Below are 142,158 nucleotides of genomic sequence, written 5' to 3'. Positions count from 1 at the left end.
GGTTTTTTGGGTTTTTGTTTTTTTTTTTTTTTTTTTTTTTTTTTGCTTTTTGGGCCACACCTGCGGCATATGGAGGTTCCCAAGCTAGGAGTCGAATCAGAGCTGTAGCTGCCTGCCACAGCCACAGCCACAGCCACAGCAACACAGGATCCAAGCCACATCTGTGGCCTATACCACAGCTCATGGCAATGCTGGATGCTTAACCCACTGAGCAAGGCCAGGGATCGAACCTGCATCCTCATGGATGCTAGTCAGATTCCTTAACCGCTGAGCCACGATGAGAACTCTGGTGATGATTATATCTTATACTAATCATCACCACTACCTTGCAAGGTAAATATTATTACCCCAATTTTTATGCCACTCTGAGAAGTAACTTTCCCAAGGTCTTACCACAAAGCTGAGATTTGAACCCTGTGTTGAGATGACTTCTTTTCACTAACTCTCCAGGCCGTTTTCCACATATGAGAGGCAGGAAATACCCTCAGGCCCAGATCCCTACCCCAAGCAGGACTCTCCCCTCTATTCTCTTCTCTGGTTACTGCAGGGAACCATCAGTCCCTGGACTTGTCCCCAGACCTCCTCCCTAAAGGCGGAACCAGGTACCAGTCCCTATCCCCAGTCTGGTCAACATTGCCTCAGTCTCCCACCCTCTATCCTTCCCCTCCACCCCTCCTCCATTCTCTCTCCATCTCGCACTGGTGGACACGTAGGTGATGCAGCTCTACAGACAAATCCTCCCCTTCCCTGTCTGCCAACACCATCCATCAGCAGCACTTGAAGTTTTGCTGCAGCCTCTCGAAGTTGCTAAATTCCCTATTTGGTTTAGTTCCACTCCAGCTCGCCCTGCACAGAAGGACCCGATGGGATACAGGGAAATTATACATGTAATAAAGAGTTGGTTTGCTCTGATAATTCTGATAATGAAACACACCTTCCCACGCACACACATTGCCATATACACATGCACACATCACACCCCACACCTCCCAATCCACATACCCACCAAAACACACTCCCACCTGCTGAGGAGCAGCTCATACCCTAGAGACGCTCCCCTGTCCAGTATCTGTATTCACCCCACTAAGGTACACACCCTGTTCCCTGGAAAGGCTCTGGGTCAGCTCTCCTCTTCTAGGCTCCCACATCATGGCCTATACCACCTGTGTCCTAGGCTTGTCTTCCCTCAAGCCCGTGAGTTTGTGAGCAGGAATAGCATCTGTGGTTCACCATTAAGCAAGCACACTGCTTGGGGAACATGGTGGCTCCCCCATAACCTTGTTGAGTGAATGGCGATGAATGAATGAAGAAATGAATAAATGTGTACATCACTACATTCATCCCCTCAGAAACATGCATCACATCTTAGGATGTCCCCTTCCTCCCCCTCCCCCTCCCCCCACAGCACCCCTCTGAATCACATCTTTTACCTACAATGACCCATGTACCACGCACTACAGAGGCCTTCACTCCTGCTAGTAGGTGCTCATGACACACACCCCAGATGCTTGGGTTGCTCCTGCATGTGTGGCAGGGAAGAATGGGGAAGGAATGTGTGTTCTGGCATGGGTGAGTATGTGTGAATGAGTGTGCAAGTGAGTGTCTGAGTGAGTATATATACGTGTATGCATGCACACACTCGCACCCAGGCCTTGAATTCCCCACACCTACCTCATTCCCCATCATCTTAGAAATCTTGACAAGAATCACTGGGTTCTTTTCAGGTTTCCTTTTCTCCCTCCCCCTACTAAAGTCTGGGCCCTTTTGGAGTTCCCGTCCTGGCTCAGTGGTTAACGAATCTGACTAGGAACCATGAGGTTGCGGGTTTGATCCCTGGCTTTTCTCAGTGGGTTAAGGATCCAGCGTTGCCATGAGCTGTGGTGTAGGTTGCAGATGCGGCTCGAATCCCGTGTTGCTGTGGCTCTGGTGTAGGCCGGTGGCTACAGCTCCGATTCGACCCCTAGCCTGGGAACCTTCATATGCCACAGGTGTGGCCCTAGAAAAAACAAAAAAGACAAATAAATAAATAAATAAATAAAATAAAGTCTGGGCCCTTTTAGAGAAAAATTTTCTACTCAGTTTCCCTGTTTTTCTGCAACCCAGGGAGGCTTAGACAGGAAAGGGGGTGGTGGGGTAAGATGCGGAGGTTTTATTTCAGATCAGCTCTACTCCTATGATCTGGGTCAATGTTCTCCCTGCTTCCACCTCCAAGTCCTGCCCCCATTCACATCTAGGAGAAAACAAAACCAAAACCACAATTTGCCTCTGCCCTCTAAGAACTGGAAAGCCCCGGGCCCCAAAGGGGATGGCCCTCATTGCCTGTGGCCACCTCCCTGTCTCCACTCTTGAATCTTGGCCCCTGTGGCTCTGTGCCCTTCCTGGTCCCCTCCTTGCTTCTAACCTGGTGTCTTTTCTCGACCATCACCATCTGGCCAGCCCAAACCACTGTCCTTGGTTCCCTTTCTTGCAACCATGGCAGGAGTCCCCAAGGCGCTGCCCTTGGATGTCTTTTCTCTAGGGAGGCTCCGAGATTGAGTCATCTAGACTCAGCCAATTTCCCAAGGTGGAGCCCTCTCCTGGGCAAATTTAGTCACTGCTGCAACTTTTTGCCTCTGCAGGTGCAGGTGACTTCAGCCAAGCTCTGGCCTCTCTCTCACGGGCCTGCAGGACCCAGCTCCTGGGTCCTCTTCATGTCACTCTCCGCAGTTGCACAGGTATCCTTTGGCCCTTAACCTTTATCTGATCATTACAGTCACCACCTCCCTCTTGCTACTGCTCCACCACCCCAGGCCTGCCTCAGCCTCCTGCAGCTCTCCTTAGACAAGCTTCCCAATCATTTAGGGCCTAGAGGGATCTGGTACCGCCTCACAGAGAGCCATTCACAGTCAGCCTGTTTTCCTCACATGTACTGAAATACTTGATTTTCTTTTCTTTTTAATTTTTAAAAATTATTTATTTATAATTTAAAATTAATTAATTAATTAATTAATTAATTTGCTTTTTAGGGCCAAATCTGTGGCATGTGGAGGTTCCCACACTAGGGGTCTAATCGGAGCTATAGCTGCTGGCCTACAGCAATGTGGGATCTGAGGTTTGTCTGTGACCTACACCACAGCTCACAGCAACGCTGGATCCTGAGAGAGGCCAGGGATCAAACCTGCGTCCTCATGGGTGCTAGTTAGGTTCATTACCAATGAGCCACAATGATAAATCTAAGAGTATGCTTTTGTGCATCACTGAATCCACAGGATGGTATCTAGAACATGGGAAGCCTTTAATAAATATTTGAGAGATGAGTGACTTAATCAGCAGTCTGAGGCTGGCCAAAGAGAGAAGTTTCATCAAAAATCAGATGGGGAGTGCCTGTCGTTGCTCAGTGGGTTAACAACCCCACTAGTATCCATGAAGACACAGGTTTGATCCCTAGCCTCGCTCAGTGGGTTAAGGATCCAGCCTTGCCGTGAGCTGCTGGTGTAGGTCACAGACACGGCTCAGATCTGGCACTGCTAAGGCTGTGGTGTAGACCAGCAGCTACAGCTCCAATTCGACCCCTAGCCTGGGAACTTCCATTTGCTGCGAGTGTGGCCCTAAAAAGACAAAAAGAAAAAAAAAAAATCAGATAGTATTTGCTCAAGATCTGAGTCCCTTCATCATGTTACTCATCTGCTCAAGAACTTTCCGTGGCTCCCTATTACCTCACAAACTAAATCTAAAATCCTCCCTGGATTTTTCAGGCTTTGATAATCTAGCCTCCTCCACTCAATATGAATTTATTATCTGCTTCCACCAAGAAAACTCAGTAGTCCATAAATGTACTTTGATTAGTCTCATCTTCATACCTTCATTCACACCATTCTCTTTGCTTGGATGAACTCTCATTTATTTTTTATTTCATTTAAATCTTACTCATCCTTTCAGGCCAAGATCACATCCCAGTTTTTAAAGTCCCTGACCATTCCAGCACTCACTGAGCTCCCATGGCCTATACTCTCTGTGCATCCAGAATATTAGAGACTGTTAACCTTGAAAGGACCACAGAGATCACCAGTTCGACCAGAGTCTGATCAATCTCTAAAGTCACATTTTCCAAGCTTCAGCATTCAAGCAGCAGCTTCACAATTCAGGCCCTAGCCATATACCACCAATAATGTTATTTACTTGATATTTTTCTTTAGATCAACTTGTTTTTTACTTGAGTGTGTTTATTATTATTAAAAAAAAAGACAGTAACTAGAAAACCACCAGTTGCCAAAATATTAATTATACAAATAAGTAAAATTAAAAAACAATGTATTCTATTCTAGCTAGATACCACTGCCTGCTGAGAACTCTTGAACCTGAGGCTTCCTCTCTTTACATTAAAAAGAGAAAGAAGAGAAACACGTGTTACAGAGGTGTTAAAGATACACTAGCACCAAACTGAAACTTTCTCTTTGATAAAATTGGAAGAATTAAATAACCCATACGACCATCAAAGGGAAAGCAATATCTGTGTGTGTGTGGAAAAATATACATAACATAAAACATTACCATTTTAACCATTTTTAAGTATACAGTTCAGTCAGTTCAATGGTGTTAATTACATTCACATTGTTGCGCAAGCATTGCTGCCATTGTCTGCCAAGTTATTTTCATCTTCCCAAACTGAAATTCTGCACTCTTTAAACACTAACTCTATTCCTTTCCTTGCCCCAGGTATGCGACCACCATTTCAACTTTCTCTATCTATGAAGTTGGCTACTCTAAGTACCTCATATGAGTAGAATCATATTATATTTGTCTTTTTGTGCGTGGCTTATTTTACTCAGCATAATTTCTTCAAAGTTCATGCATGTCATAGCATGTGTCAGAACTTTCTTCCTTTTTTTTTTGGGCTTCATCTGTGGCGTGTGGAAGTCTCTCGGGCCAGGGATCAAACCTGAGCCACAGCAGTGACAAGGCCAGATTTAACCACTAGGCCACCAGGGGACACCCAGAATTTCCTTCCTTTTAAAGGCTGAGTAATATTCCATTGTACATATGTACCACATTGTGTTTATTCATCTGTCAATGGACAGTTCTCAGCAGTATTATTTACTTCCATCTTTGGCTCTTGTGAAAAATGCTGCTGAGAACATAGGTATAAGGAAAGTGATATCTTTACAACAGTATGTGGTATCCTTACACAATAGAATATTATACTATATCATAATATTATGTTATACTATATTATACTGTAATCAAAACAAAGGAACTTAAGTGACATGCAACAGTGTGGATGACTCAGTAACATAATATTTGAAACAGTCCAAAAAATGATATACAGAAGTTCCCATTGTGGCACAGCAGAAACGAATCCGACTAGGAACCATGAGGTTGCGGGTTTGATCCCTGGCCTCGCTCAGTGGGTTAAGAATCCGGCATTGCCATGAGCTGTGGTGTAGGTCCCAGAGTGGCTCGGATCTGGCATTGCTGTGGCTCTGTCGTAGGCCAGCATCTATAGCTCCAATTAGACCCCTAGCCTGGGAACCTCCATATGCTGCGAGTATGGCCCTAAAAGGACAAAAGACAAAAAAAAAAAAAAAAAGATATACAGCCTGATACCATATTTAAATAAAATTTAAAAAGGTTAAAATTTTAAGTATATTTTTAGGACTACATTTATTTTTAGGACTATATATATTACATAACTATATATACTATATATATTTTTAGGACTGCATTTATAAATATATTTATAGGATTATATAGGTGCAACTACATTAAACTATACTAACTATATTAAAAGGAAAGCAAGGAGGTCCCATGTGGCTCGGTGGATTAAGGATCTGGCATTTTCACTGTAGTGGCTTGGGTCACTGCTGTGGTGTGGGTTCAGTCCCTGACTCAGGAACTTCCACATGCTGAGGGACTGGCCAAAAAAAAAGAAAGAAAAGAAAAGCAAAAGAATGACATTCAGGATGTCAGTTGCTTCAGGTCAAGGGCAGGGAGCAGAACACGGGGACCCTTTGGCTAGTCGTTAGTATGTCAAGGTGTAAGATTTTGTTTTGGGTGATAAATTTATGGGGTGTTTATAATATTATTTAAAAGCAACTAATTTAAAAAGCTAACTATATATATAATAAAATGGTCCATGCAAGGATGAAGATGAGATTGTGTCATGAACCGAGGAACATGATTATTCCAGTTCGTGAACCTAGGATCCAATGGAAAAAAAGAGGAAAAGAAAGAAAGAAATGGACAAGAAAATAACTTTCTCACTATGGGATTCAGTGTGATTTAATATCTTGTCAATGCACCATCGAAAATCATCTGGCATTTTGCCAGAGGTCCAATTTCTGCACTTGGGAAAACAGCTCTAAAATATCTCTATCATGAGGCTGCCTGCTTCCTCCACCACTGTGCTTACCTCCAACACGAGGGAACTTCCTGGACTTCTGGAGATACTTACCTAGACAGATCCTTTGGTCAGGAAATATTCCCTGGCATGGAGAGAATTTAGCCTCCCTGCCATCCTGGATACTGTCTTGTTCTTGGCTTGGTGCCTGGCACGGGCTTGGGCACATAGGAGCCCAGAATTTCCATATCAATTGCTTCGTAACTGAGGCTCCAGCCTTGGAACAGGAGCCAAGCCAGTGTTTCCAACTGTAAGACAAAAGAATCCAAAACCTTTTTGGGAGGGAGTATTTTTGCTCAATATAATCCATTTGGAGGGAAGAAATCAGCATCCTTTTTTTTTTTTTTTTTTTTTTTTTTTTTTTTTGGCTACACCCATGGCATATGGAATTTCCTGGGCCAGGGATCAAACCTATGCCACAACAGTGACCTGAGCCACTGGAGTGAAAACCCTGGATCCTTAACCTACTGCACCACAAGGAAACTCTAAAATCAGAATTCTTTTTTTTTTTTTTTGCCATTTCTAGGGCCTCTCCCAAGGCATATGGAGGTTCCCAGCCTAGGGGACTAATTGGAGCTGTAGTCGCTGGCCTACACCAGAGCCACAGCAACTCGGGATCCGAGCCGCGTCTGCAACCTAAATCACAGCTCATAGCAACACTGGCTCCTTAACCCACTGAGCAAGGCCAGGGATTGAACCCACAACCTCATGGTTCCTAGTTGGATTCGTTAACCACTGAGCCATGACGGGAACTCCTAAAATCAGAATTGTTAATAAAAACACTTAAGCAATTTTTGCTGTTTTGGTTTTTTAGGGGTGCACCCACAGCATATGGAAGTTCCCAGGCTAGGGGTTGAATCAGAGCTGTAGTCGCTGGCCTGTGCCACAGCCACAGCAACGCCAGATCCCAGCCGTATCTGTGACCTGCACCACAGCTCACCGCAACACAGATCCTTAACCCACTGAGCGAGGCCAGGGATTGAACCTGCATCCTCAGGGATACCAGTCAGATTTGTTTCTGCTGAGCCATGAGGGGAACTCCTTAAGCAATTTTCTGATAAAATTTAGAGGAGATTCAGATTTCTCTTCAGAAACCAGTTTCCCAACTACCTCTCCAGCTGTCAGTGAGAGTTTGATACAGTTTATCCAGATATTATTTTTGTATGTGCATTTAAACAATGATTCTAACCACTCTTCTACCTTGAATTGGCCTCTTAGAGGTCTCTTCACTTGCAGCAAGACTGAAATAAAACTTTGACACATGCTCATAAATAAATGGCTTAAAAAGCCTTTTTATGTTTTTTTTTTTTTTTCTTTAACACAACTGAATACTTGAAGGTGGGCTAGAATTTCTTAGCCATATTTTTACTAATCCCCCTGGGGCTGGGAATAACTGAGTCCTTGGTTCAAACCCCCCTGGGCAGATTCTGTGGGCCCCCTCCCAGCTCTGACCAGCCATTCTCTTCTCCTGACAGGGTCCCTGGCCTTGGGAGTTTGGGGGAGGGAGCTGAAGCAGGGGAAAGAGTTGCATACAGGCCTGAGTGTATCTCCATAAATCCAGGTTCTCACTGAGCCTCAGAACTAGGGATGAGGCAGCCTTCACCCCTTTCCTGTATCTGAAAGCCAGAACTAGTCACAGAGGTAGCCCATAGAGACCCTTGGGTGGAGGCTGAAGAGGAGCTGTGAATACCAGAGCCTCAGGTAGCTGCTTAGCTGATTCGGTCCCTAAAACCTGGCCCCTGTCCAGCTCGGAAATGAGCCCTCTGCCTCCCATTGGACACGGGATTGTCTCCAGGCACAGCTGACTCCCAGCTGCCAGGCTTCAGCTCCTCCCCCACAGGCTGCCATAAAAGACGCTGGCCCAGGATCACCAAAGCAGACCTGGAGAGTAGGCCGGGGGCCCGAAGTCTGCAGAAGTTCTGGGTTGCCTTTGGGGTGTAAGCTTGACTTCAGAGTCATCCTCTTAATCTACATAACTTCTGAATTATAAATGTATATGTTGATGGTAGAAATTTAAACTATAGAGAAGTATAAAGAAAATAAAGTCATACATACTCTTACCACCTAGAAACCATCACCACCACCATTTTTGCTGGTTTTATTATAGTCTTTTCGTTTAATCTATAACTTCATTTTTGTTTCATAAATAGGATCAGTTATACGTAATGTTTTGGATCTTTTTTTTGTTCGTTTGTTTTTTTATTTTTTTGCCTTTTCTGGGGCCACTTCCTGCGGCATATGGAGGTTTCCAGGCTAGGGGTCTAATTGGAGCTGTAGCCACCAGCCTACGCCAGAGCCACAGCAACGCCAGATCCAAGCTGAGTCTGCAACCTATACCACAGCTCATGGCAACGCCGGATCCTTAACCCACTGAGCGAGGCCAGGGATCGAATCCGCAACCTCGTGGTTCCTAGTCAGATTCGTTAACCACTGAGCCATGATGGGAACTCCCTTATTTTTTTCTTATCATTATCTCCTGTGAATGGTCTTTGTGTGATTAAAAGTTCTTTGATGGGAGTTCCCGTCATGGCGCAGTGGTTAACGAATCCAACTAGGAACCATGAGGTTGCAGGTTCGGTCCCTGCCCTCGCTCAGTGGGTTAACGATCCGGCGTTGCTGTGAGCTGTGATGTAGGTTGCAGACTCAGCTCAGGTCCCGAGTTGCTGTGGCTCTGGCGTAGGCTGGCAGCTACAGCTCCGATTCGACCCCTAGCCTGGGAACCTCCATATGCCGCGGGAGCAGGCCAAGAAATAGCAAAAAGACAAAAAAAAAAATAAAAATAAAAAAATTAAAAAAATAAAAGTTCTTTGATGAGCTTCCCTGGTGACCTAGCAGTTAAGGATTCAGCGTTGTCACTACAGTGGCTTGGTTTTGATCCCTGGCCTAGAAACTTCTGCATGCTGTGGGCGTGGCCAAAAAAATTTTTTAAAAACCTGATTTTTAGTGGGCATGGGTAGGCATAAAGTCCACAATCTCCCCCCAAATCCCAGTCTTCAAGAGGTTATAATACATGGTCTACGGAGCTTTAACTGTGGCAACTGTTCAAGCCACAGGCTTAGGACCTCTCTGGGTGTAAGAGGGGAACTAGGCCAGGCCACAGGGACTCTTAGACTCATCCTGGGGCCGATCCCTTTGGCTCTGGACAGTCCTCATCCACTCCCCATCCTCAGGCACAGAGAAATTGGAGAGGAAACTTTGCTTTAGGTTCACTTCCCACCCTAGTCATGCATGAAGTCAGTTCTCTGTCTCCCCTCACCACCCATCTTCCTTAGAAGTGGGTGCCCAGGGTTTGTGAGGTTGTTCAGGCAGCTCCTGGCCACTCCGACTAGTCTCAACCATTCCAAAACACCTCCCCGCCTCCCCTTAGTTCAGGCAGCCCTGGGCTTGGGCTCCCTTGTCCTGGGAACGGTCGGTGGGAGGTTGAGTAGGTGGCAATAGGGGGTGGGAGTCAAAAGACAAAAGAGCCAATATTTGACGTGGGAGTTAGAACCCTCACACCTCCCCACCTGGAAAGGAGGAGCCTCTGAACGGCCCAGAAATGACACGGGAGGGTAGAAGGATTGATGAGGCCTGGGGAGATAGGGAGGTGCTCTTGGAGCCTGAACTTGATTCAACAGAGACAAGGGGCCCCTGTCCGTTCCCTCACCCTCAGCAGACTCCTCTCTTGGGCCCTCTTCCCAGCCCCCAAGGACTCTGTCCTGACTGCTCCTCCCCACCAGCCCAAAACCTCTCCCAGGATCATCTCCACTTTGTAGAGCCTTGGCACAGTCATGCAGCCATGGGCCAGTGAGAACTCCTGTCCTTGATAAAGAAATCTCTAAGCCCAAACTCTAGAGGCAGGTCTAGAACAGATACCCAGCCTCATCACTCAGTCTAACTTGGCTCAGGGAAATAATGAGGCTTTGAGAGCCGTCCCCAGGTCTTCTCCCTGCGCCCAGTGCAGTAACAATTCTATCAAGAGCGCACTTTCTGCGGTACTTTAAACTGTGCATGTTCACATACATCTCATTTGATCTGCTCACACTGCTATTAGGTAAGTAGGACTGGTCTTATTCTCCTCATTTACAGATGAAAAAACTGAGGTCTGAGGTCAGACCATTGAGAATACCTGAATTTATGCCCTCTGATCTGTGGACTGCCCCCCACCCCACCCCCACCCCAACTTCCTCTATACTCAGCTCCTCTGGACACCGAGAGATCAAGTTCCTCCGTCTTGGCTTTCCCTGCCTGCAGATTTCAGATGGAAACAGACTCTGGCTCTTTCCAATCTAAATGCTGCTGAGTCTTCACTCAGAAACCCTTTCTCTGTCTTGGCAGTTGTTTGTCTTAGTACATTCTCCTCAGTAGATTGTCGTTGGGAGGAGGGACGTAGGAGCTCCTCATTTGGAAACCTCTCCTAATTGATTTCTCTCTGATGAGGTGCCGTAATCCTTTCTGGCTGCCCTTACTGCTTCTCCAGTTTCTTGAAACAGCCTCTCCATACCCGTTCTCCTGGCCTCCCACGTATTCTCTGAGCTCGAAATATCTTTCTTGGTTTTTTTCTTGGCAGCCATCATCCACGACAGGCTTACGACCCACATGTCCATCAGGAGAGCCTGCCTCCCAGAGCCCTCACACAGGTGTATGCAGGTGCACGCGCGCTCGCCCACACACACACACACACTTGGTAGGGGTGGGGAGGGAGGGATCACCACATTTTGCTTCATCCACTCTGTTCAAGGGGAGCAGCAGCTTCAAGGATGGATCTAAAGAATTCTGCCCCAGGTGAAGCCTTTCTTGCCAAATCTATCAAGGGCTTGCTGGGGGTTGAGGAAAGGTGAGGCCTGCTGTTTGCTCTTTGCTCAGCCTTGAGGCAGCAGAGGAAGGCAGACCTACCTGGGTAAACCTGACCCTGTGGCTAGGGAAGACATAATCTTTAGACCAGGGGCTGCCTCTTCTTTCAAGACCTGCAGCCCCTTCACCGTCCCCCCCCCCCCCCACCGCCCCCGGGAGGAGAGCCGCAGAGGCCAGATGGGCTGAAGCAGATACCTCTGGCCCCAGACCTCTGGAGCCTGGCTGGATCAGAACTCAAACCTCTCACCTGAGCATTCTCATCCCCCCTTTCATCCAGCCAGCTCTGGGGCGGGGAAGGAGATTGGCTGGGTGCAATGCAGTGTTTCTGGGGGCTGGGGGGGTGGGCAGGGGAGTCCATTCAAATTGACAAAAATAGAACATCAGCCTCATATCATTTTTCTCAAAACAAGATTTATTGAAGTTCTGTCGGTGAAAATCGCTGCTGTGTGGAACGCTTAACTTATAGATTAGATTACTCAGTCGTGCCTTACTACATTTTTCATTAGAAAAATATTGGCTGGGAGAGTTTGACCTCATAATCTCTGCATTTTAAACAATAACCAGAGGAAAACCAAATAGAAGGCCCAAGTTAACGGGTTCCCCCCCACCCCAGCATTTCCCTGGGGAGAGATCGGAGCGAGGGCTGGGAAGGGAACAGGAGCAGAATCTGCTGTGTGAGCAATTCCCCGTCTCCCGGCCCACTCCCCAGAGGCTGAGGCAGGCGGCTGGGGCGGCAGAAGGAAGCGTGGGCTGAGTGAAGTCCTCAGGGCTTAGGCCCAGGCACATCCCTGCTCAGGTGACCTGGAGCTCTGCAGGACCCCAGCCCAAGGGAGATCTGTCGGTTAGTGCACATCCGTCCCAAAGAAAAGACCTAAGGGTTCAGAATCCCAGGGCAATGGTGGGTCTCCGTCTAGACTGCTGGGTGGGGGGAGGGGCTTGACTACCGCTGCCTCCCACACCTGGTGGGAAGGTCTCCCCTCCCAGAGGCTTTATGGAGCAGGGAGTGACTCCAAGGCTGGGCCAGCTGGGGCAGCCTAGGCTGACTTCAGGCATTCTGCCCATTGCTCTTGACCCAGGAGTAAAGGCTCCTGGGGGATCCGAGGCCTGAAGCCCTCAGGCTGAGGGTGAGCATGGGGTGCTGGCTGGCTCCAGAGAAGGCTAGGGGGTGGCCTAGGTACAAACAGATCCCTGGCCACGTTATGATAGCTGATCCAGTTCCTTGGAAAACAGCACCCCCACCCCTGTCTGTGTCTCGGTTTCTACTTTCTGAGGTTTTGGTGATTTCTAAGTTCTGACACAGTCATTAGTTACAAAGAGCAATTATTTTTTTTTTTTTGTCATTAAGTCATTTTTTAAATGGCTCCGGGCAACATCACAGAACAAAGAAACAAAATATCCATGAAAAGACTTAATCACAAATTACTAATTATTTCACCCCCTCCTCCCTCCCAAAATCGTGAAATCTGAGCCCCATGAAAAGGGAGAAGGTCTCCCCAGCCATGAGCTCGCCATGGCTCTTAGGCACCTAATCCATCATGGGGGGCGGGGGGAGCACGTTTCCTGCCTTGCTCCAAGCCCCAGGGGAGGGGGTGGCAGGAGTCCCCCCGTCCCTAACCTTTGAAGTTACCTTCTGCCCATAGATGCAGCCCTTCAGTCAATGATGGGGGGATTTGAAAATGAGCAGGGGACCCCATCCAGAGCCTCATGCCTTGGGCCCCTCCTCCCAGGCCGGCAGTCTCCCCAGCTGGCATTCCACTCTGGGCCCTTTGAAGCCTCCTGGGCCACAGCAGAGGAGCCGCCCCCTGCCGTGGGGCTCCTGGAGTCTCCAGCTGGAAAACAAACCGGAGGAGGAAGTAATCCTGGAGGGGAAGCCCCTGAGTCCCCAGACGTGAGGAAATAAAATGTGTTTGACACCAAGATGTATGGGAGGAGGGGGAAGTCCAGAGTATAGGCCCCTCCATCCGCCGGGGCTTCTCCTAGAGCTGACTGTAGTCTCCTTATCTGACCCTCGCTGTGTGAGCAAGTAGCTACATGGAGGCAGCAGTCGGGGAAGCCCTGTCTCAGACCAAGAACAAAGGTGGTCTGCTAGAGAGGTTTCTGAGGCAGAGCAGGCCTCCTAGGAACTGCCCACACCTGCCCCATGTCTCTCCCAACATGCCCATTCCCAGTGAGCGGCCCAGGCTGCGCTTGAGTGATCAGTTCGGCAGCCACGAAGGGAAGATCCTGGGAGGGATGGCACTGCAGGGCCAGAGAACGCGCCACTGAGAAAGAAGGGTAGGTGCCCAGGGTGGGGGCAGCTGTGGAGTCCCCAACCTCAAAACCCAAATACTCTCCCACAGGCTCTCCTCACAGCTCAGCTCTGAACCTGACTCTGGAGTAAATCCAACCCTAGTGTTCATCTGTTTAAGAAAATGCTTACCAAACCCTTACTATATGCCAGGCAACGAGACTCCTTCAGTGGCCATGAGAGACCTAGACCCCACCTTCCTGGAGACCCAGTTTACCTTTCTTGAGTATCTTTTTATTGAGAAGACTTGGATCTAAGAGAAAGACAAATCCATGCCCAGTGTTCCATCTCAGCCTTTGCTCACTCTGGCTTTTTGGACAGTCGTCCCTGGTTGTTCTCTCACTCCGATTCAGACTACTCCCTTAATGCAGGTCTCATGGATATCCTGGGTCCACCTCCCTGCCAGCCCCAGGCCCCTGACATGAGTGGAAATGGTCATAGATGGAAGAGAAGAAAGCAGGAGAGCAGGTGTTTAACACAGAGCCAACTGAACAAATGTCTGTAGCCATGGTCTCTATGTCATATGACCAAGTGAAGACCTTGAATGTAAATATCAAAATTATTGGAGTCAGTCACTGTCCCAAAAGGGAGCTTAGAATTCAAATAATTATTCTCAGCCACACACAATACTCCCTCTCCCTCTTTCTCGTTGAACTGTCTTCTTTCCTCTCTTAAAACTTTTCTGACTGAATGGCCATCATTAAAAAGTCTAAAAATAACATACTGGAGGAGGTGTGAAGAAAAGGGAACCCTCCTACCCTGCTAACGGGAATGTAAGTTGGTGCAGCCACTATGGAAAACAGAATGGAGGTTCCTGAAAAAAAATAAAAATAGAGCTGCCATATAATCCAGCAATCCCACTCCTGGGCATGTGTCCAGACAACAATAATTTTAAAAGATACATGCACCCCTATGTTCATAACAGCGTTATTTACAATAGCCGAACAATGGAAAATGGAAACTAAATGCACATCTACAGACGAATGGATGAAGATGTGGTACATATATATAATGGAATATTGCTCAGCCGTTAAAAAGAATGAAATAATGCCATTTTCAGCCACATGGATAGACCTAACAATTATCACACTAAGTGAAAATGAGGTAAGGCAGAAAGAGAAAGACAAATACCATACAATATCACTTGTATGTGGAATCTAAAATACAATACAAATGAACATATCTACAAAACAGAAATAGACTCACAGATACAGAGAACAGACTTGTGATTGCCAAGCGGGAGGGAATGGGGGAGGGAAGGATTGAGAGTTTGGGATTAGCAGATGCAAATTAATACATAGGATAGAAAGGAGTTCCCTTCGTGGCTCAGTGGTTAACCGACTAGGAACCATTAAGTTGCAGGTTAGATCCCTGGCCTTGCTCAGTGAGTTAAGGATCCGACGTTGCTGTGAGCTGTGGTGTAGGCTGGTGGCTACAGCTCCGATTCGACCCCTAGCCTGGGAACCTCCTGCTGTGGGAGCGGCCCAAGAAATGGCAAAAAGACAAAACAAACAAACAAACAAACAAATATATATATATAGGATGGGTAAACAACAAGGTCTTACTATATAGCATGGGAACTATATCCAATATCCTGTGATAAACCATAATGGAAAAGAATATGAAAAAGAATATATATATGTATAACTGAATCACTTTGCTACACACCAGAAATTAAAACAATATTGTAAATCAAGCATACTTAAAAAAATTTGAAAAAAAAAAAAGTCCTCTGACCAAGGAACCTCTGGGAATATGCTGGGGCTTGGGCTGTTGTTACTAAAATCGTTTCTATAAAAGGAGCAGGCTCTTCTTGGAGTTATGAACTCCATTCTCCTACTACCTGAGGCTCTAGCTCAGTGATGCTAGCCACTCCTCAGAGCTATAGGATGTGTGAGCCTGGGGGCATAACCAGCGTAACAGAGACTGTTGGTTGTATGCCAATATCTACTCTCTCCTTCTATCTACCTATCTACCTACTTATCTAACTACCTACCTACCTACATATATATATGTATATATTTGTGTGTGTCTGTATGGACTGCACCAGTGGGATATGAAAGTTCCCTGGCAGGGGACTGAATCTGAGCTGCATCTGAGACCTACGCCACAGCTGAGGCAATACTGGATCCTTAACCCACTGTACTGGGCCAGGGATCGAACCTGTGCCTCCACAGAGACAAAGTGGATCATTAACACCCTGTGCACAGGGAACTCCAACTCCCCTTCTTTTTAAATAACACCCTCCAAGCTTTAGCTGGAACCTAGCCACCCAGGTTAGTACTACATTCCCCAGAATCCCTTGCAGCTAGGTGTGTACAATTAACTAGGTTCTGGCCAATGAGACATAAGCAGAAGTAATGTTATACCTTCTGGGCTCTGCCCTTAAAAAGGAAATGTCCTTCCACATCCTTTGCTCCCCTTTTCACTGGGTATAAAATGGACAAAGGAGGAGTTACCTTTGTGGCACAGCAGAAACGAATCTGACTAGAATCCATGAGGATGTGAGTTCGATCCCTGGCCTCTCTCAATGGGTTAAGGATCGGGCATTGCTGTGAGCTGTGGTATAGTGTAGGCCAGCAGTTGCAACTCAATTCAACCCTTAGCCTGGGAACCTCCATATGCTGTGGGTACCCCCCATAAAAAAAAAAAAGAGGGGGCCCTTGACACTGGAGTAGAGCTGCCATGTCTGCTCTGGAGTGCTTCTGCTGAGACTTTAGGGGAGAGAGAAACAAACTTATTACATGCTTAACCCACTGTTGTTTTTATAATTTGTTTCATTTTTCCTTCCTTTTGCTTCCCTGAACAAAGGAAAAGCAAATGATCTAAGGCGTTATTGTCCAGTATGATGTGAACCACATGTTATTTAAAATTTTCTAGTAGACATGCTAAAAAATTTTAAAACAGGTGAAGTTAATTTTAACAGTATCTTTTATAGAAATGTGCCAATATTTCCAAAATATTATATCAATATGTGGTCAATAAAAACAAGAAATAGTTTCCATTCTTTTTATCATGCTAAATTTTCAAAATCCAATGTATATTTACACTCCCTTCTCAACTGGATTAGCTGTATTTCAAGAGCTCAATAGCCACATTTGTCTAGAAGTAACAGGAATGGCCAGTACAGGTCCAAGAGAGCTGCCAGAGACTGAATCAGATAGGGACTAAGGACCAGCCCTGTAAGTATAGCAGCTACAGTAACCACTGCTCCTACTGCTGCAAGGAGGGTCTTTTGGCAGTTGTTCCTTTTCCAGCCAGATGTCTGGCATACCCATCACGCTCAGGCTCCAGTCCACAGGGAAAAAATCTCTATATTTTTGAAACTATGTCCTAGTTTGTTTCTTTCTTTCTTTTCTTTTTTTGCTTTTCAGGGCCACACCCATGGCATGTGGAGATTCCCAGGCTAGGGGGTCCAACCGGAGCTACAGCTGCTGCCTATGCCACAGCCACAGCAACGCAGGATCTGAGCCTCGTCTGCAACCTACACCACAGCTCACAGCAACACCAGATCCTTAACCCACTGAGCGAGGCAGGGATCGAACCTGCGTCCTCATGGACAGTAGTCAGATTCATTTCTGCTGTGCCACGACAGGAACTCCTAGCTTCTTTCCTTCTTTCTTTCTTTTTCTTTTTCTTTTTTTTTTTTTTTTTTGGTCTTTTTTGTCTCTTTAGGGCTGCACCCGCAGCATATGGAGGGTCCCAGGCTAGGGGTCTAATCAGAGCTACAGCTGCTGGCTTATACCACAGCCACAGCAACGCCAGATCTGAACTGCGTCTGCAACCTACACTATAGCTCATGGCAACGCTGGATCCTTAACCCACTGAACGAGGCCAGAGATCAAATCTGCGTCCTCATGGACACTATGTCGGGTTCATAACCGGCTGAGCCACAATGGGAACTCCCTTTTCTTTAAAAATATATTTTTAATTAAAATATAGTTGATTTACAATGTTATGTTACTTTCCGCTCTACAGCAAAGTGATATATATACATACATACACACACACATACATTCTTCTTTAAAAATATTATTTTCCAGGAGTCCCCATAGTGGCACAGTGGGTAAGAAATAACTATTTAAAAAAAATAATAATAATATAAAAAAAAGAATTTGACTGCAGTGACTTCAGTTGCTGTGGAGGTACAGGTTGGCACAATGGGTTAAAGGATCTGGCTCTGGCATTGCTGAAGCTGCCCCTCATGTCACAGCTGCAGCTTGGATTCAATCCCTGGCCTGGAAACTTCCATATACAGTGGGTGGGGCCACAAAAAGAAAAGAAAATTATTTTCCATTATGGTTTACTACAGGACACTGAATATAGTTCTCTGTGCTTTATGGCAGGCCTTGCTGTTTATTCCCTCTGAATATAATAGCTTACATCTGCTAACCCCAACCTCCACTCCATCCCTCTTCCAACCCCCTCCCCCTTGGCAACCACAAATCTGTTCTTCTTGTCTATGAGTCTGCTTCTGTTTTTCTGTTTTTGTAGATAAGACCGTTTTCTTCATATTTTAGATTTCACATATAAGTGATATCATATGGTATTTGTCTTTCTTTTTCTGCCTTACTTCACTTAGTATGATAATCTCTAGGTCTATCCATGTTGCTGCAAATGTCATTATTTCATTCTTTTTAATGGCTGAGTAGTATTCCATTGTATATATGTAACACATCTTCATCTATTCATCTGTCAATGGACATTTAGGTTGTTTTTATGTCTTAGCTATTATGAATAGTGCTGCTATGAACATAGGGATTATGCTTTAGTTTCAATTTTGGCTTATGGAGAAGGGCTATCTTAGGAGACAAGTAGACCCCTAGGAAGATGGAAAAAGGGAAGGGAAAGCTGGAGTATGGGTTGCCCTCCAATTTCTACTTTGTCTGTAATCAGAACAGAGTGGAATAGGAAAGACAGTACAGATCTTATCAGAGAGGCCTTAGGAGAAGGGGGTCCTCCTTCTTGGCTCAGGGAGACCTGGGGCCATGGCATGTCCTGCCTACATGATCAGGCTTACCTCCTACACACACTGGGATTAAGGAAAGAACAAGGATACCACATGAAGGGTCCGTATTTACCAGCATAATCCTTACTACCAACTCTTTCATCTAGACTACAAATCAGCAAGTCTACCACTGTCACAGCCCTCTTCATTGGTGACCATAAGTGCTGTCACCATCATCAGCTGATACTACCATCACCCCCCAAATTATTGCTTCTGTCACTGTGAGCTTCAATATCACCACTTCCTTCACCATGACAACTTCCATCACTTACTCCCTTTATCACCACGGCAGCAATCATCACAAATCATTAACAACAATATCATGACCATTCATTACCCCAATCTTGCTATTACCATAATCATTCAGCTGCTATAATCATCAACCTCACTGTGACAACTACTTCACCATCGCCATGCTAAGTATTAGGAACTCCAACATCCCCTTCATCTCATTTTGTAAGGTCATCTCCAGACTCCCTTTTTCCTACCTAGAAGTCCTCAGAGTATACTCCTAATTTCCACCTCAAAGTAACCTCTTGTACCCTTTGCACTCCAACATCCCCCTTACTCAACTTTTCTGGCCTCAGGGACAAGCTCACATTGCCCTATTTGACCTTTTGAATTGGGGGCTCCTACCTGTCCATTGAAACTTGCACTCCCTTTCTTCCTGCTTGGATGCTCTGGCTTTTGGACCCTTGGTTTATCTCTAACTCATGGACACTTAGCCCTGGGGATTCTGCCGTTGGTTACAGAGGTCCCCTGGCTAGGCCTGGGGAGCACAGCAGGACCCTTCTGTCAGGGAACCAACATCCTGCCAACACCTTTTCTTGGATTTTTGCTGAGTAAAAACAGGCTGGATTTGTAGAGATGGTCCCTGTAGGCTGGTTTGGTGACTCCTAAGCCCAGAAGAAGCTGAGAAAAGGTATTTATTGGCAGAATTTACCAAAAGAGAAATCTGGTACATAGATATGTCAGAGGAAGGAAAAAAGGGAGCGGGGCGTGGCAGGGGAGACAAGCTCTTTCCTCTCCCTGGTTTGTCCAATGGAGAACACAATAAGACCACTGTCCTCATAGGTCTCCCTGGTTGATCCCAGAAATAACAGGAACACTGCTTTTTTTATGGAAAGCTTGTCATAGATAAAGACCCTGGACATCCCACATCTCCAGCATGAACAGTGAGATCTTGGGATCTGAAGCATTTTGGGAGAGGGGCCTCCTCTAGCATTGCTGATAGTAGTGCCCATGTCAGCGAGAGGGAGCTCTCCCCTCTCCCCACCCCTGCACTCTGGTACACTTGCTCTAGTTACCCTCTCACCCTCCCAGGGATCCATAGGTACCCAGGTTTTCTGCAAGGGGTCAATCCCTCTAGTCACCAGTGATTCTTTTTTTTTTTTTTTTTTTGTCTTTTGTTGTTGTTGTTGTTGCTATTTCTTGGGCCGCTCCCGCGGCATATGGAGGTTCCCAGGCTAGGGGTTGAATCGGAGCTGTAGCCACCGGCCTACACCAGAGCCACAGCAACGTGGGATCCGAGCCGCATCTGCAACCTACACCACAGCTCACGGAAACGCCGGCTCCTTAACCCACTGAGCAAGGGCAGGGACCGAACCCTCAACCTCATGGTTCCTAGTCGGATTCGTTAACCACTGCGCCACGACGGGAACTCCCACCAGTGATTCTTGAGGATAAAAAGGATGTGTATCTGGATTGAGTTCTAATCCTAAAATATATCTCTTGATCTGATCATGTAACCCAAAAGGAATGGATCTCCAATCATCAGAATGACATTTACCAGAGGGCTAGGTTTGAGGTAAGAAGGAAGGAACTGGATCCTTGTTATATATGTTTTGAGGACAGACCCCTCTCCAGTGCCAGGGATAGGGCTCTGTCTGATGCAAAAGGGATTGACTTACTGTCTGTCTGCAGAGAATGTGAAGTCAGTGGCTCTAAGACATGGGAACAAGGCTGCCTATACTTTGAGGACAGCCCAAATGCTCATTAAAATGACACCCTCCCTCCCCAGATGCTGGGGAGATGAATTGTGAAGTGACTCGGGGAGGTGGGAGGGAAAGCAGCAGTCGCCCTTTGCCATCACAAGAGGACCCTATGGGAGTTCCCATCGTGGCTGAGTGGTTAATGAATCCGACTAGGAACCCGTGACATTGTGGGTTCAATCCTTGGCCTTGCTCAGCAGGTTAAGGATCTGGCATTGCCATCAGCTGCAGTGTAGGTCGCAGAGGTGGCTCGGATCTTGCATTGCTGTGGCTCTGGCGTAGGCCGGTGGCTACAGCTCCGATTCAATCCCTAGCCTGGGAACCTCCATATGCCGCGGGTGCGGCCCTAAAATGACAAAAGACAAAAAATTTTAAAAAAAATTAAAAAAAAAAGGAGTTCCTGTCGTGGTGCAGTGGTTTACGAATCCGACTAGGAACCATGAGGTTGCGGGTTTGATCCCTGGCCTTGCTCAGTGGGTTAAGGATCTGGCATTGCCGTGAGCTGTGTTGTAGGTCACAGACGCGGCTCGGATCCCGTGTTGCTGTGGCTCTGGCGTAGGCTGGCAGCTACAGCTCCGATTAGACCCCTAGCCTGGGAACCTCCATATGCCGCAGGAGTGGCCCAAGAAATGGCAAAAAGACAAAAAAAAAAAAAAAAAAAAAAAAAAAAAAAAAAAAAAGACCCTATGGCAATAGACACATCAGTTAAACACAACCTCCTCCCCATTTCCACTGAAAAAGAAAAGAGGTAAAGTCCTCCCTTCTCCACTCATTCACTCGTTCATTTGTTCTAACTTTTTATTGACCAATTACTATGTACTCAAAACTGAGCTTGACCCTGGAGACACAAAGATGACTAAGATTTGGTTCTTATCCTTAAGAAGCCCACAGTCATCACTGAAGAAAGAAGAAGGGGAAAAAATGCCCCTGGCCTTTTGAGCTTGTCAAGGGTCAACCACATGCCTGAGCTTGTCCCCCTGAGAGGACAGTGGGTGAGATTCTGGCAGGTAATGGATGAATGCAGCTACCCCTAGGGACATTACCTGCAATTGGTTCCAGACATCTATGGAGTCAAGCAGCTTTGAAAATTAGGGGAAGACGGTGATGGGAGAACAGGCTCCACCCTTCCATCCTTCATCTGTCCTGATCCCAAGCAGGGTGCGGTCCCCTAGGGCCAGGGCAGAAAAAAATATCTTTTGCCTCTTCTCCCAGCTAAGCTGGTCTCTGCACAGGTTGGAAACCACTCCCAGGGGAAGAAGCACTGAGGGTCCTAAGAGAGAGGGCAGAGGGCAGAGACAGGGGATTGCCCGTTCCGAGGTCAGATTCCAGAGCAAACAGCAAGCTATCTGCCTTTCCAGACTTTGAAAGGTTAGACATAGGGGCAAGAAAGGAAAGGAAAAGGTTAGGGTCCTCGAGGGCTAGGAGAAGGGCCTCCAGGGGTTGATGGGCCCCCCCAGGACACTGTGTCTGAACCTTTGCTGGGAAAGCAGAAGCAGCCACTGAGTGAGCAGAGCCGTCAGATTTGGCTATATAACCCGAGTCCCAGTAACACAGTCTGAGCTGGAGGAAACCTGGCAGAGCATTTGGTCCCCCTCCCTCATTTAGTCAGGAAACTGAGGCCCTGGTCACATAAGGACAATCACCAGCTTGGGTCTCTTCTGTCAGACTGCCTGTGGTCCCTCCTGCTACTGACACACAGCATCTCTGCTCCAAGGGACTCTGAGCACAAGTCCCCAGCTAAGCAAGTTCTTGCCTCAGTCCTTAGGGTACCAGTGTGAGTGGACCTTGGGGACATTTTCAGGTTTTAGGGGCAGGGGTGTGGCTAGCTGTGCTCTGGTGAATTTTAGACTCGTCCTACCGTCTGCCTCTCCCACCCCCACCCCTGCAAGGGCACAGCTGGACCTCTGTGAGGACCTCCTCTCACCCCAACCTGTTCAGCCCACTAGAACTTTTACGTTTCTGTCTCTTTCATGCCTTCTGAGCTCATTTTCTCTCTGTTCTTCTGCCAACCTCCCCAAATCTCCCCCCTTGGCCCCTTTCATCTCTCAGGCTAGAGTGACACTGGCAACTCTGTTGCCTTCAGGAACGTGAAGAAATTCTGTTTATTTGAGTAAATCGAGTGGGGACCAAAGCAGGATTGGTGGACTGAACCCCAGGGTAGGGCCTACGGTTTGTCAAGGGCTGGCCTGGGACTGAGGCCTGGACAGCCTGAGCAGCAGTGCCTCCTGAGTCTAGCTCTGAGATATGCTGCCAGGGCCCACCCAGTCCTGGGCACCTGTGGTCTGATTCACAGAAATTTTCCCAGGGCCTCAGACAGGCCTGGAAGATGAGGCAGAGGAGCATCCAGGTATGTGGGGGTGGGTCTGACCCCTTGTTGTCCCTCCAGCAAACAAGCCCAAGCCCGCTGCTCCCTCCACCCCTGCCCAAGCACAGTCCCGAGGTGGAGCTGGCCTCCAGTGTCCTCCTGTCTCCAGGCCATTCCTGTCCTTGGCCTATTTGGGAGTGAGGGTTTAGGAGACAGGAGACAAGAGCCTTCTGGGAATGACAATGACACTCACATCCAGCAGATGCAGACCAACCTCTGGCTCAGGCCCACACTTCTGCAGGCAGATACACTCATTTGTGAACACTTGCACCCCTGCCCTAGTCATTCCTTCAGCCACCCAGCAAATGTTTACAGAAAAACTCCTCTGCCTCAGGCTTTGGGCGAGGAGCTGGCACTAAAAGAAAACAGACCTAGACAAGTGGTCCTTGTCTGCACAGAGCTTACAGCCTAGCAGGGAAGAGAGAGAGTAAGCAAACACTTACACAAAGGTGTTAAAGACATTAAAATCATAATAAGTGAAATAAAGTAAAATTCCACCGGACTATAAGAGAGGGTAGGGGCCCGCCCAGGGCCTCCGCTGGAGTTCTGCAGATTGTGCCCGCTCGGCGAAAGCTGTGCAATAGCAAGACTGGGGCTGTTTCTTTGTGGAGGAGGGGAAACTTTTTCTAATTCTCTCAAAGGCACTCTAGGGGCTGGCAGTGGCCTGAGATCTAGCCTAGTCTTGGGGTCAGTTTCACATCTACTATCTCATTTCCAATCTCACGATGTCTCAAGGCCAATTTCAGGGTCAGTTTCAATGTCTCACACACACAGTGTGCACAGTACCTTGGTGTGTATTTGCATGATCGCACACAGGCTCATACTGGCTCTAACACCTCATTATAGACTTGACTTTGACATACACTTAAAGAGTCCTCACAATCACGCTCGGATTCTCACACATGAACTGTCACATGCACAGACACAGTCTCACTACAGTCACACATAATCCTTCATATCCTATTACACACGCGGTTTCTCTTGCACCGTCACCCATATTCCCGCTGCTTCACTACATTTGCACACAGTCCCTCGTGCCCTGTCTCCTTTCTCTCTCAGACACACACACACACACACACACACTCACACACTGGCACACACAGGCAGCCAGGCTCCTGTTAGGCTTCTGGAGACAGGCGTGTGCAGCCCCTGATCACAGCTAAATGTCAGCGAGTCCCTCTCCTCCCAGTTAGAGATGAATTGTTGCTCGGGAGATATTTCATCCTTAATGCCTCCTGCTTGAACTGGAGCATGCATCTCGGGGAGGTTACGTTTTTCCCAATCCGTCTCCTGCCCCCTTGGCTGGCTCAGAGAGCTGCCCTCCTGCCTCTCAGCTTTCATGGGGGGAGAGAAGGGTCCCTCTCCCCTTACAGCGTCTTCTCATCCTTTCCCTCCCTGCCAGCTCAGCTCCTGGCAAAAGAACAAAGCCTAGGCAGCCGCCCAAGCCCCCTCCCCAACTCCCCACACAGGAGGTGTCCCCAGAGCCCAGAGGCCATAGCCTGGCCACACCCCACCCCCATCCCAGCTGCTAGCTGCATTCAGAGCCAACATAGACCCTGTAGCCTAGAGAAGAGTTGGGCGTAGAGAGAAGGATATGGCATTGAGGGACAGGCCATCTTAAGCATCCTCTGCATCTGCCTCCCTCCATGACATAAAAAAAAAAAAAAAAAAGGGCTGGGAGTTCCCTGGTGGCTCAGGGGGTTAAGGATCTGGCATTGTCACTGCTGTGGCACAGGCACAGCCTTTCAGGAGGCCAGTTAGGTAAGATGTATCCACAGCTTCTACAGGGTGTATCCCTTTTGCCTATGCAATGCCATGTTTATGAATGCATCATAAGGAAATAAGCAGGGATAGTCCAGATGATTTAGCTTCAAGGGGCTCATCCTAGCCTAGTTTATAAGAGCGAAAAATTGGCAACAGCCTAAACATCCCACAGTAGGGATTGGCAATGGTACAGCCATCAACAGAATACCACACAGCCATTAAGATGATGGTGTGGAAGAATGTTTAGCATCATTGAAAGGTGTTCACACATAATGTTGAGTAAAACAAGCAGGTTGCAAAACAGTATGTGTACTAAATGCGATGTGGGAGCCTGGATGGGATCCTGGAGTAAGAAAAGGACGTTAGTGGGAAAACTAGTGAAAGCCAAATAAAGTCTGGAGTTTAGTTAATAATAATGTACCAAACAGTAGAGATTAACACAACATTGTGAGTCAACTATACTCCAATAAAATAAGTTAAAAAATAATAATGTGCCAAAGCTGGTTTCTTAATTCTGACAAATGTATCCTGGTAAATGTATCCTAGCATTAGGGGAAGCTGGGGTAAGGAACACATGGAAACTCTGTACTATCTTGTAAGTTTTCTGTAAATCTAAAATTATTCCAAAATTAAAAGCTTAAGAAACCATTAGGTATATAAAATGTGTTCCCCTATTTTTTTAAAAATATATACGTCAATAAAATAGATAAGCAAAAGGATTTACTATATATCGTAGGGAACTATATTCAGTATCTTGTAATAACCTAATAGAAAATAATCAGAAAAAAATGTATATAACTGAATTACTTTGCTGTCATTTGAAACTAACACAATAGTGTAAGTCTACTTCAATAAAAATTGTATATATATCAAGGTCTGGGAGAATAAGCACCAACATGTTATCTTCAGTAATATCTGAGGGGTGGGATTATGAGCACTTTTTTTTTTTTTTTTTTTGGCTGCACTCCTGGCATGTAGAAGTTCCTGGGCCAGGGATCGAACCTGTGCCACAGCAGTGACCTGAGCCCCTGCAGTGACAATGCTGGATCCTTAACCCACTGGGCCACAAGGGAATGCCAATGAGCATTTTTAATTTTGATCATTGGAACATTCTTTTTTTCAGCATATTGAAGCTATATTGATACACTGCATAAGGTGTGCAACATGTTGATTTGATACACATATATACATTGCAATATGATTACCACTGTAACCTCAGCTACTTCCCTATGACATCACATAATCACCATCTCCTTTTTTTTTTTTTTTTTTTTTTTGTCTTTTTAGGGCCGAACCCACAGCATATGGAAGTTTCCAGGCTAGGGGTTGAATCAGAGCTGCAGCTGCCCGCCTACACCACAGCCACAGGGGATCTGAGCCACGTCTGTGACCTACACCACAGCTCACGGTGACGCCAAATCCTTAACACGCTGAGTGGGGCCAGAGATCGAACCTGTGTCCCTCATGAATACCAGTCGAGTTCGTTACCGCTGAGCCACAATGGGAACTCCCTAGTTTCTTTTAATTCTAATTGGCATGACCACTCTCACTCCTGGAAATTTCAGAATTTCAGGATCTGAAATCTTCTTCCTTGATCCCAATCTTTTATCCTTTAACCTCACTCATTCCTGCATTCTTGCTGACTTGTTCTCCGGTCACTTAAGTCCTCCACCTTCTCCCACTCCATCCCTCAATCTGGCTTTTCTTCCTTTCTTCCTACCCTGACTCCATATCAGCCATTTCAACAACATGCTTCCTGCCATCCTGCTTACCAACCTCCAGCCTTAAGAAACCGTGCCGTCTGCTTTTCTGGCTCCTACTCCTAGACACACTGGAGCAAGTGAAAAAAACAAAAAAAAAAAACAAAAAAAAAACAACTGGCCCATTCATGCCGCCTCAATCATCCTACACAAGTATGTGTCCAAAACAAAATAAAACAAAAACTTTCTCTTCATCTATAATTTACTCTTCATTACAATTCCACAACCATTACAAACTTTCTCTGCAAGCCTTCAACTCTAACTTGACCGGGAATATGGAGCCCATTCCTCAAATAAATATTCCCCTCTTCACCTGGCCCTACACCTATTAGACTTTCCCTAGATAATCACCCACTCTTTTTCTTCCCTCCTGTCTTTGACAAAGAAGAGTTCTTTTTCCTTACCAGGGGCTCCTACATCTTCGCAGAATGTTCGTTGAACATCTTCTACGTCTTGTCCATATCGGCTCTCCCTCTTTCCTCTTTCTCCCAAATAAACTTCATGAATGAGACACACTCTCATCACCTCTAGTTCTTTGTCATTTGCTCTTCTTGCAATATCCCCACCACCCTGTAGTCATTGCAACTGACTATGACCTGGGAATAACCACTGGCCTTTGACTCTGTCATCATCAGTGATCGTGCTGCAGGATTTAATACCAGTTCCAGCCTTAAAAATTTCCATTGTCTCCAGGCCACTTACTCCAATTACTCATTTTTAAGTCTCCTCTGACTTCTTTCTCTCCTCCAACTTTCTAAATACAGCAATATCCTGGGATTTAGTTTCTAGCCTTGTCTTATTCTGCCCTCTGCCCCCACCACGGGCAAGCTCACCATCCTCCTGGCTTCCACTAGCCATCTTTTAGAGGAATCCCTAACTGGCAGATTCTGAGCTCCCATCTGGGATGTCCAACTTCCTGCCGAGCATCCCTGAGTAGATGTCCCAGAGCACCTCAAACTCACTGTAACTACACTCATTATCTCCATCCCCTATCCCCAACAAGCCTTGCCTTCAAACTTCCCCCAGTCTTTCAAACAATCAAGCTGAACACCTAGGAGTCACTTGAACTCCACACTCCACCCCCTCATCCGCTTAAAAAATCCATTCACCAGACAGGTCTAGAAAATTCTACATTAGCCTTGTCGCTTGCCCACAGCCTTTTGTGTCTGTCTTCTCTGATCTGGTTCTGGCCTTCCTTACCTGGACTATGGTAATCTCCTCATCCAGGACCAGCCTGCCTTTCATCCTGTCCCGCTCTCACTAATCCTAGTAAAGCAAAAGCCCATAGCCCCTAAAGCTGAGGCAACCATAGACTTTATTATCCAAACTAGGATGCTTTTGAGAGTCAAAGGGGGCTCTATAAAATAACAACAACAGCAGCAGCAGCAAAACTTAACATTAATAGTAATAACAGTGGGACAAACGGCATAAACTGGAACTGCCCTGGGCACATGGTCATTTTACCTAAAGCAGCCACCTGATCACATTCCTCTCCTCCCTCCCCTTTTTTGGCCATGGCATGAAGCAGCTTGATGTGAGATCTCAGTTCCCAAACCAGGGGTTGAACCATGGCCACAGCAGCACTGAATCCCAACCAGTAGTTTCCCCAACGGGGAACTCCCTCACATTCCTTTCTTGTTCAGTGACCTTCTGTAACTGCCACTGAATTAGGTTCAGATTCATTCTAGCACTCAAGTCTTACCTTTCCAGCACCCCATGCACCCTACTCTCCTACTAAGCACTACTCATTAGCCCTTAAACATGAGTCATGCTATCCCCGTCCCAGCCCTGTGTTCATGTTCTTCTTTTCTTCTGGAAATCCTTGTCTTCAACTCTGCCCCCCAAATCCTACTCTTGTTTTGAAATCAAAACCACAAATGATCCTACATGAAGTCTCTCCTCATCCTTTTCTTGCTCCTCTCTTGTAGCACTTTGATTTCCTCCTTAGTAGAATATTATTTCTACTCTGGGCTCTATCAAAAATGCTGATCAGTGGCTGCACACGGCCAGCTCTTTGGCTGGGTAGCTACTTACGATGTGGCCTGGCATTAAAAGATGAGCTGAGCCAATCTGATTTCCTCTCCTGGGAATTTGAACAATGAAATATGGAGAGACTAGAGCAGTTAGCGGAGGTGATGTAGAGAGAGACTTAGAGAGGCCGGCTGGTCAAATGCAAGTCGCAGTTATAAGAAATTATGAGAAAACCCAGGAAGCTCTCAATGCTACACAAGGGTCAGAAGCAGTTATGAGCTGGGGCCCTGGAGGCTGACCTGAGTGAGAATCCTGACTCCTCCACTTCCCGGCTTGAACCTGGGGCAGAGGACCTAACCTCCTGGAGCCTCAGTGTTCTCACACATAAAATGGGGTTAATAACATTAGCTAACTCACAGTGTCCTTAAGAAGATTAACTGAAGTGGAGTTCCCGTCGTGGCGCAGTGGTTAACGAATCCGACTAGGAACCATGAGGTTGCGGGTTCGGTCCCTGCCCTTGCTCAATGGGTTAATGATCCGGCGTTGCCATGAGCTGTGGTGTAGGTTGCAGAGGTGGCTCGGATCCTGCGTTGCTGTGGCTCTGGCGTAGGCCGGTGGCTACAGCTCCGATTAGACCCCTAGCCTGGGAAACTCCATATGCCGTGGGAGCGGCCAAAGAAATGGCAAAAAAAGACCAAAAGACAAAAAAAAAAAAGATTAACTGAAGTAAGCATGGAAACCAAACTGTATGGCTTTTAGTAAGTGCTCAGAACTTAGTAGCTATCATTTCTCCTTCTAACAACAATTTAATATTAATGAAGAGAGAAACACCCAGAGAAGAGAGACCCTGTGAGATGCCTTTTCACCTCCCCATGAGAGAGAGGTTGTACTCACTGCTTCCTTGACCCATGGGAAGGCCATCCTTTTTCTTTTCCTTTTTTTTTTTTTTTTTTTTTTTTTTTTAGGGCCTACCCATAGAATATGTAGGTTCCCAGGCTAGGAGACTAATTGGAGCTGCAGCTGCCAGCCTACCCCACAGCCACAGCAACGCAGGATCTGAGCCTCGTCTGCAACCTACACCATAGCTTGTGGCAATGCCGGATCCTTAACCCACTGAGCGAGGCCATGGGTCGAACCCGTGTCCTCATGGATGCTAGTCAAGTTCACTAACCGCTGAGCCACCACAGGAATTCCAAAGCCATCCTTTTTGATGATTACTCAAGGGAACCTCTGCTTCTTGTAAACAGAAGGGCCTCTACCCAGACTCCTGTCTTCTTCTTGGGGCTGGACTTGTGCCTCACAGTCCTGCATGATACTCTGTTGACCTCACTCTCGTGTCTGGGCCTTCAACACAGCTGATGTGTTGGTGAATGCATGAATAGGATTCTAGGTCATTTCTAAGGAATCTACAGAAAGACCATTTTGGGGAGACTCAGAAATGCCAGGGGTACATATGTGGGGGAGAGCCAGCCCCCTGGTTCATAGCCTCGTCCCTCAAACTAGGAAAGAAGGCAGGCCAGGACCAGGGTCCCCTCCCTGAGTTCTGGCTTTGCCCACATGTTGCTAGGCCTTGCCTCTTCCTTTCCTTATTCCCTCTGGCCCCAGGATGAGGTGCAGCTGAAGGATGAGAGCTGCTGGGTCAAGGTTGCTAGTCTTCGGAAATGGGGCAAGACATCACCTACCAGACATCACCTTCCCTGTCCAGTCTCATTCTCTCCCCTCCTCCCAACCCCGGGCCCAGCTCTGGTCACCGACATCTTTTCTGACCCTGACTTTCACTGTGCTCTTTCTTACTGTCATTGTACTTGCTATTCCTCCCCCTCAGATGCCCTTCCCTGGCTTCACCTCCAAAGAAAGAAATCTACTGATTTTTTTTTTTTTTTTTTTTTTGGTCTTTTTGCCTTTTCTAGGGCCGCTCCCGCATGGCATTTGGCGGTTCCCAGGCTAGGGGGTCTAATTGGAGCTGCAGCCCCTGGCCCACACCACAGCCACAGCAACATGGGATACAAGCCACGTCTGCAACCTACACCACAGCTCACGGCGATGCCGGATCCTTAACCCGCTGAGCAAGGCCATGTTTCGAACCTGCAACCTCCTGGTTCCTAGTCGGATTCGTTAACCACTGCACCACGACGGGAACTCCTCCTACTAATCTTTTAACACTCAATTCAGAGCCAGCCTCCTCCTGGAATCTTCCCTGGATCGCCCAGATAGGGTTAAGTGTTCCTGCTCTGTGCTTCTATGGTCCTTGTGGAGATTTTTATGAGCCAAAGCTCATCACTCCAGTTACCCCATGTTCTTGTCTGTCTTTCTCCAAGAAGGTCTCAAGGACAGGAATTCTGTCCTATTCATCACCATGCCCCCAGTGCTTAGCAAAGGCACATAGCAGGCTTTCACTAAGTGTTGACTGACTATGTGAACGTATGGACAAATTAATTAACAATTTCTCCCAGCTCTGGGACCCCTGGATCCTGCTGTTTTCTTTTCTTCCCTGGCTTGGGCATTTCTTGAAGCCTTCTGCAGTTCCGTGAACTACCTCTCCCAAAGGTACCACTAACCACCCCCAGTCCCAAGCAACATCTGGTGTCTACAATGCAGGACACTGCAGGGTTATGGGTCTAGAGCGTTTTGAGGCTAGGGACCTGGGGCTTAAGTATGAAGCAGGGACCACAGGAGAAAGAGGACAAAGTGGGGCAGGTTGGGAACTTGATTGTCTTGATTGGCCATTTGGGTCCCGATGTGTGGGTCTGGGCTCTCTCTCCCAGACAGGCCTCTGCTCTGACTGGGCTGCCGGGCATGGCTGCCACTTGCCTGCCCTCCTACCTCCCAGGGCCCATGGCTGAGCGGCTGGCGGAGGCAGTGCTGGGCCAGCCCGAGCAGACAGCCTTGCGCGATTGCTGGCTCCAGGCCTCCCAGCCCAGCTTGTAGCTCCCCCCAGAGTGGCGGGATTGATTGGCTGCAGCCGGAATGGGCACCAGTCTCCCTGGCTTGGACAGAAACGGGGCCATCTGTTACACCTCTAGTTAAAAGTACATAAAGTTGAGCATTTGTGCGCCGACAATACCACCCCTGACACCCTCCACGCGGCACAGCACTCCGGCTCCTTGGCAGGCTTGAGCTCTGCGACAGGCCGGCACAGCAACGCCTACACGCCGGCTGGCACCACGGCTCCACCCCCCGAGCGGCCTAGCCCAGCTGGGTTCAGCCTAGAAGCCTAGATTCCACCTGTATCAGAGGGTGGAGGGAAGGACAGGGGATGGGTGGGAGGTTGTATACTGGTGGGTTACTCCTGCCCCAGCTCAGGGTGCCTGGGCTGCAGATGATGTTGAATTTTAGTTTCTGATCTGGGGGGACCCAGTACAGCTAGCTGCTCGTGCCAGTCCTAGGGGATGGGGCTTCAGGTGGGTCCAGGCTGGCTCTGAGCTCATGCCAGGGCTTGGGTTTCCTGGCCCAAGCCACTCAGAAGATTCCATTTTTTTACCCAGTAAGCTCGGGCCCTTTGAGTTTGGAGCGCCCATGGTGGCATCTTACACCAACCTAGAAGACAGTGTTGGACAAGGCTGGTTTCTAGACTGTGGCCTTGAGCTCAGAGTTTTATTTTTTTATTTTTTGCTTTTTAGGGCCACAGCTGCGGCATTTGGAAGTCCCCAGGCTAGGGGTCAAATTGGAGCTGCAGCCACCAGCCTATGCTACAGCCACAGCAACACAGGATACAAACTGTCTGCAATCTACACCATAGCTCATGGCAACACTGGGCTGGGACATTCTAGGATTTCCATACTTTTCTCACTTATAGTGCCCTCGTACTCTATCCAGGCCAGCCTACTGTTGTGAGCAGTTCTGCCTCTGCCACTTGGCTCTTGCTGCCCCCTCTCACTCTAACCTGAAATGTTCTGTTTCTTCCCTACAACATCTCAACTTTTCCCATCTTTCCAGGCCTAGCTCTAGTTTCAGCTCTGCTAGGCAGACTTCTCTGGCTACAGGGCTCCTGCCTGCTCTGATTTCCCTGAGGCCCCCTCCCCCACCTGAAGGTTTCTTATGAGGCTTGTCCAGTATAAGATGGGTGCTCCTCTCTACAGGTGGAATCCAGGCTGGCCTTTGTCTTGCCTACAGACTAAAACAGGGGAAGAGGGAATGTGGGAGGAGGCTTTATAAACACTGGCCTGAATTCAGCTCAGCTGTGGGGGCAGGGGAACAATGACTGCAGAGGTGGTACTAGCTCTCCCAGGGGCCACCCTCATAACTCTGCTGGTCACAGCATGGAAGCAGATGGCCAGGTAGTCAGACAGCTTTTGATTACTCATGTGCTTGTTTAGTACACATTTATTAAACATGGGCTGTGTGCTCAGTCCTGTGTGGATCATGGAAGAGGAAAAGGAATAGTGAAAAAAAAAAAAAAAAAAAAGAGAGAGATTAGACACAGTCCCTGCCCTCAAAGAGCTTACCCATTAGTAAAGGCCGCAAGTTCAAATAATAACTATAAAGCAATGAACCAGCCAAAGTCGAGAGAAATGTCCTTTGTCTTATGCAACAATAGATTCTCAGAGCTGGAAAGGACCCAGAAGGTCAGAGGCTTTACTATCCATCCTCAGCCAAAAGGCATTTATATACATTACATGAGATATGGTGAATAAACCTCTTCCTTGGCACAAAGTGATAGTAAAATTATGATGATGGTAATAAGACCATGATTATTAGCGCTCCTTGCTGGTTCTAAGCATACGTCGCCTGATGGGAACGCTTTCTCCCACACAAGGCCGCTCATTCCCTTGTTTACAGGTCTACATTCAGAAAGCCACTCACAAGGGTGAGGTGAAATCATCCTATGTTCCCACTTGGCAAATGTGGAGTTCTACCCCTGGAACCACACAGCAGACTGGAACGAGGGTGAGGCAAGTGAGAGGCCCAAGCACGAAGTTTCAGGGGTTGTACACAACACTGAGAACGAGTGCACCTCTTTAATTTTGCGCCCAAGGCACCTTATTTGCCTCACCCTCGTCCCAGCCCTATTACATGGTGAGTCTGTACCCTTCCCTAGCCAGTCCCAGGTGGGAGCTATCAGATATCTCAAGTACCCTTAGCCTCCGAAGAAGCTCCTACCAGCACCCTACAGGATATGGGGTTACATGGTACAGCCCCAAAGATAGGAGTGTGGGGGCAGAGGAGGACTCAGAATTATGAGAGGGTGTTAGTTCTCACAGGGGGACTTACCTGCCCACTCCAGTCCTTGTCTGCACAATACCTTCTTCTGACCTGGCCTAGTTGCCCCAGACGCTTCCCCACAGCACTCAAACAGGGGACTAAGTAAGACGGTTGTGCCCAAAGCTAGACCCTAAGAACACAGACAAGGGGGTTCTAAAGGACATTGAGCAGAAGGCCTGGATTCGGAAAGTCATGTATGTAACTGTTTCTCCTTCTCTTGGGCATCCCCAGGTAGGGTGTGTGCGTGTGTGTGTGTGTGTGTGTGCATGTGCGTGTGTCTGTGTGTGTGCAGAAAGCAGAACTTAAAGCTCACAGGCCCTGGAAAACCCTGGAGGATTGGGACTGGGGGGTGTTGAGCAGAAAGGGAGCGAGCAGAAGGGCTGGGGGAAGGAGGAAAGTGGAGTCTGAAGACAGTATTAACTGCTGTGCTATTTTTCAGCTGTGTCACCTCAAACAAGCCACTTGAACTTCTGAATCTCAATCTGCTGCCTGTAAATTGGACTACAAAGACTGTTGCCTACCTGCACGGAGGACCATGTGACCTACTGTGACAGGCCAAGATCTTTACTAGGTTCCGTCGCGTTCATAAAGGTGGATATGAGGTCCAGGCATGTGGAGGCCCTCCTGGCTCTGCTCAAACCGGCGTTGCACTCTGCTCCCCAACTTGGGCTGGGGGCCAGCTTAGGGGTCTATGTTGCCTGGAACTCTCTTTTGTGGCCTCTTTGTTCCTCTCTGGCCCTCATCGTCGTCCCCGCCCCGCCCCCATCGCGACAAACCCCCGCTTTTTTCTTTCCAGCTTGTAAAACCCCATTTACCCCCTCAGCGTCTCCAGCCTCCCAAAAAGGGCCCTGAGACGCAAGCGGCTATAGGATTCCTCTTCCCGTTTTCAGAGGCACAAACCTAGGCCCGCAGCGGGCTAGAAACGCAGAGCGGAGCTTGGACGTGGCTCTTCGGAGCCCTTCCCTCCAGGCGGGGGCCGCAGGGGCCCCTGCGACCCCGCAGGGAAGGACTCGCGGGCGGGGAAGGGCGCCGCCTGCTCGGAGGGGGCCTGCGCTTCCCCCCGGCCGCCAGCAGCAGGCGCTGTGGCGGCGGCGCCCTCTGCACCGAGCATTAACTTAAGAATAGCTCACACTAATCCCTGGCTGTGTGGAAACAGCGTTTTATTAAATGCTTCACACAGATTTGGTATAATAAAGATGAATATATTATATCCTTTGCCTCCCCCAGAGTGAGACAATAATAGAGGGAAAAAAAAACAATAAAGTGAAACATAAATACAATGTAATGGGACTTGTGTCGAGGGACGCGTGGCCTGTCGGGGCTGCCATGGGGCGACCTTGCGGCGGGAGTTCGGGATGGGGTCGCCGGGGAGCCGCACTCCAGCCCTTCCCTGCCCAGCCAGGGGTCCCCAGGCCCCGGCTTCCAGCCTGCCGCCCGCCCTCCGCTCCCCGCCAGCCAACCCCCCTCAGCCGCCAGGAGGACGCTACCTCAGAGAGGCGCCCGAAGACGGTGAAAAAGCGGAGCGATCGCCCGGTCATACCTCTGCCCCGGGCCGGGCCGTGCGCCGGGTGCCCCGCGCTCCTCCCTCTCGGAGCAGGACTTCCGAAGACGTGGATCCCACAGAACAGACGGAGCCGACGGGTGAACTCGAAAGAGGAAAAATCGGGGAGCGGCGGCTTCCACCTCGCTCTCCTACCGCCACCTCCCTGCGCTCGAGGAAGAGTTGCCCTCCCCGCCCCGCCGCCTAACGAGCCGGAAGTGGCTCTCCGGCTCCCGTTTCCACCCTTCCCTGGGAGCCGCCAAAATCGTTTACCTGAAAACAGGAATTTCAAAGATTTCCCAGCACAGAGAGAGAGGGAACGCTCGTCGATTCAGCGCAATCCCTCCCCGCTCAGGTCGCGGCCGGCCCTGCGAGGGCTCCATTCACCAGGCAGGGCGAGACGGCCGTGGCTTAAACTCACGAGCTCCTGGGAACGGAATCTAGGTTCGAATCCCACCTGTGGCGTTGACCAACAGGACGCCATCTTAACCTCAGTTTCCTCTTCGGTAAAACCGAGATGTGGTGAGGATCGGAGAAATTTCTAACGCCTGGCATTACATCAGCTGTAAAAAAAGAAAAATAAAAAGCAGCTACCAGCTGCTCTCGAAATATTCGTTAAAGTAAATGCTCATTTCAGACCTAGTATTCTTCCTTCTTAGGCCCCCAAACAGGCAACCTCTTTCCCCAAACGAATCAAAAGGCTTAGTCTCCCATCTCTCTAAATCTCTTGACTTGTGCCCCGTCACGGCTCAGAGGTTAAGAGACTTACCCGAGATGACACAGCCGGCTGGCGATGCAGCCGTATGAGGTGAAGGTGCCATCAGCCCGTCTCACCTGCCTCTGCAAAGACACCCGAGCCGCCTGCTGCGGAAGCCGTTGGAAATTTGGCCTCGAACCCGGAGGCCCAGCTGAGGCTTCAAGACGAGCAGAGTAAGTTCAGGCCTCCACCGACGGACCGCACCAAACGAAGAAAAAGAAATGCGTAGAGGTGGAGGGAAGAGGAAGAGGAGGCAGCGGCAGAAGAGGAAGATTCAGAGAGAGGGAGGGTGGGGCAGGGAAGGAGGGACGCGAGCTGCCTCCCGCGAGCCTCCTCATCTGGCTGCCAGCGACACCGGCGGAGACCAGCCTGGGATCCTTGTTCGCGCCGGCCCCAGGAGAGCCCGAGGACCGGGTGCGAGGGTCAGGGCCAAGGTTCACCATGTAGGAGCAGGAGGAGCAGGCGGGGTGGACTTAAAGGAAGCGAAGGGGTCTGGGGAAGAGCTGGAAGAATTCAGCGGCCAGATGAGTGGTGATCCCTCAAGACCAGGAGCCAGGGACATGTGGGAAGTGGAAAAGCCAAAGGAAGCTGGTTCTGCTCAATCGAAATAAGGCTGCGGTATGCACTTAGGGGTTTCTGTCCTCTCAGGCCCAGTGGTCTGGGGATCCCTTATGCCATGGGCTAGGGTGAGGACCTAGGCCTAAACCGGTGGCTGGGACTGGCGCTGGATTCAAGTCTGAGAGAGGCTGGAGGCAGAGCCATCCACAGTGGGTGAAAAGTTCCCTGGAGCTTCACTCTCATCGCAAGGAAAATCCCACCTGGACAAAGCAACGCCTGGGCTCTGTGCACAGGGGCCTGCCTGCCTTCTCCACTTTGCTCAGGGCCTGGCGCCTGCATTCTCCCATTGAGCACTACCACAGCTCCGTTTCCCACAGGTCTTATCCCTTCGTCCCCTATTCTGGTCCTGGTCTGGCCACCTGTCTTCTCTCACCCTGAGTCTTGAGAACAGCTTAGCTGGGACAGCACTGCCCAGTAGGCCCCTCTGACTGGTGGGGCCTGAGGGAATCGGGATCCAGAGGGTCTCCTGGGATTGGCCTGGGTAGCACTGGCTCGGAGAAGGGGGTCTTCTATCAGGCTACCCTCCTTAAGCACTTTAATGACCCCCTCCCCTCAGCAGGAACAGAAGGGGCGGTAAGGGCAGCGGCATTAATGCAATGAGGCCCAGTTGGCTTCTGAATTATTCACGTGTAGTTTATTATGAGAAGCCTGACTCAGGTCTTTCCTGTGCCTGCCTAGCCATGCCTACCACTCCGAGGTCTCCTCGCCTCTCCACCTGGCCTAGTCCAGGCTCCACTGCCTGGCCTGCAGCCTGGTGCCCTCCCACAGACAGGGGCCTCTGTGGAATGGTAGCCTGATGATTTGCTCAAAGGCAGAGTTTTGGGGTTTTTTTGTTTTTGTTTTTGTTTTTAGGGCCACACCTGAGGCATATGGAGGTTCCCAGGCCAGGGGTCCAATTGGAGCTACAGCTGCTGGCCTACACCACAGCCACAGCAACATCAGATCTGCACTGAGTCTGTAACCTACACCACAGCTCACGGCAACGCTGAATCCTTAACTCACTGAGTGAGGCCAGGGATCGAACCAGCAACCTCATGGTTCCTAGTCGGCTTCGTTTCCACCGCGCCACAATGGGAACTTCCCAGAGTTTGCTTAGGGGGAGAGAAGGTCAGTTCTTGGAACTTCCGGATGGCAAGGAGAATGGACCCCCTATTGTAGGTTCAGGAGCAGCAAGGGTGGGGGTGCAGGCTCTCCCCAGCTGCCTCCTACAGCCCCAAACAACCTTCACAGGAGCCCACCAGCCCCGACCTCAGGCTGCAGACCTAATGCAGGTGCACAAGGGACCAAGGATTTGATCCCAACCTCAGCAGCTCTACCCAGGCCAGAAAGGGGAAAATATGGGGGCACTCTGGTTCCCCCTGTAGGGTGGTGCATCTGGCCTCCTGCTTAGCGATTCTCTTTGCCTGGAAAGTGGTCCCCACTTCTGCACCTACCCTAATGCTCCTGGATTTTCAAGGCTCAATTCAAATGTCATCTCCACTAGGATGGAACCAGGCCCTCCTTTACCCTCTTCATAGTGCCCTGGGCTACTGGAGTGGAGGCGTGTTTCCTGCCACTCTTTCCTGCCTGCCCATCTCTCTCCTTCTTCTGTGTTCTTCCTCTTTGCTTCTGGGCCCCAAATATTAAGGGGGTTCAATCCTGTATTTTAAAAAGAGAGAGAGAACAAACTCCATTCCTGAGTCAGGTCATACCACAGCTGGTCCGGAACCCAGGTCCCCACTCCCCCCACCTCCCTCCATGGCCAAAAAGCATTAAAAAATGACGTCTCTGAGACCCTTCGTGTATGTTGGAGGTACGAGCAGCAGGGGTGCCTCACACATCTGCACACAGCTGGCAAAACAATGCACCTACTCTCCCCTTACACTCCTCATCCTCTCTCTGGGGCACAGGCAGAGGTCCTTGACTGGCTCTCTCTTTTGTCTCTTATCATTCATTTAGTTTATTCATTCAAGGAATGCACGGAGAGCCCTTGGTATATGCCAGGCTGGCATAGGGCATGGAGAGGAGATTCAGGTTCCCAAGTTCACAGCCACGTGGAGAGAGGCAGAAGGGCAGACAAACCAGCAGTTCCTGGCAATCTGACAGTGGCTCCAAGGGCGCGTTGCTAAGGAGCACAGAGGGCTGAACAGAGCAGGGAAGGCTCCCCAAGATGAGTTAAGCACTAAAAACAGCCAGAGGTGCCAGAAAAGGAGGGAATAGAGACCCTTTCAGTTCTGAAGGAGTTCTGTTCACAGAAGAAGTCAGCAAGTGGAGGGAGAGAAGCAGGGAAAGGTGCGCTCCAAATAGGTGCCCTGGCCATAGACCCTGCCCCCATCTCTTTTTGCCAGAAGAGGTCCTGAGAGCTGCACCTGGCCAGAGACAGCAGGTCCAGAAGCAGTCTTGGAGCCTGGCCTGAATTTTGGAGCAACTGGCTCTCTGCTCCCTAGGCCTGCCTGTGGAGAAGCAGCTTCCCCGCTTCCCCTATTGGCCTGCTTCTTGCCTTAACCTTTTCTGGATCTCCAACCCCTTTTGAAAATCCAGTATGTTATATAACATTGCCCCCGGAAACATGTACACACTTGGGCTCACATACATAATTTTACACACAATTTCTGGGATCTGTAGAGTCCCTAAAGCCCATTCAAGGAGACTTTGGGCTCTGGTTAGAACCTCACAGTTCCAGGATTAAGACAAGTAAAAACAAAACAAAACAAAACAAAACACAAAAAACAGTCTTCAAATCCTAATCACTCCCAAATAGGCTGTGTGACTTTGGATGTGTTACTTAACTTCTCTGGGCCCCATTTTCCTTATACATAAAATCAGGGTAATAGCAATACCTACCTCACGTGGTTGTAAGTAATAAATGAAGTCACTAAAACTCAGCCTGAAGCCAAGCACATGGTAAGGGCTTATGGTGTTTATTGTCATGGTTATTGTTATTGTTGTTCCTGCAGAAAGTGGCCTAGGGCAGAATGTAAAAACCAAGTGGGCAGTCCTGGTTCAGCCAGGGTGGCAGGCAGCCAACTATTGGAGTCTACTTCTACAGCAGAAGAAACACTCTCTTGATTCCACAAGGAGTGTCACAGTAGCAAATCCCTGGGGGAAAGAAATGATCCCAATTGGTGGTCAAGCTAACTCATTTCAAGAAGTGTCAGAACATTTTTTCTGAGGGTAGCTCTGGCCTGAAAGCCAATGCTGATGCTTACACAAATACCTAGAAATGAATGGGGCAAGCAAAACAATCCAGATTAAAGAGGAGGGAGTGTTTGGGGGGTTACTTGAATTATTCTCTCATACTAAGGAATAATTTGTTTGAGTCTACAGGGTCTCCTTAGCCATGCCGCCTCTTTGTCTGGAATATTCACTAAACTAGGAGGAAAGCAGATTTGGGGCAGAATAATCCCTTCCCCTCCCACTGGATATGGAATAAGGCTGGATTCTGGCAGCATAGGCAGCAGGCAGGAATTCAGGAGTCAGGATAGAGTATAGATCAGGCTCTGAAGACAGGCATTCTCTCCGTGGAGCAGACTCCAGGGATCAGCTGCTTCCACCTCCAGAGGAGAAGACACCCAGCAGATTAGGGTTGGGGAGCCCTTAGAGAGTCTTCCTGATCCAGCCTTGGATCCCAGGAGTGAAGGGATACGGAGCAGAAGGTGGGATCCTGGAGCAATGGCAAAGTTCCTTCCCACCAACCCTCACCCCAACTTCCTCTAAATTACTTACTCCCCTTTCCAAATCTCACAATCTCCAACACTCCTCTGAGGTGGGACTGCCAAGGCCCAAACCTTCCCCCTCCTCCTTGCACAATTGTTTATACTCCATTAGCTTGACAAAAACTCACTCAGCCAATACTTAAGGGTGCCCGGTTCCTGCTCTGCCTGGCCTGTGAAGGTCTGAAGTAGATGGAATCCCCCCATCAAGGACCCAGTCCTTGAGGATCTCCCATTTTGGCAGAAGTGAGAGTGAGTCTGAAGACAAACCCAAAACAGCTCCTATCTCTGCAGGAGGAGCCCATGGATTTGGGCACTAGGAGTTCAAGAAGATCCCTGCTGCCCACACACTGGAGTCTGGAGTTTCGGAAAACCACAGGGATAGGAGATAAAATCATTAGGGCAGTTGGCCTGGTTTTTGAAGATAATCTGGATGAGGTGATGGAGGCAGGGGGCCCTAAGCCACAAAACAGACAGGTGGCACCATGTGTGCCCCCTGAACCCCCAGCTGTGCTGACCAAAGCTATGTGACAGAGTTCAACCAATTATGCCAAACAAACAAACAAACAAACAACCAACCAAACAAACAACCCAACAAACAAACAAACAAACCACAAAGCCTTGGGACTGGGTGGCAGGTAGTTACCAGAAAGGGAAGAAAAGATTTGGTGATGGTGGGATGGAAGGGGTTATGTCGCAGATGATTGCAGAATGTTCTGTCCACTGTGACACAATGTGGCCAAAGACTAAAAGGGCAGGGAAACAGGGTTCCAGTGGAGGAATTCTATGTTCCCACCCCTATGTTCCCCAATTCTCCTTTCTAACCTTCCAGGCAGCCTCACAATAATCCTAAACTCTGCTGATCCTGAGAAACTGGAAGATGAATACTAGCAGGGTTGTCCTTAAGATCCTGTCTTGCAGGCCAATATCAGCTGTGGTGACAGGAACAAACTGGAGGAATGGGGGAGGGGAAGTGTGGGAGGGAGCCCCTCTGGAGGATTGAGACCAAGGAGTCCCCTAGGATGGGGGCTATGGCTTGCCTGAGGCTCTGGGTCAGGGCTTTGGGGTTTTAGCAGGAAAGGTCTGTGGGTCAGAGGCTGAAGCAGAATCCTGAGAGCAGGAAGTCAGAGGAAAGAGCAGATCCTCTTTGGTCCCAGGTCCCAGAGATTACAAGCCAGCAGGATCCAACTCCCTGGAGTCCTCTCCCTCAGGTCCCTCTCTACCATCTCCTGACTCTGACTCCAGGGCCACCCTCACCTCATGGCTCCCAGAATAGCACCAATGCATCAGAGACAGGCCTGCTTTGGGGATAGCTCTGCAGCTCTGAGGGAATATTCTCACCATTCCCGCTTCTAAAATACCTGTCCTCCCCCACAAAATGCAGGACAAAGATGCCCAAGAGGGTAAATAGCTTTTCCCAACACTCCCAAGCAGACCTGGGGCAGGCATTGGGGGTCCCAAACAAGAATCCATTCTCCTACAGGGTCCTAACCAGGAAATTTAAAAACAAAAAACAAACAAACCAAAAAACAAAAAACTGATCTCTGATGCTCACGGGACCTTATGCTGGAAGCATCCAGGAAGAGAAACTGTCCCCTGTCCCATAGCTCAGCTTGATTCCCTCTCTGGAGGACATATGAAGGGACAAGAAGCCCAAGAGGCTAATTCTTCCCATCCCAACCTCTGGGCTGGGCCACAGTCCTTCACACTGGCCTTCTGGACCCTTTTCTGGACCAAGCAGGGCTGCCAGATCACACTGCTTGCCCAGGAGTTTACAAACAAAGCCAGGGAAAGGGCTGGGCTGTATGTGGGGAGGAGAACAGCTCTTCCTCCTTTGGCTCCAACTCCCCCCTCTTCTCCCCTCCTTTCTACAGGAACAGAAATAGAAAATTAGGGTGGCAGGGCAAGTGGCCCCACACAAACCAAAGGAGGGACTCAAGAGGAAAAAAACCCTGGGGCTACAGCCCCCCTTGGGTGCATCAGGGGAATGGAAGACATAGGTAGGGGGTTTAAACACGCCTAAATACCCACAGATTCACATACATACACACAAATATACACATGGAGAACCACACATAAATATACACATTCAAAACATAAACACATTCAAACACCCATGCACACAAATGCTCGCCTGATATAGAGAGAATTCGGACTGTAGGGTTTCCAGTGCCCAGTCTGACTCGAACCCCAGATCCCTCCTGGTTCCTGAGAGCACAGCCCCGGCCCGTGGCCCGGCCCCCTCCCGGCCCCCGCCCCGCATCCGGAACAGCTGGAGTCGGCCTGGCGGTGCACTCAAGCCCCGCGCTGGGCTGGGCGGGGCCGGCAGCGGGGCCCCGGCCGGGGCCCGGCAGAGCGCAGCGGGGAGGCCCTGAGCCTGCCCCGTTAGCCCCAGCACCCGGCCCGGCTACTCGGTCGGACACCAGTCACCAGACCGGCGGTGGCCCCGGCCGGCCCGGAGAGCCGCGGCCCGAAGAGAGTGTGCAAGACTGCCGGAGGAGGTAAGGCTGTCGCTTTGGGCTCACGCCGGGGAAGAGGGGTCTAGAGTCACCAACAACTCCCCTTCCACCACTTGGTTGGGGAAAGCTGTGTCCTCTGGCTGGCCTCCTACCCCAACCCCCGGGCTCCCTCACCCCTGCTTCCCGTGTCGCCTCACTCAGGGCTGCAGAGCCCCCTCGGACCTCCCGCGGGCCAGCTGGAGGGCTGCAGATTCCTTCGCCCCGGGCGCGTGGCCCAAGGCCGAGGGTGAGGGACAAGTGGGTCTAGGGTTAGGGGCGCTAGGTCTTTGATCTCAGCTTGGCAAAGTCCTCTCTGGGCCCGCGACACTGGGCCCACCCAGACTACTGGTCTTACCTGGCCCGCGCGGCGGCTGCATACCTCCCCGGCTGAGCTCCTGCAGCCCTTCTAGGGCGCCAAATCCTGGTTGAAGAGCCTGAGACCTCCGGGCCAGCGCTGCCGCTACAGCCAGGCCGGCGGGAGGTGGGTGCGCCGGGAGTGCGGCTCGCAGTTTGGGGTGGGGGCGGCGGCTTTTCAGTCGCCGGAGGTTCGGGTGCAATAAAGGCGCCGCTAATGTAATTTACAAACAGCTCGGGCCGAGCGCGGCGCAGCGCCCGGACTGACAGGCGCATTAGGCAGGCTAATTCCAGCCGGCTCCTCCTACCCCAGGCCCGCTAATTAATGAGCTTCCCAACTTAGAGCCGCCTGCATTGGACGGACAGAGAGTGAAAGGGAGGACGAGGGAGAGGGAGAAGGAGAGAGACGGGGGGAGCGGAGAAGAGAAGAGAGAGGGAGGGAGGGAGGGAGAGAGGGAGGGAGAGAACAGGAAGAGAGAGAACAGAGAGAAAGAAGAGAGGAGAAAGACAGGGAGAAAGAGAAAGAGAGAGAGAGAAGTGCCGCTGCAGATAATTGATTACTCCTCGATCAAGGCTAACTTGTTAGCAATAGTCAATTGCCCCATCTCTCCGCCTCCCCTCGCAGTACGGGATCGGCGCCCTCGCCTCGGCTCTTCCAACTGCCGCCGCCAGGACCCGGGGCCAGGAGCCGCCGCGGAGCCACCTGACACCTTTAAATAGCACCGGGGGCTGGCGAAACTGGAGCCCCGCGCGGCGCGCCCCGGCTCGGGCCCCGGATTGCTGGAAGCCCCGGCGGCTGTGGCGCCCGCGTCAGCGCCCTCCTCCTGGGGCCCCGTGCGGCTCTGTTCGCCTCTGCCGCTGCGCTAATCGGCCCGAGCCCGGCCCGCGTCCTGCCCAGCGCGGCCTCCTGTCTGCCTGCCACCCGCTCGCGCCGCCCGGCGCCCGAGCTGCCCGCGGGCTGGGTCCCCGCGACCCGAGCCGCCCCGGCCGGGCCCCCAAAAGAGGCCGAGATGACTTCCAAGGAGGACAGCAAGGCGGCGCCGGGGGAGGAGAGGCGGCGCAGCCCTCTGGACCACCTGCCGCCGCCCGCCAACTCCAACAAGCCGCTAACGCCTTTCAGCATTGAGGACATCCTCAACAAGCCGTCTGTGCGGAGAAGTTACTCGCTGTGCGGGGCGGCGCACCTACTGGCGGCCGCGGACAAGCACGCGCCGGGCGGCTTGCCCCTGGCGGGCCGCGCGCTGCTCTCACAGACCTCGCCGCTGTGCGCCCTGGAGGAGCTCGCCAGCAAGACTTTTAAGGGGCTGGAGGTCAGCGTCCTGCAGGCAGCCGAAGGTAGGCGCCGCCACTGGGTACCTTTGCGACCAGCACCCCGCGCCTGGATCCAGGGGTCCCACGCTTAGTGCCTGGTCCCTCTGCCCGCCTCCTCCCTTGCCAGCCGCCAGGGCCCTCCAGCCCAAGCTGCTGCCGCTGGGAGTGGAGATGCGTGGGACAGGACCCAAACCCTGTTTCCTAGGGACCTCTGGATAGGCCAGATCGAGTGACTGAGGAAGGGAGGCGGGAACCCAAGATCTCTCCGCAGTCGGTCTGCTCTGCCTGGCTCCCTCCCTTTCACAGTGGCCCGGGGAACTGGGGTTTGGAGAGCCTTGGCTAGGACCTTTTGGGTAGGTAGAGCTGAGTTGATTGCAATGTGGTGGAGAGCCAGCATTCACACCCAGTCAGGGAGTCCCTGTCTGGCTCTCTCCTGTTCCAGGGACATCGAGTCTTTCAAACCAACTCTCAAGTGACCCGGCAGAGACCAAAACAATTTTTTCCTAGGGACTTCCGGTAGCTGAGAAATGGGGGAAGGGGGCTTGCCATAGCTGAGGCTTGCCCTAGTCCTGGTGGTCGAATCTAATCCGGCAGGCGACAGCGACTGACCACAGGCCGGATAGGTCTAGGTGCGGTGAGTAAGGGCCAGGGTGGGGGTCTCCTCTCCCCTGGAGCAAGCCTATATTTTGGTTTCCTCGCAGGCCGCGATGGAATGACCATCTTTGGGCAGCGGCAGACCCCCAAGAAGCGGCGAAAGTCGCGAACGGCCTTCACCAACCACCAGATCTATGAGTTGGAGAAGCGCTTCCTTTACCAGAAGTACCTGTCCCCCGCCGATCGTGACCAAATTGCGCAGCAGCTGGGCCTCACCAATGCTCAGGTCATCACCTGGTTTCAGAATCGGCGCGCCAAGCTCAAGCGGGACCTGGAGGAGATGAAGGCCGACGTGGAGTCCGCCAAGAAACTGGGCCCCAGTGGGCAGATGGACATCGTGGCGCTGGCCGAACTGGAGCAGAACTCTGAGGCTGCAGGCGGCGGTGGCGGCGGCTGCGGCAGGGCCAAGTCCAGGCCTGGCTCTCCGGCACTCCCCCCAGGCGCCCCGCAGGCCCCGGGCGCCGGGCCCCTGCAGCTCTCTCCTGCCTCCCCGCTCACGGACCAGCCGGCCAGCAGCCAGGACTGCTCGGAGGACGAGGAAGACGAGGAGATCGACGTGGATGATTGAGCTGCGCCCCGGCATCTTCCGCCGCCCTGGGCTCCTAGCGCCGTTTGCCGGCCGCCTCCCGGACCGGACCGCCAAGGGGAGCTGGGACCTCCTCTGCAACTCCCGCCTTCTCCCCTGTCCCTGGCCCGGACTCGGCTCCCGGCGGCCGCCTCTTCCCTCACGAAGCAATAAACCCGGGCCGGCCGGCCGGGCCGGCCGCCGCGCGCGGCCTCCACCGCCCCGGGAGCCCTCGCCGTGCAGCTCTGTATGGCTTCTGTATAAATATTTAAACCTATACTCCGGGTTCTTCCCATCGCAGCCTGACTTTTTTCTTTCTTTTATTTTTTAAAATTTCGGAGATCTCCATGATTTCAAAGCTCTCAGGCTGCTGCCGGGTTTGCTGAGGGCGAGGCAGAATCGAGGGTAACGAACATTTAACCCCGAGGTCTGGAGGAGGGGGCCGCCCCGACTGTTCTGATTTTTCTCTGCATGTGGCGAATGCACCGGCCTTCTCCCTCCTCACTTCCCTAGGCCTATTGCAGTTGACTTCTTTTATTTCCTTCTGCATTTCCCCCCCTGCGTCGGAAGGGGCTGAGGGGGGCAACTGGGTCTTGACTTGCAAGTTTCAAATAGATGTTTTCTTCCCCCCTCGAGAGAAGCCTGTTCTCAGTGCCATTTCTGCCTCCAAATGCCCAGTAACGCTATTTTTAAGATTCCTTCCCACCCTCTCTCGGTTTCCTTGGACTGACTACCGAGGGGTCCGAGTCTTAGGGACAAAACAGGGGGAAATCCAACCAACCAACGAAAACGGAACCCAAAGCCCTAGAATTATTTTTTACTCTTTTTAGAATTTTTTTGCATGTGACAGAGATCGAGAGGAGGCCGACTTAAGCCCTCGCCCCACCTCCTCTGCAGCTCTGGGTCTGTCTTGCAGTTTCCAATGCCCTGCTCCTAGCTCGACTTGGCCAGAAAAGGGTGGCCAGATGAGGGTGGGTCCTGCGTGCCACTCCCCTGCTCCTGCCCTGCCCTCTCCTCCCCAGACTGTACCCAAGGCCTCTTTCTCCGATAAATAAAGTCTTTGCCATTTTACTAGAACCGGCGGTGACGGTGTCTGAATGAGTGGGCCCTATTCAGTGAAGCCGTGGCAGGTTCTGGGTGTCTCGCCGCTGCTAGTCACCCTCTGCCCAGGCCTTGGAGATTTGGAGGAGTTTCGGGGCAGGCATGAGAATGAGGGATGTGGGGGTAAGTAGTGAGGGAGGAGGCGCTTCTTGCACAAACCGGCGGTAGCTACCAAGTGGTGCAGGGGTGAGAGAAGCAGGCTTCGCCAGGTCCGGGTAAAAAGTGAGGCGTGCAATGCTGGGAGAAAACGTGTGCATACTTTGAGGGCTGCACGGGTGCAGAATTAATTTGTGTGGGGCAAAGGCTGCATGGGGGGAGACTTGCCCTGGGGCTCATGCATCCTACCCAGGACCCGAGGGAATTCCTTCCCCGCTCCTTGGGGCACTGGCTAAGCTTCGGGTGGTATCAGTCGGACAGCAGGATGGAGCCTGAGGGCTCCCAAGTTTCGGTTAGCCAGAGGGCCTTACCCTTGGGAGAGGGAGGAAAACTAGGTCGAAGACACCAAGGGCAGGCTGAATTGCTCACAGGGGCACAGGGAGATGTGAGCCCGAAGTGTCTGAGGGTTGAGGTGAATTTCCGGTGATGGTCACAAAAATTCTGGGCCTCGAACCCAGCTGGGGACAGAGACATCAATCTCCCAAGGACTCTTGGGGGTCCCTGCACCCTGAGGGCAGCTGGGGCAGGACCATAGGCAGCTTTCACTTTTCCGAATGGAGCGGGGTTTCTCCCTGGGCTTTTGTTGTCGCTGGGCTGGCGAGTGGCCGCTGTCACTAGAGGAGGGTCCCGCCTCCGGGCCGCTGGGCTCTCTTTCTCAGCAAAATTGATGTGAGAAATGCGCATCTGGTCTCGGGCAGGCGATGGGGCCCCGGGGCCTGAATCGGGAACGTGAGCGTCCAGGAGGAAACTAAGAGAGAGAAATAGAAAAAGGAGAACAGAAAATCACTCCAAAAGCAGAGGGAGAACGTGGAGAGCCAAAGGGACAGGGAGGGGAAGAGAACGAAGGGAAGCTACAGAGAGAGAAGAGAAACAGAGAGAAAAAGGGAATGGAGAGAGGGAAGAGAACAGAGGCGAGAACGAAAGAAGGAAATAAGCGGCCGGGAGCCGGGCCGGCGTGCGGCCGGTTCCTCCCGGGCGACATAAATCGCCCTCTCTCAGGATGGATGGGTCTGTAATTCGGAGCGCGGACCATGAAGGCCGGGACGAATGGACCCGGGCGGCCGCTGACAGGCGACAATAGCCGGGCCCAGCCCCCCGCGGCTCCGGGTGCGGGCGCGGCCACGGCCCTCCGCAGCCCAGAGCGCGCCGGCGCTGGCGACCATATGGTTTTTGAATTTTCTTCACAATTTGTAGACAATTTGATGGATTAGGTCCCCGCGCGCGCCTCCCCGGCACAAAGGCGTCGCGGGGACCGCGGCGCGGCGGTCACTCGGGCATCTGCGCCCGCCGTGCGCACCCCGCCCCCGCCCGGCCCCCGCCCCGCGCCCGGAGCCCTGGGCCGCCCGCCCAACACGCCCATGAATCCCAATGAAGCGGCCCTGGCACCTCAGGTCGCTCCCTGCTTTGCGGCCCGGGGCCGGACCCTGCTGGGTCCCTTCGGGCTGGGGGCGGCGGCCCCGGGGCTGAGCCCACCCGAGCTGCTGAGCCCGCGGGGCGCGCAGCTAAGCAGGCGCATCGGGGCTGAGGAGAAACGGGGCCATTTATCCGCCCGTCTAGTTAAAGCGGGTTATTTGTTTGCTTCTCTGGCCTCCCCCTCCTCTCCCCTCCCCCTTCCCTCCTCCCCCTCCTTCCCCTTCTGCCTTTTATTCTTTTGTCTCTAAATGGATTTAATGAGCCTGAAAAACATGACAATTGAATATAACCAAGAAATAAAAAATAACGAGGGAGGAAGGAAGGAGGAAAAGAAAGAAGGAAAGAAGGAAGGAGAATGATTAATAAAATAAAGGGGGAAATCCATTCAATTCAGCAAATGTTTGTTGTGCGTCTTTTCTGCGCCTAGCCACCCTGGGGGGTGGGGAAATGGAAAAGAATTAGATCCAGTTCTTGCCCTCAAGGAGCTCCCAGTCTAGAGGACAAGACTCGTGGGCCAGGGAAATGCCCTTTGCAGAGCTCGTAGAAACGACATCGGGCCCAGGTTATTTGGGGCTTCACGGAGGAGGTGGCTTCGGATCCTGGCCTTGAAAAGCGAAGAGGAATTCATTGTTTCTATAGGCCAGAAAGAAGGGCGGGCGAAAGGAGGGACTGGATGGTTATCGGAGGGAAGGGGTGAGAGGCGTAGGCCAAGCCCTGGCCTGAGCCCAGGGAGGGCCGGGGAGAGGGCGCCGCACGCTGGGTCCCACACCGTTTGGGGAGTGGATTCGAGCCTCCCTGCGGTATCGGCTGTGCTGGATTCGATGCCTCCGCCAGGCTGCCAGTGGGCTTCCGGAGCCCCGCCGACAGCGTGTGTGGCCACGAGCGGGCGGACTCAGTCCGACCGAGCAACGCGGCGCAGGACTGGTTTCCTGGCCCCATCGCGCAGAGAGGCGGCGGCGACCGTGGGCAAGAGCTGAGGGGCTTGGCTGGAGGCGGGACCGAGGAGCTGGGATCCTGGCAGGCTTGGGCTCTAGCGGACCCTCTCCCAGACAATCCCATCTCTGATGAGAGTGGCTATCAGCGCGCCCGCCAGGGCGCTGGGAAGGCCTTGGCAGCGCTTCGGGCCCTGCGGCGGGGACCTGTGATGTGAGGGGGCCTCGAGTCCAAGTGCGGATTCTGGCCTCATAGCCGGCGCCAGCCGGGCCTGCCTCGGATGCGGCCGTGCCTAGTGTTTGCACCGCAAGTGTGCGTTCCGTGCGAGCCGGGCGTGTGCGTTATGTTTGTTATTCTCCGCGTGTGAATGTATATGTACGACGGTGGCGTGGATTGTGTGAGGGGCTGTGGGCCCTGCGCCCATTCTTGGGCCAAGTTCGTTAAGGTTTGGGACCCTCCGAGCCGTCCGCCCTATGGCCGGAGTTCCTTCACCGCCGCGGCCGTCGCAGGCTTGCGTCCCACAGGATTCTGGCCTCTGCAGACCCACTTTCGGTTCCTGGCTGCCCAGAGGAATCGGCCAGGCTCTGTCTCTTACTTCCCAATTCGGTCCGGGGCCTCGGCCGGCCCAGCTTGCCAAGCCCTGGGACGCAGGCGGGTTCTGCTCTCCCGCCCGGGACCCGGCGGCGCGCGGACAGGCTGGGCCCCACTGCGCGATCCGGCTGGCTCGGCTTTCCCGCTCCTCCTTCTCTGGCCTGGGGGCCCTGCGGGCGGCGCCGGGTGAGGCCAGGAGGCGCAGTTCCTTATTTTACGAGGTGTCGGGCCGGTGTCAGACGCAGCTCCGATAAGTAATACTCCAGTCTGAGGGACCAGAACGTGGTAATTAATCCCAAAGACTTAAGTGTATTTTAGTTCAGGAGAAAAAAAATCACTAATTCAATCGTCCGGAAAATTGAAGTTTGATGCATGAGTCCCCCCTGAAAGGGACGGGCTGGGGCCGCGCGCCTCCCCTCCGCCCCTGCCAGTCGCCGCAGGGACCCCCTCCTCCCCACCTTTCTGAGCTTCCAGGTCCAGGGAAGTCCACTCACCCCACCCCACACGTCTCCAGCCGCCAGAACCCAGGGGCACCTTGACTTTGCCCCCCACCCTCACAATCAACCCCTCTTTCTTGGGGCCCAGAAAGAGGCTTGTGGTGATAATACAGATGTTCCCCTAACACACACACCTGGGAAGGGCATAAGGAAACGCAGGAGGTGTAGGGGGAGTGGTTAGATAAGGGGCCCAGAGTGACAGGGTCAAGGGCTGCAGGACATATGCGAGAGAGGACCTGGAACCTGAGCAAACTGTGGCCATGAGGGTCAGCAGGTCGGAGGCAGCTGTCCTAAAGTGGAGAGTTCTGTGGCTGGCTGCTGGTGATGTGAGTGGGGGTAGAGCTGTGGGTGTGCAGGATGATGGGGACTGGGCAGCAGAACTGTGGATGGCGTGGGAAATGGGTGCCTCCCTAGACTGCATGTGCACAAATGAGGTATTGGGCAGAGGTTAGCAAGTCTGGGGGTGGCTGCTGGGAGCCTGATCCCCAGTGGGTCCACGGGCTATGTCTCGCAGAGGAGAGGCTCCTGGGACTGGAGCAAAGGAAGGTGGTGTTCCTGGGCCTGGTACACATGCATGAGAGGGTAGCAATATTCAGGATGGAGGAAAATTCCCACTCGGTTCCCCTGGGTCACCATCCCTGCACTCCCAGATCCAGGGCTGCCATTGGCTGGTCACCTTGTCTCCTCCAAACAGCTGCCAGTCTTGGGAGAGACCTGGGTTTGAGTGTGTTTGTGAGTGAGTGTGTGTGGCCAGGTTCTCCAGCGTCAAGAGGGTATATTACTGAGTGTGTCAGAGTGTGTACAACCGAGAGACCCAGCAGGCGCAGCTGATTGACAGAAACGGAGCGTGTGCAACTGGGGGTGACTGGGTGTGTGCTGCTGTGTTCGTGTAACTGATTGTTGCAAACTAGTGTGTGCGACTAGGTGTGACTAACTTTGTGTAATGGACAGAAAAGAAGTAAAGTGGCCACTGGGGTGGGTGTGGCCAGTGGGTGATCGATGCCTGGGGGTGTGTGTGATGTGTGCAGGGAGCCAGAGTGAGCAGATAACTGGGAGAATGAGTGTTGATGTGGAAATGAAGCTTACAGACAACCAGAACCCTAGCTCCAAAGAGCTTGACCAAGCTGGCCGCTCAAATTTACACTGGAGGGAGAGGGGAGGAGGAGTGGAGCACATGACCAGAAGGGAGGGGGCTTACGAGAGGAGTGACCAGAAGGTAGGATGGAGAACCTCAGCCTGAGCGTGAGTCTACTCTGAGGGCAGCTGGGGCAGTGAATTAGCACTAGGCATAGACTCTGCTTCTTTGAGGTGGAGGTTGTCCTCTGCTGTGCTCTTGGGTAATGGCCAGGATGCCCAGGCTTCCCCCTCCTACTCAAGTTGGTCCCCAGGCTGAACTTCAGACTAATTTTCAGACCTGTCTTTGGCTATACCAGTCCCAGCTGGCCCTATAAGGCCCAGCTTCTCCCAATTGACCCAAAGGAGGTCACTCCTCCCTGCCCCAAGTGGGGAGGGTACAAATGGCAAGGTGCATGTGTGTGCATGGTGGACGGTGGATGGGTGATGCTGCCAGCAGTGTTGGGAGTGAAAGAGTCCTGCCTGCTTTGGAAACTGGTGTGTGTATGTGTGAGTGTGTGCAGGGATTGCTGTGCATTGGTGTCTGCATGTGGACCTGTGCAGGCTTCCCCATGAGAAGCTGGATGTTGCTAGTTGTCTGTGAGTGTGGATGTCATAGGAAAGAAAGATCAGTTACCCCTGAGGATCCTAAGACCTGAGTGGATTGAGTTATCAGTGTGTGTACGGATATCGAGATGAGATGAGCTGTCACCACACTGGGTGTGATTGTGACATCTGAATACATGGAGTGGCGGCATATTCAACTGGGTGCCCACATCCCCACCCCTGGAAAATTCAAGGGCTCAAGTCAGAAGCAGTAGGTCCAGGGCTCTGTGGAGAGGGATCTAGTGCTGGGAGTCCCCTCTGCCAAAAAACAGAGGCCCTTTTCTCCCTTTGTTGCCCATCCTCCCAACCCAGAGCCTGGGAGGGAGGGTAGGGTGGAGAAGAAATGACCCCTCCCATGTTTCAGAGACCGCTCAAGGTGAAGCACTTAGGTCTCCATAGGGACTATCCTTTCTCTCTTGATGTCTGTGATCAGGCTTATTGATCTGGTATCTGCTGGGACCACGTGCTTACACAGTAGATGAGGGCTAGTGCCATGGCTAATCCAAGGCACACACAACACAGACACATAGCGTCACAAGACATCCCAGAAACAATGCAAACACACAAGGCAGGCACCATGTTGCACAGACTCACAATGCAGAAACCCAATACACACAGTGACGCAGACACACAGGATAGTCAGAAACAATGTGGTCACATATGACACAGCACAGCCATGGAAATAGAGGTAGCCAGTAGCACACACAACAGTTGAACAGATAAACCTCTGCTGTTAACTGGTTACGCCATTCCCACTGTTATACACACCATACAGACACAGTGACAGAGGCACATCCCACAATTACCACAAGCACACACATGTGCTTCCAGACATTCTGTGCAACCACAGGCGTGAAGAGGGAGCTAGCTGGTTTAGGTGACTTAAGGGGAAAAGCTGCCAATGATCTGATGTTCTGAGAAGAGTCCAACAGCCAAGGAGGGCAGCAAATCCTGGATGAGGGTGGTGGGCAGGGAGGCTTCGGCTATCCAGGCTGTCCCGAAGAGCTCCTAGCCCTTGGCCCAGGAAAAAACCAAGTCCCCAACCACCCTAGAAATGCAATCAAAGCTGCCCGCCACCCGCCCGCCCTGCACAATGGCTCTGGCTGGAGTCGTTATCATTTTTGTTAACTTTTTATCGACTGTTTGCTAGATGGCGTGTCAGTAAAGTGTATGATTTGAGATGAAAAATTAGGCAGATTAACCTGAGGGGAGAGCCTGATTGATTACTAAATAGGATCAATTTGAAAGTTTTAGTCCTGGCGTTTCTGCAGAGCCTCTTAATACTTCAAACTTCAATTTTACGGGCGATTGAACTAAGCATGTTTCTGACAAAATTGATATATGTATTAATTTGCTTTAACTGGTGATTAATTACTCTCCACTGAAAGAATTATATGGAGCTGTTTGCCTGCGATTTGCATATTAATCAAATTCTAGTTGATAATTCCACCGGTGGGGGGGGTCGGGGGCGGGGCATGGGGCTCAAGGGTGTGAAGGGGTGTTTGTGCATGTGCCGGTGTGTGCGCCCATGTATGTGGGGGGGCTCCCCACCCCCCCTTTGCTCGCTCCCTGCTTAGCTGCCAGTTTAGTGCATTAAAACCAAAGATGCAGAACGAGTTTGCCCGGCTATTTGGCGGGAGCAGAAATTGCCTGTCCGGTTTTATGATCTGCTCAGCCTGAGCAGCCGGGTCCTTAATGTCCCCTGTCAAAGTGTCCGCGATTTAAAGGGAAAACGGCCCCCACTTTAGCGCTGAGCTGGTCTGACAAGGGACGAGGCAGGGACGAGCACCCCTTTAAAGAACCCCCCTTCCAGAAGGGCTATGGTTTCCAGATGGCACCCCAGTCCTGGGGACCCTCAAAAATGAGCCATGTCCTTGGAGAGGTCCCAGATCCTGGGAGGCTCTAGTCATGAGGTGTCCTGCCCTCAACACAAACACAAGAGGGGGCACATACAGGCACAGCAGAGACCCAGAGAAATGGTCAGGCACTGTCACTTGAGCTGACGGGCAGGAAGCCACCCTCTTAGACATGCACACACAGCTACACAGTCATGCTCCTGTTCACTTTAGACCCCCCACTCTGGGGCCTGTCCACAGACACACTCAGCTACCCACACACACACCCAGACACACAGAACCCCACATGGGCGGGGAACACACATAGACACCCAAGTCACGTCCACATGGCTTTACAGGCACACGTGGTCACACACACTCAGACACATGCACATTTTCAGATCCACACGCAGACCTCATCCACACACACATGCAGGCATTGAACCCGCTCACATGGGGATCTGCAGCCAGATACACCCCAGAGGCCTGCTCACATCTTCCCTGGCACGCACAGTCCCCACCGCCCCCTCCCGGTCCCTTTGCCTGGCCCCTGCTCTTTAAGCTAAAGGGGGCGGTGCCACTGAATCAACTTTTCCCGTCTCTGGATTCAAAGGGTAGGAGTGTAATTAAAACCAGATAATTAATGAGACAATATTCCTCCAGCTACATCTTTAATGAACAAACCCCTTCAGGGCAGCCTCTTCTTCTAGGCTCATTAAAGAGAAGAAAGTTGGGCGGCTCGCGGACTTCCCAGCGCGTTAATAACGAACCCGGAGTGGGTGCCTCGGCCAGGAGCGCGGGAGCCACAGCAGTGCTTCCTGGCCCTGGTCCTCCCATCGCTACTCAGCACCTTGGCCCTCCCCCACTCCCATCCCCTCCACCGCCCCCCATCCCAGCCTGGTCTCAACGTCTCCAAGCCTCCCCCATCGGAGCCGCCAGCCGCTGCCCGCTGCCCAATGACTCCCTACTCCGCCGGCCCTTTCTCTTGGCGGCCTCTCACCAGCACCAGCGCTCAGACGTGAGAGGGCGTCCGGCCTCCCACTTTCTTTCTCGCCCCGCGCTGCATGCTTCAGGCCCTCTGGCTGGCTGGGGTCGGCTCTGTAGAAGGGAAATCAACGCAAGGTAGGGGCCGAACCTCCCTCTGAACCTCAGGACCCTTGCTGGGTGGCCCAGGACTGGCATTTGAGTGGCAGTCCTGGGAAGGGATGGGCTGGAGGTGGGGGCAGAGATCATCTCGTTTCCCAAGTGCCTTGTGCACTTTCAGGAACGCGCACTCGCAACCACAGGCACGTGCACTCGCGCGCACGAGAGACCTTGCATACACAGACACGCCTACTTGCTCGTGCACACAAGTGCACGGTCCCAAAGCGTCGGGTCCAGACCATCAGACCCCGCACCTGGTAGATCCTCGCTTGGGCCTTCTCCCCCGCCACCTGAGGTCGCCCTTGCGTCAGTCGTTTCCAGGGTGGGAACTTTTTTTGCTTGGCGTACAGCCTCCCGGGCCTGGACATACAGCTCGGCCAGATTAAGAAAGAGCGGGCAGCCGTACTGAGGGCTCAGGGACGGGGGAGCCCTAATCAGACCTAAGCGCGGGCAGTAGCTCTGGCGGCGGCTTTGGCGGCAGAGCCTGTGTTCGCCTGCGCTGGTTTTTAGGGATGAGTTATGTGGCAATGAGCGAAGTAAATCTGCATGCGCAAAAGATGCTAATTACTCTTAATAGCCTACCCAGACGCCCCGAGACTGGAAACCCAGAAACGTAAATCTGCTCCCGATAAATATTTTTAATTGTGAAATTTCCTGGAAAGAAGGCTTTGGTTGTGCAAGCCGGAGGCATTTGGCTTTGGAGGGAGGGAAACGGCCCCCACTCGGGAAAGCCGGCCCAGAGTCAGGGAACCGCGCAGGGGCACCAGGCACGGGCCGAGCGACCTGAGCCTGGCTGACCAGCGCTGGGTAAAGTTAGTGATGTATCGCATTAATTACCAGTGTGAGCTGCAAATGGTTCGAGGCCCAGGGAAAATTAATGGGAATCCAAATTCTAATTATGTAGCTGTTGTTAAAGAGTTTAACTAGATAGTCACGGAGAAAATTGGATTATGCATACAAATATGCAGCCAGCCCACAAGTGCGGGGCATTGGTCCGAGGCCTCTCAGCCAGGCCGCCCCTAAATCCTTGCACTGGAGGACACTACTCCTCTCAGAGGAAAGAAAAGACCCACCCTCACCACGGCACTTAAAGATTCCGCGTTTTTCCGATGGCCGAGGCACTGTGGGTCTCAGGATGGGAGGAGAGGCCAAAGCTTGCAGAGGCACGCACTTGAATGCGGCGGGATCAACGTGGAGGTCCGGGGTTCCTGGGTCCCTTGGTCGGTAAGCGTTTGTGCCCATTTCTCAGGTGATTGCCTCCGAGTCAGCGAATCCACCCGGTACCTCTTTCTGACCATCATATAATTATACTGGGCGTTGTGGGTTTACATTTTTTCCACTGTCGGTTTAAGGAACTAGCCACCAACCGGAAGCCCAATTACACACGAAGCCTCGTCATTCACTTTATTAAGAACCCTGGATATGTTTCCATTTTCGCAGGAAATGAGGTCTGATCAAGCAGCACTAATACCTCCGGCCTCGGGGAGGGGGCGGGGACTCTCGGTGGCGGGCTCTATCCCCCCTCCCCCAACGGTCGGCGCTCGGTGTCTGAGATTCTGAAAAGGGTGGGGACCTTGGGGCGGCGGACACCCAATACCTTTCCCAATTTCTTCCAGAATCCTAGATTCGTTTTGTACTGGACCACCCACTCGGCAGGCCCACACTCTCCCGCATCCCAGCGCGCTGGGCTTGGAGTCCCCGCCGCTCCGGCGCTGGTGAGAACCGGGAGCGGGGGCCTGTGGTGTTGAGGGGACTTTGCAGGCCCAAAGGGAGATCTGATATTCTCTCAAGCCCACCTACCCCTCGGAGGAGCTTGGCAACCTCCGAGGACGCTGTTAAGGCCTCTGGAGCCAGGCGGGTAGGCCTGGATGGCAAGGGAAGCACCACCTCTACTGGTCCCAGTCCAGGCTCCCTCCATACTGATCCGATTCACATCTCCCCTTAAGGAAGGCAACCTCTCCCCACCGCCCCTATTTCGCGGAGGAAGCGGGCGGGTCTGGGTCTCATCTAGGAGTTCCAGCCCGCCATGCCACACTGCGTCCTGCACTTCGTGGCTGCCAGATCGTAACAGTTTCTAGCGCCCCTCATCAGATCTCGATTTCCTAGACGGCTAGGGGATTAGCGTTTGCGCAGGTCGCATCGCGTGCCCTTGACCTCTTAGGTCTTCTCTTCCTTCCATACCGGCTTGCGATTGAACTCAGTGGGTGGGAGCGGGGAGGGAATGAGACCTCTGGGTCAAGCTGCGGGATACAGAGATGGTGCATAGGGAGAACCAACAAGTTTAGGGTTCAGAGTCTTAGTAATTTGCAGGTGAGAAAACTACACTGGGCCTCAAGCGGAGAAGGGCATTTGACGCCAGGTGTCCCGGAGAGACACATCCCACTCGGGAGTGCGTTTGGGTCAGATGCATTTAGAGCCCCTTCTCCTTTCATCCTGGCCTCTGAGGTGGGTGGACAGCAGTTCCACGAGACTTCGGGGAGATTTCCCAGAGTCAAGAGAAGTGGTTGAGGATATCTGAAGGAAGAGAAAAGAGAGACCAAAGATATCTCCCCCCGCTCCCTTCTAGTCGCTCGGGGTGGAAAAAGGCAGGCCCAGAGCAGAACCTGTAACACAGACGCACAAATCCCGGGAGAAAAACAGGCGGACAGACATGGGAATGCTCTCGGATTTTTTATTCCCAGGTCAAATTCGGATTCTAAGACTCCTTATTCTCCCAGTGGCATCAGAACAGAACCTGTAAGTCTGGAGATTTTATAAATTTTAATTCGGCGACAGATTAAAAGATCGAGGATCCTCCAACCCCTCTCTAGCTCCCAGGGAAGGTCTAGGAATCCATTCTCCTTCCCTCCCAATATGTGCCAAGCCTTCGGGCCCCGCTCTTCTCCTTCCGCTTCCAAGCTCCCAGGAACCATGGCTGCTTCATAGCCTCCAAATGCCAGTGCTGTCCCTCTGATTCAGAGAGGATGATCCTTGAACGCAGCTGGCTCCTTCTTCCTGCAGCCCTTTCTGGGTCCTCAAGCCAACCTACCCTCCATTTGAGCCGAGGTCTTCAAAAAGCCTGCGCTTCTCAGAGATGCGGGCTTCGAGCGCCACCTAGCGGTATTTGTGGAGACGCGCAACTGCAGAACACACCCTTCAGCTACCCCTTCTCCTCCTCCCCACCCCCGCACCCCCGACCGAGAACCCCAAAGCCCACCCGGACGCGGTTCCGCTCGCACACCATAAACCCTTACGTGAGCAAGCTTCACCTCTATTTCTTGGCAGTTGGGAGAGGATCACGGCAAGGAAGAGCAGGGGTGCTGCTGAGGAGAACCCCCCCTTGGAAGCCACAGGTGGCCGAGTATGAAGTGCAGTTGAGAAAGGGGTAGTAGACTGTTGGTGGGGGAGATCGCAAGAGGGCACTTCCTCTTCTGGGTGAGTACCTAACGGTGAAGTTACGAGCCCGTAGTCATCCCTATTGTTACTCCAGCCATGCACTCCCCTGCAGTCACCCAGACTTCAGAGGCAAATTACCAGAAGTTCAGGTTCTCGGAAGCGGCTCGACGTGGCGAAAAGGTTAGGCAAGAGCTCCCTCTGCTGTCCATAGTTCTGTACTGCTGCAGGCTGCTGTGCTCGAGGACTGCAAAGTCAGGCAAGAAGTAGGATCTGTTTCTCTGATCCCGATCTGATCTGCTGGTGGTCATCTTAGCCATGCCACTGCCTTCAAGAAGGAGTTCCCTTTGCCAAACGGGCAGAAGAGGATTCTCTGGTTTTCACGTATTTGCACAGGGAAGAAATGACTCAGCGCTGCTGCTGCTAGTTCTGTGTTCCTCCCCTGTTAGTTCTGTGATCTTTCCCCTTCTGCTGCTGGGCCAGTTGCCCCCAACTGATATGGAGTCTGGCAAGTTATAAATTTCTTCCTCTACAGTATGACTGTCAAGGCTGACAGGACAGGCTGCGTTTCCTAGGTAGCACTCTACAGACAGAAATGTCAGGGAAAGGGTGCCTGCCAACAGGTCAGTCCATTCATAGACTATTTAAAAAATGGTGAGGAGTTTCTGTTGTGGCAAGATGGGTTAAGGATCCAGCATTGCCATAGCTGTGGCATAGGTCACAGCTGCAGCTCAAATTTGATTCCTAGCCAGGTAACTTCCATATGCCATGGGTGCAGTCGTTTCTTTAAAAATGGTGAGAAATGGTGACTGTGCTGCCTGGCACTTTCAGAAGAGCCAAGGCCCATGAATTTCCAGCCACTGTGACAGCTAGCCACTCCCTGGCAGCGAAGTCCCATTGACATCCCTCCCATGCTTGAAATACACTGACTTCCTGATGTACCAGCTGCTTCCTTCTGCTGACCCAGGCTGCCACCATCTCCTACTGACACTAAACCCCTGACCCTGGCACAGCCATACTCACCAGCCCCACTCCTGAGATCTGCTCCCATCCCCCTGCAGGACATCCTCCCGCCATGGACAAGTAGGAGAAGCAAGGGTCAGAGTGAGCAGGAACACTGCTGCACTGTGGGATGAGGCAGTCCGTAAAGGTCATTCTGGGTCTTTGCCCTTGATTTTGGCACTGTCCTTAGAGAAGAGGGGCAGTGTATGTGTATGTGACAGAAGGAGGGGTCCAGGGCTTTGAAGGTCCCCCTGTAACATGAGATCTGGTGACAACCTTTCATTTGAGGTGATACTCTGTGATTGTGGATAGTCTCCCAGAACTTTGACCCAGGCCCCTCCTGCCCATCAGCCATTTCCAAAGAGCAGCCATCCCACCTGGACACAGATCAGAGCAAGCCACAAGTACTTGGAATTTCCAGTTACTCTAGCCCAGGAAAATGAGACTCCTCAAACCCAAGCCTTAAATGGGGAAAGTGATAAAGGGGAGGCTTCTCCCCTTTTCCATTCTTTTTTTTTTTTTTTTGTCTTTTTGCCATTTCTTGGGCCGCTCCCGCGGCGTATGGAGTTTCCCAGGCTGGGGGTCTAATCGGAGCTGTAGCTGCCAGCCTATGCCAGAGCCACAGCAACACTGGATCCTTAACCCACTGAGCAAGGCCAGGGATCAAACCTGCAACCTCATGGTTCCTAGTTGGATTCATTAACCACTGCGCCACGACGGGAACTCCCCCTTTTCCATTTTTTTTTTTCTTAGGGCCATACCTGTGGTGTATATGGAAGTTCCCAGGCTAGGGGTCAAATCAGAGCTACAGCTGCTGGCCCACACCACAGCCATAGCATCTGCTACATACATCACGGCTCATGGCAATGCTGGATCCTTAACCCACTGAGTGAGGCAAGGCCAGGGATCGAACCCACATCCTCATGCATACTAGTCAGGTTTGCTAACTGCTGAGCCACGAGGGGAAATCCTATCCATCCTTCCTCTGTTGGGTTCTTCAGTACTTTCCCATGGGGGGGGCATGGTGCTTCCCCCTCTCTCCAGTGCAGACATCTGGGGGTGGGGTCCTTGGAATCACTGCACAGTGAGCCAGGACACCACCTGTCCCCTTCTCCCCAGGTCTAGGAGGAGAAGGCAGCAGGGGAGCCGTGGCTGATGTGCCTGGCTGCATGCCGGCCTGAGCTTGAGAAAATGCAGATTTCAGGGCTGCACTGCAGAGCCAATGAAATGGAATCCCTGGGAACCAGGCCTGAGACTCTTCCCTTTGGTGTAGCAGCCCCTCCCTCTTTACCTCTTCCCAGATTCTTATTCACGCTAGTCTGTGAGAAGTACAGAATCTCTCCCCTTCCCACCCACTACCCCTCACCCCACCCCCAGAATGGATGACAGCCGAGGAAATCACACCTGTCATTAAGGGATCAGACACCCTGAGTTTAAGCCTGTAACTTCCTAGCTGTGGAATTTTGGCAAGTCACATCATCTCTCTGAGCCTCAGTTTCTCTGCCTGTGAGCTGGGGACAGTAATTCTTGCCTCAGAGGGTTGCATTGAGGGCAGGATGAGCCTAATATTCCCCAAAGAGGCTTTGTAAAAGGCACGTCTTTGATACAAATGGCAGTTATTCAAGAACGTCAGTGCGAGGTGTAAGATGTTAATAAGCTCAGCGGAGACATGGCCCCACTTCTGAGATTTCTCCCCCTTTTGGGCACACAAGGGTATCTTACTTGCAGTGCCCCAAGGTCTCCACCCCCCACCCCGCATTTTCTTCCCACCCTACCTCTCCCACCAAAGAAATGTAACTGATCTCTGTGAGAAAACAAAGGGGAAAACAACCATGCCCTTATCCTTCACATAAAGGGGCTTACCTAGTGTCAGTTTCTGATATTAACAAAGTGGCTGTGGGTCAAGTTCACCTGCCAGCAGTTGGGGGTTGGACAGTGGGAGAGAACTTGTTAAAAAAAGAAAGAAAGAAAGAGAGAGAGGGGGGGAGAAAGAAAGAGAGAGAAAGAAAGAAAGAAAGAAAGAAAGAAAGAAAGAAAGAAAGAAAGAAAGAAAGAAAGAAAGAAAGAAAGGGAAAGAAAGAAGGAATGAAGGAAGGAAAGAAGGAAAGAAAGAAAAGGAAAGAAACCCACAGGAGGCTGAGCCTGGATCAGGAGTTGGAGAGAGGAGCCCTGGCTGATAGATTTTTATCATGCTCTTTATTGGTCCTAAGTTGGCAGCCAGGCTCTACTGGAAAAGCTCCCCTAGAGATCACCTGTCTCTGGTTTCTCTTCAAGGCAGAGGCTGGGGGTGGGGTAGGGAGTAGTGAGCTGGGCAGAGTCTGGGGACAATAACATAGAATGACATTGACTTAGAATGACAGGAGGCAGGTGTGATGGAAAGAACAGGGCTTTGAGGTGTGGGACAGGGATCTCATTCATGCTAGAGTGTGGTCTGGGCCTTGATCTGTCTGAAGCCACAGTTTCTTCATCTGTAAAACGGGGTGACACTTAGGTCTGCTTTATTCCAGAGTAGTCATGAGTAGCCACTATTTCTAGAGAGGCGTTGCATTTTCACAAACACATAGATGTGTGCATATGTGTGTAGAAATAAGAACAGGACACTCATCCTGTTCTGAAAGTTTTTTTTTTTTCTTTTTAGGGCCATGGAGTATGGAGGTCCCCAGGCTAGGAGTCCAAATGAAGCTACAGCTGCCAGCCTATACTATAGCCACAGCAATGCCAGATCCAAGCTGTGTCTGCGACCTACACCACAGCTCACAGCAACACCGGATCCTTAACCCACTGATCAAGGCCAGGGATCAAACCCGCAACCTCATGGTTCCTAGTTGGATTTGTTTCTGCTACGCCACGATGGGAACTCCTGAAAGTTACTCCCCCCCCCCCCCCATTTTCTTTTTTGTGTGCTAGCCGAAGTCCAAGAGGAGAAAGCAGAGAATAACGCTGGAGGGTGCTTGAGGAGTCCTGGGAAGTGAGAGTGGAATCAGCCACAGACCAGAAAGAAGTGGCCTAGGATTTCTATCCCAATGGGATAGGTGAGTCCCAAGGGTACCAGGAGAAGCAGCTGGCAGGGATGCTCTGGCTGGGCAAGTCTGCGCCCTGACCTTAGGATGGTGTGAAGGACGGCTGTGGGTGGCCACCGTTGGAGTTGGGGACTTGAGGCTTAGGGACAGTGTGATAACACTGAAAACTAGGGACTTCTGTCATCCCCACCACCATAGCCTGTGGTCTGGCTATATTCTCCCTGTATCCCTAAGCTTACAGGGGCTGCTAGACCTGGCACTCTTAACCCAGTGCCCCAAATCTCCTGCAGTTGGGGGGGAGAGTTGTGTGTGTGTCTGAGTGTTTTTCCTTGTGGTGGTGGTGGCATTGTGTGCTGTATTCTAAAGAAAACATAGATTCCTAAAGGGTCTGTGACCCAACAGAAGGCAACAGCCTGGATTTCTTTCTCTTTTCCTTGTATCTGCTGTGCAGAGACAACCTTGATTTGACTTTGGAACTCCTGTGACTATGCATAGAAATGTGTTTGTATAAATCAAGCTTGAGGATGAGCAGGAATCCTGTAGTCCCTGTCCCTGTGAAGACAGTGGTCAGGATGTGACTGAGGCTTCAGCCAAAGCTCTATAGCCAGAGAAAGGGGAGCTAAAGGCCAAGGAGAAGGGCAGCTGGAGGAGCCACACCTCCACCAGCAGGAGGGTTCCTAGAGAAAAAGAGGCAGCCCACTCGGGTGTAGTTTTCTCTCTTCTGTGGACTCAGCCAGAGAAAGAGATCAAAGGGAGGGAGGAGAGCTGATGGAGAAAGACAAGGGAGGACTTCTGGCCTGGCAAGTGGAGGCAAGATCCAGCTGGCCTTTCTTTTTTTTTTTTTTTGGCCATGCCCTTGGCATGCATACCTTCCCAGGTCAGGGATCAAACCTACACCACAACAGCCACCGGAGCAACTGCAGTGACAACACCAGATCCTTAACTCACTGACCCACCAGGGAACTCTCCCTTTTCTTTTCTTGAGCTCTAACCTTCTGTTAATCTGGATCCCACAAGACTGGAGCTTTCATACAGCAAATTCTTTGGCAGCATGTGGTGGGCTTTTGATGTATATCTGTTGAATGGCTGAATGATTGAAAAAATAAAGTAAAAATGGCTGCATGGGGGTACTGCCGTATTAATACAAAACAGGGAAACACCATGCTTTTGGCATTCAGTCGCTTCAACAAGTAGTTGCGCTGTATGTGGAGACCCTCATGTTCAATCCCCAGAACAACCTCAAGACACAGGCACTGGGGGTTACAACGACTATTGCACAGACGGGGACGTGAGGCTAGGGGCTGAGGCACTGCCCAGCGTGGCTGTTTGCAGGCAGTCAGAACCGGACCTGCTTCCCGAGGCTGCGGTACTCAGGCTCTGCTCTGCTCACTGGGCCACAGCCGAGAGCCCGCCCCTCTACTCAGGCCCTGGTGAGGTTGGGAATTGTGTCTTCAGGTCGCAGCTTCCCTTTCAGCATCTCTTCCCCTCCTCCCAGGTGAACGGTGATGTCCATCTCTCCAGCCTTTTACAACTCAAAGTTAGTCCTGGGACCAACAGTATCAGCATCACCCAGGAGCCAGTTAGAAAAGCAGAAGCTCAGCCCTGCCCAGACCTGCTGAGTCAGAACCTGCTCTCTAACAGGATTTTCCTGAGTGCTTCACGTGCCTGTTGGGGAAGTTTCGCTCTGGATCTCTCTCTGCCATCCACAGGTAAGGGAGAACCTCACTGACCTTATTGGTAGCCACTTCCTCAGCAATGCTGAGGGCAGGCATGCTTGCTGCATTCAAAACCTGTAGCCTCTCTGGTCCTACTTCAGATTTCTTAGAACTTCTTCCTTCCAAACCTTCCCTCTCCTCCCAACCAGGAAGTCTCCCTCACACAATCCTTGCATTACCTTTAAAACATTTAAATTCCAGGAGTTCCCATCATGGCTCAGTGGTTGACGAACCCAACTAGCAACCATGAGGACAAGGGTTTGATCCCTGGCCTTACTCAGTGGGTTAAGGATCCAGTGTTACTGAGAGTTTTGGTGTAGGCCGGCAGCTGTAGCTTCCATTTGACCCTTTGCCTGGCAACCGCCATTTGCTGTGAGGGCAGCCCTGAAAAGACAAAACAAAACAAAAACAAACCCCCACACACACATTTAAATTCCAGAACAGTTTTTTGTTCTGTTTTGTTTTATTTTTTGTCTTTTGTCTTTTTTAGAGCTGCGGCATATGGAGGTTCCCAGGCTAGGGGTTGAATCGGAGCTACAGCTGTCATCGTACACCACAGCCACAGCCACACCAGATCCCAGCCTCGTCTGCCACCTACACCACAGCTCACGGCAACACCGGATCCTTAACCCACTGAACGAGGCCAGGGATCGAACCTGCAACCTCATGGTTCCTGGTCGGATTCGTTTCCACTGTGCCACGAAGGGAACTCCAGAACAGTTTTAAATTTACAGAAAAGTTGCAAAGGTAGTACAGAGTTCCCATATACCCCTCAGCCAGCGCCCCCTACTGGTATATTTGCCCCAACAGCAAACAATATTGGTTATTACTACTAACTAACTTGATTCGATTTCACTAGATCTTCCACTATCCTTTTTCTGTTCCAGGATCCCATCCAGGATGCCGCACTACATTTAGTTGTCACATCATCTTAGTCTTTTCTGGTCTGTGACAGCTTCTCATGCTTTCCCTGCCTTTTTAATGCCCAGTTTGGAGGAGTGCTGGTCAGGTATTTTGTAGAATGTCTCTCAGTTCAGGTTTGCCAGGTGGTTTTCTCATGATTAGACTGTGGTTATGGGTTTGGGGCAGAAGACTGCAGAGGCGAGGTGCCCTCCTTGTCACATCATATCAGGGGACATGTAATCAATGTGACTCGGATGATGTTAAACCAGATCAGCTGGCCGAGGTCCTGCCTCACCTAACCTTCCTCTTCTTCTTTCCCCAAGTCCCTGTTGTCTCCTTCCTGGTAGTTTGGCATCGTTTTAGTAGTTAATGATATGTTTGCGCTGCGGCATCTCCCCACCTCCTCTCCATGGCACCCCTCCCTCTGCTCTGCCACTTAGGCTGTTGCTCTGATGCTTTTCTTACTGATGAGGCGTGCTGTTGAGGCACATCCTCTGCTGACAGAAGCACTGATGCAGTCACATGTCTCCTGCCAGCATGAAGCCTGGAAGCAAAAAGGATGCTGCCCATAGGGGCCTGGAGGCAAACATGAGGTTGGAACTCGAACAAGCCAAGATACTCCGGATGATTTAGGAAAGGGTATTCTAGTCAAATTGAAGAGAAAATTAGAGCTAGGTTAGAAAGTGTGGGGGAATGGGGCAATACTGGATATATGAGAAAGGGAGGTATTTGTGGCATATGGATGTTCCCCAGCTAGGGGTCAAATCAGAGCTACAGCTGCTGGCCTACACCACAGCTCACCAGATCCTTATCCCACTGAGTGAGGCCAGGGATTGAACCTGCACCCTCATGGATGCTAGTTGGGTTGTTAACCCACTGAACTACAATGGGAACTCCTTTATTTTCTTTCTTCTTTTTTTTTAAGCTAAGAGAATTTACCAGCTTCCAGGGTTTTGTTTTTGTTTTGTCTGCCCATGGCATACGGAGTCTCCAAGCCAGGGATCAAATCCCCTTTGGAGTCGCAACCTATGCCACAGCTTGTGGCAGTGCTGGATCTTTAATCCACTGTGCCAGGGAGGGGGATCGAACCTATACCCCTGCTGCTGCTGCAGAGACACCATCGATCCCCTTGCACCACAGCAAGAACTCCAGGGGCTATTTATTTATTTAGGCCATGGTGTGCAGTGGCTTGATGTGAGATTTTAGTTCCCAGACCAGGGATGGAACCCCAGGCCACAGTGGTGAAAGTGCCTAATTCTAACTCCTGGGCCACCAGAGAACTCCCCATATTTTCATTTTAGAATAGCAATACTGGGTACAACCATTATGGAGAACAATATGGAGGTTCCTCAGAAAACTGAATCTAGAACTACCTTATGATTCAGCGATCCCACTCCTGGGCAAATATCCGGACAAAACTCCAATTCAGAAAGATACACGCATCCCTATGTTCATAGCAGCACTATTCACAATAGCCAAGACATGGAGACAACCTAAATGTCCATCAACAGTGAATGGATTAAGAAGGTGTGATACATATACACAATAGAATACTACTCAGCCATAAAAAGAATGAAATAATGCCATTTGTAGCAACATGGATGCAACTAGAGATTATCATACTAAGTGAAGTAAGTCAGAAAGAGAAAGACAAATATCATATGATATCTTTTTTTTTCTTTGTCTTTTTAGGGCCACACCCATAGCATATGGAGGTTCCCAGCTAGGGGTCAAATCAGACCTGCAGCCACTGGCCTACACCACAGCGACAGCAATGCCAGATCCGAGCCTCGTCTGTGACCTACACCACAGCTCACAGCAATGCCGAATCCTTAACCAACTGAGCGAAGCCAGGTGTCAAACCTGAGTCCTCATGGATGTCATCAGATTCATTTCCACTGAGCCACGATAGGAACTCCTCATATGATATCATTTATATATGGAATCTAAAATATGGCACAAATGAACCCATCTACAAAACAGAAACAGACTCAGAGACATACAGAACAGACTCGTGGTCACCAAGGGAGAGGGAGTCAAATGGACTGGAAGTGTGGGGTTACTAGATGCCAACTATTCACATTTAGAATGGATAAGCAATGAGATCCCACTGTATAGCACAGGGAACTATATCCAGTCTCTGGGGACAGACCAGGATGGAATATAATATGAGAAAGAGAATGTATGTATATGTACGACTTTGCTGTGCAGCAGAAATTGGCATGACAGTGTAAATCAACTATACTTTAATTAATTAATTTTTAAAAGAGTTCCCATCGTGGCTCAGTGGTTAAAAAACCCGACTAGGAACCATGAGGTTTTGGGTTCGATCCCTGGCCTTGCTCAGTGGGTTAACGATCCGGCATTGCCGTGAGCTGTAGTGTAGGTTGCAGATGCGACTTGGATCCCGTGTTGCTGTGGCTCTGGTGTAGGCTGGTGGCTACAGCTCCGATTAGACCCCTAGCCTGGGAACCTCCATATGCCATGGGACTGGCCCTAGAAAAGGCAAAAAGACAAAAAAAAAATCAATTAAAAAAATAATAATGATTAATTTTAAAAAAAGAATAGCACCATTGAATGGGAAACATCCTGCTGCTCTTCCCACTTTGAGCCTTCAATCTTCCTGTGCTCCCACCCCACCCTAGATCCAGGGCTACCTGATGCCAAGTCATCGTGGAAGAGGGAGATGTTAAAGACATCCTCCAGGGGCTCCCCCAGGGGGACTAGGTGCCCAGGAAGGAAAACTCTGGCCTCTGTGTGGAACTGATGTCTTCAGAGGCCTACGTGCAGGGGTGGGAGGGCTGCCCTAGATTCATGCTGACCATACCTGCCACCTCTAGTGAAATCTGTGGAATCATATTCAACTTCCAGAATTCTCCATTCAGTGCTGTCTGTGTGTTCCAGGATTGTCCAGAGATGGTAAAATATTGGTAATCATCCTTCCTTAAAGGGCCCATTATGATCAACGTCATGTATATGCATGTGGAAGGCTGCCCTTAGAATGTTCTGTAGGATCCTTAGCCATCCTATAGGATGAATGATGGGTCCAGATAATAGCTCACTGGCCAGTTCTCCCTAAGAGGTGGTTGTGGATAATGGGACGGAGGGACAGTCAGCTGCCACCACCATGAATGCTGGCTGTTCACATGAGACCCACTGAGGAAGAATGTTCTCTGCACTCATGTCAGAAGAACTGGCCCTTTGACCCTGCTATACACACGCCTGAGCCACACACCTTCTGATAGGGAGAGGTGACGGGCAAACAGGCTCTCAGCAGCTCTGATAAATGGCAGTGAGCAGAAACTCACCCAAAGCAGCTTAATATAACATGGGTGTAGAGGATTCCTCTTTAAGCCCTCCTCAGGGTGGGCTGCAGAAGCTGGGGTACAATGTGACCCCCCCCCCCCACTCCATTAGACATGGCTGATTGGAGCAGAGGTGGATACCGACCCAGAATAGGCCTGCCAGAGTCTTTCTCCTGATTTGGATAAGGGCCAGAGAGTGGTCAGGACATCTCTACGGCCACTTGAATGTGTACCTGCGGCGGGGAGGAAGCAGCCATGCTCAGCCTCATGCACATGGAGAAGTGAAAGAAGTTAGTCCCAAGTATCTAACTGAAATACTTGAGACCATGCGTCTAAGAGAAAGGGCTTTTAGGCCCTCCTGGGGCCCATGGGTGCACCTGCCCAGGGTTCCAGGAGACATCGATCCTTATAATAACCATATAATATATATATATATTTTTGTTTTTTGTCTTTTGTCGTTGTTGTTGTTGCTATTTCTTGGGCCGCTCCCGCGGCATATGGAGGTTCCCAGGCTAGGGATTGAATCAGAGCTGTAGCCACCGGCCTACGCCAGAGCCACAGCAACGCGGGATCCGAGCCGCGTCTGCAACCTACACCACAGCTCACGGCAACGCTGGATCCTTAACCCACTGAGCAAGGGCAGGGACCGAACCCGCAACCTCATGGTTCCTAGTCGGATTCGTTAACCACTGCGCCACGACGGGAACTCCCATATAATATTTTATAATAACCATTTTGCCTAAGTTAGCCTGGGTGGGTTTCTGTCACTTATACTCCCGAAAGCCCAAGACAGGGGGTATTGTAGGAATTCAGAGGATATCACAGAAAGGAAAGGCGGGAAGCACACTGGGGCTTAGGAACTGGAAAAATCATCTCTGTCTCTCTTGTCTCTGTCTCTGTTTTTTTTCCCTCTCTCTCTCTCTCTCTCTCAATCTGCCCATCTGGTTCTTTTTCTTGCCTCTGCCTCAACAGACTAGTTTTCTTTTGTGTTTTCATAAAAGAATCTCCAACCAAATGGCTTCTCTTGTCTACACAACCTTTCAGTTTCAGCCACTGGATTGTAATCTCTGCATCTAGTTAAAATACGAGAGATAGGGAAAGAGAGAGAGAGGAAGACAGAGAAAGATTTTGCTCAGTCTGGGGGACAAGGAATCTCACACAGTGTATTAATCAGGAACTTTTTCTTTTCTAAAGAAGGGAGAGAGTCCAACTCTAACTAGCCCAAGAAGAAAAGCATGAATGGATTAATTCACATAACCAATATGAACAGACTGGAAAGGACTTCAGGAGAAACTGGATCCAGAAATGCCAGTGTCACTGGGGCTCTGCTCCTCTCTGTGTTGGCCTTATTCCCTCACACTGGACCTTTATGTGGGATATGGGGAAAGCTGACAACTCTGGGCTTGTATCACCCCAGAGTAAATAAAGTGACCCCACTGCTAAAAATAGAAAAAGTCTTTCTGTCTCCTGTTAACTGTATACAAAATCCCAGTTAAGAAGCTAATGACCCCGTTTGAGTCACACACCCTTCTTTTGGTTCCATTACTGCAGCCAAGAGGGCAAGGATAGTGTGATGGCAGCCCCTCAGTGCCCACATAGAAAGGAGGGACCTTCCTTAAAGATAGAGCTGGTTGGAAGGGTCCACTGGGCATGGTCCTCTTCTGTTTTCCTGATCGGCTCTCCCTCAGAGCCCTGTCTTTGCTGCTTTGAATCACTTTGCCTACAGTCCTTTAGTCTTCTGTGTTCTTGTTCACTCTGGAACTTTAGTATCCTGCTGTTACTCATTCTTTTTTTTTTTTTTTTTTTTTTAGGGCTGCATTCATCGCATATGGAGGTTCCCAGGCTAGGGGTCAAATCAGAGCTACAGCTGCTGGCCTACGCCACAGCCACAGCAATGTAGGATCCAAGCCATGTCTGCAACCTACACCACAATTCACGGCAACGCCGGATCCTTAACCCACTGAGTGAGGCCAGGGATGGAACCCACAACCTCATGGTTATCAGTTGGATTTGATTCCACTGTGCCACGATGGACCTCCCTGCTGTTACTCATTCTGATTGGGCTTAGCCCACTGGCTCTTGGACACTTGCTTACACTCTGGGTAGGATTCTGCAATCAGGGCCCTGAGTATAAGCCTGTAACTCTCCCCATGGGTTAGGACTGCCGACTGGGTCTGCAGACCTTGGCTCACAGGGGCCACTGGGGCCAGAGGGGGTCAGTTTACGGAGGGCATGTTTGTACCTGGTGCAGCATCACTGGCCCTGATATTAGGCCTAGAGGATCTCAGGTTGAGCTGAATTCCGGCCCATGGAGGCTCTTAAGAGTAAGTAGCCCTTCTAGCAGCAATTACAAGCTCCTCTCTGTGTTGATTTCTGTCATCCCCAAGTCTTAAGCAAAGTTTTGTCAAATGCTAACAATAATAGAAAGACATTAAAGGTCAAAGGCCTGCAGGCAAGCCCTGCCTTCAAAACCGAGACACAGGGAGACATCCGGATTACTTCACAACTCTAGTTGTCTCTCAAACAAGTCTGTTCAGACATCTTTAAATATGCACTTTAGCAAGTCTCTCTGCCAGAGTGTTGACACCCAGGCTGGCTTTCCCAGGGCTGAGTGATGCCTCGACGTGTGTGCCTAGCACCTTCCTGGTACTCAGAGGCTCAGGCATTGCCAAGAGGCAGGAGATTGAGCCAGAGAAACATTCCTGCTTCTCAATCAGTACCTTTTCTGTTTGCACATCACTCAACACATACCGCTTAATACATGTGGACAAATCTGTCCAGACTCAAAGATACAATTCGTGAGGGTGAGGAAAGAGGAAGAACCATCTTCCCCACACTCTTTGGCCATCTCCTCCTGCTCCCCACCTCTCAGCTCTGGCCGGAAGGATTCTGAGAGTGGATGGGTACAAAGGGGATTTCAGTGAAGCCAGATAAAGGGTGAGGACCTTGACCCTAGGTCTCACTGGAAGCCTGGGTTGTGCTGCCTTTGGGACCCACTAGCCCGCAAAAGTATGAACTAGCATCTAACCAGGTCTAAATCAGTGCCAGGCTGTGTTAATCAGTAACTTTCTTTTAATAACCTTTTCATTTTGAGAAATCTTTAACTTCCAGAAAAGTTAAAAGAATAATAAATAAACTCCCAAATGATCTTTCTAAGAATCGCTGATATCTAATATTTTGTTACATTGGCTTTCTTCTCCCTCTTACTCTTACACACACACACGCACACACACACAGAGATGTAATTATTTTAGCAGTATTTTTTCTGAGAAAATGTTGAGAATAAGTTTCTTTCTTTTTTTCCCTTTTTGGCCACACCTGCAGCATGAGGAAGTTCTCAGGCCAAGGATCAAATCCACACCACAACAGCGACCTAAACCACAGCAGATAACACCACAACCCCAGCTCTTTAACCCACTAAGCCACAGAAGAACTCCAAGGATGAGTTTCAAACATCACATCCCTAAATACTTTAGCAGCACACATCTCTTAAGAACAAGGCTATTTTCTTACATATCCTTAGGACAACTACTAAAGTAAGGAAATGCAACTGATGTACATGATTATCTAAAGTCTGGTCTATATTCAAATCTTGCCCTTTGTCCCATACTGTCTTATAGCATTTTTTTCCCCTGATGCAGTATCCAATCCAGAATTACACATGGTTAGTTGTCTTGGCTCTTTAGTCTCTTTTATTTTTATTTATTTATTTATTTTTTGTCTTTTTGCCATTTCTTGGGCCGCTCTCAGGGCATATGGAGGTTCCCAGGTTAGGGGTCTAATCAGAGCTCTAGCTACCCGCCTACGCCAGAGCCACAGCAATTCGGGATCCAAGCTGTGTCTGCAACCCACATCACAGCTCACGGCAACGCCTTAACCCACTGAGCAAGGCCGGGGATCGAACCCACAACCTCATGGTTCCTAGTCGGATTCATTAACCACTGGGCCACGACGGGAACTCCTAGTCTCTTTTATTCTGCAAGCATTCTTGGAGTTCCCATTGTGGCGCAGTGGTTAACGAATCCGACTAGGAACCATGAGGTTGCGGGTTCGATCACTGGCTTTGCTCAGTGGGTTAAGGATCCGGCGTTGCCGTGAGCTGTGGTGTGGGTCGCAGACGCGGCTCGGATCCCATGTTGCTGTGGCTCTGGCATTGGCTGACGGCTACAGCTCTGATTCGACCCCTAGCCTGGGAACCTCCATATACCCTGAGAGCGGCCCAAGAAATGTCAAAAAAACAAAAAAAATAAAATAAATAAAATATTCTGCAAACATTCTTCTCATCGCTTTTTCCTTTTATAATACTAACCTTTTGGAAGAGTCTGGATGTCTGACAGTTTTCCATGGTAACATTTGGTTTGTGCATCTGGACACAGATGCTGTATGAGTGACGCTGTGTCCTCCTCATGCATCCATCAAGAGGCACAGGATGTCATGTGGTCCCATTGTTGGTGATGTTAACATTGGTCACTTGGTTAGTGTGGTCCCTGCAGATCTATCATTTGTAAAGGTTACTTTTTTCCCTCCAAAATTAATGCTCAATGGGGAGATGCTTTGAGACTGTCTCCACCCCACCCCACCATAAACTGTTGCCCAATAGTTTAGCATCCATTGATGTTTCTTTCCAGGATCAACAATCACTATGACAGTTGCAAAATGGAGTTGATGCCTCTCTACATCTAGAATCAACTGCTATTTATTATCTTATTTTACAGATAAACCATTGAGACTCTGAACGTCAAGTACGTTGTCCAAGGCCACAAAGCAGTGAGATTCAGATTCAGGCCTGTCTGACTCCAGAGCATGTGCTTTTGCCCTTCTTCCATCCTGCTGCCATGCTGCCCGTCCAAGCCATCAGCCGTGGGAGGTGATGAGATGTTCTGCCCCACTGAACATTCTTACTTCCTTGCTCCTTTCCCTACATTTGAGGCTGATGGAAAGAAATGGACCATAGGGTCATTTTTGCAGCCCCCATGTCCTCGCCTTTCCCTCTTAGTCCCCTCATGATCCTCCCACAACTGATATCCAGAGCAGAAATCTCACAAAGACGTCACCTCAAAGGGGAGAAGGAAGGGGGGATGCCCAAATTAGGGGCATGGGATTAAGAGATACAAACTACTGTATATAAAACAGATAAGCAACAAGGATGGATCATATAGCACAGAGAATCATACCCATTATCTTGTAATAACCTATGATAGAATATAATCTGCAAAAATGTTGAAGCACTATGCTATACACCTGACACTAACACAATATTTTATTTTTCTTTTTATGGCCACACCTGTGAAATATGGATGTTCCCAGGCTAGGGGTCAAATCGGAGCTGAAGCTGCCAGCCATAGCCACAGCCACAGCAATGCCAGATCTGAGCCGCGTCTGCAACCTACACCACAGATCATGGCAATGCCGGATCCTTAACCCACTGAGCAAGGCCAGGGATCGAACCTGCGTCCTCATGGACACTATGTCGGGTTCATAACCTGCTGAGCCACAATGGGAACTCCAATACAATATTTTAAATCAACTATATTTCAACAAAAAAAGAAGTTACCTCCATTATCCTGCCCCTTTCCCCCCCACACACACACCCCAAGAGCTAAGAGGCTCTCTCCTCTCCTGATGTTGGAGAAGAGGGAGGGTAAATGTGGGATGAACCAGGCTTTGCGCTGTGCATAAGAAGTGCTTATGGAACCCTCCTACACTGTTGCTGGGATTGTAAATTGGTGCAGCCACTGTGGAAAACAGGATGGAGTTTCCTCACAAAACTAAAAATAGAAATACTGTATGATCCAGCAGTCCCACTCCAGGGCATATATTCAGAAAAGATGAAAACACTAATTTGAAAAGACACATGCACCCCTATGTTCATAGCAGCACTATTTACAATAGCCAAGACATGGAAGCAACCTAAATGTTCATTAACAGATGACAATAAAGAAGATATGGTACATATATACAATGGAATATTACTCAGCCATTGAAAAGAATGAAATAATGCCATTTGCAGCAACATGGATGACGTAGAGATTATCATCCTAAGTGAAATAAGTCAGAAAGACAAATACCATATATTACTTATATGTGAGATCTAAAATATGACACAAATCAACATATCTACCAAATAAAAACAGACTCAGAAATATAGAGAACAGACTTGTGGTTGCCAAGGGGGAGGAGGGGGAGGGAGGGAAGGATTGGGAGTTTGGAATTAGCAGAGGCAAACTACTGCACATAGGATAATAAGCAATAAGGGCCTACTGTATGGCACAGGGACCTATATTCAATATTCTGTGATAAACCATAATGGAAAAGAATACGAAAAAGAATATATATATGGGAGTTCCCATCATGGCTCAGTGGTTAACGAATCTGACAAGGAACCATGAGGTTGAGGATTTGATCCCTGGCCTTGCTCAGTGAGTTAAGGATCCGGCGTTGCCGTGAGCTGTGGTGTAGGTCGCAGAAGTGGCTCGGATCCCGTGTTGCTGTGGCTCTGGTGTAGGCCAATGGCTACAGCTCCGATTAGATCCCCGGCCTGGGAACCTCCATATGCCATGGATGAAGCCCTAGAAAAGACAAAAAAAAAAAAAAAAAAGAATATATATATATATGTATATATAACTGAGTCACTTTGCAGTACACAGGAAATTAACACAACATTGTAAATCAATTATACTTCAATATCATTTTTTAAAAAAAAGAAGTGCATGTGATGGGAGGAGAGTGAGGGCAAAGCTACGGGGCAACTGCAGTTGTGTCTGAGTGTGTGTTTGTTACAGCTGGGAGTTCGAAAGGGGAAAACGAAGAGAGAGGGAGAGAGGACAGGTTGTGCTAAAAAGTGCTGGAGTCAGGCCACTGGGATTTGAACCCGGGTTCATTTTGCATGTGTCATTTTGCATGCCTTGCTTTTGTCACCTGCAAAAAGGACATAATAGCGCCTACTTCATCAGGGTGTGAGGATTAGAGGAAGTCATTCATGCAAAGTACTTTGCAGTGAGTTTCTGCTCCGCCAGGGTGCGGAGGGGGGTGGTGGGGGTGGGGGTGGGGTGCTGCAGAGAAAGACAATGTAGGTGACGGTGGGCGGCAGAGAAGCCTTGAAGAACCCTGGCCCCAGAACAGTGTGCACACGAGGAGCGAACCACCGGAGAGGCTGGTGGGGTAGGTGTGACTGAGGCAGGAAGGCTCTTCAGGTCACGCGGCCGGAGCAGGGCTGGGATGACTCACTCCCTCACTTGTTGACACTTTACCTCTCACCTGCTTCCAGAAGGGCTTTGAAGTAAATAAACCCTCCGGTGCCTGAGCCTGCCGAGAAGGAAGGCCTTGTCCCAGCTGGGGAGGCCGGCTCAGCCAGCAGGCCCCGGGCTCTCCCGGAGACCGAGGAGGGCCGGCCGGACTCCGCGGCTGCGTGAGGGGGAGGATGGCAGGGATGGGAGGCCAAGGAAGGAGAGCCACCCTGAGCCCTGACTGACCACCAGCCCGGGTGGGCAGAGGGGCTGGAGGCTGGGACGGACCACTCTGGACAAAGGAACGTGGGAGGAGGCTGGGGGTGGGGAAGGGGGCACTGAGAAGGGCTTCCAAGAGGTCTCAGAATCTGGTTGGGCGCATTTCCGGGATTTGCTCAGTTGCTTTCCTGGAGCTTAGACCACCCTGTTGGATGTTCTTGTCGGCCAGTCCTGGCCCCTCAGGAACCTCCATCTTCTCCCAAGTCTGGAGGGAGGGTCGTCCCTCTCCTGTCGAGGCAGCTCAGCTCTCAGGCTGAATCACTTGCTGGATCGCGTTGTCCTACCGCATCGCTCCCTGACCCGCGGCTGAGCTGGGCCCCAACCACCCCGACCTAATGCAGTGGGATGGCCTGAGGGTCCACTGCCCCTACCCGCTGGCAACCCCGCTCCCTCCGGGCAGCCAGGGCCCCAGCGTTGTCTGCCCTTCCCCCACACCGTTTCCTGCCTCTTCCCGAGAGCATCCTGACTGCCGCTGCCTCAGCTCAACTTGAGTTTCCTTGGAGGGCATGCTGATGTCATCCCCGCATTACACCAAGTTTTGGCAAGTCCTGTCCCACTCTGACAGACTTTCTGTCACACTTCCCTGCAGCTACTTAATCCACACTTTACCTGTGTAATGGAATACCTTCCATTTAGGGAGGTGGAGGGGGTCTCCCCCAGGCGGGATTAAACATGATGACAGTTCCTAAAGGTAGGGGCTGGAATTCAGGTTAAAAAGGTAAGGCAGCAAGACTCGAGGGTGACAGTCAGAAGTTACAGAGCCAGCCTCTGCCAGGCTGGGCTGTGGAGCTGCCCCTGCCGCAGTGGGGGCATGGAGCAGTGAGGGGCCAAAGAAGGAAACCCCACCCTTGGAGTCAAACTAGGGGGCAAGGCAAACAAGGTGAGAGGATCCTGACTGAGAGGAGGGGGGAGCATCAGGGCTAGAAAGGCACTGGCCTTGAATCTGAAGCCTGGAGGACAGGACAGGGTGAAGGAGAGCAGCGGGGTGGGGAGGTAGGAGGTGGCTGGGCAGACAACCACTGGCCACCATCTAGAAAAAACCTTCTTATAGGTTGAGATGCATCTGCACGGGAACAGATGTTAGAGGAATCATTGGCTATAAGGAGCAGGGATTTACTCAACTTGCTCAACCAAAATAGAAGGAAATAGCAGCAAATCTGTGGCAGACTTCAAGTGGCAGGGATGAAGCTGGGCTGAATAAGGACCTAGTTACAAGAACATGAAAGTGATAACTGGGGTCATTATCCTCAAATGTCATTCAAGCTTACCCATTTGTATATGATACTATCTCTACTGGTTTTATCTGCTTATCTTTGCACTCTTTTTTATTTTTTGGCCGCACCCATGGCATGTGAAAGTTCCCGGGCCAGGGATTCAACTCGAGCCACGATGCCATAGCTGTGGCAATGCCAGGTCCTTAACCCTCTGTGCTACAAAGGAACTTCCTCTTTGCACTCCTGTAGTGGACTTTTGCCATTTGGGGGCTAGTCAACAGCTACATCCTCTTCCTAGTAGGACCCCCATTTCCTATGGAAGATTATTGTTATTGTCTTTTAAGGGCCGCATCCTCGGTATATGGAGTTTCCCAGGCTAGGGGTCGAATTGGAGTTGTAGTCACCAGACTACACCACAGCCACAGCAACAGCAATGAGGGATCTCAGCTGCATCTGTGACCTACACCACAGCTCATGGCAACACCAGGTCCTTAACCCATTGAGCGAGGCCAGGGATCGAACTTGCGTCCTCATGGATATTAGTCAGATTCGTTTCCACTGAGCCTTGATGGGAACTCCTGGAGAATTACTTTAAAATGCACCCTGGGGAGTTCCCGTCGTGGCTTAGTGGTTAACGAATCCAACTAGGAACCATGAGGTTTCGGGTTCGGTCCCTGCCCTTGCTCAGTGGGTTAAGTATCTGGTGTTGCCGTGAGCTGTCGTGCAGGTTGCAGACGCGGCTCGGATCCCGTGTTGCTGTGGCTCTGGTGTAGGCTGGTGGCTAAGGCTCCGATTAGATCCCTAGCCTGGGAATCTCCATATGCTGCAGGAGCGGCCCAAGAAATAGCAAAAAGACAAAATAAATAAATAAAATAAAATAAAATAAAATAAAATAAAATGCACCCTGGATAGTTTTTATTCAAGTATGACGAGGCCAACTGAATTGGAGATGATTGCCATTGAAAAGATAATAGGTTACTCATAGTTCCCAAGAAGAGGGGGCATGCCTGCTACACAGGCCACATGGGGAAGCACTGGGGTCATTCAGGGGGCAGAAGGGGAAAGCATGGGCCCAAGTCCTTATTGTGGTTTTTGTGGGAAAGTCAAGGCAAGAGAGACTATAAAGATTTAGAATTTGCAAATGTGAATAATTTCAGTGGGCTCTGGGCCATAGGGTGGTTTGCAGTTGTCTGTATCTGGCCCTGGGATGGTTAGGGCAGAGGGATACTGTCTCCGGGAGTGTAAGAGCCAAACAGAGAAGAAAGTTTGGAGTGTGGACTCTGGCTTGGTTAGTTTAATATATAAAAGGCACGCTCCCTGTTTGCAATCTCTAAGAACGGGTTAACCCTAGGACAAGCAATCTCTTCCTGGTCAGAAGGCCCCAGCTGTCAGAGCATCAAGGATATAGAAAATAAGAAATTATAATGAATACAGGAACTTAGCCCACACATATTGGATGTGACCTTGGTGGGAATGCAGGCATTCTTCCTCCCTCTATAAAACCAGAGAGATGGGAGTGAAGCCCGAGCTGTGGGCACAGTTTCTGTGTCTCACAGTTGTTCTTTTCTTTTTTCTTTTTTTTACCTTTTCTAGGGCTGCTCCCGCGGCATATGGAGGTTCCCAGGCTAGGTGTCTAATCGGAGGTGTAGCCACCGGCCTGCACCAGAGCCACAGCAACGCGGGATCTGAGCCGTGTCTGCAACCTACACCACAGCTCACAGCAACGCCGGATCCTCAACGCCGGATCCTCAACGCCGGATCCTCAAGTAAAGGCTTCCAACCCTGACCTAAAGTTGTGAGAAATTGGTGGCACAGGGCGAGATCTCACTGATGAAGAGAAACAAGGATACTTAAACAAATATGAAGCAGAAAATACAGAGTAGAATGAATTTATGAAGGCCTATCATAATTTCCCCACACTATACCTTCCTGACACAAATAAACCAAGTCATCCAGGACTGCTTTAGAGGAAGAGAGAGAGAGTCTCACACAGAGAAAGAAGAATCTTCAACCTGCTACAGATCCAGAGGATTAGGATGATGGCTTTAAAATTAATTAATTAGACTTTTTAAAGGCTTTTTTTTTTTTTTTTTAATTTTACGGCTGACCTGCAGCACATGGAGGCATATGGAGGTTCCCAGGCTAGGGGTTGAATTGGAGCTGTAGCTGCCAGCCTATACCACAGCCACAGCAACGCTGAATCTGAGCGTTGCAACCTACACCACAGCTCATGGCAACGCTGGATCCTTAACCCACTGACGAGGGCAGGGATTGAACCTGTGTCCTCATGGATACTAGTCCCATTTGTGTCTGCTGAGCTACGACAGGAACTCCCTAAAGGCAGTTTTAAGTTCACAGTACAATTGAGTGTAAAGTACAGAGCGATCCTGTATACCCTCTGCTTCCCCTTCTACAGCCTCCCCCAACTGTCAACATCCCCTACCAGTGTGGTATCTTTGTTACAATCAATAAGCCTACACTGACACATAATTATCACCTAAAGAACACAGTTTACATTAGGGTTCCCTCTTCTGGTTTCATGGGTTTTGACAAATGTATAACATCATGTATGATTTTATAGAATGGTTTTGCCCCGCTAAAAGTCCCCTGTGCTCTGCTTACTCATCTCTCTCTCTCCTCTAACCTCAGACAACCACCAGTCTCTTTACTGTCTCCATAGTTTTGCTTTTCCCAGAATGTCATATAACTGGAACTATATAGTATGTAGGCTTTTCAGGTTGGCTTCTTTCATTTAGTAACGTGCGCTTAGGTTTCTTCCACATCTTTTCATGGCTTGATAGCATCACAGTTTTGTAGCTTCTTCTTGGCGTTAGTGATAGTCCATTGTCTGAATGTACCACAGTTTGTTTATCCATTCACCTAGTGAAAGACATCTTGGTTGCTTCCAAGTTTTTGCAATTGTAAATAAAGCTACTATAAGCTATTTACAGTATCCAAGACATGCAAGAAACTGAAGTGTCCATCAAAAGATGAATAGATAAAGAAGATATGGTATATACACACACAATGGAATATTACTCAGCCATAAAAAGATGAAACATTGCCATTTGCAGCTACATGTATGGACCTAGAGAAGATCATACTGAGTAAGCCAAACAGAGAAAGACAAATATTATATGATATCATTTATATGTGGAATCTAAATAAAATACAAATGAACTTATGTACAAAACAGAAACAGACTCATGGACACAGAAAACAAACTCATGGTTACCAAAAGGGGAAAGTGGAAGGGAGGGATACATTAGGAGTTTGGGATTAGTTGATATAAACTACTATATATAAATACATAAATGACAAGATCCTACTACATAGCACAGGGAACTATGTTCAGTATCTCACCCTCTGTTAACCACCCCATGTGAACCTCTAGAGAAGCAGTAGGTCCACCTTGCAGAGTGGCATTTCAGGAATAGCAGGACCCAAACTGAAACTCAATGGGCTCATCCAAAGGCACATCCTCTCCTGCTTAAGCACATGGGGTGGGGAGTGACTCTAGGTAGTGGCAAAATTAAGGATCCAGATAGTAGTAGCTCCCTCCCCAGGTACACACTACCCGCCAAGGGAATGATCCCCCAGCAGAACGTGAGCTCATAAAGAAAAATAAGACATTGAGTAGTGCAGTCTCTATAACAGAAAATCCAAAAAGATGAACAGTCTATATGAAATGAAGCAGAATTAATCGATTAGCAAAAAGAAGACTTTAAAATCATCATAATAAAAGTCCTCTATGAGATCATGGATAATTTATAATTTTAAAATAGGGAATGAGAATGTATAAAGAAGCTATCAAGTATGAAAAATATAATAGCTGAAATAAAGAATTCAATATGTAAGCTGAAAGGCAGAATAGATTCAGACTGAGAAGGATTTCATAAATTGGAAGATAAGGTTGATGAACTCTCCCAAAGAGTATCTGGAAGGAATAAAGAAATGAAAAATACAGGGATAAAGTTAATAGATATGGAAGACAGATATGTCTTTAAAATGAAAGTTCCAGAAGAGGAAGGGGGAAAAAAGCTGGAAGGAAGGAAATATTTGAAAAAATAATGAATAAAAGAATTTCCAGAATTTCCCAGAATTAGAGAAAAGTATGATTTCAGACTGAGTACCAACCAGATAGATTTAAAAGCCACAGCAGTGGAGCTCCCATTGTGGCTCTGTGGAAATGAATCTGACTAGCATCCATGAAGACAGAGGTTCAATCCCTGGCCTTGCTCAGTGGGTTAAGGATCCCTTGTCACTATGGCTGTCGTATAGGCCAGCAGCTATAGTCCGATTTGACCCAGAGCCTGGGAACCTCCATATACCACAGGTGTGGCCCTAAAAAGACCAAAAAAAAAAAAAAAATTACGATTCAGCATAAAGGAGTTCCCGTCATGGCTCAGTAGTTAACGAATCCGACTATGAGGTTGCGGGTTCAATCCCTGGCCTTGCTCAGTGCGTTGAGAATCTGGTGTTGCCATGAGCTGTGGTGTAGGTTGCAGACGTGGCTTGGATCCCACATTGCTGTGGCTGTGGCGTAGGCCGGCGGCTACAGCTCTGATTGGATCCCTGGCCTGGGAATCTCCATATGCCGCGGGAGTGACCCTAGAAAAGGCAAAAAGACAAAAAAAAAAAAAAAAGATTCAGTATAAAAAGAAAATAGGTCTCAGACCATAGGGCAGTAAAATTAGAAATTTACAACAAACTAGTACCTTTAAAAATCTTCTGTGCCTATAAACTAAAATAATACTTCCAAATTACTCTTTTACTCCTGAGGAAATTTTTATTTTTATTTTTTATTTTTTGCTTTTCAGGGCTACATTCGCAGCATATGGAAATTCCCAGGCTAAGGGTCAGGTCCCAGCTGCAGCTGACAGCCTCACCACAACCAGAGCAATGTAGGATCTGAGCCGTGTGTGCCATCTACAACACAGCTCACAGCAACACCGGCTCCTTAACCTACTGAGCTGGGATCGAACTCACATCTTCATGGATACTAGTTGTGTCTGTAATTTGCTGAACCACAAAGGGAACTCCCTGGAGATTTTTAATTTAATTTTATTTTTAGGACCACACCCACCACATATGGTAGTTACCAGGCTAGGGGTCGAATCGGAGATGCAGCTGTCAGCCTGCGCCACAGCTACAACAACATGGGATCCAGGCTGAGTCTCTGTGACCTACACCATTACTCACAGCAATGCCAGATCTCTGACCCACTGAGCAAGGCCAGGGATCAAACCTGCAACCTCATGGATACTAGTCAGATTCGTTTCTGCTGTGCCACAACAGGAACTCCCCTAGGAAATTTTTTAAATATTTGAAAATAAACAATGAGTTTCTGCTGTGGTGCAGTGGGTTAAGGATTCAGTGTTGGCGCTGCTGTGGCATGGATCACAGCTGCAGCTTGGATTGGATCCCTGGCTGCAGGTGTGGCCAAAAAAAGAGAGAGAGAGAGAGAGAGAGAGAGATAGAGAGATACCAGATACCAGTTCAGAAGGATTAGATTGGAAACCTGTTTAACATCTGACCAGGCCAGGTGTTGTCAAGGAGGTAGGGAGAGAACTCACATGTTGATGGGAGTATAAATTTATATATGAATTTAGGAGTTCCTGTCGTGGCGCAGTGGTTAACAAATCTGACTAGGAACCATGAGGTTGTGGGTTTGATCCCTGCCCTTGCTCAGTGGGTTAACGATCCGGCGTTGCCGTGAGCTGTGGTGTAGGTTGCAGACACGGCTCAGATCCCGCGTTGCTGTGGCTCTGGCGTAGGCCGGTGGCTACAGCTCCGATTCAACCCCTAGCCTGGGAACCTCCATATGCCGAGGGAGCGGCCCAAGAAATAGCAACAATAACAACAACAACAACAACAGAAAAGACAAAAGACAAAAATAAATAAATAAATAAATAAATTTATATATGAATTTAAATGGAAGATGTGCACACCCACAACCCTGCATTTCCCTTCCAGGAGGATACCCTGGAGAAACTTTCACCTCTGTTCACAAGAAGACAAGTACTAGAATGTTCACCATTGATTGCAATAAGTTTAAAAGAATCTAAATGTCCATCAAGAGCAGACTGGAATTATAGCCACAGGTGTGGAGTCTATACAGCATTTCAAATGAACTGGTAACACGGCTACAATCTGCTAACAGGGATGATCTCCAGAACATGGTTTGGGGAGCCAGAGGAGAAGCTACAGAATAATATGTGCATTGTATGCTATTTATATGGTGTTTAAACTTTCTGAAAACTAAATCATGAGATAGCTAAGGAAACATAAAAATGGAATGAAAGTATAAAAGTGTACATGGGAATGATAAACATTAAATTAATGGCTGCGGTTTCCTCTGATAAAGGAGTGGGATAGAAGGGAGGGACATGACAGCCTCAGTTGCATCTGTAAGTTTTTCAATAAAACTTGAGATCGATATTTTATAATATTAAAAGTTGACAAAGTTGGATGGTGGATACACAGTTGTTATTCTCTTTTCTTGTCTCTATGTTTGAAAATTTCATAATTAAACAGCAAAGCGAAGTGTAAAAAATATTAAAAATAGCTTTATACCAATAAAATTTTAAATCTGTAAGAAATGAATGTTTATTGAAACATATAAAATGCCAAACTTTGAATAAGAAGAAATAGAGCAGTTCCAGTTGTGGCACAGTGGCAATGAACCCGACTAGTATCCATGAGGACACAGGTTCGATCCCTGGTCTCGCTCAGTGGGTTAAGGATCCATCGTTGCTGTGAGCTGAGGTGTAGGTCACAGATGTGGCTTGGATCTGGCGTGGCTGTGGCTGTGCCTGTGGTGTAGGCCTGCGACTACACCTCCCATTTGACTCCTAGCCTGGGAACTTCCATGTGCCATGGGTGCAGCCCTAAAAGGACCAAAAAAAAGAAGGAAAGAAAGAAGGACAAAAATTCAAAATAAGCCAACAACAAGCAAAATAACTGAGATGATAATTAAAAGTAATTTCTTAAAATGTTTTTCTCAGCTCAGTTGGCTTTGTAGTTAAGTTCTATCAAACCCATAGTATTAAGCGTGTCTTTTTATTATGATGCTTTGATATCTGGGGCCTTGCTAAACCTGATGAAACAGACCAGTCAATTCCTAGAGATGGCACTCACCTGTGAGCACGCTTTTCCGATGCAAACTAACCAACCCAGAGCCCCACACGTCCCACTCCCTCTTTTTCGGGCTCTTTCACTCCAGGCCAATATTCCCTTGCCTTAGTCACCCAGGGCCGGGTGCCAGCCCCTCCACCTAAGAGCCCACTGAAATTATTTGAACTAGCCAAACTCAAACCTGCTTGCCTTGCCTTGCCTTATTTTCTCCTAGTCTTAGGCCTCAGAGCAACTCAAATTCAGGTCCATGGGGAAACATGTATGAGAGTTGACGGCTACAGCAGAGAACTGGAGGCAAATGAAGTTATCCATCATCAGAAGGGCTAAGGAAACTGCATTCTGTGGAGTAAACAGGTAGCAGCTAGAAGCAATGGGTTTGAGGTATATGCAAAAACATGGATAAGTCTTAAAAGCGCGAAAAAAAGTAAGTGAAAAAAAGTAAGGAATAAAAGGAGATCCAAAATGCCCACGTATTCAAAACAATATATTTTCAAAGATACGTATGTAACCAAGGACATAAAACAAACACCATAGAGTAAATGTCTAAGGGAGAAGGAAAAATATGAGCAGTGATGGAGATGAGGGGAAGAAAAACAAGTATATAAAGGAAAACAGAGAAGGTTTTGGATGAGCCTGTGATTGTGCTGCATGATCTGGGGAGTGTGGTTAACTGAACTCTGCATTGGAGGTTCAACCCAGCTAAAACAGACACCACACACACACACACTAAAGCTACATCTTAATGGGAGAAAATATTTGCAAGTAAATGACTGACAAGGGATTAATCTCCAAAATTTATAAACACCTTCTGTAGCTCCATACCAAAAAAACAAACAACCTCATCAAAAAATGGGCAGATGATCTAAACAGACAGTTCTCCAAAGAAGACATACAGATGGCCCAGAAACACATGAAAAGATGTTCAACATCACTCATTATTAGAGAAATGCAAATCAAAACCACAATGAGGTACCACCTTACACCAGCCAGAATGGCTATCATCCAAAAGCCTACAAACAATAAATGCTGGAGAGGGTGTGGAGAAAAAAGAACCCTAGTACACTGTTGGTGGGATTGTCAATTGGTGCAACCACTGTGGAAAGCAAACTAAACCTCAGAAAACTAAACACAGAACTACCATTTGATCCAGCAATCTCATTCCTGGGCATCTATCCAGAGAAAACCACGACTTGCAAAGACACATGTACTCCAGTGTTCACTGAAGCACTATTTTCAATAGCCAAGACATGGAAACAACCTAAATATCCATCGACAGAGGAGTGGATCCAGAAGATGTGGTACATGTACACAATGGAATATTACTCAGCCATCAAAAAGAACGAAATACCAGCATTTTTAGCAACATGGATGGACCTAGAAACTATCATGCTAAGTGAAGTCAGCCATACAATGAGACATCAACATCCAATGCTTTCACTGACATGTGGAATCTGAAAAAAGGACAAATGGAACTTCTTTGCAGAACAGATGCTGACTCACAGACACTGAAAAACTTATGGTCTCCAGAGGAGACCGTTTGAGGGGTGGGGGGATGTGCCTGGGCTGTGGGATGGAAATCCTGTGAAATCAGATTGTTGTGATCATTATACAACTACAGATGTGATAAATTAATTTGAGCAATAAAAAAAATGATTGTTCAAAATAAATAAATAAAGCTACATCTTGTACCAGACCTGTTGGCTTTCTTAAAAATCAAGTCTGGGGCCTCTGTGGTGGCCAGGGAAGGGTATTCAGAGGGATCCTGGAGTATAGGTAATATGTTCTACTTCTTGCCCTGCATAATGGAGTACTGGTTTTATAACTAATTGTTAAACTGCACAAATAAGTTGCATGGATTTTTCTCTTCTTTTTTTGCTTTTTAGGGCCACACCCACAGCATATGAAGGTTCCAGGCTAGGGGTTGAATCGGAGCTGTAGCTGCCGGCCTACATCACAAGCGCAGCAACGCAGGATCCAAGCTGCGTCTGTGACCTACACCACAGCTCACGGTAAGGCCAGATCCTTAACATACTGAGTGAGGCCAGGGATCGAACCTGCGTCCTCATGGGTACCAGTCGGGTTCATTACCGCTGAGCCACAATGGGAACTTCTTTTCTTCATTTTTAAACATGATCTTTGTGTTTCTCTCGGGAAGCAGAGACAGGGGGCTTTAAGCATTTGCTGCCCACCTTGTCATCTCCCTCTCCCTGCCTCCCTCTCTGCAGGGTTCTGAGGAACACAGTTTCAACTCGTTTCACTGAGGGGCAAACTGTAGTTCATATTGGGCACCTTTGGATAGCCCCTGTCATCTTCCAAAATGGGGCTAAGTCATTAGCTGACTGCAGTGGGTCCTATGGAACCAGTGCCCAGGGAATGAAGGCTCTGGACCCCAGGAGGCTGCTCACATAAAGGGCACAGGTGTTTGAGGTCTGGAGGGGATAGTTACTAGTAACTAAACCACGAAGTTCATTGGTGTCTGCACTTCCTCCCCCCAGAAATCCTTCCGCTGTCCCTCTTCTGATCTTGTCAGGTCCCGTGCTTGTCAATCGCCAGCTTCAGACAGACAGACCCCTCCTGGGAGAGAGTTAAAAAGGGAGTGTGCTGACTTCTTGCCAGCCCCCACCTGAACCCAGGTTTATCTCTTTGGCTTGAAGCCATCTGCCAGGAAAGGGCCCCTCTCCTTTTGGGAGTCATGTGTATGTCAGTCTCAGCCTGTGTTCGGAGTTCTTCCATGAGGGAGGGAAGAAAAGGAATAAGATCACCTCCGAGTATTCCTTTTTGTGAGGGACACCTAGTCCTTTCATCCACCCTTAAGTAAGATGTTAGATGGTCTTTTAATCTGTTTCATGGTTGATGACCATGCAGGGGATGGACTTGCCCAAGGTCACCCGCAGAGTAAGGACTGGACAACAGACCCGTCTCACTCCAGAGCATACAGCCATCAAAGCCTCTCGAGAAGCCATCAGAGCAGAGACCGTGGAGTTCCCAGTAAAGCGTCCACTCCTAACTCAGGAAAAAGATTTGTAGGAGAACCTTCTTATCCCCTCTGGAGGGGGACTGGGGGCCTGGCTGGGGCATGACAGACACAGAGAAATGAAGCTCTGCTGGCCTAGATGGCCCCAAGGCATCAGTGGCCAAGGCCTCGCCCTCATGGGTGCTGCTCTAGGGGATAGGCCCTGTGGATGGCTGGTGTGGGTGGGAAGAACCAGGAAGGGTGAAAAGAACATAATTGGTAGCTATTTTGGGGAAATGGAGTTGTTGGTTTTTTTTTTTTTTTTTTTTTGTCTTTTTGTTGTTGCTATTTCTTGGGCCGCTCCCTCGGCATATGGAGATTCCCAGGCTAGGGGTTGAATCGGAGCTGTAGCCACCGGCCTACGCCAGAGCCACGCCAGAGCCACAGCAACGCGGGATCCGAGCCGCGTCTGCAACCTACACCACAGCTCACGGCAACGCCGGATCGTTAACCCACTGAGCAAGGGCAGGGACCGAACCCGCAACCTCATGGTTCCTAGTCGGATTCGTTAACCACTGCGCCACGACGGGAACTCCGGGAGTTGTTTTTGAGGTATTGGAGTTGTTTTGAGGTGGCAAGAATTCAGAGGAACAAATTCTGGGCTTTAAGAGAAAACACAGACAAAGCTGTCAGGAGCCACTTAGGCTCTGGCACACACTAGCCCTGGCAGCGGCTGCCGGTGTCTGGGGGCGCTTTGTAACACTTTGTAAGGTATAAATAACCAGCCCTTCCTGGGGAGAACCAGTACACTGCAGCTCCAGGGACAGGAGCAGGAACACACAATAACAGAGGGCGAGCTCCCCCTTGTGGCATTTTGGAGTGATGGCAGCCTTCCCAACTCAAGCCAGGGAATCTGGGGAGATTGCTTCAGGTACCATCTAGAATTGACGGAGTGTTTATAGTATACTGAACATTGCACGAGCCTTACACCTACCGTCTCACCTTCACAACAGCTGGAGGAAACCTGCTTCTTTTCACCAGGTCTAATCCTCCACCCTCAAGTGCAAGCTGAAACCTCACTTCCTCCTAGAGCAGCCTGCTGAGCCCTGCCCCTGGGTCCTGTACCTCTGCTGGTGTTTCTAGAAAGCTTGGCTGTCTCTCTGTCACCTGTTACACTTTATTATGATTAGTTTATATGACTGTTTAGCTTCACCAATGGACTGTAGCTTCCAGCTTACTCTCCATTCTATCCCTGGCAGAGCAAAGGGACTGGATTAGTTTTTGTCAAATGAATACATGATGAATGAGAGAGTATTCCTGGCCTGGCATGCACAGCTTGGACACAGGGTCAACATCACAGCAGTGGAGTTACGCAGTGCCCCAAGTGGCCACTCACTGCCGGGAGAATGTCTCTAAAGACCATTCACCTTGACTCTCGAGCACTTCTCCTTGCAAAACCCCAGAAGATTACATGTTACATGACTCCATTACTGTACTACTCTCTCACCAGTAAGCAGAGGAGAAAGGAAATCAGGGAGGGACTTTAGGACATAACCATCCAGTGTCAGATCAGAATTCCTGAGGGTTGGTCAAGTGGGGGAAGAGGGTCCATCAGATAACATCACCCAGCAGGTGAACCCCAAGATGTCATTTAAGCTGGCTCTTCGAACTTGAGGCCAAGTTCAGTGGAGTCAGGGAACACACCGTGGATCTCTCATTGTATTACCTACCTTTCGTGAGGCTTTAATAAGTGACTTTGGCCCCTCCTGGTCAGAGGTTTCTCCTCATTGGCCATCTGTATGTCATAGTGGAAATGGCAGCAGTGCAATCAAAGCCCACGGAGTCCTTTGGCCCTCTCTCAGAGCACTGGGAAGACTGCCAACAGTCCGTTTTTAGGGATGAAGAAACTGAGATGAGTAACGTAACTCGCTCGCTCTCACACAGCTGGTAAGCAGCAGGACGGGGATGGCAATCCAGGCCTGTGGCTCCAGATGTGTGCTCCTGAAGTTTTCTGACCAAATAATATCCTCACACCACACAAAATTCACAGTTCAAAGCAGTGACACATCAGCCTTCTTTCCACTCTCTCACTCATTCTGTTGCTCTCCCCAGAGAACCAGAACTATTTCTTGGGTGTCTTCCCCAAGCTTTTCCATACATATTCAGACCTACATATTCTCCCTCCCCTCACACACACACATGGAGGGCAGCTTAGCACATGCCCTGTTCTGCATCTAATTACTTACTCATATATATCTTAAGAGTAGAGTTTGCTCCACATCAGTGTTATCAGTGTATTTAGAAATCATTCATTCTTTTCATGGCTGCCCATATTACGCTGATGGACCATAACCTATGTGCCAGGGGCCACACTCACGGCATATGGAAGTTCCCAGGCTAGGTGTCAGCTCAGCAACATCAGATCTTGCCATGTCTGCAACCTACACCACAGGCATGGCAACACAGGATCCTTAACCCTCTGAACTGAGGGGCCAGGGATCAAACCTGCAACCTCATGGTTCCTAGTCAGATTCATTTCTGCTACACCACGATGGGAACTCCTGTCCTAGATTCTCTTGATGGCCTTTTGTTCACAATCTTTCGAGATTACAAATAACACTCCAGTGAATGAATATATCCTTTCACACACATGCATCTCTTAAGTATTATACTTTGTTCATTTGTGTGTTTGGTCATTCATTCATCCAAGCCCAGAGATGAATAGTACCCAGTCCCCTCCCTGGAGAATGCTCCTCCTCTGCAGACATGGTGAACAGGGCACGGAAGGAGTGCTGGCTAGACTCTGTGTCGGGAAACCTGAGGCTGACAACCGGTCTAAGGATTGACCTTCTCCAAGCTCCTGAATGGACCCATAGACCACACTCTCCTTTATACTGCACTGTACCCTTCCCCAAGTCTTCCTATGTGTGGCGGGTTTCTGCCCTCTTTGTCAGTCTTCGTTTGAGTAGTGCTCACAGAAGGCCCTTAGAGACGCTAAGGAACAAGTACAGTGCAGGAGAGTGCCCCCTTGCGGATCCCTGTGGACACAGTGTGGGGAGGACCAGAACCACCCCCTCTCCGGGTCTTCTGGTGGGGAGAAGTGCAGAAGCGCTCCCAAGACTCCTCCTTCGCCTCAGGTGCTAAAGGCAGAGGATGAGTCCTCCTCAATCCTCCCGCCCCCTATTAGAGAGTGGACGCCCAATTTTAAGGGTATCCTGTGCTCTGGGCTTTAGGGTGTGCAATCAAGAGAAGAGATATGGAAGCAGAGAAATGGGAATATGGAAACCAAAAACAAGGGAGGATGGAGATGGAAAAATGGTGCCCCGAAGTGGGCTGAGATTGCCCCTAGAAGGAAATTACAAAGACTGTGCTTTCTTCATTCTCCAGCTTTACAGACCTCTGTGAGTTCCCGGACACCCCTCTCCACAACTAAGACAGTGACATCCAAACCAGCACCCAGCCAGGCAAGGCCTAAACCCAGCCACCTTGGGCAGGGCCAGCCTGCCATTTGGGAAAAGACTCTGAGTTGGACTTATGGATGGTGTGGCTTTTGCATCTGACCAGTCTCAGGAGAGACAGCGTCTCCAGGCCCCAAACTGGCCCCTGGTTCTTTTCTATTCCCAGCCGGTCCACTAGCTGGGGACAGTGGCCATACCAGATACATCTATCCATTCCATGAGCCAGTGCATCTGAGTTCTGAGTCCCTATCTTCTGAGACCAAAGTCCTTCCAAGGCTGCCCTGGATCCTCACTTGGGAGAGGCAGCAAGGACTAGGGGAGGCTGTGGCCTGTGTGGTCAGGATCATAGAGGGGAGGGGAGGGGTGCAGATGGGAAGAGACAAGAGCCCTGGTACTGGGGGCTTTTTACCAGTGAGGAGTGTGTCAGGCAGGCTCTGTGATGGTCCCCAGGGATCCCTGCTTCCTGTGTAATCTCCTCTCTGAGGAATCACTTGCCTTTGAGTGTGGGCTGTGCTGACTTGGCTCTGATGAACAGAATGTGGCAAAAGTGATGTCACTTCTGAGATGAGGACATAAAAAGACTGACTTCCATCTTGCTTGTGCTCTCAGGCTCTCTTGCTTTCTTGCTCTTATGAAGCCACAGCTATGTTGTAAGCTGCCCTACAGAGAGGCTCACACAGAACTGAGGGCGAGAATGGAGGGAAGCTACCAGTCAGCAGCCAGGGAGAAACTGAGACCCTCAGCCCTCAGTCCAATAACCAGAGGAACTGAATCATGCCAACAACCATGTAGATGAACTTGGAAGTAGATCCTTCCCTAGTCAAGCCTTTGGATGAGACTGCAGCCGCGGATAACACCTTGACTGCAACCTTGTGAGAGGAATGCACTCAAGAACGGTGGATGAATGCAGGATGGGCTAACTCACAGTGTGCATCATACCTTCCGACTGATGCTGGAGCTCCAACCTCCCTCCTAGAAATTCCATGGACTCAACTCCCCCTCCCCACCCTCTCCATTTTCTCCAGCTCTAGCCTGTCTCAAGGAGGAAGGACTCTCCCTATCCCACCCACTATAAAGATGCCTTATCTGTTTTGGTTGAACGTGGCCTTGTTCGACAGACAGAACCCCTGTTTAGAAATTCTCACTCTGCTTACACCTGAAATGCCAAGGTCAGGCTGGTGGGCTTGGGGTCATTGTTACCTGTGTCCCCAGCTATTCTTACCCAAATTTCTGCCCTCACTCCACAGATCCTAACTGAGAGGAAACTAAAAGGGTCCCAAAGTGGGGGAGATCCTGGCTCATTTTCACTCAGAGCATCCCCCTCAACACCAACTAGCCTTGGAGAATCTCAGTCCTTGGTCTTCTCCAAGTCCTGTCTCCTAGAATCCTGCTGACTGAATAATGTAGAGAGGACAGTGTCCCTGCATCTCTATTGCCCTAAGATGCCCTTGATCACTGTGGATGGGAGAAGGAGCCCAGGAACAACCACTCATTAAGTACCACTTCCAACTCATCCCTGAGACAGGCACTGGAACAGAGTCGATTACAACTCTGAGGGTAGCCTTTGGCGCTTGTGGTCAAGTGGGAAAGAAAACAAGGAAACAAGCACTCACAATACCCCATGATGCACGTGTGATGAGAGAAGACTACCCAGGGCATGTGGGGAGCTGAGAAGAAAGCCTAATTCTTTCTCGAGGGCAGGGAAGGCTTCCTAGAGGGGGAGTTTACTGGGCCCCATGAAAGAGAAGGACTTCCAGATAGACGCAATGGCACGTACCCGGCCACGGAACATAAGGCGTGCAGCCACGCAGGGACTTCACGCTGTTCGGCAGAGGTGACACTCCGGCGAGAGGGAGGCAGGAGCCACAGTCCAGAAAGAGATCCAAGACGAGTGGCCAAGTGAATAAAGCAAGGCATGGGAGTGTGGACGCCGTGATCCCCTTAGAGTCCGTGTCAAGGATCTACCTGTACATGCACATGCACGTGCCTGCATGTGAACGTCTAGAAACTGATTGGAAGAAAACACATAAAATCAACAACTGATACGTTTGAGGAGATGGACTGGACTGAAAAGGAGAGGAGAGGAAGGAGAGGCGAAGAGGGGCGTTCTTCCGTGTTACTCCACACCACTTTGTACTACTGGCATTTGTATTATTTTGTGAAACTGATATATTAACATAATTTAATAAAGGAAGTGATGAAACCAACTTTGCCTCACCGAAAGATCTCCTTCACAAGATCTGGGGAACACATGAATTTGGGATGGATATTAGATGCCACTAGCCAAGTGTGAAAAGAATCCTTTTTTTTTTCCCTTTGGCTGTGCCTGTATCAGGCACAAGTTCCCAGGCTAAGGATCAAACACATGCCACAGCAGTGATCTGAGCCACAGCAGTGACAGTGCCAGATCCTTAACCCCTAGGCTACCAGGGAACTCCAAGAATCCTTTTTTAGAAGTAAATATGATATCTCACATAAAAGAGTTCCTATGTCCTGGTGGATACAACAAAAGCTGAACCCCATGGGTTTACCTGTCCTCCAGCTGTGTGAGCTTCTCCAAGGAGTGCTTGGTGACCGGGCGAAGAGAGAAAGCATGAGGTGGTGATGTGGCTCCAGGTCTAGGTTTGTCAGTAGCTTGGATTAGATGAAAAGACAGGGTGCAGTTGGGGTGGAGTTCTTGGTTGTATGGAGAAAGAAGGGAAAACCAGGAAGTTCCCAACTACAGTGAACGTACGTGTGTGTGTGTGTGTGTGTGTGTGTGTGTGTGTGTGTGTGTGTGTCTACTCCAGATCTGAATTCCCTCCAGTGAAGGAGGAGGGCGACATCCCCTTGGTATGTGTCTTGGAAGGAGGGAGACTATCACCTGCCACTAGAGAAAAAAAAGACCAGAGAGCTTTCTCTCTCTGCCCCACTCTCAGCAAGCCTGTGAGCAGATGTCCAAGTTAAGCCAGTGATGCTCCTACCCCGGGAGACTTAAAGATAGAGGGACAGCTGCAAGATTATTCAGAGTGAGGGCAACGGGCTGATTAAGTGCTCAGTGGCAGAGACACCAGTGGGGACTCCCAGCCAGAACATTCTGTGGTTTGAACTCGGTTGTATTTGCTGCCTTCCTAGTTTCTGCACTCTGGTTCTTCGGTGTTCGTGTGGATTCTATGAGCTACCCATTTCCCAAACCTCTCAATACTCTTTTATCTTTAGAATAGCCAGAGTGAATTTTTGTGCTTGCTGCCAAGAACTCTAACTGAAACATAAACTGGTACAAGAAAAAAGACAGCAGGCAAAAGATTCTCAGGGGAAGGGAGGAAATTGGGACTGGTTATTTGCCTTAGTTACGGGTAGGTCTATTGGGGTTCAGAAATGGGAGTTTGGTAGGCTATGCCATATAATACAAATCACCTAATTAAATTATTGCCTGTGGCCACCTAAAATGAAATTTCCACTGAGTACAGGCTTTAGGAGACCATATGGGATAGGGTACCTCCTTTTTTTTTTCTTTTTAGGGCCACACCCACAGCATATGGAGGTTCCCAGGCTAGGCGTCCAATTGGAGCTACAGCTGCTGGCTTACACCACAGCCACAGCAACGCCATATCTGAGCTGCATCTGCAACCTACACCAGATCCTTAACCCAGGGAGCAAGGCCAGGGATTGAACCCAAAACCTCATGGTTCCTAGTCGGATTCGTTTCTGCTGTGCTACAGTGGGAACTCCATAGGGTACCTCCTTCTAAAACGACAACACAGCTTATGGAAACTGGATAACAAGCTCAAGCCCTAAGTAATCAGCTCAAAGTAATGACTTAAATCCATGGACTTTCTATTGTTGCCGAAAAATTATTACCTTTCCCCTTTTAGCAACAGGGCTGACATAAATGAAAACCAGGCTCAGGAGTTCCCGTCGTGGCGCAGTGGTTAACCAATCCGACTAGGAGCCATGAGGTTGTGGGTTTGATCCCGGCCCTTGCTCAGTGGGTTAACGATCTGGCGTTGCCGTGAGCTGTGGTGTAGGTCGCAGATGCGGCTCGGATCCCGCGTTGCTATGGCTCTGGCGTAGGTTGGCAGCTACAGACTCCTACCCTGGGAACCTACATATGCCGTGGGAGCCGCCCAAGAAATGACAAAAAGACAAAAAAAAAAAAAAAGCTCAGAATTTGATCTAAATCTTAGATTATAATATTAGATTTGGAGTTCCCGTCGTGGCGCAGTGGTTAACGAATCCGACTAGGAACCATGAGGTTGCGGGTTCGGTCCCTGCCCTTGCTCAGTGGGTTAACGATCCGGCGTTGCCGTGAGCTGTGGTGTAGGTTGCAGACGCGGCTCGGATCCCGCGTTGCAGTGGCTCTGGCATAGGCCGGTGGCTACAGCTCCGATTCAACCCCTAGCCTGGGAACCTCCATATGCCGCGGGAGCGGCCCAAGAAATAGCAACAACAACAACAACAAAAGACAAAAAGACAAAAAAAAAAAAATATTAGATTTATCACAGTGTTATAAATTAGGACAATGATTAGGAAAAAATGGAACCCCAGGAATTGAAATAGGGCTATAGAAGAGACATCCAGAGGGTACCCCAACTACCACTCAGCCTCCCTTACCAGCTGGCAATGCCCCTCCTTTGACCAATGATCTCTGACTTCTTCTGGAGTTACCTCGCAAGAGGACACCGTTTATCCTCATACCTTGCCCCTCCCACCCATTTTCTTCAGGTGTCTCAAATCCCAGCAAGCCAATATGGGGGGTAGGGGTGATTCTGTTTGGAGGAGCAGGTAGGTGACAGAACCTGGACTCCCAGCTGCTCAGACAGAACACCAACTTCAGAATCTCTGATAAGTGCTCATACATCATTAAATTCAGCCTGATGGAGTCAGGGAGTTCCACTGTAGCTTAGCAGTTAAGGAATCTGACTAGCACCCATCCCTGGCCTTGCTCAGCGGCTTAAGGATCCGGTGTTGCCGTGAGCTGTGGTGTATGTCGCAGATGCAGCTTGGATCCTGCGTTGCTGTGGTTGTGGTGTAGACTGGCAGTTGCAGTTCTGATTCGACCTTAGCCTGGGAAACTTCATATGCCACGGGTACAGCCCTAAAAAACAAAACAAAACAAAAAAAAAGGCAAAAAAAAAAAGTTGCAATGTCAGAAACAGTATAACCTCAAAGGAATCTGAAGACTTATGAAGATAGGAACATTGGAGAAGATTTATTGTGTGTGCAACTTGACCACCTCTGCACTGTGTCCCTAGAAAAAGCCCCACATGTTTTATTCTCAAAGAACTTAAAAAATACTTTGGTGAATGAAGTAAGAGAAGCACCAAAAGGCTTTTTAGTAAGCTGTTTTCTGCAGGCTAGGGATACTTTGGGGAGATGATGTGTGGTTCTTTGTTTCAAAGGAAATTAAGAACTCTGTGTGCTTTAGACCCAGTAGTGACACTTAATAGCAGAGGCAAATGAATATAAAAAATGCATTAATCAACCAAGCTGACAGGTACCACATGGACAAAGGTCCCTGACCATTATAATTATTTTTGCTTCTTTTAATTAAGTGCCTGGAACCAAAATAGCCCACTACGATGCCACTTGATGAGTGAAACTGATTGTAAAAACTGGTGAGTAAAGGCTTGAGTTGATTGCTGTGACAAAGACTATTTTTTCTCCAATATCTATTTTTCCCATATCTCTCATAGAAGTAGAACCTCTGATTTTTAGCAGAACACATGGCTGCCAAGAATAAAGACTGCATTTCCCAGCCTCCCTTGCAGCTAGGTATAGTCATGTGACTAAGCTCTAACCAATAGACTATGAGTGGAAGTAACACGTATAATTTCTAGGTTGTTAGAGTTCCCATTGTGGCTCAGCCCTAAAAAGGCCAAAAAAAAAAAAATCTAGGCTGTGTCTTTAAGAGTAGGGGTTGTATATGACCCAGCAATTCCACTCCCGACTACATATCTGGAAAACAATCCACTAATTTGAAAAGATGCTTCCCAATATTCACAGCAGCATTATTTACAATTGCCAAGATAAGGAAGTATCCTAAGTGTCCATCAACAGGTAAACGGATAAAAAAGATGGGTGTGTGTGTGTGTGTGTGTGTGTGTGTGTGTATATTCACACAATGGAATACTACTCAACCATAAAAAGAATGAAAATTTGCATTTGCAACAACATGGATGGACTTGGAGGGCATTATGCTAAGTAAAATAAGTCAGGTAGAGAAAGACATACTGTATGATATCACTTATATGTGGAATCTAAAAAATACAACACCTAGCCACTGCAATCAGAGAAATAAAAGAAATAAAAAGAATCCAAATTGGAAAGGAAGAAGTAAAACTATCGCTATTTGCAGATGACATGATACTATACCTAGAGAATCCTAAAGACTCTACCAGAAAACTGTTAGAGCTTATCCATGAATTTGGCAAAGTTGCAGGATACAAAATCAATACACAGAAATCAATAGTGTTTCTATATACTAACAATGAAAAAGCAGAAAAGGAAATTAGGGAAGCAATCCCGTTTACCATCGCATCCGTAAGAATAAAATATCTAGGAGTAAATCTACCTAAAGAAACAAAAGACCTGTACTCTGAAAACTACAGGCCACTGATGAAAGAAATCAAAGATGACACAAATAGATGGAAAGATATACCATGCTCGTGGATTGGAAGAGTTAATATTATCAAAATGACTATACTACCCAAGGCAATCTACAGATTCAATGCAATCCCTATCAAATTACCAAGGACATTTTTCACAGAACTTGAACAAAATATTTTAAAGTTTGTTTGGAAGTACAAAAGACCCAGAACAGCCAAAGACATCCTGAAAAAGAAAAATGGAGCTGGAGGAATCAGGCTCCTGGACTTCAGACTATACTACAAAGCAACAGTCGTCAAAACTGCATGGTACTGGCACAAAGACAGGGATATAGATCAGTGGAACAGGATAGAAAGCCCAGAATTAAACCCATGCACTTACAGCCAACTAATCTATGACAAAGGAGGCAAGAATATACAATGGAGAAAGGACAGCTTGTTCAATAAGTGGTGCTGGGAAAACTGGACAGCCACATGGAAAAGAATGAAATTAGAACACTCCCTAACACCATACACAAAAATAAACTCCAAATGGATTAAAGACCTAGATATAAGACCAGACACTATCAAACTCCTAGAGGAAAACATAGGCCAAACACTCTCTGACATAAACAACAGCAACACCTTCTCAGATCCACCTATCAGAGTATTGACAATAAAAAGAAAAATAAACAAATGGGACCTACTCAAACTTCAAAGTTTCTGCACAGCAAAGGAAACACTAAACAACACAAAAAGACAACCCACAGAATGGGAGAAAATCTTTGCAAGTGAATCGACTGACAATAATCTCCAAAATTTATAAACACCTTCTGTAGCTCCATACCAAAAAAACAAACAACCTCATCCAAAACTGGGCAGATGATCTAAACAGACAGTTCTCCAAAGAAGACATACAGATGGCCCAGAAACACATGAAAAGATGTTCAACATCACTCATTATTAGAGAAATGCAAATCAAAACCACGATGAGGTACCACCTTACACCAGCCAGAATGGCCATCATCCAAAAGCCTACAAACAATAAGTGCTGGAGAGGGTGTGGAGAAAAAAGAACCCTAGTACACTGTTGGTGGGATTGTCAATTGGTGCAACCACTGTGGAAAGCACTACGGAGATTCCTCAGAAAACTAAACAAAGAACTACCATTTGATCCAGCAATCTCATTCCTGGGCATCTATCCAGAGAAAACCACGACTTGCAAAGACACATGTACTCCAGTGTTCCTTGAAGCACTATTTTCAATAGCCAAGACATGGAAACAACCTAAATGTCCATTGACAGAGGAGTGGATCCAGAAGATGTGGTACATATACACAATGGAATATTACCCAGCCATCAAAAAGAACGAAATACCCGCATTTTTAGCAACATGGATGGACCTAGAAACTGTCATGCTAAGTGAAGTCAGCCATACAATGAGACACCAACATCCAATGCTTTCATTGACATGCGGAATTTGAAAAAAGGACAGATGGAACTTCTTTGCAGAACAGATGCTGACTCACAGACACTGAAAAACTTATGGTCTCCAGAGGAGACCGTTTGGGGGTTGGGGGGATGTGCCTGGGCTGTGGGATGGAAATCCTGTGAAATCAGATTGTTGTGATCATTATACAACTACAGATGTGATAAATTCATTTGAGTAATAAAAAAATGAAAAAATAAAAATAAATAAATAAATATGCAGAAAAAAAGAGGGTGTGCGTCTGCCAGTGAAGCTACTTGTTTTATCAATCATCCTGAAAGAAACCTTGAATTATCTTCCTATTCTACTTTTTTTTAATAGTCTAAAAAAAATGGGACAAAAATACTGCTGAGCTGAGGCAGCAAATGAAGTAAAATATTTTTCTAGAAAAAAAATACAACAAATTAGTGAATATAGCAAAAAAGAAGCAAACTCACAGATATAAAAAACAAACCAGTGGGGAGAGTGGGGGAGGGACAATATAGAGATGGGGGAGTGGGAGGTACAAACTATCAGTGTAAGATAAGCTACAAGGATGCATTGTACAACATGGGAAATATAGCCAATATTTTTATAATAACTGCAAATGAAGTGTAACCTTTAAAATTGTATAATTTTTTAAAAAGAAAAAAAGAAGTAAAAAAAATGTAATGGTTGTACTCTTCTTCTTCCTCTTTCTCCAACCTGCTGCTCAAAATATAGAAGTGGTTCTGAGGCATATTTGAATGTGAACAAGGGCAATACTCTAGTGGTGGTGAGAAAACAAGATAAAAAGGAGTGTAGGTCCCCGAATGGCTTTGCGGAATAGAGATACCATCCAGCCCCGGACAGCCTATGTTTGGACAGTCACATGAATAAGAAATGAACTTCTGGAGTTCCTGGCATGGCTCAGTAGTTAACGAATCCGACTAGGAACCATGAGGTTGTGGGTTCAATTCCTGGCATCGATCAGCAGGGTTGAGGATCCGTCATTGTCATGAGCTGTGGTGTAGGTCACAGAGGTGGCTCAGATCCCGAGTTGCTATGGCTGTGGTGTAGGCCGGTGGCTACAGCTCCAATTGGATCCCTAGCCTGGGAACCTCCATATGCCATGGGTGCAGCCCTGGAAAAGATAGAAAGGCCAAAAAGAAAAAAAAGAAAAGAAATGAACTTCTATCTTGTTTAAGACACTATTATTTTAGGTCTCTGTTATGTGCAGGTACGTAAGTAATGATGATAGATTATTAAACCCCAGTGATAGAGAAAGAGGCACCTCCCTCGATTCTCAGAACTGAGTCATTTCATAGACCCAAGGACCCTTAAGTAAAAGGGAGATAGAGTGTCCTTAGTGAAGAATTCTGTAATAGCAGCAAAAGAATGTTCTTTAATAATTATAGCTATTATTTATTGAATTTCATTATGCCCCAAGCACTGTTTGCCAGGTTTTTTTTTGTTGTTGTTGTTTTTCTTTTTTGGCTGCCCCTATGGCATATGGAAGATCTCAGGCCAAAGCATGAGCTGCAACCTAGGCTACAGCTGCAGCAACTCTGGATCCTTAATCCACTGTGCTGGGCCAGGGATAGAACTGGAGCCTACACAGAGACAAGCCAGATCATTAACCCACTGCACCAATGGGAACTCCAAGCACTGTTCTAAGTGCTTTACATGTTAATTTATTAGATCCTCAAAACTACCCTACAATCCATACACCAAAGAAAGTTGGTTAAAACCTTGCAGCAGATACAAAAATTAACTCCAAATGGATTATAGAACTAAATATAAAACTTAAAACTATAAAAATCTAGGAGAGCACATGGGAGAAAATCTTTTTCACTTTGGGTTAAGCCAAGATTTCTTAGCTATGACATCATAAGCACTATAAAAGAAAAAAAATGATAAGTTAAACCTCACAAAAAGGTTAAAACTTTTGTTCTTCAATAAACTCTGCTCAGAAACTTTAAAGACAAGCCACAGCCTAGAGGAAAATATTTGCAAAACATATCTGATCAAAGATTTGTATCCAGTATATATAAAGAGCTCTCAGGAATCCCCGTAGTGGCTCAGGGGTAATGAACCCAACTAGTACCCATGAGGATTCAGGTTTGATCCCTGGCCCTGCTCAGTGGGTTAAAGATCCAGCATTGCCATGAGTTACAGTGTAGGTCACGGATGTGGCTCAGATACACAGTCGCTGTAGCTGCGGTGTAAGCCAGCAGCTGTAGCCCCAATTTGACCCCTAGCCTGGGAACTTCCATATGCCACAGGTGAAGCCCTAAAAAGACAAAAATTAATTAATTAATTACTTAAAAAAGAGCTCTCAGAACTCAGTAAAATAAGAAGAAAATAAGCAATCTAATTTCTTAAGTGGGCAGATGATTTGAACACTTTACCAAGTAGGCGCATGGAAAGATGCTTAATGTCATTAATCATTAGGATAATGGAAATTTAAACCACAATAAGACACCACAACCTAAAAATTGTTAAAAAACTTAAACTGAACATACCAAGTGTTGGCCAGGCTATGGAGTAACTACAATTCTCATACGTTGCCAGTGGACTAACAGAATGGCATTTTGGAAAATTGTTAGACAGTTTCTTATAAAGTTATACATATATACCTACCATACAACGCAGCAGTCCCTCTGCTGGAAATTTAATCCAAAAAAAAAACTTATGTTCATATAAAACCCTGAACATGAATGTTTATATTGGCTTTATTCATAATTGCCCAAAACTGGCAACAAGCCTAACACCCTTCAACTACGAATGGAAACACAAATTGTGATACATCCATAGGACAGTCTACCACCCAGCAATAAAAAGTAATGAATTACTGACACACACAACAGCATGGATGAATCTTAACTGCATCATGCCAAGTGAAAAAAAGCCAGACTCAAAAGGCTACTACGGTATGATTCCATCAACATGGCATTCTGGAAAAGGCAAACCCTAGGGACAGAAAACAGAGCAGATGTTGCCAGGAGCTGGGGAAGAGGGAGGGGCTGACTACAAAAGGGTATGAGGGAACTTGGGGGTCTGGTGATGAAACCGTTCTCTATCTTCATTGTGCAAATACATCACCTTTCAGCGCCCAGCTAGGAGATCCCATCCTCCAGGTGGTCTTCCCTGTTGTCCCTCCCAGGCCAGTTTGGGGACAGCCCGTCTGCTACACCAAAAATGGTAGTTATCACACACGACTGTTGCAATCTGTGAGTCTCCACAGTGGTTACACTAATGGACGCATTTGTCAAAATTGTTGGCTAAAAAGGCCAACTTTGCTGTATGCAAACTATATGTCAAACATGAAACTATTCTAGGAAGGAGAAACTGTTACTGCCATTCTACAGTTTAGGAACTAAGACACAGAGAGATTTCAAATTTACACAGTCCGGCTCCAGACCTGCGCTCCTGACCACAGAACTATATTGCCTTCTCCTCCTGGCCTTCCTCTAAGGAATCCTCAACCGTTCCCAGGGGAATTATGCCTTAGAGAAAGAGAAAACTCTCACCCTTCTGAGAGATTATTAGGCACTGGCTTTCAGCTAACACAAGTGCCCCTGTGAACTGTCAGAGTGGAGGCTCATGGAGGTCATGAGATAATTTTGCCTCAATCTGCCTTACAGTGGGCCCAGTATAAGCCATTTCATATTCATCTTCTTTTCTATCCTCAGGAACTAGCAAAAAACACACACTGGCAATCCAGTAGTTGGAAAGGCAAAGTGGAAGCCCCTGCAGTTCTCACTTTGTACCAAAACAGTAGATCAAAAGCTACATCCTGGAGTTCCTGTCGTGGTTCAGCAGAAATGAATCTGACTAGCATCCATGAGGACACAAGTTCAATCCCTGGCCTCGCTCAGTGGGTTAAGGATCCAGTGTTGCCGTGAGCTGTGGTGGAGGTCGAAGATGCGGCTCAGATCTGGTGTCGTTGTGGCTGTGGCATAGGACAGTGGTTACAGCTCTGATTTGACCCCTAGCCTGGGAACCTCCATATGCTGAGGGGACAGCCCTAAAAAAACAAAACAAAACAAAACACAACAAAAAGCTACATCCTATAGGAATTGCAAAGATGATACTATAAAAGTGAAAGGTGATGATTCTTACCACATCTCCATTTAATTATCAAGAGATAGGAGATGGTGGAGGAGGCCTGGAGAAAGTTCAAAGTTTCTATGGCACATCCGGGTGCTATGTGGAGCCTGTGGCATGTCAGAATAATCACAGTGGGGCACTTCTCATGGCCCAGGAAAGAATCAAGAGCGTTTTTTGTTTGTTTATTTTTTCCACAAAAGACAAGAGCTACTCACAGAAGAGGGCCTGGTTTGCTATAAACCACTAGATGTATATCCGACACCAAAATGAACTGAGCTGGCTGCTCACTGAACTACCCAGCCACGTGTCAGCGGTACTCTTAGGAGTCCAAAATCAGGTGGAAATGGAATATGTGGAATCAGGGCCAAGGAGGTCCTGAAGGCATAAGTACGTGTCCTGTGCGGGCCGCTCACCAGGGCCTGGGCCACGGGGAGGTAGGCAAGATGTCGACGATGTAAAGTTTACGGAAACGTTCACTCAGATGCTGACCTGGTGCTTGTATGACCCTGAGAGTGAATACCTCCTTGAACCTTTCACCACAGGAAGCCAACTTGCTTCGCCCTCACATCTACCACGATATTCCACCCTCATTCCACATCTGGGCTCTCAGGGGGGACGCCCTAACATCAGAGGATGGAGAAAGAAACATTTCAAGTCCAGATTATAGTGCAACACACCAACCCTGGCCAGCAACAGACCATTTCTGTACAGTCCCACTCGGGGGTGGCTCTGCAAAACAACAGAGAAAAGAAATCCTCCCAGTGGGGCAGAATGTTAAACAGTATATTTTGTGGCTCGCTGTCTGCAGACAGGAGATGGCCCGAGGCAAGGATCTGCAGTGAATGTACAGGCAGTGGCTGGTGCTTTAGACAGATGCTCAAGGACTTGAAAGGAATGAGATTAAAGACCTGGGTTAAGGAAATGAAAAGAAAAAACAAAAGGAAGAATCTTTGGGGATGGATATAGAGTGTGAAAATATTCATATTTTATGAAATTGTGTAACAAAATCCGCCTACTATAAAACATGTTCTTGATAATCACATGGACACAATAATGCACCCTGGATCTGAGTCTCCTTCCCCAGGGAACTCCAGGGCCTGCTCAATCTTCTCCCAAACAAATGGACCCAAGACTGAAACAAAACCTATACATGAACTCGACATCTCACCAAAGATAACCTGGTTACCACCACAGCAAAGTGCCCAATTTATCAGAAGCTGCGATCAACCCCAAGTCCCCTCTACTATTCTATAACCGCAGGGGACCAGGGAGGGATCTAGTAGAAGGTTCAGATAGGCCTTCACTGAGCTTCAAGTGTCTGCCAATATTATCACCCGTGAATTTAGTCTATGCCTTAAAATTTTCTGGTTTCCCATACAATATTGCTTCTTTTTCTTTTTCTTTATTTCTTTTATGGCCACACCTGCAGCACATGGAAGCTCCCGGGCCAGGGGTAGAAACTAAGCTGGAGGTGCGACCTACGCCACAGCTGCAGCAACACTGGATCCTTAACCCACTGTGCTGGGCCGGGGATCAAAGCAGGGACTCCACAGAGACAATCTGGATCATTAACACACTGCACCACTGCGGGAACTCCCCAATATTGCTTCTCATCAAGATTTCGTTTTGCAGTTTAAAAACCAGCCTGGAGGAGTTCCCGTTATGGCTCCGCGAAAAGGAATCTGACTAGTGTCCATGAGGACGCGGGTTTGCTCCCTGGTCTCACTTTGTGGGTTAAGGATCTGGTGGTGCCGTGAGCTGTGGTATATGTCTCAGATATGGCTTGGATTCCACAGTGTAGGCTGTGGCATAGGTTGGCAGCTGCAGCTCGGATTTGACCCCTAGCTTAGGAACTTCCAAATGCCATGGTTGTGGCTCTAAAAAGAAAAAAACAAAACAAAACAAAACAAACCAGGCTAATGTTCATGAGATTCAGCAATCTCACTTATGTATGCCATCATCCAGCAGCAGCTGACTGTACAGATCAATGCAATGGTGGAGACTGTGGCTTGTCCCACCCAAACTCATCCTCCCTTTCTCTGGAGCATATGGTTGTCCACACAGGGACTACATTTCCCAGCCTCCCTTGCAGCTAGTTCTCCTCAAAGGAATGTAAGTGGAACTGATAGGTAGAGCTTTCAAGTCATCTTATAGAGCCTGCCTTGGAGCTGCTGCACCCTTTCCTTCCTGCTGGCCAGGAACAACAACTTTGGAAGACATCTACTGAAAATAGCAGAGCTTCCTCATCAGCATGGGTTTGAGATGTGTTCGTAGAGCAAAGCTATCTCTCTTCCCTGGTTGTAAGAGGAAAAATAATCTGTCTTGTTGGAACCGTGGTGTTTGGGGGCTCTTTTTTTTAGAACAACTTAGCTTTTTATGGCTGTGTGATACAGTACTTCAAGGATGAGGTATATGCGTTGGACTAGTGATTAATATAGAATGCTATTTCTCCCATAGTCCAATTCCATGTGTCCAGAAAGAGGAGCAGCACTTTCTACAAGTACTCAACGAGGCGCTCACTTCTTGTGACTCTTTTTTTCTGCTGGATTAGGGTTAGGAAGAAATTTCCCACCAGGAGAAACAATATTTTTTCTGAATTGTAAGCAGAAATTGGTACTCGGTTATTTCTGGTTGTTCATGCCAATGGTGAACAGGTTAAAGGGGGATTATGGGACTGGCCAGAGTAATTAATTCTGAATATCAAGGTCAGGCAGGTTTTTTCTTTTTCTCTATACAGTAGGCAAAAGTAAGTATGGAAGCAAGGGGCCCCACTGGGGTGCCTCCTAGTGCTGTTATGTCCAGTGGTAAAAGTTAATGGAAATTAAAGTTTAAAAAGTTAATGGAAGTGAAAGTTAAAGTTAAGTACAACTGTCAGAGTCAGGGCCATCAAAAGCTCAGATCCCTTAGGAATAAAGGCTAGCTTCTCCCCTGGGCAAAGAATGCAAACCAGCTCAGATGATAGTTGAAGACAAAAGAAACAGAATGGAAATAGGAGAAGCGATACAAAATAGGATCTCATATTACTGAAAGAAAGTGGCTTTTACCTCTTCTTGACCCTCCATCATGTTAGACTTTTATATATTTGCACTTAGTTGCATCTTCTTCCAATTCTCATTCCCTTGCTATTGTATTATTATGTATGATGATGATTAATTTTACAATTTGACCTGGTTGACAGGGTGCAGAATACCCAGATAGGATTCCAACAGTCTTAGAAGAGGAAAAGAATGAAGATTCTGAACATAGAGCTATGAGGGTTTGAATTGCTTCCCTGGAGGGGGGGCAAGCTAAATGCATTCTGTATGAATGACGGTAGCATGATGTTGGATGGGTGCATTTTATGGGGGAAAAGTCTGTAAATTTAGAAAGAAGTGCATGCGTGAATGTTGGGCAGCCAAGGGAGTGGACTGTAGTGCATTTACTATTTTCCTTTTTTAAAAACCTGGCTTTTGAACACCCTTCCCGATGGGAGAGACTTTCCCCAAACAAGGTTAACATCGGTGGGAGGGTTTTAGCTTTCATATACAAACCTCATCTCTGACAGCTGGTGCCTACATGTGTCCTGGGTTTAGCCAATTGAATGATCCCACATAAGCTTTGAATCTGAAGGACTCAAGTTAGTAAGAAAGAAGGAGACTTGGAATAGTCCACATAGAGATACAACACCAAGAGTCTAGTGACAGAGGTGCCAGCAGCAGGGCACGAATCAGGTTTTCCTGGTGTGATCTTGTGGTGTTTCCTGAAACAATCTTCCTTAATTCTTCAGCCTTCCTGTTGATCCTGTAAACTACCCAGTATCCCTGCAATAAGTTAACTTTTCTCTTGAGTTAGCTGAACCCAGACTTACACACTGATGGACATGGAGAAAATCAAGGATTCAAGGAAGGGGAGTCTCCTCTGCAGAGAATTATCTCTGAATCGTGTATAGGTGACAGTATTGGCTGGAGAGGGATCCTGTTTCCTACATGTCCCTTTTGTGGACTCTGGTCAGTAAAGACCCACTTGTCAGGACAACTAGGGTGGCTGTTAACATCTGCCGGACCTGTGGTCCAGAGATTCAAAGGACTGGCACTCCTCCTCCTACTCATGCATCAAAGGTCATAAAGGCAAAGACTAGGGAAGGCTCAGCTCTCTGCGAGGAGCAGTCTGGGCTGGGTTAGCTCTTCTTTTTCCAGGGATTCTCTGCCGTTCCAAGGAATGTGAAGAGGAGGCAGCAGTGCTCACCATAATGAGCCCTACAGCTCAGCTGCAGCAGAGTTTCTCAGCAAGACATGAGCCCAAGGTGTCCTCCCCAGCAAAAAGGAATAGCACCTGAACTTCTCTATCAGCCTTGCCTTTACCCTAATCCTTCACGGATGCTGCAAGCTGGGCCAAGTCATGGCAGAACTTATTGGGGGATGGGAGGGGATAGGCATAATGCTGGCTGATTCCAGAGGGGGGCCTTGGGGCCATCATCTCTCTGCAGTGGACTAATGCCCTCCCTAGGTTCCCCTGGAGCCCCACAGGGGCCGGGCGCAGGTAGAACTAGAGAGAAGGCAGCTCAGGATGGTGCTTATTTGTACCCGACAGGCACAGGTATCTGTACACTGGCAGATACACCTTTCTCCTTCTGGGTTCTCATCCTGCAACCCTCCCCCTGGCCACAGGATGAATCCTGATCCAAGGGACCCTGTTTTCCAAGTTTCCAAGTGCCCAGCTTGGACCCTGGTTTCCAAGTGCTCAGCTTTCTACAGCTGGGCAGATCCCTGTGCCATAGATAGAGCGCTGCTGGCAAGTCTCTGACCTAAAACCTTCGGGAGCAAAATGGTCGAGGTCCGGGTTAGGCAGAGGGCCCAGCGCCTTTAGGGGCTCTACCCAGTCTCGCACTTCTCCCAATTTCCGGAGGTGGGGCTGGGGTGTGGGATGTGGGGAGGGGAGTCCTGCAGGCAGAGGCTGCAGAAAAAGCGAGGTCGCCGCGCGCTTTCTGGCCCAGGCTTGGATCTCAGGTTCCAGGAAGGAGTGAAGTCCACAGGAGAGCCTGATGGCAGATTTCGCCTCCCCAGACAAGAGTCCCTGGAGGGTGCTGCCTGTCAGGCCGCCCTCTGCGGCTCAGGTCAGCGCAAGGCAGCTGGATTCCCTGGCGCCTCGGAGGCCGGTATTCGCTGCCTGCGTTTTTTTCCCAACTGCCCGGCCCTAGCCCCTCCACCCCCAGAGGACCAGTTTGGGGGGAAGGTGGTACAAGACGCCCCTCTTCTCTGAGAACCTCTTTACATTTCTCAAACTGGATCCCCAGGGTTGGGGCTTCAAAATGAGAGCCTGTTTCTCATCCTTTTCCCATTTCTTACAAATTCCAACCTGGCATCCCCTGCCTCCAAGTGTCCCTGCAGCCTGGCCCCCATGATCCCTGTGGTTGGGGAGAGCACTTCCGAGTTGCCCACTAACCATCCCTAAAGAGCTTTCTGTCGAGCTTTTGGCCTGGGCACAGCTTTGGCTTGGGGCGTTGGCATAGGAACCAGAGCTTTCCCCACCCTGGGTTGTCTGCCCCACAGCACAGGGCAGCTCAGCACAGATGGGCGCGGGAGCTCACTGGAGTCCTGGCAACTCCTGGGAACTGGCGGTGAAACCCTGAGACAAGCTATTGTGGAGGGAACAGTGGAACCAACACCAGGGCAGAAACCTGAGGAATTGCAGGGGGTGTCCCCTGAACTGAATATTCTCAGTTTGTGCAGCCAAACAAAGGTCCCTGACCTTCCAGGAATCTGCCACTTCAGCCCACCCCAACGCCCAATGTGAAGAAACATCATCTCATGGACCACCGACCCGTCACTTTCTCTAGGCTAGAAACCTCTTCCACTGGACCGATCTAGGGTGGGTGGTGTGCACAAGTGCTATAAACTGGAATCAGGTCGCCTTCTGTCCCAGACCCCCTGTGCACAGGGGCTGGCCGGCACTTCGCTCTCCCCTAGGACAGTAGTTGAGGACACAGAGTTGACCCAGGGCTTCTGTGGGGTTAATAAACAGTCCTCTCCTCTCTTCCTGCCCACCAACATGCAGAATCCACCCCAGTGCAGCTACCATGCCACCCCTGGGCTGACCAGAAAGCACCCAATTTCTGGCCTGAGATTCGAAAGGGAGAGAAGGAGGAGCCTGTGGGTAGAAGTGGGTTCCAGGGTACCACTGTGTGTCTGTGAGCTCCCAGGCTGGCCTCCTGAATAAGTGTGCCCACACGAAAGAGCTGGTTTTCCCCAACAGCAAGTCAACTGGTGGGTGGACTCTGTGAAGGCCCCTAAGTGTCTTCCTATGAACCTGGAGATTCCTATGAGCCACCCCTGAGTCTACATGCAGTCAGGTGTGGCCTTGTGGCCACCTAGGAACAGGTGGGTGAATGCCTGCGATGCTGCATTCCCAGGACTGGAGACAAACATGAGGGTGAGATCTGGGGACAGCAGCTGTTGTGTTAGCAAAGATCTAGTGGGAAGGAGTGGGTAAATGTGTAGACCTAAGGCAAGACTGTCCCCCCGTGTAGACACACGGGTCAGCCTGAGACCCAGCCAGAGAGCTTGAAACAGAGAGAGGCCAGTGCCATGCCTCTGAGCACATGTGGAGGTTTGTGTGGCTAGGGACTGCGGTGGACACTGCTCTGCAGCAGCCCCACCCAGCAGCAGCCTGCCCCTCTAGGGCTGGGCCAGTCTTCACCTGGGTTCCCTCCCTTGAGTCTCCACCCATCTGCATGGGGTCTGTACTCTCACTCCGATGGCCCGCCCCGCCCCCGGATAGCTGGGTGCCTATGAACACGGGGCTCCCTAATCTGCTCCTTGTTTAGAGGAAGGGCGGGGAAGCACCTAAATACACAGTAAGCCTCCCTTTGAAACGCTGTGGAGGGAAAGAGAGGCCACATGACTTTAGCCTGGAAATCAAGGGGGTGGGGAGGGTGGGGGCCCTACAGTTTGTAGGATCCACACAGGGCCCAGCGCTCAGAAAAACCAGGTCAAGCCACCCTGGGGCTCCCAGTGCCACTCCCGGAGCACCGGAGAAGAGCCAAACGTTTTTACTTGCTTTATGTCCTTAATCACTTCTGTGATCTGAGGAAAGATTGGCCCTGTATATTGAGCAAGGAAACTGCAGACTCCTAAAATTTAATTAACTTGCCCAAGGTTAGAAAGCAGAGAAGCGGAGCTCAAAACCTAGGCTGATGTCCAAAGCCACCTCAGCAGCTGCCTGGGAGTGAAAGAGAATTTTAGAAAGAGGGACAAGTGCAGAAGGAAGAGGGAATGAGGGAAGAGAGGGGCCATGCAGGTAACAGGGAAGGAACAGGACATAAGATAACGGAGTGGTGAGGCCTGTGGCAGGCTGGAGAGTGAATCCGAGGGTATCAACTGTGTCTGTAGTCTTCCTTTATGTAAGTAAAATGGAAACATACCCTCGGGCAAATAAAATAAGACCGCAGGCCATATCCAACAGGCAAGCTTGAGAACCCAGGATTAGATCTCAGACAGAGGGTAGTAGTTTAAGACTTTGATCCTTGAAGTAGAATCAGCACCACAGGAAGCCTGTTCTAAATCTGGAATCTCAGGCCCCACCCCAGACATTATGAATGAGAATCTACATTTTAACAAGGTTTCCCAGTGTTTCTTATATGCCTTAAAGTTTGAGACTGTCAGGTGCAATTTATATAAAAGAATACACCTTATATTGTATATAAAAGAGCCTCTCCAGGGACACTGTCCCTACCCCCATTTCCCCTACCACTCGGTGGGAGGAGGAAGGGCAGACCTTTCTCTCTTTTTTTATTCCAAATGAATACTGTTTAAAAGGTCGGCATAAGTCCCCCCCCCCCCCCCCCTCGCCAACTCTCTGACCTTCAGGCTGAATCCTCCTAACCCATCCCAGCCTGCTCCCTTATTCTCCAGCCCAGGACAGCCTCTTCCAGCTTCAGGTTTTGCACAGAGCAGATAGAAAAGAAGAGGAAGGATTTTCCCTCCTGGTTTTCCATTCCTTTGTCTAATAAAGTGTGATTCCTTCACTTCTATTTTTAACTCTCTGCAGGTTTGAGTGCCCCATCATGCTGACCCAGAATATGGAGGGGTGGAAGTATACAGAACCCCCTTCCAATTCTGGAGGGCTTCTGGAAGGTGGCAAGCCCAGGCTGGTGGGCACTGGACAGGGGCAGGGAAGGAGAAGGGCAAGGTCTCAGCGTCCTGGCAGTGCTGCAGAGTGTGTCCTGGAAGCGGGGGTCAGTCAGAGATGGAGGAAGCCCAGTGGACTACAGCGACTTGGAAACATTTTTCCAAAGCTGGGGGGGGGTGGGGGGGAGTAAAACCCCGGTGGACCTCTAAGCTAAGAGCTTCTTCCACAAAAAACGAGACATTCCTTGAGGAGTCCTCCCCAAACCCACAACTCCCCTGGATTCTCCACCCTTCGAAAAGACCCTGGCTCTAGGATTAGGCACTGGGTTGGAATGCTGGCCCCCCTTCATCCGCGTGCTCTTAGGCAAGTTGCTTAACTTCTCTGGACTTCCATTTTCCTTGTCCATAACGTGGGATGAAAATACCACTTATGTCATAAGGTGGTTGTTAGGACTGTATTAATACTTTTAAAATCTAGTGTAATGCCTGGAACTCAGCAAACGCTCAATAATGTCGCTTATTAATGTTATTACCGTCATTCATTTCCACCGGGGCTGGTAGCAGCCGCCTCTGCAGTCCCCAAGCTCCCTCGCACCTCAAGCTCCCAGGACCTCGGCTCGAGGCGCCTCCCCGCGCGGCCCCTAGAGGGCGCCCGGCACTCACTTGTCCGGCGTTTCTGTGGCAAAGCTCCAGGTCCCGCTCCCGCTTCTGGGTCTTCAGCTTTAGGGACTCGGCGACTCCCCCGGGCAGGAACTGAAGATATTTGGGCTCTGGGACCACAGCGCGAAAAACGTGAGGTGGCCGGAGCAGCTCCTACCAAAGGTCCCCTCGGGGCGGCACACGGGAGTGGAGCCTCGCCCCCTCCCTGCTCCGCGCGCCACCTCCTCGCACACACAAGGAGGCCAGATTGCCGTAGACTTCGGGGTGGCAGCGGCGGCCGCTGGGCCTTCAGGGCCTGGCTGGGGTCTTCGGTCGGCATTCAGGGCGGCCCGCAGCCCCCGAGCCCGGCCTCAGGCGCGTGGGGGTGCCGTCGCCCGCCAGAGCGGCGGGGCTGGAAACCCAAGCGCGGGCCTGGGAAATCTCCACCCCCCACGCCGACCGTCAGTTGAGTTGGACCCTCCTCCCTCCGGGCTGGGGGAGCAGAGCCCTCCGCGCGGTGGCCGCGTGGCAACCACCCACAGGCGCTTGGTGGGGTGCACTGCGAAGAAAACAGTGGGAATTGTTTGTGTGCGTGTTTGTAGCGAGAACGGCACACTTGTGGCTCGCCTTGTGTAACATCACACACCGCAGTCGTTGTATAGTTGGAGGAGGAACGTGAGGCTGTCTGCAGCAATGCAGGCTGTGAGTGAGAGGGTGTGAGTTTGTACTCATCCCTCAACACAAAGTGGGTTCCTATCTCTCCCGCCACTCACCGTGCTCCCTCCCCTCCATAGCACACGCCACCTTCTGAGGCTGCTCTGAGCTCCTTGGAAAATCTGAACTGGCTTGCTCTCACTCAGCCTATTCCTATCAGACTCCCCAGGATTAGGAATCCAGGCGTGGATGCAGGTGGGCGGTGCCAGGGGCCTACCTTGACCGACACTGGGCAGCGGATTCCAGCCTTGGGGGCGGAGGGAAGCGCAGGCAGCTCCTGTTAGTTGCCCAGGCTGGCATCCGGGGCTCCAAACTCTGGAGCTGATTGTAAAGGCCTAGCAGAGTGAGATGCTGCCTAGGAGCAGGGTCTGAGAGGCGATCTTGAGAAGTGTGTGAGAGGATGTAAGCAGAGCAGCAGGAATGGGGGTGGGAGGGAGCGGGGGCGGTTCCTCCAGCATCTGGCCTGAGGGCTCTCAGGGCAGCCCCTGGGGCCACAACTCCCCGTCACCGCCAGCGTGGCCTCTGAGTCCCAGCTGCTCCAGTTCTGCACAGCCTGGAGGGCCCCTATTTAATTGTCTCATACACCTGGAACAGACCTGCCCACCTGCAAGTCACTCACCCCATAAACAAGATGCCCATCTGAGTCTGAGGACGCAGTGGGGGCTTCACAAGGCAGTGCTCAGGCCGAGTCCACAAAGCCCCCGAGCACAGATCCTGCCACACAAAGCCGCTATTATAGTTAACAGGTTGAGCCAGATTCCCTGTGTGCCACACGGCGGCGGCACAGTAGGGGCCTCAAGGACCCCACCCCTGCATGAGTTTCTGGGCCCCAGAAGGCCACCACTCACTCAGCCACCCCGCTGGGCTGCACCAGGTCTGAGCAGGCTATAGGGGCTCATTCACCGAGGAATTTGGTCAATGCAGTCAGCTCACTCAAGCCAAAGAATGAAGCGGGACTTTCTGCCCAGGCAGGTTCCTTAATTCCTCTTCTCTACCCGCACCTCGACACACCATTATTCCGATAATTTGTTCCTTTTCTATTTTTGAACAGAGATGACCATTTCCGTCCGAGGCGGAGGCAAGCCTGGAGCTGTGAGCTTTCTGCTGAGGGTAGTTGGCCCTGACAGTGACTCTGGCACCCCCCTCCCTTCCAGCCTCCTTCCCCTGGGGACAGGGTGCGCGAGCCCCAGCCGCCATCCGGCCTTTCCCCGCCGCAGCCCTCGGCCGACGCGGGATTCGGCGAGATTCGGTCCCAACGAATTCCCGGCAGAGAGAGGGGAGGCGCGCGCCGCCCCTCGGCACCGAGGGCCCCAGTGCCCCGGGGAGTGTGCGCCCCCCCGACGCCTCCCCCGGGTGGGGCGGCCTGGGCGCTTGGGAGGGGCCCCGGGAAAGCGCGCGACCCGGGCCAGTAGCGACTGCTGGGAGCGGGCGTGCGCAGGAGCCGGGAGCCGGGAGCCGGAACGTGGAGCTGGGTGGCCTCCCACGATGGGCGCCAGGGCCCCAGGGCTCGGGATCTGGCATAGGATGCCCACATCGCGTGAGTCCTCGACCAGCCAGGCAGGGTCGGAGAGCTGCGGGGCCGAGGTTGTGAGACCCTAGGCTGTTTGCGAAGATCGGGTGAGGTAGGAGATTATTTTGGGGAGGAGATGTGTTATGCCTAATTTTGCCTGCCTTTGTCTTGCAATAGGGGGCGAGGGAGTGGTGGGAAGAGCCGGACGTCAGAGCTGGGTTGGGGGGGGTGAGTTTGGGTGGGGCAGCTTTTTGCCACTCCTGCCTCAGCTCCTCAACTGGGCTAGTCTGCAGCCAGCAAATACCCAGGAGCCTCCTGGTGCCCAGCTTCTTGAAGGGGTCGCAAGGATTGGGTTGGTGATTTTGGAATAGTGCCAGCGGCAGGCACTGAAGGTGGGTTAAGATGAAAATGGAGGAGACTGCACTGGACTAAAAAGGTTCAGTTTCAGCAGGAGGGGAGAAACAGTCAGACCTGCCCGGCAGAAGGAGCTGAATTCTGCAGTTCCAAGAGGCCATTTCCAGATTTCGCTTCACCTGATACAGGATACTGCAACTGGTGCTAGTGGGAGATCCACGACAGATGTGACGTTGAGGCTGGAACTTTCTCCCCACGACCCACACACAGTCTGTCAGGGCCTGAGCTGGTCACTAGATGGGCATAAGGGGGGTGGCAGCAGGGAAATCCCTTGGCCCCAGACACCTCCCCTCCCCCCCACCCCAGATCCTGCTCCAAGGGGGCCATAGATGAGGAATGAATGAATACTGCCCATTCCCCATCCAGCTAAAATTTTCCCTTGGGCCTCCTTGGGTTAGAGGTTACTGTGCTTTGGCCCCATATCATAAGGCAGATCCAGGATGGCAGGCTGGGCCAGGATGAGGGACACTGACTCTGACGGTTTCCATAACTCTCCCCCAACCCCAGTCTGGGTGCACTGCTCTGCATACACAAACAAACTTTATACCCCACTCTCTTCCAGTTTTTAGCCACAAAGTTCTCTCATTCTCCCATCCCAAAGAAAAACGCTTCTATCCTCACTACCCCAGGATGACAGGTTTCCCAAAGCTTCAACGACCTGGTCTTCCAGAAATGCAGGCTTAAAGTCAGTTTTGTGCTTTCCTACGATTGATCTAGCAGGTGGGGGGGCTAGATGTTATGAGGAATGCTGTGTACTGTGGCTGCGGTCCTGGCTGGAGTGGTCTGGGGCCTCTCTGAAAGTCCCTGGGAAGTCAGTTTTTCAGATCCCTCCTAGGCCTGGCTAGTGCTGGGATCTGGGAGGTCCTGCTTAGAGCACCACAAGAGGATCTACTGTGACTTGGCTACCGACTCAGCGTGTCCCAGTCTACGCAGCTTGCTAGGTAAGGGCCTAGAACCTCAAAACTCCCAGATGTTGATACTCCCACAACGTATCTGAACAGCCCACCTTAGACCCCTACCACCATGCACACCACCAGTGCACAACTGCAGCCACTTATACAGCACCATACACACTCACCCGCAGGGACAGTCACAAACAACGATCCACACTGCCCATTAATTCACTCCCCCAACTGTATACTGTCCCACACAAGTATATACAGTAAAATACACATCTCACACATGATTACATTCACACGGTTATAGACGATACACAATCACAAACACATATTTAACACAAAAATAGATTCATAACAGAAAGTAATATGTACTCTCACAAACATTACCGTATATTTCATTCACAATCACAAACACTAGTAGGTGATTACACAACTACCCAAAAAGACAGCCACATTCACACATGGTCACACATACACATAACTACAAATTCATATGTACAATGGTAGTTTCGATTTGCAAATGAAGCAGAGCAAGCACGCACAACTGCAAACTGAACGCTTACAAACATTCATTATCAGTTACATGCTGATTGCCCACACCATCACAAACACACAATCCACACACCGAACTCTCACTCCCAAAGACAAATCCTCTCAAGCACTGGCTGTCCCAGAAAAGCCTGATTCTCCCAACTTTCCTCAGGACTGCCATTTCTCCCCCCTCTTTTTTTCCTCTCTCCAGAGTCTATATGACCTGGGCTCAAGATGTCCCTCAAACTTAGACACCAGTGGCTGACCTATGTGCACTAGCCCACGTCAAGCCCAAGGAGCTGCAAGGTGCTGGGCTCAGCAAGGAGCAGGCAGCCTTGACTCCGGATCTGGAGGGTTTTATTTTTTTTTCCACATAAATTACACGAGCACTTTATAAAATGGTTACACAGAAAACACCTTATAAGTGCATAACTTAACCCCCCCCCCAAACAGGATCTAGAGAAATAGGCTGAGTTTGTGTGGAAACCTGCCTGTGCGTACCTGGGTTTGGCTAGAGTGTGTGATGGGGGCCTGGCAGGCCAAGTGACGCTGTTGTGGCTCTTGTGTGTGCGATGGTGTGTCACAGTGTGTTTGTGAGAAGTGCCATGCTGTTCAGAATGAATCTGGGTCACCCCTGGACTATGCCTGATAGTAAGGGTGAAGGGAGTGAAGGCTATGGCCCTGTGTGCGCGTGCCACCCTGCCATAGGTTCCCTGTGTGTGGCTGTGGAGTGACACTGGGGGGACAGTAAAATCACCTCTGTGCAGGCCTATGGGTATCTGTGTGTGACAGGGAGTGGGAAACAGAGAGGGGGGTTATCCCCAGGGCAAGTTTAAATGACAGCCCATCCTGTCATCTAGGGACCCCAGAGGCTCTTCTTCCACCACCTCTCCTGCTTCTCAGCCCCACGTTGAAAATCAGAATAAAATAAAATAGACGCAAACAGAAGACTCTGAACAGTTCCGCATAGGCATCTGGGAGGCGGCCGTGCATCCTTTTCCTGGGCGCTCTTCTTTTCTGTGGAAAAGAGAACGGCTGGCCGCCGGCCTGAGCGCTACCGCCGGGTTTGGAGGAGCGGGCGTTCCCCTGCTGTGTGCAGTCTGCGGCGGGAGAGTGGGCGAGAGTCCAGGCTCTCAGGCCTCGGCGACCCCTTGGATGGGCCCGGGTCACTCACAGGCCGACGCCACGGACGTGACGCTGGTGATCTTGGTCGAGTCGTCAGACCAGGGCTGCAGGTTCTGCAGGGCGAAGAGCGATGAGTTGTGCACGCAAAGCGGGTCGGCAGGCAGCGGCTGCGCCAGGCTCTTCTGGAAGGCTTCTTGCTGCAGCTGCAGGAGGATGCGGTTTGCCTGCTGCCTCTCGGCTTCACGCTCCTCTGCAGTCTGCCGCCTGCACCGGAGGACAAGCCGTTATCGACGCTTTGGGGGCGCTCCTTGGAAACAGCCTGCTGAGTATGCTCCCCTTTGAGGCCCTCAACCTCAGCTTGGGCCCCTTAAATGCATTTCCTTATCTTGGGGATCCTGACAAAGACTAGAAGCCCCTTAAATGGATTCCCTTATCTTGGGGATCCTGACAAAAACTAGAAGCCCCAAAAATAGATGGGGGGTATCCCAGGAAAGCTGTGGGAAAACCTGCCAGGCCCAGGTAGCTGGGGCTCCCCATTTCCATGCAAAGCCCCACACCCTCACTAGTCCCGGAAGACACAGCCAGGGCTAGGGTAGCGTCTCGTCTCTCTCTCTCTCTCGTCTCTCCTCTCCTCTGCCCCGAGGGCGACCAGGCGCCTTCCCAAGCCTGAAGGGCCTTACTCTCCCCACCAGCACTGGGAAGAGGCAAGGGCCAGTGGACACGAGCTTTTCTGACAGACCCCTCTTCTCCCCTTTCCCTCTGCACCAGGCTTTCGACCTCCTGCGCTGAGCCCCGTGCCCTGCTGGGACTCAACGGACCAGCCGGTTTCCTCTGCGGCGGTCCAGGGAGGCAATGACTCACTTATTCCATTTAATGCCTCCCCTCCACCCCGTCAACTGAGATCAAACGTCTGTCTCTAAGGTGGACAGACCTAATGGGAGTCCCCGGGGCCTCCAGAAGCAATTTGTAGGCGATCGATGAAGCCGAGCGAAGCCAGCAAGGGCCTCTCCCAGCGGCGGCCACCGGCCTTCTTCCCGCCGCCCCTTCTAGCCTTTCCTATCTGTGTGTCTGTCTCTCCTCTTCTTCTTGCCCACATTTCAAACTATTTCTCTCCTTTTAGGCTTTGTGCTTTTATCTCCTGTTTTCTCTCACCCTACTCCTCCTTTCTCTCAGAATTTAAGGGAATTGGTTTGAAATTAAATAGAAAGTTTTAAACCTCCATTGCTTTCCTTTATTATACATAAGACCTCTTTGGACTGGCTGGTTTTCCTCTTCTCCCTGGGTGGGGAGTCTGTCTTCCCTCCACCTTGTGTGTCGGTTTCCCTAAGCTTGCTACTCTGTTTTTCTCAGTGACCCTCTTCCCCTCCCCTAGGCTACTAGGTGGGTCTTGGGAACATACCCGCGCCCACCTCCCCCAGACCTTACTCCCTCTTTAGCTTTCCCAAAATCTGGACCTTCGTCCTCCAGCCCTTCCCCACTGGCAGGAATGTGTGTGGGGGGTGGGTAGCAGACTCGAGGGGCAGTGGCTTCCTTTGTGGCCACAGCGGCGGAATCCCGGGCAGATTCCTTGCCTTCATTCAGAAAAAGAGGAAACTCCAATTCCTTCCTCCGGCCCCAGGCCCGCCCCAGCCGGCGCCGGGGACTTCGCCCAGACTCTATGCTCTCCCCCCTGACGTCTGAGCTAGCAAGAAACTCCTGGAGTGCGTGGAGCCAAGAATGCAGGCCAGAAGTGCAGGAGGGTGCAAGGGTGCAAGAGGGTGCAAACAGAGGAAGCGCCTGTGAGGGGGTGAATGAGTGTAGTTGTTGGTGTGTGACCAGAGAAGAGAAAGTCCTCTCTCTCTCTCCTCCCCCCTACACACCCATCTGCTCCTCATTGATCCCCCTTTCAGTGGGACCCTCCAAAACCCCGACGCAGCCGGCACTGATTGATTTTCCCCTTGGCGGGTGGGGGACCCGCTGCGCCCAGGCCTGACGTCTGGGGGAGGAAGGAGTTAGCAGGGCCCAGACCCACAGTCTGGGGCCCCAGACGCTCTAGCGGGAGCCCCGGCTGGGACGCAGAAGCAGAGCGAGTGCCATCCTGCCTCCAGGCTCTGGGACAGAGGAGGCATCTCTGTATGTATAAGTTTGCGCAAACAAATAGTCCCTTAGGACTCACTGATCAGGGAAGCCCGGACTGCGCAAATTGTGCTCAAACCCGGAGGTTTCCCCAAGCAGCGGCGGAGACGAGCAGCGTCTACACAGGCAATGAGTGTGCCGGCCAGAAAGCCAGAAAGCAAGACAGCCGGGGCTCTCCGGCCCCAGTCCGTCACTGGCCATGGTTGCTTCCTGCTCCCCGGGAGCCTAGAGAAGCAGCCCGCTCCTCCGAACCAGAATCCTCGGAAAGCGGCGAGGGAGGGAGCACCCGGAGAGAGGCCCGGAGCCCGACACTGCGCCGCCCGCAGCCACACCCGTCCCGCGCGCTCACCTCCACTTAGTCCGCCGATTCTGGAACCAGGTTTTGACCTGCGCGTCGGTCATTTTGAGCGCCTTGGCCAGGGCGGCGCGCTCGGCCGAGGCCAGGTACTTCTGGCGGTGGAAGCGCTTCTCCAGCTCGCATATCTGCAGGCGTGTGAAGGACGTGCGCGGTTTCTTCTTCTTGGGGGGCGTCCGATTCTGATAGGGGTGACCTATACGGCGTGTTACAGTGAAGGGTGAGAGGGCCACTGGAGCGGGAGACAGACAGACGGCAGAGGCAAGCGGCAGAGCGTCAGGAGGCGTCCCAGGCCCGACACCCCGCGAGTCAGCAAGTGCAGCGGCTAGACCCCAAGAGCGGGGCTGTAGTTCTCCTGTCAGCCCTCAGCTCCAAGCCCATGGCGTGAAATGGCCCCCACCCGCCCGCCAGGGCGACGCCGATGCTGACACCACAGAGGCCTCCATAGCCCTCGGCTCCCACGTGCCCATCAGACACAGCACAGCCTCCTTGAGGGGCATGTCTGAGGTGAGTTAAAGGTCGCAGTCCCCCACCCCCACCGCATAGCCCCAGGCCACCAGCCTCAGAGAAGCTGCCCAACAGTAAGAGGCCATCCTTGGTCAAGGCTCTGGGTCTTGAGTCCTGCTGAGCTCCAGCAGACAGCAACATACACAGATGGACACATCACATACAACAGGGGCAAATTATAGATCTATACACTCAAACAAGCTGACACACAGACAAGCACAGGCACACAGACAAATGCACAAGGCGACAGCCATAAACTCCCTCAGAACCTTCTTCAGGCCTGGAGCAAGATTAGGGCAGGCTGTGGCTCCCCTAGGTAGGCTCCGTGGAGTACCATTCTGCCAGAGACCCAGGCCCAGTGGGCTCAAAACTGGGAGGCAGGGGGAGGAAGGTTCCATTAGAACCCTTTAAGACCAACATGGCCTGGGTGGGGGAAGTGGGAGAAGGCACTAACCGCAGCCTCCTCAGGCCTGAGAGGACTTGGGTTGGGTCGCTGGGGCCCCTGAAGTACAGGACCCTTCTGGAGGCCCAGAGCAGAATGGCTGTTGTGCTTCCCTCAGCCCCAACTTTGCCACAGATCCAGAGTCTGGGCCAAGGTTCCAAAGCTGGAACAGGAGCTAGCCCAGGGTCTAGCTCTAAGCTGCCTATTCCCCTTCCACCGTTGGGCCCTGGAGCCGCAGCACGGTGGGAGCCCCAGGTCGTTGTCAGTCAGCAGCCCCCTCTTGACTCTGGCTTCCTCTAAGGCCGGTCTGGGAACCCAAGCTCTACTTGTAGCTGCTTCCCAGAGGGCTTGAGGGCCTGGCCCGGCGGGAGGATGCTAGTCTCGGATCCAGGGAATGTTAAGGGCGGCGGGAGGTGAGGCCAGGGAAAGGGGCCCGCGCAGGAGCCAAAGAGCTCAGTGCCATGAGCGGAAGCGGGAGCGGAGGGAGAGCAGAGGAAGGCATGGAGCGGGAGGCAGGCGGCCACCGCCGAGTGCATAACCGTCCCTGGAGTTCTTTCGGCTACCAATCGATCGCGGGTCTGGCCAGTGCATTATTCACGCAGGAGGGGACAGGGCTGGGCCCAGAGGGGAAAACGCCGAGCAGAGACAGAACGGAAACGAAGTGGGCGGCTCCGCCTCGCGCTGCTACTGACCCGGACAGATGGAACCCGCAGTCCGGGAAGAAGGGCCCGCTGGCTCTGCTGCTTTACTCCAGCTCCAGGCCTCTGCCCGGCCCGGCAGCGCGACGGGCACTGGACCTCGGAGCGCGAAGTGTGTGTGTGTGTGTTTGGGGGGAGTGTATGTGAGGGGGACGGGAGATGGGGAACCTGTTTTCCTTTGCGTCTGTTTCTGGGGCTCGCCGCCTCGGCCAAAGAACGTCTGCCGGGACGGAAGAAACAGTTCACATCGCGCCCTTTTCTCCGAGATTCCTGAGCCCCAAATGCCGGCAGAGGGTAGTCCCGAAGCTATATATCCCTTCCCTCCGCCTGACCGGGCCCAGGGACTCCGGGGTGGAATATAGGAGAGCTTCTCAGAGAAAGGGTCCTGCGGGAGCGACGGAAAGGGGCCCAGGCTGGGAGAAGTCTTCCAGCAAGTCGAATCAGCGAGCTTACAAACGTGGTGGGCGGCTGAACTTGGGGAAAGAGCTGAGAGGAGCTGAGTGACCTGGCGCGCAGAGGGGGCTGCGGGGAGCCGGGCCGAGCGAGGGTACAGCAGAGCCCAGGCCGCGGCCAGGCGGGACGCGCGCCGGCCGGACTCACCTGTGAACCTGTCCTTTGTGTATCTGCGGTTACTCTCCATCCAGGGGAAGGTGAGGCCAGTGAGGTTGTTGACCCCCGGTACAGCAGGCACAGAGGGCACGGTGGGCAAGCCGGTAGCCAGAGGTTGGGGGTGGGCCACTGCTCCAGCTAGCGGCCTGTGCGCGGGCACCCGGATCACACCCGAAGCGCTCAGTGCCCCCCCGCCGCCGCCACTCCCGCTGCCGCCGCCGGGACCGGGACCGCCCGCCAAGGCCATGTTCATGTTGTAGGATCCGGCCAGCGGGCCCATGCTACAGGCGCCGCCGCCGCCGCTGCTGCCCGCCGGGCCACCGGGTCCACTCGGGCCTCCGGCGCCATAGGCTCCTGCGCCCCCGGCCCCGGCCCCGGCCGCGGGGCCCCCGCCGCCGTAAGGGTAGGCGCCTCCAACCAAACAGCCAAGGCCGTATTCTCCGTCCTGGAGGCGCGAAGCGGGCCCCATGCAGCCGCCCTGGTCCGGGCTGTTGAGGATCTGGTCGATGCCAAAGCTGATGGGCTCCGCGTGGCCCGGGTGGAGATGGTGCGGACCCAGGTGCTCCATGCTGGCCCCCGACCCCGGCCCCGCGAGGGGCGGGGGGCCTGGGCGGCGGCACTCGCTGTGCTTGCTTGACTCGGGGGCAGCGCGCAGCGGCGCGGAGGCGGCAGCGGCTCCTGGCTGCGTGGAGACCCAGGCGAAGTGCGCAGAAGGGCTAAAGTAGGGGGGGAGGGGAAGGAGAGAGGGGGCGCCGTATTCCTCCCCTCTCCGCTTGCTCCTTCCCCTCTTCGGCTCCTCGCTCGCTGTTGACTCTGGGACATCAATCACCAGGCGAAAAAGCCCGGTGCGAGCTAGCCTAGCCGTTTCGGCCGGGTCTCTCCATTGGCTGTGCGCGGAGAGGAGCGGGGTGAATGACAGCGCGGGGGAGGGGCGGAGAAGGGGCGAGGGAAGCCTGGAGCCGAGGCAGATGTAGGAGTCAGAGACGGACGGAGGGAGTGAGACCGAGCTTCAGAGAATTAGTTCACAAAGAGAGAGAAAAGACGAACTAGAGACTAAAAGGAGAAAGAGAAAGAATAGGAGGCTGCCACTTCCGAGACCAATAGACAGATGGACCCAAGGAGGTGGAGGTCAGAGCCTGGCAGGAGCCACCCCTCCCCTCAGTTAGGGTTGGGTGGAGGGGCCAACCCACCAGGCCTCTGCGGAAGGGGTGTCTCTGTGCTAGCGGAGAATCTCCCCAAGGGCTCAGCCCGGAAGCACCTGTCAACTAGAGGTCTTACTCCAAGCTTCAGGTTTGGGTTGTTAGAAAGTAGAAAACTGTCTACTCTTTGGGTATGGCACCCAGGCCCCCAAGGCAGGAAGGTCAGTTCAGCCTTGTCCTTTAAAATACAGGCCTATGAACAACTGCCTAGATATTGTTGAAAAGTCAGCAACCGCCCCAACTCAGCCTGTTTAGAGAAACTGAGAGAGGGGAGACTTCCTGAAAGGCAGGTACAAGTCAAGGCAGCTGACTTGGGGCCTGCTGCTGCTGCGATGCCCAGGCCTCAAGAGTCCCCTTTTCCTTTCAAATAGACAGAAGCCTCAAGAAGTGGTTCCCACTGTATGTGAATGAATTCAGATTGCTTCCATCTAGCAACTGGCCTGGGGCTGACTATTCCAAACAAGAAATCTTTGGATTGTAGTGAAGGGAAGGAGTTATTTTCTTATTTCTGGAATCTAAGGGTGGAGGCCCAGGAGCTTAAAGCAGTGGGGGCTGGGGATGGTGGGATCAAGATCAGGGAAGTGCATCCAGGACAAATTTAGGCCTTTTCAAAGTTTTGCCTGTGGCTGACTGGCTTAGAGCCCAGGAGAGAAGAAGGAAACTCCCTTTTTCTGCTTCCTCTCTTTCCCTCTCTATGTAGAGAAAGGTCCGCTCCCTCCCAGGAGCCAAGCCCGGGGAAGGGCACAGGTTGGATCACTTGGGATCTATTTCTAGTCTATTTCAGATTCAGTAGGCCTTCAGGGAGGGATTGTCCTGATATCAGGCAAGATGCTAGAATGTGAAGGCTCATGGTCTACCTATTTGCAATCTATTTGCTTTGGCCAGGTCTGTTACTTTGACCTGAAGGGACCGCCTTGGAGGCAGAGATGGCTCACATATCTCTGTTGCCACCTGTGGAGTACAGCTCCACCCCACAAAATAGACTCATCTTGGGTAAATAATGAATGAAAGAACCTCCTTATTCAACAGATATTTTGTTGAGTACCTACTATGTGTCAGTCACTGTTCTTGGCACTGGGAAAACAGCAGTGAATGAAACCAAGTTCCTGTCTTCATGGAGCTTAATTCCATAGAATGGGTGAGACAACAAACAAAGAAGCAAATACAGTAAGCTGCATGGTAGTGTCATGGAAAACACTGTGAACTCTACACCAACTCTTCAAGTTGAGTATTATCCCTATTTTATGGATGCAAGGGAACCAAAATTCACAGAGGCTAGTGACTTGATCAAGATGGAGGAGCTGGCTTTGACTTGCTTTTATAGGTTGGCCTTCAAGCCTGGCTGCTGGTTGGAAGCACATCCCTATGGGGAAAACCTGGCCTGGGCTCCAGGCAGGTGGACGAAGGCTCACAACAAGTCCAGAAATGAAACTTTTGTAAACACTAAGCAGAAACATGAGAGAGAGCTCAATTCCCTTGCCAGTTCTCTCCTCTCCACCCACCCAGTTGGGGTGCTACTCCTCTATCTACCCAGGAGGTTCCAGAACTTTCTTTGGAAGTTGTTTGAGCCTGAATGAGTTTCTTTCCTGCATCTTATCTTGAGGGAACTAAAGCAGAGATAAACATAAATGTTTTACTGAGAAACTATTATGTTTCAGGCACCACACCACATTGATCTCATTTAAGAATCAAAACCCTGTGAAGTTAATAGAAAGAAGTCCTGGTTGTGCTACAACATGGAAGAACATATCAAACATGTTAAGTGAAAGAAGCCAGACATGAAGGCTACATAGTGTATGATTCCTTTTATATGAACAATCCAGAAGAGGCAAACCCATAGAGGCAAAAAGTAGTTTAGGGGTTGCCAGGAGCTGGAGGAAGCGGAGAGTGGGAATTGGCTGCAAATGCATACAAAGTTTCTATTAGAAGAGGTGAAAATATTCCAGGATTAGAGAGTGATGATGGTTGTACAATTTTGTGACTATATGAAAAAAAAAAAACCCCCACACATTGTATGATTTAAAGGGCTGAATATTATGGTACATGAATTATATCTCATTTTTAAAAGAGAAAACAAAAACAGACTTGACGAGATGGATAAACTTAACCAAAATCCCACAGACAGAAGAGGATTGATCAGAGACTCCCAAATCTGAATTATTTTTTCTGTATGAAGTTGAAAACAATGGGGGCAGGCCCTTCATCTTCCTTTGAGGCTGGGTCCCAGGTGACTTGCTCGTTTAAGGCAACAAGTTACATTTGGGTCCATTGTAGTTTGGCCTGCTGCAGTTAAAACCCTGTCTTTCTAGGTTACCCTCAGAATAATTGCTCTTTGCCACTCTCTGGCCCATCAAGGAAACCCCTGAGTATTTCTAACACTCTTCTTCCTACTTTCTTCTCCCTCCAGATGCACCTTTCCAGCCCCCTTGGTTTTCTACCTCTGCCTGTTCCAACCCTTTGAGCATCTGCCTCACTCACCTCCTTAGACCTGGCACCAACTGTCCAGGGTACCTGGTGGTCCAGTCTAAGGGTGGCAGAAGTCACAGCCACCTAGTGGTCTGCTAAGACTGTCAGGGTGCTCTTCTCGTGGAAAGCCAGCCACCCAGGGACATCCTTATTTTCCCCTGCCCTCACAGCCGCCTGCCTGACTGATCTCTTCCGTGTTTTCCACCCACCTCTCACGCTTATCAGAGTCAACTTTTATCCCAGTCTAGTTTTGAGGGGCTGGCCTCCCTATGGCTGGAGTTCTTTGAGGACATTAAACCTTAGCTTTTGTCTCCCACTGGGATAGCTGCTGAGGAGCCAGGGTTACCATCTCAGTCCCATCTCTGCCTAGAAAGATGAGACAAAGGGGCGAGGATTCACTGGGCTCCACCCCCCCCCCTTCCTGGAAGCAGTGTTACCTGAGCCCAGGGCTGCAGTTGGAAAGTTTTCTGAATTGGGGGAGGAGACTCATACAGATCTAATATGCCGTGCAGCTTCTGTGTTTCCACAGTGCTTGTCCATGCCTGGCAGAGTAGCCCTGTTAGGAAAGAGGTGGGGAGGGAAAGAAAGCAGGACCCATAAACCACAGCGATGTCTGAGGCACCTTCTGTCACAGTAACGATCTCATGCCATTTCCCAATAATTCTATGAAGCGGCTTTTGTTATCTCCATTTTACAGGTGAGAAAACTGAGGCACCAAAAGCTGGAGAGGGACAAAGACTGGACTCCAATGCTGCTTTTCTGACTCCATTCATTACACGCCCCTTCCTCAACACCAAACTGGGCAGACGTGGTCCTTGCTTTGCAGGAGTGTCTTGCACACATCTAGGTGAGTTTGAGCCCTGAGGCCACCTGGTAACACCACTCCCAACCCCAGTGCCATCCCAGCCCCCCTCCCCTTGCCTACAGAATAAAGAAGTACCTCCAATTAAAAGAGGAGCAGCTGGGGCTGAGGCTGAGGCCGGGGGGTGGAGAAAAGGGAGGGCTCAGCCCCTTTGGATCCCACCCGGCTCCCTCCCCGCTCTGGGAGAGACCCCTGGGCCAGGGGTTGTCCTTTAGCTTAGGGGTGTGTGATAACTTAATTACTTTGTGTTTGTGGGACTGTGCACCCATGAGGGGAAAACCAGATGTGAAAGTGCATGACAGTGAGAGTAGCTGTGCAGATATAGGGGACATGTCTTTGAGGAATAATTTTTTTAATTTACCCAACAAAATACGTATTGTCTATTATGTATCAGTTTAGACTGTTGGGATAGCACTGTCTTAGGCTATTGGGATATAACTGAAAGCAAAACACATGTCAGTAAGGGTGCTGGGAGAGAGGGAGGGAGTCTGGGTCATTTTTACTACTTGATTTGTGTAAGGATGTATGTCAGTAAGAACACAAATGGTTGTGTGTTTTCCATAACAGGAAAAGAGTGTGTGTTTCTCTATCTGTTCCTCTATCACAGGCGCATATAGTAGGGTGAGAATATCTTTCAGCTATGTGACAGTGTGAGTATAATAATGATGTGTGCTGCAGATGGTTTGTGTCCATCTGTGGGAGGAGTTTCTTATTTTCTAGTGTAATTGTTGGGGAAATAGCTATGTGTGGGTGGGTGGGTGTGGGAAGGGGGAGACAGGATATGCCTAATAGGTATTTCCAAGGGAAAGGATAGAATAGACTGAGAAATATGTAAGGGGACACGTAACGTAAAGCAGACCATGGTAGGGTCACTGGAGGGACATGGTAGGGTATTGAGAATCACTGGATCTGGATTCTCAGAACCAAAGATGCCCCTTCTGTCTTGTTTATCTCCCTCAGGAATGGGGCAGAAAATGTCACCATCCGTTGGAGGAGGCAGGTGAAGCTGACAGCTCAGGGACTTGGAAATCCAAAAGGGCCCTCCACCTCTGAGGAAGCTGGGGGTGAGGGGGTGGGGGAGGCGGTGTCTCCAGGAACCTGGGATGGAGAAGGAGGGGGTGAGCAAGCCAAGCTACTTCCAGCCACACTGCTTGGTGATTCTTCGGGGCTGGTGGTGGGGGTTGCCCCGGGCCAGCCTCAGGTGCCCCCTCCTAGGTCCTTACTGAGGACCTCTCTAATGTGGAAGGACATTTCCCCATCAGGGGAGGGACCCCACATGGGTTGAAGACAGAGGGACAGGGAACAGACCTTCTGTAATATGACACATCTCAGCTGTCACCTGGCTTAGGAGCCAGCACCTTCCTCCTCCCACCCCCCCCAACCCAAAGCCTGCTTGAGAGATGGGGCCCTTATGTCCAGGCCCTCCCCTCTAGACCACCCTGCTCAGCTTCTCACCAAAAGGAAGCCATTGGTCCCATCACCTCTGGGCATTGAGTGAGGGCCTCAGCTGTCTCTGATCAACTCCCTCCCAAAGGAGGCCCAGAGACCCTCAGGTTCCACAGTCCAGCGCTAGTGCTCTTGGCTGGGTGTGTCTTCCATGCTAGAATGGAGAAAAGGGTAGGGCAGGCATGGGTGAAAGTTCAGGGCAAGACAGATCTTTGTGGCCCTGCCATCAGGGCTCCACAGGCACAGCAGGAGGGCACCAAGTTTGGCTTCCCCAGTAGCTCCCAGTGGGCCCAGTAGAGCACTTCGGAAAGGACGGAGGCCACAGGCACACCCTAGCTTGCCCCACCCTTAGCCTCTATCCCTGGCCCTATTCAGCTGTCAGGTGGGTCCTGCTGGGTCTGAGGTATTTTCTGTGGCAGATGGTATCCCCTTAGCCAGGCCCTCAGCCAGAGGTGCCGGAGAAGAGAGGGAGCAGAGAGAGCCCTAGTCCTCCGCAGGTGAGACCTCAGAGGACGCCACCTCCTTCTAGGAACCTACTCCCTGTAGCAACAGCGCTGCTGGCAGCGACGGCCTGGGGCTGGCAGGCTCCCTTGGCGATCTGCGGGTGTGCGGGCTTTCCCACTCCTCCCCCGCAGGAAAGGCGAGAATGAGGCACGCTTGCTTTCTGGACCGAACCTGCTGTGTGGCCACATCCACCCAGACTTCTCGCCTTAATGCGTCGCGCCTCCGCCTCGGGGAGCAGAGATTTGGTCTCAGAGGAAGGGCGGAAGGAGACCTTCAAGCTCCAGAAACTCAGACTGCCAGCGAACTCAATCCTCGGCTGGGCTGCGGCGGGCTGGGCTGCGGCGGGCGAGGCCGTGTTGCGGGTCTTGAGGTCGCTCCCAGGAGTTCGGGTCACCTTGGCATGGTCAGGTCTGGTAACTTTAAGGGCGCTCAGAGCAGGTCAGAAGCTTCAGGCGTCCGATGTGCCGCAATCACGGTTATTTCGGCGAAGGAAAACCTGGCTGGCTCTTACCCCTCTGTCAGTGAGAGGTTCTGGTGGCCTCAGCCTTGGCGCCAGCCTGGTGGGTTCCGGAAGTGTCTTCCAAATAAGTGAGTGGAGCTGGAGTTCAAGCTCGAAATCAACTCACCAGGCTCCTCCTTCATCACAAAACCAGGGGGCGGCATGGGGGTGGCAGTCATGCACTCGGTCTGGGAGTCCCAGCTGCTTCTGTGGGGGATGAAGTGATCCACGCTGTCCTGACTGAACACGGACCCCCGCAATACACCCGTTGTCTTCGGGTACAGACACCCAATACCCAAGGCTTTCCTGATAAGGCCATGGTGAAGACACAAAACCCTCTGGCACCCAGACTCACAGACCCGCACCTCACCTTGCACACAAAATGCAGTCACTTCTGTGCACGATCCCCACAGATGCTCACGAAGCCTTCTTCGTGCCCTCATGCACAGGTGCCCACAGACACACTCAACCACACTCACACACCCTGCGTTCAGATTCAGAACAAAGCAAAACCTCTCCCTTCAGACACACAACCCCACAGGTCACATGTTCTCAGGTTTGCACAGAGACGACAAACCTACAGGTGCACTCTCTTCCTCGCAGACCCTCCAGCTCAGATAAAACCCACCTCCCTCCCTTCCCGCACACACTCTAACCGGCCACACTGGGTCCACAAGCTGAAAATGGTTTCCCAACTTTTCTGAGGTCGCCTTCTCTGAAGGGGTGGGGTACAGAGCCGCAGGTGCCAGAAAGGGGGAGTGGGGGTGTCCAAGGGGGAGGGGCTGTATCCATATGCATGGGCTCTGAGCACAAAGAGCAGCTGCCTGAAGCTGAGCCCCAGCAGGCCCAGAGTTATGGGGAGGCGGCAGCGACCCAGCTAATTGAATTAGGCTGGCCAGGCCCTGCCACCCGCGCCACCCGTGTCCGCTCTGCCACCGCCCTGGCCGCCGCAGGCGCTCTTGGTGCCGAGGGACTGATTGAGGGAAGGAGGCACTGGCCGCCTGAGCCCCTGCCGGAGGCGGCTTCTCCCCCCAGAAATAATCCCATTGTCCCTCAGGCTGCATGTGGTACTGGGCACCCAGGATCCCCCAACTGGACTGCGGCACTGTGATTAATGGGATAGCGGGCAAGGGAGCTGACACTGGGAGGGGCTGCAGCCCTCCTCCGCCCACCCTTCTCCCTGGTTCTCAGCTGCTCTCGGTTCAGTTCAGGTACCCTTTCCCGCCTGCCCGCCCAGCCTGAAATGAGGTCAGGAGAGGGAGGGAGCCGAACTTGCCACAGGAAATGAGACCAGTCGGATGCCTTAGCGAGGGAGGTATGTAACACGTGGGCCGCACGGTGTGTACGGTCTGTGCCAGCATGGGGTGAATGAGTGTGTGGAGGGCTGCAGCCCACTGCCTGAGTGTGCAGGAGCACGGAGAGCTGCCAGGCGCTGCGCAGTGAGTGGGGTGCTGGTGATGCGTGTGTGAATGTGGTTTAAGTGCAGTGTGGGGCTGTGTGTGAGCGAGGTGTGAATGGGGTGTGTAAGGACACCCAGCTTCCCCTTCTGGGGCCATAGCAACCCCAGGCCAGGCAGTTGGAAGAGCCTGCCTGGGCACCCACCTTCCTCTCATCCTAGATTTCCACAGCAGCCTCACCCTAGATGCCACCAGAATACCCCCACCACCAGCAAGTGACAGTGTGGTTCTTGAACTCACCTGCTTCCCTCCCCATGCCCTGTCTTTCTGGACAATTGTTTCCAAGCATCTTTTTGTTCTGCTCTTCACCTACACGGACAACAATAGCAACTTGGCAGATCCACTGCTCACATGCAGCCTTTTGAGGTCAAACTCATAGCGCCCTGACCACAGGAAGCTCCCCTTTGTGTGGCAGGAAATAACTCCTCTGCCCCAGTCCTGGGACTCCCAGGGACAGACCAGAAACACATCTGTGTATCTGTCCTGCCCCTAAACTGCAAATGCCTGAAGGCAGAGCAGAGTCCCAGCTCACCCCTCAGCACTGACATGCACCCATAGGTGCTCCAATACCAGCGAGACTTTCTCGTCTTGTGAGCTCCGTCCCAAAGCTACAGAGACTGGGCGTTCAGGAGCGGAGGGCACAGGACCATGCTTCTGAGTCCCGTGGGGCAAGTTTGTACCCTTGCCTCTTCCACCAAGAAGCAGGAGACCTGGGACTGTCCCCAAATGTGTGGGGGTATCCCGGAGATTGAGTCATGAGGGTCCTGGGAGAGCAGAAGTGAGCTACTACCTGAAAGCCTGGGGCTGCAGCAGGCGTTGGGGATCATCCAGGAGCCAGCACTGCTACTGGGACCCTGCCCCAGCCAGGAACCTTGCCTGCTGCTGTGCTCCACTGATGCCCCCTGAGCTTTAACAAACTACTCAGGTTATGCAGTGAAGATACAGTCCTGAGAGTGAGCCAAATCTGGGAGCCTTGCGCCTATCGGAAGGGCTCAGGGCATCCGAGGCAGCAACCAGGACCTTCTGGAGGAGAAACACTATGGGGAGAGGTGGCTGCTGCCTCCACCCATACCTCCTGCCCTGCTGCCTGAGGCCATGGAGAGAAGGTGGATGTGGGAGGCTCTGGGCTGGGGGCAGGCCTGGTGGGCCACCCTGAGAGACCTAGGCACCCATGCTGCCCACTCTCAAAGGCTCCGGGGCCAGGCCTCTGCAGCCCGCATGGTATTTCCCTGGACTTTTACTGCAGCACCAAGATAAGCAGTGACATCCCCCTCTCCCCTTTCATAAATATTGCATCTTCCCAATGCAATTACAGGAGACGGAGCGGCAAGAGCATTTACCAAATAAGATTACAGGGTAATGCTAATGCAGTTTATGTCTGCGCTCTGACACCAGACAAACTCCCTATTAATAACCTCTCAATGAGGCTCAAAGCTCAGAACACAGAGCCTGGGGCTGCCCACTGTGCTGGGTAAGAATGGCCACAGCAGGCCCTTCCGGCAAGTACTCAAGGCTCCACCAGCCTGCACCCTCTCCCCAAGTTACCAGAACCACCCTCCTCTCGGGGCCTCCTGGCTTGGAACTCTCCTCTGGAGGCATCCTTGTATCCACCCCTAAGCCAGGAGCTTCATCTGACACCCTCATTTCTTCCACTTAACTTCTTTATCAGCAACAGTTTGGTCCCAGCTTGTGCCCCTGCCCCTCTGAATCCATACTGTTGGAGGGGTCCGATTCTCATACCCTAAAGGGCATGTTCTTCCCTGGTTTAGAAACCTCTTACTGTTGTCTACAGGGAAAATCCTCTCACCCCACCGTTCAAAGCCCTTAACTTACTATCTGCTTCATCCATAGTGCCCTACCCCAGCTGGGATCCTGCATTTCTATGGCTGTGGCGTAGGCTGGCAGCTATAGTTCCAACTTGACCCCTAGTCTGGTAACTTCCATGTGCCATGGGTGGGGCCCTAAAAAGCAAAAAAAGAAAACTAGCATAGTACCCTCCCCCAGTTGCTGGCTACCATTATTATTATTATTATTTTTTTTGCTTTGTAGGGCTGTACCTGCTGCATAGGAAAATTCCTAGGCTAGGGGTCGAATTGGAGCTATAGCTGCTGGCCTACACCATAGCCACAACACCGGAACCGATTTGAGCTGTGTCTGCAACCTACGCCACAGCCCATGGCAAAGGTGGATCCTTAACCCACTGAGCGAGGCCAGGGATCAAACCCTCATTCTCATGGATACCAGTCAGGTTCATAACCCACTGAGCCACAACGGGAACTCCCCATTAACCATTTTAATAAATATTAAGAGAGATAAATACTCATACACCTTTCCATTTGCACCCAACTCCTGGGTGCAGGGCTCTGACAATGCTCCCCTCACCACCACAGCAACAATAAAAAGAAAGAAAATTCCTACTTCTACTTCAAACCAAGTTCAAAGTTCTGCCTCCGCTGACATTCTCCAGGCACAAAGTATGAGGCTCTCAAGGGGCCAAACAGCACACACATTTTAAAAATTACCTTCTTGTTGTTGTAGATTTGAAGTCACAGAGACATGGATTGGAGTCCCATCCGCACTGCTTTAGGGATGTGAATTGGAACAGATCCATTAACTTCTCTGGCCCATGCGTTTGTTGTTTATAAAACAGGCAAGTGGACTCTGCCTTCTATTTCATCAAGCCATTGTCAGAATCAATATAAAGATGAAACAATGTAAATTTCCTAATTCATCAGGTATATCTCTGCTTCACCACATTTCTTACTGCATTGACATTTATATAAAATATTTGTCATACCTAAGGGTCTGGGAGTCATTGAAACTGAATGTTGTCCAGCCCTCCTCAGTTTCCCAGACCCAGTAGGTGAGTTCCTCAGACGCACTAGATGCCTTCTCCTTGCCTCCCTCACTTCCTTCCTCTGGAGGCCTCTTCAGGGTCCAAGACGACAGGACTAAGGCAGTAGAGACAAGTTCTAGAAAAATAGGCCATTGGCACAGCAGAAAAAGGCCGAAGGGATTTCAGGGTCAAGAAAGGCAGTCCCCTGCCTCCGGCCTTGCCCTGGTGCAGGCTGGTCATTAACACAGCCCTGGGTTCTTCTTGACCTTCAAATAAAAAGGCCTTTCATGCCCCCGGACCTTGGTAATGAGGAACCAGGGAGGGGCTGGGTAGCCTGCAGGCTCAGCAAAAGCTTCCTTACCTTAGAGGCTTCCCCTCATTTCTCCCTTCTCCATCCCTCTGAAGTCAGCGAAACCTTTGAGCAGCTTCTGGAAGAAGGAGGTTCCTTTGCTTTGGAGCAGGCAGGGGGCGAGGGGCACTGGCAAGTCCTCTTTCTAGGCCTCCCGGAGCCTCCCTCTTTGCCCCCACTTCTCTATCCAGGCCAAGCTGTCTTTACCTCAAGAGAGAGGCCATTGGGTGTGTGGGCCCAGGGCCTAAAAGATGAGGGAGGCAGTCATGTTTTACTGTGTTCTCTAGTCCCCTGTCCCTTAAAATTTGGGCTACACCTGGTCAGGCCAGCAAAACTCCGACTTGCCTTTCCTGCAAGTGACTTTGCTGAAAGCTGCAAACCTGTCTGAATCTGTCTGGCGTACTTTGGACTTATCAAAGTAAGTCAGCATCCCACTTTGATAGCATCCCTCACTTGTTTATGAAGCAGTAGACAGGATCTCTTTTCTAGTTCCCCTTTCCCTCCACTCTGCCTCTCCTGTCCAGTCTCCCTGACGCATCCCTCTCAGTGCTTTTGGTACCGAAAGTCTTTCTCACCAGCCCTTCTACCCAATGTGTACATGTGTTCCCAGAGACACACCAACTCAGGGGTACAGGCAGACAGACCCTCAATCTCAAAAACACAAGTACAAACTCCTATAACACATCAGGCCATCATTGACATGCATCTCTGCTGTCTCCCACTGAAAAGCACGCACACAGAGAAGTATCCAACCACACGTTGGCCTGTTCACACCAAAGGACCCACCAACACAAATATACATCCAATCAACATGCCAAGCACAGTTTATTGCAGTTGATGCTGCCATTAAATCTTCCAGAATTTCCACCAGAGATCAGGGAAGTACCTTATTTTATCCTTGGTGGGAATTCCTTGTGGGTATACATCACATAATGTGTGCTCAGGGTATTTGGGGCTTGCAGAGTTGTATGGCAGGATGAGGAAAAACCACTCCCTGGAAGGTACCTGAGCTATGAGTCATCCCAGAGGACCTGGAGAAGTCGGAGGAGCAAAAATCTGAGCAAAGGGGTGTGGTCCACTCCTTGGAATCAGAACCTGCCCACCATCTGCACTCTGTAAACCAGCAGAAGATCCTGAGACAGAAAGTAGGAGCCTAGGGGGTAGGCTCCAAAGGGGCTTGGATTTTGAAACAGAAAAGGAAGGAGCTATTTGGGCCTCTCAGTCCCAAAAGCACAAGGTAAAAATGGCACTTTCCTTGGGGGTGGCTACTTGGGACCTGGTGAAGCCAGGCCTGGCTGTGGCCAGGAAGAGCAGCACAGCTACACCAAAAGGGTCATTTTCCACCTCAGTGGAAACCAATCAGGGCAAAGAGAAATGGACTAGGGTAAAGGGTAGGGCTTCAGGGGACTAGAGAGGAGCCAAGTATGATAGAAAGACCAGAGGCATGGATTCAAAGTCTTCCTCTGCCATTCTAGCAGCTGTGTGATCTTGGGCAATGCAGTTAACCTCTCTGATCCTTGATTTCCTTCTCTATTAAATAAAGATATGCTACCTTCCTTGTGTGGTTATAGTGAGGATTAAAAGTGATGAAAACACATAAAAGTGCTTAGCCTGAAGGCTGGCACATGGCAGGGTCCAACAGATGGTGGCTGTTCAGGAGGAGGTAATTAGAAGGTCAGTGTAAGAAGGCCCTAAACCTGGGACAGGAAGATTTAGGGTCTTCCTTTCCTGGAGGACCCAGAAAAAGAAGGGCAGCTACAAGCTGAAGTGCCTATCCCTGGTCAAGTGAGCAGTGCATGGTAGTTCAGAACCTAATGCCAGACTGCCTGAGTTCAAATCCTACTAGTTATGTGATCTACAGCAACTTTCTCTATGACTCAGTTTCCTCCTCTATAAAATGGACATGATAATAATAATAGGATCTGTCTCATGAGCTCATTATAAGAAGTAAATGAGTTAATATTTGTAAAGTGCTTAGAATACCACCTGACACATAATAAATGCTAAACAAACATATGCTAAATAAATAGAAATAAACTGGGCTCACATGCTGATGGGGCATCTGGGTTTGAGAGGGACTCAGAGGCAGCAGGGCAGTCACAGGCCAGAGAAGCCTGCTTCATGGGCTGCAGGATGGGGTCTCTTCAGTACCCTGTGCTCTCAAACTCCCTCTTTTGTCCTCCAGTACTGTGGTTTGTTTACCTTAGGAACAAGTTACCCTTTCAAGTGTTCAAGCCGCTCAAGGCTTTGTTCAGGGAAAAGTAGATATTTCTTTCTATGTTGCTGGTAGTGCTGTAAATTGGCCTCATTCTCCCTGGAGTATGTAACAAAAACCATGATACTGTTCATATCCTTTGATCAGATAATCCCACGTTGGGGATCATATCCCAAGGAAATAAAAATTTGTACAGGAGTTCCTGTCATGGCTCAGTGGTTAACGAATCCGACTAGGAACCATGAGGTTGCAGGTTCGATCCCTGGCCTTGCTCAGTGGGTTGAGGATCTGGCGTTGCCATGAGCTGTGGTGTAGGTTGCAGACGTGGCTCGGATCCTGCGTTGCTGTGGCTCTGGTGTAGACTGGCGGCTACAGCTCCGATTGGACCCCTAGCCTGGGAACCTCCATATGCCGTGGGATCAGCCCTAGAAAAGACAAAAAAAAAAAAAAGTAATTTGTACAAAGATGTTTACAACAGCAATTTTATAGTAGCTCAACCCTGGAAACAACCCAAATACCCAACATGAGGGAAATGGTTAAGCCAGCTAGGGAACATCAGTACAAAGTAATACTACACAGCCATTCAAATTGCTAACTGAGACACAGACAAGTGTAGGACATGCCATGTTCCTAGGGGAAGGTACTAAGCAGTATAAAAATATCCCAAGAAAATGTATAGTCAATGCCTTACTAGTCAAAAATCACCCTTAGAGGAGTTCCCATTGCGGCTCAGCGGGTTACAAATCCGACTAGTATCCATGAGGATGGGGGTTCCATCCTCATGGATACTAGTTAAGGGGTTAAGGATCTAACATTGCCGTGAGCTGTGGTGTAGGTCACAGACGCATTTCAGATCCTGCGTTGCTGTGGCTGTGGCTGGCAGCAGTAGCTCTGATTGGACCCCTAGCCTGGGAAACTCCATATGCCACGGGGGCTGCCCTAAAAAGACCAAAAAAAATTTTTTTCTTAAATTCACAAAAAGATTATATGTTTTTACTGACTACGTCTCCCAAAAAATACAGGTCTTAACCTTAATAAGGATCAAGGGATGAACCATCAGGATTGATATAAATAGTTGGTATTTAACAATGATGGAATTTTTTCTATAGGAGGTAGAAATTCAGTAAAATGGGGAAAGGCGAGGGGTGTAAGTCTTTCCACCTCCCCATCCACAGAGAGAAGTGGTGCTGCTTACAGAGGCACTAGGACTACATCTGCCCCAGGTCAGAGATCCAGGTCAGCTAAATGGGAACAGGTACCACCTTCTGGTCAACTCCTGAACGTGGCCCTGAATCTGGGCCTCCCCATCTCCCAGCCAGCTCCAACCAGCTGCTTATCCTTACCAGCTCCCTCAAGGCCAGACTGCCTGGGTTCCAATTTCAGTCAGCTGCTTACAAACTGGATGACCTTAGACTGGTAACTTAACATCTCTGGACCTCAATTTTCTTATCTATAAAATGGGGATAATAATGGCACCTATTCCTAGAATCATTGTGAGGATTAAATCAGTTAATTCATATAAATCCACATAAGAGTGTGCGGCCTAGAGTAACTTCTCAATAAAATTGGTTGTGATTTGGGTTGGAGGGGGGAGCAAGGGAATTCTAAGACAGGAGGCAGGAAATAGTGTTTGATTTCTGTGATGCCTGTGTCTTCTGGTCTCTGGATGGTTTTGAAGCTGAGCCCACCTGGCTCTCTCCCTCATCTCTGCTGACGAGGCCAAAGAGACTTGGCCAAGAGGGGCCCTCTGGTACAGACCAGGAATCCAGTGCTGACACATGGGGCTCAGCTGCCTCAGATTCCTGCTACCTCAGGGGGGTTCAGCTTCCACTCCCTTCGGGGACAAAGACCAAATGAAGTCTCCACCAGGGATTTGGGGGAAATAGCTTTGTGCCTGGTGGATAAAGAGGGGCCAGGTTCTGGGCACTTGGCTACAGGCAATGTCTCACTGGACAGAGGCAGCTCCCCCAGCCAAGGACTGGCCCCCGGGCAAGCCTTGTCCCACTTAGAGTGTGTTCTTACTGGATTTCTCCAGTGATCCCTCCCTCCAGTTCAAGACTGCAGCTCCAGACACAAGTCTCCAGGCTTACATGAAAATGGAGATGCTTTTCTGGCACTGTCTTTGCCTATCCCTCTTGCTAAGTTAGGCACAGATGGGGTGGCAGGGGTGGAGGGCTCGTGGTCTATCTCCTGTCACCTTTCCCTAAATGTCCCTCACATATAAACCTGGGAGTGTTCTTATCTTTTGGTGAAAGTTTCTGTGTTTATTTCATTGTTATTATCACTCTGATTATAATTAGCCAAGGTGGAGTTCCCTGGTGGATCAGTGGGTTAAGGATCTGGTGTTGTCACTGCTGTGGCTTAGGTTGTAGCTGTGGTGTGAGCTCGCTCCCTGGTCTGGAGACTTCCATATGCTGTGAGTGCAAGAAAAAAAAAAAAGCTAAGGCAAGACTTCCCAGGACCTACCTAGTGTCCCCTGGGAGAAGCAAAGGGAGTGACTACTGGGTCCACGCAGGATGGAGAGACATGCAGGGCAGAGCTCTCTGAGAGCCAGACTGCAAAGCATTTTCTTCTCTTGGGGACCAGACCAAGGGAGCCTCTAGGAGCCAAGCTGCCTATAGAGTAAAGTGAATGTCAGCCCTGCAGAGAAGCAGTCCTGAGGGTCGACTGCAGAGAGAAGAGAAGGAGGAGGCCTGGAAAGGGCTGAGGGTCCTTCCTGACTCTGCAGTGAGCCAACCCCACATATGTTTTGAAGAACTTTTGAACCCAGACCCACGGAGGTTAATTACCAAGAAACCGTCTTTCATTCTTCCACCCATCCATTTATTCACTTATTTATCCATGCAGCCAACTCTGTGCTCTGTGCAGACAAGCACATATAAGGACAGCAAGCTGGGGTGATGACCATTTCACTGCCACTGACCCAGACATTTTTCTCCAAAGCAGAGCCTGTGCCCCGCCAAGTGAGTGCTGAGCTGGACAGACCTCCTGGGAGGGGGTTCAGGAGGGGCTCACAGCAGGGGTGGGGGCGCAGGCCCAGCAACACTCTCATTTCTGTCAAAGCCGGAATGGACCACTTCTCAACCTTTCTGGAATTCCTAGCGACTTTGTAGTTTGCCTGTGTTTGTTATTTTTGCTAACCCCTGTTTGCCAGTAGTTCCTGGTGATTAGAAAAACAAGCAAAGCAAGCCTTAAACACGAGAAGGGGACATATGCTTGTTTGGGAGTCCAGGAGCAAAAGAGACCTGAAGAGGTGCTGGGAGACAGAGAGAGGGAGAGAGCCAGAAGTCAGAGCCCTCCTCCCTGTTCCCACCCCTCCCCACCGAATGTCCCCAACCTCCTTCCCAAATCCCCTACTCCTTTCCCCTCCCCCTAACTTCCTTTATATGTCCCCCCCCATCATGCATGGGCTCAGGTCCCCCCCCTCCCCCTTGGGAGTCTGGCCTTGAGCCTTGGGTGCTAGAGAACTTGGGCTGGGCCTGAGCACCTCCCTCCCTAATGAGCATTCGTTCTGGGATGAGCCCTGGCCTCCAAGGGTCAAAGGTGGCAGCTTTATTTACTCACAGCCATGCTCTCACTGCTCTGGTCCTTTCATCATTTTTTATAATGGAACCAGCCCAATAGCCACAGGCGCCCTGGGAGACCACCCCGCCACCTCCCTTCTCCCCACAGCCTCCAGACACACAAACACTTGTAGCCCTCCAATAAGGGCTCAGATTTCTCAACAAAGTACAGCTTTGCTCTCAGGACAGTTTTCAGCTGTCGATTTGATCACATTCCTCTGTCTCTTTAGAGCCTGAGCCAAAGAAGCTGGGGGTTGGCCTGAGCATGTGAGAGTGGGCATGGGTGTGCGAGAAACGGGTGCCACGCACAAGCCTGAGGGTGCATGGTATGAGCATGCGCATGCAAGTGGGAAAACCAAGGTACGTAGAATGTTCCTATCTTGAGAATGTGCGTGTGTGTGTGTGTGTGTGAGAGAGAGAGAGAGAGAGAACTGGTGAGGGTGTGTATAAGCATGAATATCTGGATATGAGTATTTATACACACATATATCTGTGTGCGTGATAATCACATATGTGAGTGTAACGAGAATGTGCACATGTGCATGAACATTTGAGTGTGTGTGTGTGCTTGTGTGTGAGTTTAAGTGTGCATACTTGCAGCACAACCATATATGCATGAGCCTGGCTGTGTGTGAGCTCTTATAAAGTGTGTGTGCATCTCCAGGTACAAATAGTATTTAAAGCTGTGTCAGCACAACAGGACAGATAGATCTCAGAACTGTAATGTTAAAGTGACAGAAGCTAAACACAGAAGTTAAAATACTCTATGATTCCATTTCTATGAAGGAGAAAAATAGGCAAAACTAATTTATGGTCTGAGAAGTCAGAATAAGGTATCATGCCTGGAACGAGGGCGCAAAGGTACAGATAATATTCTACTTTTTGATCAGGATACTGTCTGCATGAGTGTGTCTACTCTGTGGAAATTCACTGAGTTCTGTATTCATATATAGTAATAAATCATAAAGTACATACATAATTCATACATTATCTGGATATTTTATAATTCAATAAAACATTTACCCCTCAAAAACAAACTTGAAGACTGCCCCCACATCCCTCTGGCATGCCCATATTGCCACCTCCTCCAACTTGCCCTGCCTTCCCTTCCTCCTTCCCACTCCGCACAGCCCCCTGAGGTGAGGGTGTCTGGGGTTATAAGAAGCATATGTATCAGAGTGGCTGAGTTTGGTGTGAGGTGCCTGCCTGAATCATAGTTCGCCTCCAAGGTTCTCCCCAGCCCCATGGCCCTCCTGCCCACCTCCATCTCACTTTTCTTGGCCTCCCCTTGAAACTCGGAGACCCTTTCTAAGGCAGCACTCCTGGAGGCAGAGATCAGATGGGGGAAGATTTGGCTCCACCCTCCAGGAGCCCTCAAGCCAAAGTTCCAGGCTGGGTCAGACCTCAAGAGAGTACACTGATGTGACAGTGCTAGAAGGCCAGCCACTTTACAAAGGAACAAAATGCACATGGGAGGGAGTGGGTGCTGTAGGGCATTAGCTAAGCGTGGCTTTTTAGGAGAGAAAAACCTCAAGAGAGTCTCTTTTTGGAAAACCCCAAAGGTGGACCTTGGCCACACTTTTTAAGATCCCAGGATCTGTTTCTTTTCTTTTCTTTTGTCTTTTTAGGGCCGCACCCGTGGCATGCGAAGATTCCCAGGCTAGGGGTCGAATGGGAACTATTAACCTCCAGCCTATGACACAGCCACAGCCATAGCAATGTCAGGTCAGATCTGAGCTGTCTGCGACCTATACCACAGCTCAAAGCAACACTGGATCTTTAGCCCACTGAGTGAGTCCAGGGATCAAACCTGAGTCCTCATGGATGCTAGTGAGATTTGTTTCTGCTGAGCCATTACGGGAACTCCGTATCTGGTTTCTTAAAGTGAGAGAAAGCATTCTGGGTTCCCATAATGTCCCTGTGATTATCTGTGTTTCTGGGTGTACGTGGTTGTGTGCACCTGCCTTCAGGCAATGCATGTGACTCTGTGTGTGCTTGTGCCTATGTGATTAGATAGACATACGAGCCCTTGAGTGTGATTTTAGGGGTATGGGTGCGCACGCTCTGTGGAGGAAGTAGTGTAAGTATATCTCATTCCAAGTTACTTTGCCCTGTGATTCCCACAAACACTCACCTACCACATAACCCATTTTGGAATTCAGAACCTCAGATTTCTGCAGGTCTCCTGGACATAGGGTTTACACTGGGGGCTGTGTCTCTGAGGCAGGAGGGTCAGCCCAACTCAGTGCTTCCATCCTTCTCCAGGTGGGCCCATTTACTCCCCTCTGCAGGCTGGCGCCTGTGCTGGCACCCTGTGGAACCTGGCTCTGTCAGCTCTATCCTAGGCCCAGATCCTTCTCCCAAGTCAGGGCTCCTCCCACCCTCTCCCAAACCTGCTCAACCAGCCTGGCAGTGCAGCATCCTGCAGAGGTGTCTCCTGCACCCCTCTTCAGGAGAAGAGCCATCGCACCAGGATCAGGAAAGACGGCAAGAGCTGAGAGTGAGGTAGGTGGGAGGTCAGGCTGACCCCTTCAGAAGGGATGGGGAGATTAGGCTTATACCACCGGAAGCTGCCCTGATGCTTCTCTCTGACCTTCGCCTGCAGTGCCCCTCCCCCACTGCCCTGGTCTCTTGCCAGCTTGAACTGAGTTCAGAGAGTGACCTTCTTTCTCCCCAACTCCATCCTCAATGGCTCAGTCCACCCTGTGGGCTCAGCTGACATTTTATCTGAGTGACCCAGCAGAGCGTCTGGGGCTTACCACCCCCAGGAGTGTCGTGGAAGCCTGGAAGGAATAAGAGCTAGCTGTGTCACCCTACCCCTCCCCAGGGTCCCCTTGAAAATAGGGCCCCGGCTCTGGACTCATGGAAAAAGAATGACCCCAGCCTCCTCAAGCACCCTAGGCCCCCTCAGTAGGTGTCTGCAAACAGATGTAAAGGGCAGGCAGACCCACCCAACCATCTCCCCCTCCTCAGTGGAAGATGGGCCAAGATGGCATTCCTCCTTCGAAGGGGTTGAGAAATCAACATGTGTACACAGAAAACACAAAACAAAAAACATTTGTTGAATGCTCACTATGTGCCAGGGGCTGTTCTAAGAGTGTTTCATAACTTTGCTTATTTTAACTTCACAGTAATCCTGTGTACACTCATCACTCCCATCTTAAAGATAGGAAGATTGAAGCTCAGAGTTAACTAACTTAGTCAAGATCACATCTTCAGTACATAGGGGGTTCAGGATTCCAGTCCAGACAACACAGCCTGTGCTCTTAACCACCACCCTACATTTCCATAATCACCCTTAAGGATCCACAAACACCTACTCATACTTAAGACAAGCCATCTCACATACATAGCACAGAAATACATCATTACCCAGATGCTAATCACACCTAACACTCATACAGCAATTTACTTACAAATCACTTTCACGCCCAGATACAATGCCCACTGAAGGA

At 50.2% G+C, this 142,158-nt stretch overlaps 3 protein-coding genes and 1 long non-coding RNA gene across 7 annotated transcripts; 1 reads left to right on the top strand and 3 right to left on the bottom strand.

The window, feature by feature from the left end:
- Positions 1-11,600: 11,600 nt before the first annotated feature.
- On the bottom strand, positions 11,601-18,750 carry LOC146397026 (uncharacterized). The gene is made up of 2 exons (XR_014826819.1): positions 18,201-18,750; positions 11,601-14,518 (listed from the first exon to the last, which is right to left on the bottom strand). It is a non-coding gene; the product is annotated as an uncharacterized LOC146397026 (long non-coding RNA).
- Positions 18,751-42,468: 23,718 nt separating this feature from the next.
- Positions 42,469-46,623, top strand: LBX1 (ladybird homeobox 1). Of its 3 annotated transcripts, none has more exons than XM_013983672.3 (3): positions 42,469-42,665; positions 43,642-44,351; positions 45,029-46,623. In XM_013983672.3, the coding sequence occupies exons 2-3, from the start codon at positions 44,027-44,029 to the stop codon at positions 45,547-45,549; spliced, it is 846 nt and encodes a 281-aa protein (XP_013839126.1). In that variant the 5' UTR covers positions 42,469-42,665; positions 43,642-44,026; the 3' UTR covers positions 45,550-46,623. The 3 variants fall into 3 exon arrangements, with proteins under 3 accessions (XP_013839126.1, XP_084848999.1, NP_001193265.1); XM_084992873.1 differs by having other exon boundaries at positions 42,474-43,143; NM_001206336.1 differs by lacking the exon at positions 42,469-42,665 and having other exon boundaries at positions 43,886-44,351; positions 45,029-45,841.
- On the bottom strand, positions 46,348-112,496 carry LOC110256659 (uncharacterized). The gene is made up of 2 exons (XM_084995257.1): positions 112,320-112,496; positions 46,348-47,551 (listed from the first exon to the last, which is right to left on the bottom strand). The coding sequence occupies exons 1-2, from the start codon at positions 112,400-112,402 to the stop codon at positions 47,053-47,055; spliced, it is 582 nt and encodes a 193-aa protein (XP_084851383.1). The 5' UTR covers positions 112,403-112,496; the 3' UTR covers positions 46,348-47,052.
- Positions 112,497-115,796: 3,300 nt separating this feature from the next.
- Positions 115,797-122,141, bottom strand: TLX1 (T cell leukemia homeobox 1). 2 transcript variants are annotated; one of them, XM_084995249.1, is made up of 3 exons: positions 121,299-122,141; positions 119,046-119,283; positions 115,797-116,845 (listed from the first exon to the last, which is right to left on the bottom strand). In XM_084995249.1, exons 1-3 carry the CDS (start codon positions 121,873-121,875, stop codon positions 116,623-116,625), a joined length of 1,038 nt encoding a protein of 345 aa, XP_084851375.1. In that variant the 5' UTR covers positions 121,876-122,141; the 3' UTR covers positions 115,797-116,622. The 2 variants fall into 2 exon arrangements, with proteins under 2 accessions (XP_084851375.1, XP_020928759.2); XM_021073100.2 differs by having other exon boundaries at positions 119,046-119,247; positions 121,299-122,007.
- Between the last annotated feature and the right edge of the window lie 20,017 nt (positions 122,142-142,158).

Source organism: Sus scrofa, chromosome 14, assembly GCF_054392235.1.
Source record: "Sus scrofa isolate SSC_HxYL_T2T_F1_AM1 chromosome 14, Sscrofa_HxYL_maternal_Yorkshire_Landrace_v2.0, whole genome shotgun sequence".
Classification (NCBI taxonomy): Eukaryota; Metazoa; Chordata; class Mammalia; order Artiodactyla; family Suidae; genus Sus; species Sus scrofa.
This window is presented reverse-complemented; position numbering and strand designations above follow the sequence as displayed.

Excerpts from the sequence above, each read along its gene's own strand:
- LBX1 (XM_013983672.3), top strand. The coding sequence starts at position 44,027 with ATGACTTCCAAGGAGGACAGCAAGGCGGCGCCGGGGGAGGAGAGGCGG. Across the intron at positions 44,352-45,028 it reads CGTCCTGCAGGCAGCCGAAG|GCCGCGATGGAATGACCATC; the intron begins GTAGGCGCCGCC and ends GTTTCCTCGCAG.
- LOC110256659 (XM_084995257.1), bottom strand. The coding sequence starts at position 112,402 with ATGCCAGCCTGGGCAACTAACAGGAGCTGCCTGCGCTTCCCTCCGCCC. Across the intron at positions 47,552-112,319 it reads GCTGCCCAGTGTCGGTCAAG|TTTCCTCCTGGACGCTCACG; the intron begins GTAGGCCCCTGG and ends TCTCTCTCTTAG.
- TLX1 (XM_084995249.1), bottom strand. The coding sequence starts at position 121,875 with ATGGAGCACCTGGGTCCGCACCATCTCCACCCGGGCCACGCGGAGCCC. Across the intron at positions 119,284-121,298 it reads CACAAAGGACAGGTTCACAG|TGGCCCTCTCACCCTTCACT; the intron begins GTGAGTCCGGCC and ends CTCCCGCTCCAG. Across the intron at positions 116,846-119,045 it reads AATCGGCGGACTAAGTGGAG|GCGGCAGACTGCAGAGGAGC; the intron begins GTGAGCGCGCGG and ends CCTCCGGTGCAG.